This window comes from Saccopteryx bilineata, chromosome 5 (assembly GCF_036850765.1).
Source record: "Saccopteryx bilineata isolate mSacBil1 chromosome 5, mSacBil1_pri_phased_curated, whole genome shotgun sequence".
Lineage (NCBI taxonomy): Eukaryota > Metazoa > Chordata > Mammalia > Chiroptera > Emballonuridae > Saccopteryx > Saccopteryx bilineata.
The window spans coordinates 114,961,060-115,082,955 of record NC_089494.1 but is presented as its reverse complement, the minus strand read 5'-3'; the positions used below and the strand labels follow the sequence as shown (position 1 = coordinate 115,082,955).

General features: G+C 41.6%; 2 protein-coding genes across 8 annotated transcripts; one reads left to right on the top strand and one right to left on the bottom strand.

Moving 5' to 3' along the window:
- Window positions 1-10,603: 10,603 nt before the first annotated feature.
- On the bottom strand, window positions 10,604-15,949 carry DBI (diazepam binding inhibitor, acyl-CoA binding protein). The gene is made up of 4 exons (XM_066280878.1): window positions 15,817-15,949; window positions 14,676-14,793; window positions 12,303-12,365; window positions 10,604-10,889 (listed from the first exon to the last, which is right to left on the bottom strand). Exons 1-4 carry the CDS (start codon window positions 15,823-15,825, stop codon window positions 10,816-10,818), a joined length of 264 nt encoding a protein of 87 aa, XP_066136975.1. The 5' UTR covers window positions 15,826-15,949; the 3' UTR covers window positions 10,604-10,815.
- Window positions 15,950-16,027: 78 nt separating this feature from the next.
- C5H2orf76 (chromosome 5 C2orf76 homolog) lies at window positions 16,028-113,964 on the top strand. Of its 7 annotated transcripts, none has more exons than XM_066280873.1 (8): window positions 16,028-16,081; window positions 33,504-33,644; window positions 44,168-44,218; window positions 45,663-45,807; window positions 90,476-90,526; window positions 100,961-100,998; window positions 104,987-105,068; window positions 113,791-113,964. In XM_066280873.1, the coding sequence occupies exons 4-8, from the start codon at window positions 45,675-45,677 to the stop codon at window positions 113,865-113,867; spliced, it is 381 nt and encodes a 126-aa protein (XP_066136970.1). In that variant the 5' UTR covers window positions 16,028-16,081; window positions 33,504-33,644; window positions 44,168-44,218; window positions 45,663-45,674; the 3' UTR covers window positions 113,868-113,964. The 7 variants fall into 7 exon arrangements, with proteins under 7 accessions (XP_066136970.1, XP_066136967.1, XP_066136974.1 ...); XM_066280870.1 differs by having other exon boundaries at window positions 44,149-44,218; XM_066280877.1 differs by lacking the exon at window positions 113,791-113,964 and adding an exon at window positions 109,513-110,246 and having other exon boundaries at window positions 44,149-44,218.
- Window positions 113,965-121,896: the final 7,932 nt, after the last annotated feature.

Here is a 121,896-nt window from a genome sequence, read left to right as displayed (position 1 = left end):
GGGACGCCCCCTCTTGCTCACCTATCTCCACTATGGGCTCTTCAGAGTCTAAACCTTCCGACCAGACCCTTCTAAAATGTCTCATTGAAAAAAAAAAACCTCACCAAACTCAGTCTCTCAGACCTCAAACCAAAGAAATTAATCTTCTTCTGTAACATGGCATGGCCTCAGTACAGACTAGACAATGACTCCCATTGGCCTGAAAACAGGATATTTGATTAGAATATCGTAAGAGATCTTGACAGTTTCTGCCACTGGATGGGGAGGGCATCAGAAATTCCTTACATGCAGGCTTTCTTCTCCCTTCTCTCCTGTCCTTAATTTCTGTGCCTTCTGTTCTACATACAGGCCGTTTTGGCCAAAGAAACCTCACCTAAAACCTCTGCTCCTAATCTTTCCTTCTCCATGGACTCCCGGACTCCCAACTCTCCTGCCTGACCCCTGGGGGCACCCCTCTCTCGGGACCCCTCTCTAGTCCCTCAGCAAATCTTTTTTGCTGGAGTCTCTTCCCTCCAGAAAGCCCCCTCCCTTCACTAAATCCTATTTTCTCATTCACCAGTCTCTCCTTCTCCTCCCCTGCTGGCCGGGGGCCTCTCCCTTCTCCACTGTGTTCTTCGTCCCCTCCCCCCTCCTTAGAAGCTGTGGCTCTGGCTGCAATGCCTGTCTCATCTCTGACCTCTCTTCCCTCCTTACAAACTGCAGTTCTGTCTCCTCTCTGACCCCTCCTCCTTCCTTACAAACTGTAACTATGCCTCTTTCCTCCTTGCCCCCTCCCCTCTCCTCAAAGCTCTAAATCTTTTTTGACTCCTCTGACCATGTGGCACCACACCAATACTTTAACCTCCTCCTCCTCCTCCTACAGATTCTGACCCTCCTTCTTTTTCATCCAGCTGCTCACACTGTCCATCCATCTGCTTCCTCCCCTCTATGCTGGCAACTCCCTGCCATCTCAAAAAGCTTAAAAAAAACAAAATTGTTTATTGAGCTGTGTGAGTGAATAATCCATCTTGTCTCTTTGTTTGTCAGAAAATATATCTAGTATAATTTGAATTGAAACAAGTAAAGTGTGCTCACTTAAATTTCTTAATTCATAATATGTGAATCTTTGTTTAATGTGTAACTATGTCTGTTTCTAAGGCCTTAAACCAATAATTATCCACCTCTTAAACCAGGCTTACACATCCCCATGGACTCTCCCTGCAATACCCCCACCCTTCCTGTTTGAAAATCTTCAGGGGCTTATCGCCTTGTACAGCCTTACACCTAATCAATGAGGCAGTAATTCCCCTCCATCCAGTAGTCCCTAATCTCTATAAGTTACTGTCACACATTTTCTCAAACACCACTCACTTCAGGGTCCTGGACCTTAGAATGCCTTCTTTACCATTCTTTTACACCCTGAATTTTACTTTCTGTTTGCATTTACCTTATTTAAACTGACCCAGACACTGATGCAGCCCAGCACTTACATGAACCGTCTTACCCCAGGGGATCAAAATCAGCCCACACCTGTTTGGGCAGGCACTAGCTCAGGATTTAGCAGCATGCAATCTCAAAACTAGTACACTCTTACAATATGTAGATAACCTACTCCTCTGCAGCCCCTCCCTGCCTGCCTCAAGGAGACACACCACCACCCTTCTTAACTTCCTCACTATGAAGTGATATCCTGTCTTCTCTGCTAAGGCTCAACTTCATTCTCAGTCCGTAGTCTATCTGGGCATCACCTTAACCCCCACCACCTGAAGTTTCACCCTAAATCGAACTCAGACTCTCTGCAGTCTCCAACTACCTACCACCACAGATCAAATCTTTTCTTTCCTCCTTGCTCTTAGTCAAGCCCCTCAGTGAGATCTTCTGAGCATGGCTTTTAAGGTCTATAATGACCAAAGAAGTAACAGAAAAGGCAAATAAGGCCCAAAAGAAGTCAGGAAATACCAGCTTTTGGCATATGCTCTTAAAGGCTCCAGCACCCTAAGGGGCTTCATAGAATTCCATCAGGACCCTACTCCATCAAGGGACACACCTGTGCTGTGGAAAGAGGGACACGAGAAGGTAAACTGCTCCCTTGCTCCATGGAGGGAGGGTTCAGTCTCTTTTAGCCCTGCTCCAGCTACCTGTGACCTGACCTTGCCCAATGTGCTGGGAATTGCCACCGAAGGCCCAAGGATATCATTCAGGAGCCTAAGGTATTTCTTCCAAAAAACAGATAAGCTAATCTCATTTCTTGTAAACACAAGGGCCATCTACTATACCTTGCTTGAATATTTAAGTTTTATTTATCCCTCAAAGATCTCTACTGTGGGTATTGACAGTCTGATTTTGTTACTTTATTTAATGTATAGTATCTCCTTTATTCCTCTTATCTCAATGCCCCATACCTATTATAGGCTGGGACCTGCTGCTAATTCCAGCTAGAAGCAGTGGTCACTAGGACTTAAACTGTAACTGCAAAGTCACAGTTTGAAATGTAACCACCCTTTTCCTAAGTACTTGCAGGATTTATAGGTTACTCAGAAAACTGTTCAAAGACTGTCCAAGAGGCATTTCCAGCATTACATTACCCAAGGACTGACTTTCACATGACATGGACAGGCCCACACACCATGATCCTGATAACTCCCACTGCTGCTAAAGTAGAAAAATGGCATGCCTTACTCCAACCACAAACCTGAAGCTGGTTGGTCTACGTATGGCAAATATATGTAAAAAAAACTAAGGACTCTTTTAGTCAGGCTTTGGGAAAAGGGAAACTAGGATAAAAAGAAAGTCAGCTTGATTGTCACTAGGTGTTGAAAAATTTTAAATCAAGAGTTCTGACTAGAAAGGAATTATATGGTTTTGATAATAGAAGGTATAAGGTATAGAAATACTTTTTTTTTTTTTTTTTTTTTACAGAGACAGAGAGAGAGTCAGACAGGGACAGACAGACAGAAACGGAGAGATGAGAAGCATCAATCATTAGTTTTTCATTGCGCATTGCGACACCTTAGTTGTTCATTGATTGCTTTCTCATATGTGCCTTGACCATGGGCCTACAGCAGACTGAGTAACCCCTTGCTCGAGCCAGCGAGCTTGGGTCCAAGCTGGTGAGCTTTTGCTCAAAGCAGATGAGCCCGCACTCAAGCTGACGACCTCGGGGTCTCGAACCTGGGCCTTCCGCATCCCAGTCCCATACTCTATTCACTGTGCCACCGCCTGGTCAAGCTGGAAATACTTTTGAAAGGAAAAGGAAAAGCAAGTTGTTATGAAGGGCAGTTATTCCTGGATAAGAAAGTTTATGAAAGCTAAAGGTTTATGTAAGTTGTAGAAGGTTTGTGCAGGTTGTAGGAGATTTGTACAGAGAAAAAAGAATTAATACAGTCAGAAAACTGGTTTTCAAAGAATGTTTAATCAGTCACCCTAGCTAACAATCCTCTACTCTCCTTACTTATTGGGACAACTCTTTCCTCCATCCTGACCATCTGAAGCTTAGAAACAGAGAAACAAAACCGACCCCTTGTCCTTCTATTCTCTATTTACCTCTCAGCCTACCTCACCCAATCAGGTGCTTTCTACTTGTGTGGGACCAACACCTATATGTGTCTCCCTACTAATTGGACAGAAACCTGTACCCTAGTCTACCTCACCCTAAATATCAACCTAATTCCACCCCATGAGCTTCTTTCAATTCCTAGTACACTACCTGTCAATCTAAGAACCAAACGAGCTGTACAAGTAATCCCTCTTGTTGTTGTTTTAGAAATCTCTACAAAAGTAGGTCTAGGGGCAGGGGGACTGGCCACTTCCCTGTCTTATTTCTACTCTCTCTCTCTCTCTCTCTCTGAAGCCTAGCAAATTTGTATACATGGAATCAGTGGTTTCACACAAACTGGGTGTCTTGACTATTGCCTTTCATTAGTCCACTCACTCTCCTATTTATTTTTCTAACTTTTGGATCCTGCCTCTTACATTTGTTTACTAGTTTCTTACAGAACTGCATGCAGACCTTCGCCAATCATAAAATTGGAAAAATCTACCTAACCCTACACACCAACCCTGAAACCTGCCCTTGTGAAACAGAAAAATCTGAAACACTATATCAGCAAACCTCCTAAATCCTATCTTTCAACCCCTATTGGTCCCCTAAGCCTAAAGCTCTCCCGTATCCCTGAAGAACTAGGAGAATGAATAGCATTCACCTCTTAATGCTTCTCAGTTTTTTTACCCTTCACATAGTAAGGGGACAAGATCACTGGGTCTTCTTGGCTGAAGAAGGGCCTACAAATGGACATGAAACATTTCTTTTAGCTCAAACTAACTGCTCTCTCCAGGGCTGACAGGAAAGAATATTTCTAACTTTACCATGGAAAAACTTTCACCCCCCCTCCTCGCTATACAACCCTCCTTATCTCTGCATTCCTAATCTCCAAACACTTGCCCCCTTCTTTATCAAGTTCCTACAGGCCCGGATGAGAGAAATCTCTAGGATTACCTAAAATCAAATGCTCCTACACTCCTATTCCCCAATACCCCAAGGAGAACTTCATGAAGGAAATATCAAATAGGTAGGGATGACAGCAGGAAGAAGCCGCCCCTCAGCCCGAGAAGTTCCTTCCTGAATGTTCTCCAAACCCCCTTCCTATTTATTTATTTATTTATTTATTTATTTTTATTTTTTTTTTCATTTTTCTGAAGCTGGAAACAGGGAGAGACAGTCAGACAGACTCCCGCATGCGCCCGACCGGGATCCACCCGGCACGCCCACCATGGGCGACGCTCTGCCCACCAGGGGGCGATGCTCTGCCCATCCTGGGCGTCGCCATGTTGCAACCAGAGCCACTCTAGCGCCTGGGGCAGAGGCCACAGAGCCATCCCCAGCGCCTGGGCCATCTTTGCTCCAATGGAGCCTTGGCTGTGGGAGGGGACGAGAGAGACAGAGAGGAAAGCGCGGCGGAGGGGTGGAGAAGCAAATGGGCGCTTCTCCTGTGTGCCCTGGCCGGGAATCGAACCCGGGTCCTCCGCACGCTAGGCAGATGCTCTACTGCTGAGCCAACCGGCCAGGGCTATTTATTTTTTTATACAGAGACGGAGAGAGTTAGAGAGAGGGATAGATAGGGACAGACAGACAGGAACGAAGAGAGATGAGAAGCAGCAATTATTAGTTTTTCGTTGCATGTTGCAACACCTTAATTGTTCATTGATTGCTTTCTCATACGTGCCTTGACCGCAGGCCTTCAGCAGACCGAGTAACCCCTTGCTCAAGCCAGTGACCTTGGGCTCAAGCTGGTGAGCTTTTGCTCAAACCAGATGAGCCCGCACTCAAGCTGGCAACCTTGGGGTCTCGAACCTGGGTCTTCCGCATCCCAGTCTGACGCTCTATCCACTGTGCCACTGCCCGGTCAGGCCAAACTCCCTTCCTTTTAACCACACATACTCAGTCCTTCTAAAACTTACACAAACAGGTTCCTTGTCTTTAAAAATCTCCACATGTCCTCCCATTCAAGAGGAACCAGACCAACACGTCTCATGAGGCTCATCCAGGAGACCAAGTATCACTATGTCACCCTGTTCAAACAGCACTCGCAGCAAGCAACTAACAATTATTAATTACCTCACAATTTTTTTTTTACTTCCTCACTCAGGTTTTCGGAGACATCGCCTGGTTTAGACCTTACAGTATGAAAACTGACAACCTCCTTAACTGGATGAGGGACTTGGCTTGGCAAGGTTCCCTTCTTGAGTTCTCTCCAGAAGGAGCAATAATTTTCCAATTTTTTCTCCTCTTTCTCCTCATCACCCCTCACCATATATTATAAAATTAATAACTGCCTCTCTTTTATATGTAATCACAGAGTTGAGAAATGATAGATATGTGTATTCCAAACTGCCCTCTTGATGTTCCGCTTATCACCCTTACTGGACTATCACCCCTGAGACAGAGGAATTCCAAAAAGCTGACAAGCCGCCCCAAGGAGGGGCTCCGGACATACCAGAACTTTTGATTCAACACCCACATGCTCGAAGCCCCCCAAGGAGGAGCATTCCAGACATACCAGGACTTTTGCCTCGGTATCCCCTCAGGCTCTCCCAAACACTATATAACTCGCCCCTAGTCTGTAACTGGCGCTCTTCTCCCCAGGAGAAGTGCCCGGTAGGGCTCCTTTCTTCCTTTCAATAAAGCCTGTTACTCTGGTCTTTTGGACTCCCATGGATTCCAGCATATGCTACTTGAGATGACCTCCTCCCCTCTTCCAAGTGTACAGTCCTGTGCTGTTTGTTATCTCACCAATTTCCCTGGAAAGACTTTATGAGGTTATCTTTACAGCAACAGAAGAAGGAAAATATTTGCAGGGGAGACTCATGTCCATTCATTATTTAGCAAAGATACTTATCAAAAATCATAAAATACAAGTAAAAGCCATAGGTCTACCAGTTTTTGGTTTTACAGGGATTGAGTTATGTGCAAGGCAGGGGTGCTGTAGCAAAGCCGATGGCAGTGCAGAGGCGCTCAGCTGCTTGTCAGCTCTAGGTTTACAGCTCTTACAGGGCAAGGATGGTGCCTGAGTTATCTATCCTGAAGTGGCTTTGCTTATTTTGGTCTGTTCTTAGTTACCCCAAGTCCTTTCAAAAGAGAGATCATGTGCAGCCACACAAATAAAGAAGGGAAGAAAGTTCTGAGCTCTCTTCCCTGGAAGCTGCCGAGGGCAGAGACGTCCTCTTACTCTGACCCAGGTCCAGAGGCACAGCTTCCCTGCAGCCTGCCTCCACTGAGTATTTCCCTTGACTCATCCTAACTCCAAACACCTGTAATTTAATTTTAACTATTCAATATCTGTAGTCATTTGGTGTCTTAAACCACCATTGCACAACTTCCCAGCCAGACTTCTGTCAAGCCAACCACCCTCAGGACCTTCTCCACACCCCTGTGGCTTTCCTATCTACACTAGACACATGACTTTCTGACAGCTGCATTTTGTTGATGAAGAAATGAAGACTTAAGTCTGACCAATGGTGGTGCAGTGGATAGAGCATCAACCTGGGATGCTGAGGTTTGAAACCCCAAGGTTGCCAGCTTGAACACAGGCTCATCCAGCTTGAGTGTAGGCTAACCAGCTTGAGCGTGGGACCATCAATATGATCCCATGGTCACTGGCTTGAGACCAAAGGTCACTTGCATGAACCCCAAGGTTGCTGGCTTGAGCAAGGGGTCCCTGGCTCCACTTGAGCCCTGCAACCCCATCAAGGCATGTATGAGAAGCAATCAAATAACAACTAAAGTGATGCAACTATGAGTTGATGCTTCTCATCTCTCTTCTTCTGTCTCTCTCTCACTTAAAAAAAAAAAAAGGAAAGAAATGAAGGTTTACAGAGCTGACATAGTTTGCACCACGTCTCTGTAACGGGCAGTGGCCACGGCCTCTGACTTGCAGTCAGAGGTCTTCCCGTGTCCTACAAGCACTCCAGTCCCTGATCTATGGCACTGGGCCCCAGGCTTTGGGACCTGGGGACTACTTTGTCGTAGGGAGAACATCCTAGAAAAGCCAGCACATACTTGCGTGGCTGACCCCTAAATTGTTGGAGCACGAGGTAGGGAGCAGCACTTTGTGGCCCCAGGGTGGGACCTGTACAGCCAGTGGGAGGGGAGAACTGAGGGTGAGGATGCACGCTGGGAGACTTCCAGGCTGCTAGCCAGTGGCTGTGTGCTCGGTACTGTGCTCGGCATTTACCCATTGTCCCAGCCCATTCTCCACGTGCAGTGTGGCTCTAAGAAGCCATGTGATTTAGCACCTGAGAAGCTGAATTAGGATTCATGGGTAAGTCTGTCACCAAAGCCAGGTTGGCGGTGACAAGTACTACATTTGTGGGTGTTTCATAAAGTAGAGGGTAAAAACTGTGCCCTACCCTGCTCTCCCTGGCCTCATTTGTTCCCAAATAACACCCTGTAAAGCACACCTGGGCTGCACATGACATCTGCAGAAGCCCTGGGAGCAGGCCCAGCCCCTGAAGCTGCTGGGGGTGTATCCTCAGGACACGGCACCAGCATGACTGAGAAACTGGTAGCACTGCTTTACAGGGAGAGTGTGTGCGTGTGTGTGTGTGTGTGTGTGTGTGTGTGTGGCGGGTGCCTCCCAAACCTGGCAGAGCCTCAGAATGGCCTCAGGTACTTACTTACAAAAGCACACATTGCCTGGGCCCCACTCTCACCTTGGAGATGTGACCTGCTTTTCCAAGCTACTTCTCAGGAAGCAATTGCAAGTAGGCAAGGGATTTTATAGCATTGGACACTAGTCCAGCGAGATGGGGGTCACCCTCATCATCTGACTGACCGTGGGGGCACACAGCGGAGTAGCAGCCAGAGGTCCCTGGAGGGAACCTGATGGAGGGAGACAAGCAGGGCTGTTCTGACCACAGCCCTGAGTTTGCATCTACATACATTGCCAGAAGCTTCATTTCCTTATTTGAATAATGAGCACAGTAATCCCCTTCATACAGCAATGAGGGACAGTATCACCCCAAGGCACTGCAGGATTAAATACACAGAACCAAAGCAAAGAGCCTGAGTGGGAGCTGGCCCTTCAGGTTCTCAGCAAATGACGCTGTTAATTAGAGGCCACACCAGAGGTGGGCAGAGGGGCCTTGGATCTACGCCTCACTCCCACAGTGGTTCTCTCCCATAAGCATCGATAAGAGAACTGTTGAGTCGCCATAATACAGTCTCAGCATAGTGTCGCTGCAGAGCAGGGGTCACTTCTTTATCAGGGTTCCTTAGGCAGAGACCTATTCTCCTCTGATTCTGTCCTGCAGTGAGGCAGTGAGCCTGGGCACATGTCTGCCAGGCCCTAGCTGCCTTTCCCTAGCCAGAAACAGGGCAGAATGCTGGACAGGAGCTTGTCTTATCCACATCTTTGCAGTTACCACAGGAGTGATAATTTGCTCCAGGACTTGGTCCTTACTCCGATAGATATTGCAAAGGGATGTTGTCAGGGGGCACTAGCCAGTTTGCAAGCTGGGGGAAGAAAAATTCCTGACACAGTGCCACACACAGGGCACCTACTCTATGCCAGGAGCTCCTCATGTAACCTCACTGAATGCTCACCTCCACCCTGGGCAGTGTGCCAGGCACTTGCAGCCAGGTCTGTTTGGACAAGAACCATGCCTTGGACTATTTGAAGGTTGTTCTCCCTTTGGATTGCTCCTGAAACAGCCACTGAGCAGAGATGATCCAGGTATGGGTCCAGGTGAGTAGTGGTGGCTCCCTCTGCCTCCCTGGTGCTCACAGATGCCTGGAGTGGGAGGGGAGGACTGTGGGCTCCCTGCCACATAAGCCCTCTGTCACACCAGAGTCCAGGGAAGACTAACTCCCACATAAATGACACTGCTACTCAGGGAGTTACCTCACTTGGGCCACATGTTGGGGTTTTGGACCTTGGCCCCTTGTTTTGTTGCAGCAACCTTCGCATCTACACTGGGCTGCTGGGTCCAGTTTCCCATGGGCAGGTAGGGCTGGCCCAAAAGAATCACTGGTCTCAGCGGCTGTTGACCATGTACTGCCCAGTGGCTCCACCACCTCTGGCCAAATTCTGTACTTTACAGCTTTGTTACCAAGGCTTTCCACTACAGACGCCCATTTTATGTGGCAAGTATGCCACACTTCAGCCTGACCAGTTGCCATCCTTGCCATCCATTTCTGTCACTTTTGCCACCACAGAGCTGGTCATGCCTGAGAGACCAGCTTGGGGGATACAGGGTTCTGAAGCAGGGAGAGCCACACTTGAATGCTGGCTTTTATTCACCAGTTGATCTTGGGCAAGTCACTCTCTCAGAACTCACTGCTCTTCTGGAGCAAGGCTGAACTGGTCTGAGGCAGGGCACAGATTCTGGCAAGAACCGAGAACAGCCGGGCCTCAGAGAGCTTCTCTTTAATTCCTTTCAACCTCAACATCCTTACCTAAAAAATGGGAAAACTATTATCTTCCTTGCAGGATTGTGGAAGTGACTGAAGGGGAACATCTGACAAGCAGGGTCTGACAGCTGCCTCTTTTTCTTTACTTTTCAACAACCTCCATCCTCCAGGGTAAAGCTCCAGTCTTTCTTCTCCACAGCCTAACCCCTTGCCCTCCCTGGGTCCTGATCTCCCTTCCCCTGCTCATTGTTGCCTGCCTGTGACCACACTTCCACTGGTGAATGCCCCATGGCAGATGTACATTTTATTCCTTACCCATCTGCTCTGGGCTGCGGACTAGCTGGAACTGAGATAACCTCAAACACTGCCAGCCTGCCCCCCACAGCAGGGTAGTGCGCTGTTCCCCACAGAAGGCTTCAGGACCAGAAGACGAGGAGAGGAGGACGAGGACGGAGGGCTCCTCCGGCTCCGTCTGCCTGCCCCGGGGGTGCAACCGGAGGGAGAAGAAAGTGGGGACGGCCACTCCTTCAACTCCTTCCCTTCCCGCTGGAGGTGAGTGCACTCCAGGCCTGGGCCAGGGGGAACCACCTGCCTCACACCCCGCAGAGGGCAGCGGACAGAGCTCAGACACTTCTAGATGAAATCTTTAGAAAAAGGACACAAGAAAGTGAGATTGGCACAGAGTAAATTATTTCAAGAAGCCAGATTACCAAAGACTTAAAATAACAAATGCGGTTTTAATTGATCGGTAGATAAAAACTACTGGGCAAGGTCAGTAACCAGTTCAGCTCCTTAATCTGTTAGAGTTGCATCCTGGCCAGTGTCCAGGAAGAAGGTTAATTTCATTACTTCACTTCATCCATGGCATTAGAAAAACAAGGCATGATTATCAGTGTAGATGAGAATTGTGGCTGAGCCAAACACAGGCCCTATATTCCGTATTTTTTCTTTAGTTCTTCTACTTTGTCAATATAAGCTTTCATGGCAGCTTCCTTGGAAGTCCCTGCAAGGAATCAAGAGGACAGTCCATCAGGGAGGCAAATTGTAGAAAATCAGGCTCCAGTCAGTGCTGGTTCAACGTTCAGAGGCTCAATTTCTCTCCTGTGAGGTAGGGGTCCTGCTACCTACATCCCAGAAATCTGGCCGGGGTTCAAAGAGTGGTACTAGAGAAGCCTGGCCTCCATAAATCTCTGAACCAATGTGTGTGTGGCTGTCCTGAGGCCTGCCGATGGCCTCTGCGCCACGTGAATCCCCCAGGCGTTGACTGAGAGGTTAGCCTGAACCTTGGGAGAAAGGTTGGGCCCTCCAGATAGGCAGGGAAGTCTCCTGTGGGGAGCCACGGTGGCTTTATTGGTCCTGCTAACTCACATGGTTGGCTCTGACCTATCAAGTATTTCTCTGTTGGGATCTTATCTCCCAGGGCTTTTAAGCTGGGCAGTGAAACATCAAAGCCAGGCACCCTCTTTTCCTCAGAGAGAAGCCATGAGAAAAGTTTGCAAAATTTCAAGCAAAAGCAGCTGGCTCTTGCAGGGGAATGAGGCAAATTCTTGCCTTCTTGCTGCTGCTGTACAAGGGACACTGACTATAAATCCCTCAGATAGTAACACCTAGTTTCCTGGATTCCCCAGTGAAGGAGAGGGATCTACTGGAAATTGGAGCACATCTGAAGGATAAGAAAGAGGATGGCATGGAAATGCCCAATGAACATGGACAGTCAGACAGGCATTCCTGTTCTAGTTACTTGCAAATCCTAGGAGTGTTAGCCATTTTGAATTCAAGGTTTCTCATTTGTAGGAAGACAGAGGGCTTATTCAGAAACTAGCTAGCAAGAACACAAAAGCTGGCAGGCATTTCACTGCCAACTTTTAGGTCTTGCTGCTGCAGGTGGCACATGATTAAGTTGGAGCTGGGACACTTCTTGGCTGCTGCTGCTTAGCATATAATAGCTCCATTCATCGAATCTATGAGTGCCAGAAGCTTGCCAGGCATTAGCTCATTCCTTTCTTTTTTGTGCCTTTCTGGCTGGAAGGGAACTGGGCTGGGCTGCTTGCGCTATGGGCCACTGCCTGGCCTTGTGAGGGAGAGGAAGGTGTGGGCAGGAAGCCGTCCCTTATTCTGAGTATGTAGAAAGCCGTCACTAACAATATCACTTTCCCATCTGTTTCTCAGTGGCTTGGTCCCCGTTCCTCCTCTCCAGATGATACCACTGGTTGGAGATGGTGCTTTCGGAAAAGGCATTAATGATATTAGGAGAAAAAGTAGGTGGCCCAGTTTCTTTCCATTCTGACACTGGGCATGCTGGTTTCCAGCATGAGCCTCATCCACGTTGGTTTCTCTCTTCACCCCTTGCACTCCATGATCAAGAGTGTGCCATTACTGGGCTTCACAAAGGAGGAAAACTCATTCGAACAATTACCTTTCAGCTCATTCCAGGCATCCCACTTGGCCTTGCCTTTGAGGTCCAACATACCAGGACGTTCTTCAACAAGAAAAGGAAAGACATTAGATTTCCTTTAAGTTCTAATGGAAAACTTGATCAACTTTGCTGCCATGAAAGCCATCATGTATTATAACTATCCCTTCCACACTCTGTTATGAAGTTAAATGGGCCTAGGACAGTGTATAGAAATCCAAACTTAAAATCTAGAGACAATAAAAGAAAAATGGTTCTCATTACTAGAGTCCTTGTCTTTCAAGTTGAATAACTCTTAAAATGTCTCCTTTTAGGCCTGACCTGTGGTGGCGCAGTGGATGTAACATTGACCTGGAAATGCTGAGGTCGCCGGTTCGAAACCCTGGGCTTGCCTGGTCAGGGCACATGTGGGAGTTGATGCTTCCAGCTCCTCCCCCCTATCTCTCTCTCCTCTCTCTGTCTCTCTCTCCCTCTCTCTCCTCTCTAAAATGAATAAATAAAAATAAATAAAAAAATTACAAAAAAATGTCTCCTTTTAAAAACTGTACTTTAATTTATGAAACAAAAAAAATATAAAATGAAACAAGAAAACAACAACAAAATAAAAACAAGTACTACATCCATACACACAGCTTAAAATCCAAATGCTACAAATGGGAATACTATAAAGTTTCCCTCCCACCCCATTTCTCTGTCTCATGCATTATTATTTTCAGTTTTCTGGGTGTCCTTTTCTGTGAACTTTAGATTCACACCCTTGCCCCATTTTTCTACCAAATTGTTAGTCTACTTCTTGTTGATTTGTGGGAGTTTTTTCCTGAGGGCAGTGTTTCTTCAAGTTATACCATGATTTTATGTTTACGGGTTTGTTATCAGTTACACTTGGGAAACATACCCACTACTTCCCTGCTGACCTACTTCCCTGCCATGCTGAGAACAGAGCCAAGGGGAGCAATCACAGTGCCCACAGCCTGGACCACTGTGTCATGGGAACATCACGACTTCCTAAGTGCTTTCAGGAAGCTTTCCCAGGGAGACCTAGGAGAAATTGCAACTGCAAATATCAATCCAATCCTAGAGCAGCACACTCCACCAGCCCTTCTGTGATGGTGGCTGCATATTTGTACTGTCTAACTCAGGGGCCTCTTATTAATTGTGGCTGAGCTCCTGGAATTGGAGCTTGTGCAAGTGAAGACTGAATTTTTTATTTTATTTAATTTGAACTATTTTGGTTTAAATTCAGATAACCACATGTGGCTAAAGGCTCCTGTAATGGACTGTGAAGCCCTACAGTGTGCTGATACTTCCCTGGTCAGGAAGTGATGAATTCCCAAGCCAGACTACCTATCCTCATGTGAAAGCAGGGCAGGGCCAGTCTCTACGAAACTAGTGCTTAGCAGAAGAGTTTCTCAGACCCTCCAGCCGCCCTACTTCATTTCTCCTTCCTCTTCCCAGGAGAATACAGAATTCATAAACCCAGCGTAAATCTCACCTTTACCATAGGACCTTCCTTAACTCAGCTTTCCCTGTGACTCCAAGTTTGAGAGTGCCCTAGATCCTTACCTCTGGGCACCTTCTGTTTTTGGCTGGCTGGCAGCTAGCCCACATTCTCCACCCTCCACTCTAACTGCAGTGGAATTGGGGGCTACACTTAACCTCCTAAACAGGGAGGCACGGGAGTGACCTTCTTTTGTGGTGTCATAGCTACCACCTCTGAGTCTTTGCATAAACTGAATTGTGCTGTTGCTTCAGTATATAACTGAGTTTCAGGGGTTTGGGGGGCAGAATGAAAACTGGCCAAGGCAGTATTATAGAATTTGGTAGTTCAAACTCTAACTCCAAAATCTGTACCAAGATTTTTCGACCAAGAGTGGTCATCAGGAACTGTTTCAGCGAAAATGCTGACCTGACCCAGAAAGCCAGCTGCTTCTCTGCTCCTGAGTCAGGCTTGGCTCCACTGCCAAGTGCTCTGGGACTTTGATCTTGCCCATCTAGATTGGGAAAAGTATGTCTCAACAAAACTGCTACTAAGCTGAGAGTTTGGAGCAAGTCTCTTCCAAGTTGGGGGCCATGGCTTCCTCCCAAGTAGATGGGCAAATGTTCTTCATAATCAGTAAAGTCCTCCTAAAACTAGGGTTTGAATTCTATTACCTGAGCTACCAGAACCAAGAGCAGTGCAGGGTCTGCAAACTCCATCCAGGAACAAGATCTCTGGGGAACCTCTCCCAGTTTAAACTCCAGCAACATCATGAAATATCAGTATGCCCCACCCAGAGAGTAGGACCTCGGGTGGTTTGAGTGAGGTTCCCACAGATTAAGAGTTCCAGCAGGAATCAAGTCTGCTGAGTCTGCCCTCCCAACCCCATCCCAGCATACCTGTATTTATATCACCCACAGTTGCTTGTTTGTAGCGGCTGTAGATGAACAGCATCTCATCATCTGCTGGCTTGGTCTTGAGGTGCTTAACATCCTCAGCAGCTTTGTCAAACTCAGCCTGAATGCAAGGGACAGATTAGGCCTGAATAGAGCTCAGTAAGGGGGATCTAGGGTTGCAAAGGCAGCACTCCTATAAAACAGGTGAGGAAAAAAGCAGCGCTCCCTCAAGCCCCTCACCCCCTCAACAGGGCAGATAGAAAGATTCAGCAAAACAAAGAGAGGAAGCATATAGGGTCACTTATTTGATCAACAACTATGGAAAGGGCGCCCTCATTACACCGGGTGATAGGTGCTGGAAATACAGTGGTGAACGAGAGAGGCTAAGACTGCCTACAGTAGGAGTGTACTCGGCAGGAAAAGCAATGTGGCCAATTCCTGGTCACTACCGGGTCACACTGGGGAGTGGCAGGTGTCCCAGTGAAGCCTTGACCTGGTGATAGGGGACAGGATATGAGTACAGCAGGGTCAGAAGCCTGAGTCGGTTGGCTCTCTTCCCCTGGGGTCGGGGCGTCCATCGCCAACCTCTGTCCCAGTGCTGGACTGGAGAGAGGGGAGGAGCCAAAGGTCGCTCCACACAGCGAAGTCTCAGAAAAGCGTGTACATTCAAGAGAGGGCAAGGCCTCGGGGTCACCTCTCCTCTGGTGCACCCTCCCGTTCCCGAAGCCCGACACTCCCCTTCCTCTCCTGATCTCCAAGCTCTCTATCGCTTCCTTTCTTCCCCACTCTGCATGGCACCCTGACTCCGATACTGTCCTTCTGGATGGGGGGCTCGGTCCCCTGCTTCTTCAATCCGTGCAACCCTCTACCATTCGTCTTGCTACCTTGGGCCCTCGCCTCCGACCCCTATCCCTGCTTCACCACCAAGTCCACTCGATGGGCAACTTCCCCGCAGTTGCAGGGCGGAGAGCGACGCTGGGAGCCCCAAACCGGAAAGTTTCGCTCACAAGGCTCCGTCCAGAGCCAGGGCTGGGCATGGGTCCAGTAGAGCGGAGCCGGGCAGAGGAGACCCGGCTGGGATGGTCCTGCTTGCCGGCTTCCCGTCCGGCCGCACTTTCGCAGTCGGGCTGGCCTTGCGTTATACCTGAGACATGCCTGCGGTGTAGGCTGCAAGGATTCCAGTGAGCTCGCGGAGGCGGTGGAGCAGGAACTAGCAGCAGAGAAACAGACTGGCAGCGCCTTTACAAGCGCACTCTCCCAATTTGGCTCGGGCCAGCGACAGGCAGCCAATCAGAAGCCAGGTCTACTCTGGGGCGTGGCCATTTTTGTAGCGCCGCCAGCCTCGCCGAAACCCACGTGGGTCTGCTCGCGCACGCGCAAACGGGAGCCGAAGGGACCTCCGGAAGCAGGTGGGGACCGCGGAAGTAGGGCGCACAGAGTGGAGAGGGCACTTAGGGACGAAAGGGGTCGTGTCCCAGTCTGCTGTGGGGAGTAGCCCAAGGGCAAAACAGAGGAGGTAGAGGCTGAGGACTAGAGACCTTGATATTTGCTTCATGATATCCAGAGCCCAGCGGGCGCTAAGAGGCCGGAAGTTGCCCCCTCTGAATGAGGAACCTCTCCGGCTTGGGGAGCGCAGGTGGGCCCCCGCTCATCAGGAATCTAGAGGAGGTGCCTGGAGACTTGCGCAATGGTGGGAAGCTCAGCTGGGTTCCAGAAAGGCGAAGCCGTCCTCAGCGTTTGGGCAGTAGCCTCAGTTTACAGCCCGTGTTGCACATTCTTGTTTGTGGTGCAGATCTCCACCTGGTGCATTAAAGGCAGGGACAGGTTATCTTAAATTTAACAAACTCGTCCTGGGCCTGGTGCCCAGCCAACAGTTCCTTAAGTGAGTGACACGTTCGTTATGCACAAATACTCAACTCTTGTCAGGTAGTTCCCACCATTCTCTTCTAGGAGATACAACAGTGATCAAAGCAGATAAATTCTTGCATTCCTAGAACTCATATTGGGAAAATAGTTTAAAAGAAGTTAAGTAGAAAGTTTGTTAGGAGGTAGGGAGTTGGAAGTTTACAGCTTTACACTGGAGGGGCGGGTGGGGAGTGAAGGGAGGGTAACATTTGAGAGACCCTCAAGGAGAGGAGGGAGAATTCCAGGCACAAAATTAGTGTAAAGGTGTGAGCCGGGAGTAAGGGAAGGAGGTGGTAGGTTGGTTAGACGATGATGCAGAAGTTGACCTTTATAGGGACTTCAACTTTTATTCTCAGTGAAAGGGGACTTCAGAGCCTTTTGAGCAGAGGATGATGAGACAGGGAGCCTGGGCAGGTCTTTACAAGGTTGTTGCAGAGGCTGAAGTTCTCCAAGGGAACAGAACATAGCAGCACAGGTTGATGTAGAGTTTGAAGGTGATGTTTAAGAGAGTAAAGGAAAGATTTCCTGGCAGTTATAAAGGAGAGGGTGAAGGGAGAGAATTGATAGAAAATTCTCTGGAGACCATTAAAAAGAGGGATCATTCCTATCCAATTCCTGATTGGTGACAAGAGGACTGGACTATAAATCTTCCCCCATTTACAACTGTTGGTGTTTGGAAAGAAAGGCCACTTGGAAGCTTTCAGAAGTAACTTACTAACTTAATGTAGATATAGAATGGGAAGAAGTGGAGGTACAATAGCAAGGGACAAATCTAGAATCTTAAGTATATGAATAATTTTGTTTGAGAAAGCAAGTCTTGGAGTTAAATTTGGGGAAATTACATTTGAATTGTATGACATATAGGTTTCTTCCAAAATGACAATTCAGAACTGTTTTGTTTTTTTTCCCCTCTCTGAGGCACAGATAAAGCCTAGATTCAGTTTTGTGCCATCATTTGGTTCTTATAGCTTCTTTGCTGGAAATTCAGATTATTGCTTGTGTGAGTCAGATTTGTAGTCAACTCTATCTGCTGGTCAGTAGTTTTTTTTTGTTTTTTTTTGTTTTTTTTTTGTTTTTTTTTCCAGAGAGAGACAGAAACAGGAAAGGAGAGAGATGAGAAGCCCATCAATCATCAGTTTTTCATTGCGACACCTTAGTTGTTCATTGATTGCTTTCTCATATGTGCCTTGACCACGGGCCTTTTGCAGACCGAGTAACCCCTTACTCAAGCCAGCGACCTTGGGTCCAAGCTGGTGAGCTTTTGCTCAAACCAGATGAACCCGCACTCAAGCTGGCAACCTCAGGGTCTCAAACCTGGGTCCTCCGCATCCCAGTCCAACACTATGTCCACTGCACCACAACCTGGGCAAGCTGGTCAGTAGGTTTTAACCTTAAGTTATTGTGTTTGGGATATTTGAAAAGATTAGGTACCTATAATAATGTAATTTTTAAAATGTTCCTCAAAGACTGGTTGATGTGAATGAGTTTTGAATAGAGTTAAACATTATAGAAATCAAGATTAGTGTTTTATCATGGCAGTGTCCAATTTCAGTGGGGTTGATTTATTGGTTGCTTATTTGGAATCTACTTCACTTTCCTAAAAAAAGACCCAGTTTCCACAAGGTGGTTTTGTGCCCAGGTTCATCTATAAAAGTTGCTTAAAGCAACTGAAGTATGGAACTCATAAGGTTTGTGGATCCCAGGGAGCAGGGTGCTAAGTGATCTTGACAAGGAGTGTCTTTCCTTATTATGGGGCCCACACTAAGCCAGCTTTTTACTTGGTTTTATTTTTTATTGATTTTTAGAGAGAGAGAAGGAAAGAGAAAGAAAGAAACACATCGATATGTTGTTCCACTTATTTATATATTTGTTGGTTGATTCTTGTGTGTGCTCTGATCGAGGATCAAATCCACAACCTGGTATATCTGGATGGTGCTGTAGTCTAACCAGCTGAGCTACTGGGCCAGGACTTAGGCCAAGTTTTGAAATACCTAAAGGCATGCTCTTGGTCTGCTTCCTGCTTCCTTCCCTTTTTGGTGACTCATTTTTGGTAATCTCCACCTATTGAAATGCTTTCTTAAGCCCTCCACTTACCCTTACTCTAGGGATTTAGAATAGCATTTGTCTTTTAACCTAGAGATAGTAACAAACCAGCATCTGAGATTTAATTTTTAAAAACAAATTTTAAAGTATACTGGGGCCAATAAGTTATATGTATTTTTAATCCTGTATTTCGACAGTATTGGGAAGGAAATTGCTCTTCATATACAGGGAAAGTGCTAAGTTCCTTAGCTCTGTTTATAGCCTTACTAGCATCTGTCACACTTTGTAATTATTTTATTTACAATTATTTTTATTTTTATTTATTCTTCTCTCTGAGGCCCCTCTACATAAGCCAGGGAGGATAGGGATCACTATTTATTGGTCAAACCTATCTCCAAATGCCTGACACTTTAGGCACTCAACTAACTCTTTGAGTAGTACGAACATTCCTGTACGTCCTCATGCCTCCTGACCATCCAGAGTATGATCGTAATAAAAATTTCTATTTTTAAAAATGTGTAAGGCAACATTTAAAAAAGGCAACTGTAGCGCGGGCCGGTTGGCTCAGCAGTAGAGCGTCGGCCTAGCGTGCGGAGGACCCGGGTTCGATTCCCGGCCAGGGCACACAGGAGAAGCGCCCATTTGCTTCTCCACCCCTCTGCCGCGCCTTCCTCTCTGTCTCTCTCTTCCCCTTCCGCAGCCAAGGCTCCATTGGAGCAAAGATGGCCCGGGCGCTGGGGATGGCTCTGTGGCCTCCGCCCCAGGCGCTAGAGTGGCTCTGGTCGCAACATGGCGACGCCCAGGATGGGCAGAGCATCGCCCCCTGGTGGGCAGAGCGTCGCCCCATGGTGGGCGTGCTGGGTGGATCCCGGTCGGGTGCATGCGGGAGTCTGTCTGACTGTCTCTCCCTGTTTCCAGCTTCAGAAATATAAAAAAAAAAAAAAAGGCAACTGTATGTTCTTTTTGTTTCCATAAATTGGTTACCAAACAACATGATTTTACATTAATAAAACTGTAACTGGAAATAATTTCATTTTTCATTAAAAAAACCTCATTCCCGGGGGTCAGCGAGCATGAAAAAAACTCACTACTCAAAGGGCTAATGGTAATTGAACTAACAGTGCTTTCTCTCTCTCTCTTTTTTTCCTTCTTTTTCCAAGTGAGAGGAGGGGAGATAGAAAGACTCCCACATGCACCTTGGCAACCCCTGTCTGGGGCCGAGGCTCTGTCCATCTGGGGCCACGCTCACAACCAGGCTATTTTTAGTGCCTGAGGCTGAGGCTTCACAGAGCCATCCTCAGTACCAGGGGCTGATGTGCTTGAACCTGTTGAGCTATGGCAGTGGGAGTGGAAGAGAGAGAGAGAGAGAGAGAGAGAGAGAGAGGAGAGAGAGAAGGGGGAGGGGTAGAGAAGCAGATAGTTACTTCTCCTGTGTGCCCTGACCGGGAATTGAACCTGGGCCATCCACACACTGGGTTGATGCTCTACCACTGACCAAACCAGCCAGGGCAATTGTGCTTTTCTATCAATGAAATGTATTCTTTTTTTTTTCAGGGACAGAGAGAGTCAGAGAGAGGGATAGATAGGGACAAGAACGCAGAGCAGAGAGATGAGAAGCATCAATCATCAGTTTTTCGTTCGACACCTTAGTTGTTCACTGATTGCTACTCATATGTGCCTTGACCATGGGCCTTCAGCAGATTGAGTAACCACTTGCTTGAGCAGCGACCTTTGGTCCAAGCTGATGAGCTTTTTGCTCAAGCCAGATGAGCCCGCGCTCAAGCTGGCGACCTCGGGGTCTCGAACCCAGGTCCTCCGCATCCCAGTCCAATGCTCTATCTACTGCGCCACTGCCTGGTCAGGCAAAATGTATTCTTTTTGATTAGCCATGAACTTGGAAACCAACGAAGTTTTTTAGAACTGAATGTGAAACTCTGGGCTAGAGCAGTGTTTTTCTTCTTTCTGTTTTTAAAGATTTTATTTATTGATCCTAGAGAGATTTTTAGAGAAAGAAGCAAGAGAGAAAGTGGAGGAGGATCCACTGCGCCACTACAGGTCAGGCTAAAGCGGGCTTTTTCAACTGCCAGTCTGCTAACAGGTCTGCCAGAAATTTTATGCTGGTTTGCGAAAGCGTTAACCACCTTGATGAAGATTATATGAGGATTATAGACCCAGTGATCTTCTTCACCCAGTTTGCTATGCTCAGGGTGATTTCTGCCTTAGTGGTCTCCAAAATAATTCACAGGTCCTCAAGTGTAAAGAAATGGAAAACTATTGGCCTAGAGTAAAGTAGATGAACTGGTGCCAAGGAGAACCATGTAATCTCTCTGTGGCGATTTCCTGGGCTTGGAAACAGAACACCTGGAATGTTAAGGGAAGATGAGGAACCTGATGAACCCATCAGCCTAACCCACTCCTCCCAATTAGTAGAGAAAGGCTGTTATGACAGCTTTCCCTCACATTCTTAGGATACAAGTTTTGACTACTAGGAGGCTTCACTTGCTGGGTCTAAGTGTAAAGTCAGACAAGATACGTTAATACTAGTGAAAGCAGCTCTTGCCCAGTTTAATATTAGCTTCTTTTTATTAATGGAACCTCTAGTTTCTGAAAGTAACCTATCTTTAAAAAATGGACTACAGGCCCTGGCCGGTTGGCTCAGCGGTAGAGCGTCGGCCTAGCGTGCGGAGGACCCGGGTTCAATTCCCGGCCAGGGCACACAGGAGAAGCGCCCATTTGCTTCTCCACCCCTCCGCCGCGCCTTCCTCTCTGTCTCTCTCTTCCCCTCCTGCAGCCAAGGCTCCATTGGAGCAAAGATGGCCCGGGCGCTGGGGATGGCTCTGTGGCCTCTGCCTCAGGCACTACAGTGGCTCTGGTCGCAACATGGCGACGCCCTCTGGGCGTGCGGGTGGATCCCAGTCGGGCGCATGCGGGAGTCTGTCTGACTGTCTCTCCCTGTTTCCAGCTTCAGAAAAAAAAAAAAAAAAAAAAAAAAAAAAAAAAAGGACTACAGTTGCAGCAAAGTTTTACTAGAAGGCAAGGGTTAGAATATTAACAAGTGATGAATTCTATTCATTTGGTATTTATTTTCCAGTTTCTTGGGCTGTGACTTCCGAGGCAGGGTGCCAGGAAAGCTTGAAGGGGGCTGGTGTGTTTTAAAGGGAGAGAGGTCTTGGGAAATGCTCTGGGACAGGAGTGGGGAGAGGTGGGCAGCGTTGCAGGCTCCTGTTTTGTGAAAGCAAAGGGAGGTAAGCACTGAGAGGATGGGGTAGGAATGCAGCACAACTTTTCTCTCCTCCTTCCCTCTCCCTTTTTTCTTTCTTTTCTTCTCTCTCCATCTCTCTCTCTCTCTTTTTTTTAAATCTTATTTTTATTAATTTTAATGCAGTGACATTGATAAATCAGGGTACATATGTTCCGAGAAAACATCTCCAGATTATTTTGACCTTTGATTATGCTGCATACCCCTCACTCAAACTCAAATTGTCCTCCGTCACCTTCTATCTGGTTTTCTTTGTGCCCCTACCCTGCCCCCACTCCCTCCCTCTCCTTCCTCGCCCCTTCCCCACCCCTCCACCCCACGCCCTGTTACCATCACATTCTTGTCCATGTCTCTAGTCTCATTTTTATGTCCCATCTATGCATTGGTTCATATAGTTCTTAGTTTTTTTCTAATTTACTTATTTCACTCCGTATAATGTTATCAAGGTCCATCCATGTTATTGTAAATGATCCGATGTCATCATTTCTTATGGCTGAGTAGTATTCCATAGTATATATGTACCAAAGCTTTTTAATCCACTCGTCCTCTGACGGACACTTGGGCTGTTTCCAGATCTTCGCTATTGTGAACAATGCTGTCACCAACATGGGGGTGCATTTCTCCTTCTGGAACCCTTCTATGGTGTCCTTGGGGTATATTCCTAAAAGTGGGATGGCTGGGTCAAAAGGCAGTTCGATTTTTAATTTTTTGAGGAATCTCCATACTGTTTTCCACAGTGGCTGCACCAGTCTGCATTCCCACCAGCAATGCAGGAGGGTTCCCTTTTCTCCACATCCTCGCCAGCACTTATTCTGTGTTGTTTTATTGATGAGCACCATTCTAACCGGTGTGAGGTGATATCTCATTGTGGTTTTAATTTGCATTTCTCTAATGATTAATGATATTGAGCATTTTTTCATATGCCTATTGGCCATCTGTATATCCTCTTTGGAGAAGTGTCTATTCATTTCTTTTGCCCATTTTTTGATTGGATTGTTTGTCTTCCTGGTGTTGAGATGTAATTACAAGTTCTTTATAAATTTTGGTTATTAACCCCTTATCAGACATACTGTAAAATATGTTCTCCCATTGTGTAGTTTGTCTTTTTATTCAGTTCTTATTGTCTTTAGCTGTGCAAAAGCTTTTTAATTTGATATAGTCCCATTTGTTTATCCTGTCTTTTATTTCACTTGCCCGTGGAGATAAATCAGCAAATATATTGCTGCGAGAGATGTCGGAGAGCTTACTGCCTATGTTTTCTTCTAAGATGCTTATGGTTTCACGCCTTACATTTAAGTCTTTTATCCATTTTGAGTTTATTTTTGTGAATGGTGTAAGTTGGTGGTCTAGTTTCATTTTTTTGCAGGTTGTTGTCCAATTTTCCCAACACCATTTGTTGAAGAGGCTGTCTTTACTCCATTGTATTTCCTTACCTCCTTTGTCAAATATCAGTTGTCCATAGAACTGTGGATTTATTTCTGGGTTCTCTGTTCTGTTCCATTGATCTATGTGCCTGCTCTTATGCCAGTACCAGGCTGTTTTGAGTACAATGGCCTTATAGTATAGCTTGATATCAGGAAGTGTGATACCTCCCCCTTTCTTCTTCTTTTTTAAGATTGCTGAGGCTATTCGTGTTCTCTTTTGGTTCCATATAAATTTTTGGAATATGTGATCTATATCTTTAAAGTATGTCACTGGTATTTTAATTGGTATTGCATTGAATTTATAGATTGCTTTGGGTAATATAGACATTTTAATGATGTTTATTCTTCCTAACCATGACCATGGTATATGCTTCCACTTGTTTGTATCTTCCTTGATTTCTTTTATCAGTGTTTTGTAATTTTCCGAGTACAAGTCTTTAGTCTCCTTGGTTAAATGTACTCCTAGGTACTTTATTTTTTTTGGTTGCAATAGTGAAGGGGATTGTTTCCTTAATTTCTCTGTCTGACTGTTCATTGTTGGTGTATAAAAATGCCTCTGATTTCTGAGTATTAATTTTATATCCTGCCACCTTGCTGAATTCATTTATCAGGTCCAGTAGTTTTTTGACTGAGACTTTAGGATTTTCTATAGACAATATTATATCATCTGCAAATAATGATAGCTTTACTTCTTCTTTTCCAACTTGAATGCCTTGTATTTCTTCTTCTTGTCTGATTGCTGTGGCTAGGACTTCCAGGACTATGTTGAATAAGAGTGGTGAAAGGGGGCACCTCTGCCTTGTTCCTGATCTTAAGGGGATTGCTTTTAATTTTTGCCCATTGAGTATGATGTTGGCTGTGGGTTTCTCATAGATGGCTTTTATCATGTTGTCTCTCTCTCTCTCTTTTTGTCTTTCCTTTTCTGGTAGCATAACTGTAGAGAGAGGAGGCCTGGCAGCTGGAGGTCTTACCTAGTCCTTTATCTTCACCGTTTTCCTCTTTGGGTGTACATAGAGGAATTGCAGCAGGTTGGTGTGAGAGAACAGTGAGTGTGTATGTTACACTCATGTGTATAATCTCCATTCCCCTCTGCTGTTTCCACCTAGACAGCATGGTGGGGTAGTTGTGTGGGCTGAGGTGAGACGTGGAGTCCTGGGCTTGGCAGCAGGGGGTTCTGTTGGGGAAGAGGTTTACACTGGCTGGGAGAAAGGAAGAGAAGACGTTCATTAGACTTACTTAAACACAAGTTGGTCATCCACTGGTCAGGTGCTGCTTGTTTTCTGTGTAGAAATACTTATGATTATAGGCAGGAATAATGAAGCCCCTTATGATACCTTGAGTTCCATGCTGCAGTTCTTGTTCAACTTCATCAGAAAGGATAAAGTCTCTTCTGAATCTGCATTGTCTTCTTTGCCTGTTTCCTTAGCTCATGGTTACACATGACAAGCACTTGGTAAATGATTTGGAATTAGGTTGTTACAAGTGAATTTTCTAGTGCCTGTCAACAAGAAAATTAGCAATATTAAAATTGGATGACAAATACTTTGGCTGATAATTCCCATGGAGACAAATGACCTTAAAAAAAATCTTTGTTTGTGTTGTGAAACAATGCCATAAAAAAAGCCCTTAATTTTTATTTTGAGATAATTGTAGATTTACGTGCAGTTGTAAAATAACAAGAGATCCCTGTATCCTCACCCATTTTCTCCCAATGGTGACATCTTGCAAACTATAATACGTAGCACCGTCAGAACGTTGACATTGGTATATGTAAGAACCAGACATTTACATCACCCAGGGTCCCTCATAGTACCCTCTGATTACCACAGCCACTTCCCTCCTGCCTTTACCCCCTTCTTAGCTCTTGGCAACAGGGAATTTGTTCTCTATTTCTGTCATTTTATCATTTCAAGAATGTTATCTGAATGGAATCATGCTATTTGTAGTCTTTGGTGTTGACGTTTCACTCTATAATTCTCTGGTAATCTGTCCAGGTGGTTGTGTGTACCAATAGCTTTGTTCCTTTCTACTGCTGAGCAGTAAGTATTATACCGTCAGATGATGAGCCAGTTTGTTGACTCATTTACCTGTTGAAGGACATCTGTGTTTTTTTCACTTTTTGGCTATTACCGATAAAGCTGTTGCTAGTCATCCATGTACAGATTTTTATGTGGACGTACATTTTTATTTTTCTGGGGTAAATTCCCAGGAGTGCAATTCTGGGCCATAAGAAACTGTCATTGTGGCCGTACCATTTTACGTTCTTACCAGCAATGAATGAGATACCCAGTTTTTCTAGACCTCACCGGCGCTTGGTGTTATCACTGTTTTTTATGTTATCTATTCTGATAGATATGAGACAGTATCTCATTGTGGTTTTCATTTCCATTCCCAAATGGCTGATGATGTTAAACATCTTTTCATGTGCTTGTTTGCCATCTGTATATCTCTTTGTGCAATGTTTCTCTGTGTCTTTTGCAGATATTTTTTAATGTTGAGTTTTGAGATTTCTTTTTATATCTAGATACTAGTATTTTGTTGGATATGTGATTTGCAAATATTTTCTCCCTGTTTATAGCTTGTCTTTTCATCCTCTTAGCAGTCTTTCACAGAGCGTAATTTTTTAATTTTGATGAATTTCAGCTTATCAGTTTTTGCTTTATTTGATTGTACTTTTGGTGTCAAATCTAATAACTCTTTGCCTTGCCCTAGATTATGAAGATTTTTTCTCCTTTCTCTCTCTCTCTCCCTCTCTCTGTCTTGGGGTAACAGTTTTATTGGTTTGTGATTATATTTGATATTCTTAATAGTTGTAGGACCATTTAAGTTTTCTGTTTCATATGGTTAAGCAGTGGTAGTTTGTATTTTTCAAGAAGGTCTAGCCCTGAATGGTAGCTCAGTTGGTTATAGTGTCATACCAATGTGCCAGGGTTGTGGATTTGACACAAATCAATGTTTCTCTCTTTCTCTCTTCCTCTCCCGGACTTTCCCTTTCTCCCTCTCTCCCTCTCACTCTCCCCTCCCCCTTCCTCTCTAAAATCAATAAAAAATATTAAAGAAATTGGTCCATTTTATCTAAGTTGTGAAATGTGCATACATATATTTGTTTATAGTATTCTCTTCTTATTTCCTTTTGCTTGCTTTGGGTTTGTTTTGCTCTTTCTAGGTTCTTGCGGTGAGAGGTTAGATTACTGATTTGAGACATTCTTCTTATTTAATATATACAATTAGTGCTATACATCTATACATTTACCTTTTAGTTCTTTTTTGTGTCCCCTAAATTTTATGTTGTATTTTTATTCAGTTCAGTGTATTTTTAAATGTTCTTCGAGACCTCATCTTTGACCCAGAGATTGTATAATTGTCTCTTGCCTAGTTTCCAAGTACTTAGAGATTTTTCTGTTATCTTTCTGTTTGAGACTTTTATTTTGATTTCATTCTGCTCAGAGAATGCACTCTGTATGATTTTACTTCTTTATATTAATTCTGTGTTTTTCTGTTACCGAGGATACGGTTTTATTAGTATGTATTTTGTGGCACTTGAAAAGAACGTGCGTTCTGCTGCTGTTAGTAGAGTGTTCTGTAAATGTCCATTACATTCTGTTAATTGGTGGTTGAATTCCAAGTCCCTGTTGCTTTTCTCTCTAGATATTCTACCAGTGCTAAGAAAATGTTGTTGAAATCTCTAACTACAATTGTGGATTTGTCTATTTCTTCTTTCAGTTCTATCAGGTTTTCTTCACATATTTAACAACTTTTTTTTTATACACATTAGGATTGCTATAGCTTGTTGGTGGATTGATCCTATTGGTCCAAGATTTCTTCTTTTTCTTTCTGTTTAGATATCCTTTATCCATTCTTTTAGGGTAGGTGTGCTGCTAACAAATGCTCTTAGTTTTTCTTCATTTGAGAATGCCTTGATTACCTCTTCATTTCTGAAGAATATTTTCACTGGGTTGGGTTTTGGGTTGATGGTCTTTTTTTCTCAGGATTTGAAAACTGTTGTGTCATACCCTTTGGCTTCCATGATGAAAAACCCACTGTCATTTGAATTTGTTTTTAATCTTTAGGTAATGCTTATTTTATTTTCTCTCTGCTTTCAAGAATTTTTCATTTAGTGTTCAAGTTTGATTACGATGTGTGTTGGAGTGGCTTTGTTAGGTTTGTTCCATTTGGGGCTCACTTACCTTCTTGAGTTGGAAAGTTTTTAGCCATTACATTTTTAACCCTGCTCTTTTTGGATTATTATAGTCCCACAGATTCTAAGGCTCTGTTCATTTATTTTAAGTCTTTTTTTTTGTTGTTGTTCGGGTTAGGTAATTTCTGTTGTTTTATCTTCCTGTTCACTGATTCTTCCCTGTGTTCCCTCCATTCATTGAGTTTTTAAATTTCAGATAATTGTGTTTTTCAGTTCTGAGATTTCTATTTGGTTCTTCTTTATAACTCCCATTTCTTGTATGAGACCTTTTACTTTTTCATTTGTTTTGAGCATGTTTGTAATTGCTCACTGAAGTATGTGATGTCTGAGTAAAATCTTTTGTCATATTATTCTAAATATTTCTGTCATCTTGATATTGGTTGCCTTTACTCATTCATGGTGAGAGCTTCCTGGTTCTTGATATGCTGAGTGATTTTTCAGTTGAAACTCGGTTATTTTGGGTGTTAGGTTCTGAGACTCAGGATCTTATCTAAGTCTTCTGTTTTAGTGACGTTTTTCTGACACCTCTCAGGTAGAAGAAGGAAGATTGCTGACTTGTTACTACAGGTGGGGATAGAAGTTCAGATTCTTGGTTTGATTTGTGTTGACACCTGCAGCATGGTGGGAGTTTTTACTTCCCACTAGGCCTCCACAGGGCGAATTTCTGTTTAGGAGGGCTAAGAAAGCCTAGTCACTGCTCCCTACAGACATTGGGGTGGAGGTGGGTGTGGCCTCTTTATGGGTGAGTAGTTGTGAAAGTTCTGACTCACCACCAGTCCTCTGATAGGACCTGTTATGATTTTGTTAAATTAACATTTGTTAAGTGGAGCACAGAATGCTGGGTGCTGAGCTCAGCCAAAGATGGTGAGAGAAATAAAAATAGGGAAGTTTATTGTTCATAGGTCTTAGTGCAGATACCTGGCACTGTGGGGACATATGAGGAAGCCAAGGCAGGGTGCAGGCAGAAAGAGTGGCAGGACCTGGGGCACATGCTTTTATTAGGGTCTGTGAGTGGAGTGCTGTGGGGTTCACAGGCTAAGGCTTGATTGGTCAATTCAAACCAAAAGTGCAAGGTTCTAGTAAGCTCCATGGGGGTCTTATCTAAAGGGTGCACAAGGGGAGGCCCTAGAAGAGGAAGCTGTTGATCACAAGGGCTGTTGGGGAAATCATACAGGGGGGTCCTCGGATTACGACAGTCTTGATAATAAAAACTTCCATAAAAACTTTAAAAAATTAAGATATGAGTCACTTTTTTTTCTGTTACTACAGTACAGTATATAGTACAGTATATATCCTTTCCTTTTTCTGTGGCTTAGTTGTATTTTTATGTTCTAGATTATGATTTTACAACTGTGTTAGGATAGGTAAGTGACTTAGGCTAGGGTATGTTTCAACTTACACCAAAATTCGGGTTATGTCACTGTTGTAGGAACGGAACTGTGTCATAACCCTAGGACCCCCAGTATAGGAACTTCTATCTGCTAGTCACTCTCTGGGCTGCTGTCTAAGGTGTGTGATTACATGAGGGGAAGGGTCAGTTTAATGTCCCTGCAGGTCCCTCTATCAAGCGTAATTGATGTCCAGGTAAGAATACAATAGAGTAATGTAACTAAACTCTTGACAACAGTGTGGAAGGGGAGGGGCTTTGCCTTACTTTGTGCAGAGGTGGAAGGCTGAACCCCCCCAGGTGGTCTCCACTGGCACTGGGATTGAGTCAGGCTCACTATTGCCCAGCTCCTTACTCCTCCTCTCTAGCATCACCCTGAGGGTGGAGTAGGTAGGGCTCTTCTTATTAAAGCCAGTGAAGAAATCTAGGCTCCATTTTTGCCTTTGCTAGTGTATGGGGGCTGGGGTGCACTATTTTCTGTGATTTCTTGCAGGAGTGGAGAGTGCTTATTTTGTATAAGTTTTCTGTCTTGCTATGTTGCCCCTTTCCTGGTTCTGTGGCTAAGAACAGACTTTTGTCCAGGGTTTGTTTTTGTTTTTAACTGATTGGTGTTTACAAGTTGCCCACTTCTTTAGCTCCACTTCTGAGATGTGTGAAAACCTAGGGACCTCACCATTGTGTGTTTCCCTGGGTATTGAGGTCCCTAGCCAGGCTGCCACCTTCTCTCCACCTTTCAGGTCTTCTTATGTTTGTTTTATATGTAATATCCAAGGGTTTTAGTTGTGCTTAGCAGGAAATATAGGAAAATGTACATCCACGCCATCTTCCCAGAAGTGAAAGTGTAGAACAGTGTCATTTGAAATTTATTATTATTTTCTCTGTGAATTAAATTGTACCCTGAATTTGTAACTTAAAGCTGTGGCTACTCAAGGTGAATAATGACTCATTGTTACCATTCTCCTTGGGAGAAGATTCATTCTGTTTGGAAGCTGTGTGGTGTGACTAAGCTTATTCCCTACCAAATTTCATAGCAGGGTGTTTTTCTTTCTAAGAAGCTAAGACATCATATACTTATTGGTTTGGCCATTAAAAATGAGTTTCAGTAAGGCCTAATCCAACTTTTGCTAGTGTTTATTAGTAAAATGTACATTTTTGAGTACTGCCTTTAGAAATAGTTTATTTTGAAAAGCATCCTGTCAGGGATGGGTGAGACCAAAAGTAAGTTTGGAGTTTATCTTCCTTAACAGTATTTTCTGATTACGTCAGAAAGCTAGGAGTGTTGCCACAGTAACACTGGTCCTTTATTAGAGCCTACCAATGCATTCTTTGTGCGATATGCTGGCAGCTCTTGATGAAAGTCAGAGGTCATATGTCTCAGTCTTGGCCCTGCTACTGAGTCGGCATCATTTCTGAACTCACAGGTCCTGCGTTTCCTTGTTTGCAAAATGGGGACAGTTATACTGATTTTGCTGATAGTTTATTGAGGATTATTGACAATGTAGCTATAGCATTTAGCACAATGTGTAATATGTGCTGGGTGGCTGTTAATACCATCATTAGTGTATTCTATTAAAGCAGAAACCTTGAAGCAAACTCATAAGAAAATCGGAGTTCAAATACCTTTCTCTGGTCCTTATAATAAGGTCAGATAGTTGAGTGTGACCGTTCTTCATTGACTCCATTATAATTTGTCAGGACTGATTTGTGGTATCTTGTAACATGGATTGGTGTAATAAGCATTTTCATGGAGGATTTTTTTCTTTTTTTTTTCTTTTTTGCATAGTAGTGAGACTTCACTATAATTGTAATCTATATTTAAGTAGATTATTAAAAAAATTTTTTTATTTAGTGAGAGGAGGGAAGGCACAGATGGACTCCCGCATGTGCCCTGACCAGGATTCACCCGGCAAGCCCACTAGGGGGCGATACTTGGCCAATCTGAGGTCCTTGCTCTGTTGTGACCTGCAGCCATTTTTTAGTGCCTGAGGTGGAGGCCATGGACCCATCCTCAGTGCCCAGGGCCAGCTCGCTCTAATTGAGCCTTGGCTATAGGAAGAGAGGAGAAGAGAGAGAGAAGCGAGGAGGGGGATGGTGGAGAAGCAGATGGGCGCTTCTTCTGTGTGCCCTGACCCAGAATCGAACCCCAGACATCCATAGGCCCGGCTGACGCTCTACCACTGAGCCAGCTGGCTAGAGCTAAATAGATTACTTTTAAAACAGAAAGTTTTAGTTTAAATAAAGAGATATAATATTAAAACTGTCATTCATGTCCCCATGCCTCTCACTCCTGTATATGTCTTTCCAATTTGGCATTTGTACTGGTTTCCTAGGGTTTCCATAATAAAGTCTCCCAAACTAAGTGGCTTAAAACAAGAGAAATTTGCTGTCTTACAGTTCCAGAGGCTAGAAGTTTAAAATCAAGGTGTTGGCAGAGTTGATTCCTTCTGAGGCTGTGGGGGGCCTTTGTTTCCAGCCTCTCTCCCAACTGCTGGTGGCCCCAGGCACTCCTGGGCTTGCTGATGCATCATTTCAATCCTCCCTCTTCATGTGGCACCCTCCTTGTGTGCCTGTCTTCACTTGGCCATCTTAAAGGGATACCAGTTATACTGGATTTAGGGCTCGTGCTTAGCCACTATGACTTCACCTTAACTGATTATATCTTCAACAACCATATTTCTAAATGAGGTCCCATTCTGAGGGACTGGGTGGAGCTTAGGACTTCAATATATCTTCTTTATGGTGATGGGGGCCAATTCAACCCATAGCAGCATTCTTCTAAAAACCAGAAGTTAGCAAATTGATATTAAAAACACAGCCCTTCCCCTCTGCATTGCTGTCTCCTGGTGTGTGTGTGTGGGGGCAGTAGAGAGCAAGGGAGTAGCACATGGGACTGAGCCAGATTTAGGAAAATCAGAAATGTTTCCAGTATCGAAAGAACTGAAAGAGGGCCAGTATGATTGTTGGGTGGTGACTCAGCAGGGGACAGAGTCTGGGGCCAAATCATGCAGGGACTAACTGGCTGCTATAGGAGATCGCACTTCCCTGCAGGGCTGCGTGGAGCCTCTGAAGAATTTTAAGCAGAGGAGAGCTACTTGGATTTAAGTTTTTAGCGAATCACTCTTGCTGCTGTGTGCCACATGGGTTGAAGGGGCCAGACTGGTGATGGGAAGATCAATTAATTGGGAACCTTTTTCATTATTCCAAGAAAGAGTGGGAGACTAATGTGACCATAATAAAGATGGAGAGAAATGGGAAATTCAAGATACACTTTGGGGAAAGAGCTGATAAGGTTTGCTGATGGATTAGCTGGAGATTATGGAGAAAGGTGAAAGTCTTTGTTGATGGTTTGAGTAACTCAGTGGGTGTTTGCATAGTTACTGAGAATGGGAAATTTGGGTTGGGGGCTGGGGTCAGATTTAAACTGCCAAATTCAGTATGGGATATATTAAATGCCTGGCTGTATTTAAGTAGAGAAGCAAGTAGCCAACTTCATGTATGAGTTTTGAATTGAGGGCTAAATTTTGAGAGTTGTCAGCATACGAATGGCCATGAAAGCCATGGGCAGGGAGGAGACCGAAGAGCTCCCCTGGGAGGAGAGCAGGGAGAGTAGAGGCCAGCGTGGTACCGAGCTGGAGGAGCATTGCTGCTCCTCTGGAAAAGGAGCAGGGCAGGGGAGTGTGGTGTCACGGACCTGGAGAGGCATGAGTATGTTCTTCCACGTGGCTAGTGCTTCTGGGAAGTTGACTGAGATCATCTTTCACCACCCTCAAAGTGATGTAAAGATAGGAGTAGAGATCTGCTCAGTGCCTCTGACCTCCTGCTGTTTGAGGGCTGGGTGCAAAGTCTCGTTTAGAATGGATGGAACAGAGAGCAGCTGGAGAAACTGGGTCAGGCATGTGTGGACAGCTCTGTATTATTCTAGAGGGGAACACACTGGCCCTCTGCTGGGGGTAAGTGGGGAGGGCACTGTCCTTCAAGGCTGTGGGCTGGATAGACAGCCTAGCAAAGAGGGTCCAGAACAACGGCCACAGGGCTTCTGCTCATAAGATGTGCAAAGAGACTCAGGGAATATGGCCTCTCACTGAGAGCCAGTTCTCGGGTTTGCACCGTATTCTGGTAAGTATTCCTATGAGTGTGCACCTCGGTCAGACACTGGTCAACGTGCCTGGAAGGGACTGGGACTAAATCGATTTTGTTAGTCCAGACAGCATTAATTAATTCCTGCTCTCAAGACGACTGCAAGCAGCAGGACCAGGCCACGCTGCAGTCTTGACCCCAACCATTGCCCCAGGTTTTGATCCTAGCCCTCTGAATAAATCCCAGAAACTACCCATGGCCTTTAGAAAACCAGATGCCTTTCTATTTTAGCTTCTCTATTGACCTTCCCACCTGGTTCGAGGCATCAGTCCAGGGGCAGTAGCATGTACCAGCCAAGCACAGGCTCTGCTGTGGGGCATAGGGAGGAAGTCTAGACTGGTTCTGTCATCCACAACAACCTTAGCCAGGGAGCTGACCACTGACCCGAATGCCCTGCAGTAAAGTTGGTGGGACTGCTCACTGCATTGAAAGCTGCTGACAGATTTTAATTATTTTTATTTATTTATTTTTATTTTAGAGAAGAGAGACAAAGAGAGAGAGAGAAGGCGGGGAGCAGGAAGCATCAACTCCCATATGTGCCTTGACAGGGCAAGCCCAGGGTTTTGAACCGGTGACCTCAGCGTGCCAGGTCGACGTTTGATCCACTGCGCCACCACAGGTCAGGCCATTGCTGACAGATTTTAGACCATTTCTTATGATCAGATGATTCATTGTAGGAAAAACTGCCCTGGGGCACACTTAAGATAATGAATGAATTAAACCTCCTAGAAGCTTCCCTGAATAACCAAGGGCCTTTTTGGAGAGGTTGCCACCATTGGTTTGGTAATTGGTCATCTGAGAGCTTGCTTATGGTGTCTTTTTGAAACATCTGCAGGTCTAAGATATAAATAACAGTGTTTTTTTTTTGGGGGGGGGGGAAGGTAAGTTAATACTGGCTTCCAAAAAAAAAAAATAAATTAAAGGCCTAGAGGTGCACATGGTATCCCTGGAAAGGGGTTTCTTTCCAGTTACAACTGGACCCTACCTGGTTTGGAGGACACAGATTGCCAGGGGCCTCCATGTGACCTTGGGTCAGCTGGTATGCCTTAGGGTTTTCACTTGAGTTCACAACTTTGCATTTAGAACTTGGTTTGGATGGTCTGGCAGTTAGTCCACTCTTTTGTTTGTGCTACACTGAGTGGCATTTGTTCCCCAGATTGCCTGTATGGTGGCTGTGGGCATGGGCATAGAAGCCACTGGGGGTGTCTACAGCGGTTTCACACGAGAAGTATAGGAGCTGCTCAGGGAGGCCTAAATCCTCCCAGAGGGCTTACGACTGGTGCACTCAGGCCCACCCTGGAGAATCTCCCACTTGAGTAATTTAAGATCAGCTGATTATGGACTTTAATTATATCAGCAAAAGTGTATGCTACAAGCAGCCTGACACATCACCCATCACAAATCACAGTGTCCCTAACACCCAGAGTCTAACAACATGTTAAGTTGCCTTTTTGGTGACAGGAAGCGTAAGAGTCAGCCAGTTATTCCTTAATGGCTGAAGGGATTGGGCACTGTGCATCCACCTATTCCCAAGAAACTTCACTTGGCAAGTAGACTGAGCCCCAAATTCTGCTGGTGGAGGTGTGATCAGAGTACAGTCAGGGACCATTGAGACAGAGGTTTCTGACTTGCCAATGAACAGGATATTTTTAGGTATTGGAAACTATGGACATCGGAAGGTAGGGACAATTCTGTGAAGTCCTGACTCATGCACTGGGCCTGTAACTCTTTCTTTTGGGGGAGAATCGCCTTTGGCACTATGGACAGGGAGGTATAAATATATATATAACATGTAATTCATACAGTTAGATGTAGAAACAATACTTTGAATTTATCTGAAGGACTCTATTCATTAAGTCATGTTAGTTTCCCTTCCCCATCGTAAATCCTGTCCAAAACCCATTAGCTAGATCTGAGTACCCTGTCCCCACACTGGGCCACGGAGGGTGGTGACTTGGGTGACTGTACTCGCAGAAACGTCAGAGTTTGAGTATCTTCCCTCCCTGAAATTTCCCAACATACTTGAGTACATAAAACCTTAAGTCTCTCTTGGAGACAGGGAGACCTTGGCTGCCCACTCCTAATCATTTTCCTAAAGCTTCCTTAGAGGGTGAGGGGAGGTAGCAGCATTTGTAAAGGGGGAGGGGAGCTCTGTGCTAGTAAGCAAGGCCGACTTATGTCACCAGAGAAGACCTGAGTCCAAGGGGGCTTCCCCTCCTCAGTTCCTCAAGTTCATAAGAAAGAATCCAGGGGAGAGACAGGGTGTAGCGTTCAAGGAAAGCAAACAATTTATGAAGCAAAGCTATACACTTGGCATAATGCATAAGCGGGCAAACTCAACTTATCTGAGTGCCCCGCCTATTGGGGGGTTTTAAGAGTTATATAATCTTAGCTGCAAGCTTCAAGACTTGTTGCCTTGTTATTAGGGCTGATAGAGAAAGGTTCCCCTTTGTAGTTTTTCTTATAACTCTTGGGACACCTGGGTATCTTGTTTTGTCTGGTCTCAGGACGGCTGACTTCCTCATTCAGTGGGTGCGGTAAACCCCCTTTGTTCCCCCTCCCCTTTTCCTGCACTAACAAACTGTCTGTCCTGCCTGACACTGACTCTTAGTTTCCAGTGACCTGATGGCTACCCATGTCTCCAGTTAATTAACTTTCCAGTTACCCAGAGCATTAGAACCTCATTGTTGCCATTGTTTGTTTCAGTTCTGGGGACCCCTACATAGCAGCAGCCACAGTGCCTCCCTGTCTCTGGGCCTTGGGGCTTGCTGCCGCATTGAGGAGCGCGACAGCCACCAAAGCGCCATTGGACAGCTTATTTCAGTCCTACCCTAGGTGCCCATTCTCTAGGCTAGTTTAACTCGGACTCCCCCACAGTTACCACTTGGATAAGAACAGTGGCTGCCATGTCCCAGGGCGTCCCCCAGGCTCTTCAGCCCAAGGGACTTTTGTCTTTTCTGTTGCAGAAAGCCATGTCTTTGCCGGCATTCCACTCTTGTCAACAAGAACTGAGAAGAGTCTGAGATTTTATCCTGCCTCTAAGTAGACAAGCCAGCCTGTCGGTGTCCCGGATACTGGCAGAAGACATGGCACTCCTGGGTCAGAGACAAAGGACTGTGTTACAGCATAGCCAACAGCAGGAGCTTCGTGTCTGTGTGTTTCTTAAGTCCAAACGTCCACAGCTGCAGAGCCCTGAGTTTAGGTACTTCAAGGAAACTTGCTCAACCTTAGCCCAGAGCAGACCCTATTTTTATTGTACTGGATAGTAAACAAATCTGCTATCTACTCTGGAGGAAGATAATATCTCAATCTTCGTATGCTGTCTACAATACACACATCCCTGAAAGTTCAGAACTAAAGCAGCGACTCTGCTTATGGGACATACGGGACATGCAGAAGGGTGAGAGACCCATGACTTGTCTCCCAATGCACTGGACAAGGATTAACATTCCCACTCATGATTGTGAGTCAAGAAAAATAGAATGTATATTCAATATGCCTTTTTTGAAAAGAAAAGTGTGTGAAATATTCTTTCCTTTTGGAAAACTCCACTGAGAGTCTTACCTCCCTTGGGCAGAGAAAACAAATACACAATGAGTGTGTGTATTTACCGAAATTGAAGGTCACAAAAGCAAATCTGCAGAATTGTAGTTGTTGATTTGTCAGTAGATAGTATGTATACTCGGGGTGAGCAGCAATCAATGGGTTACTTATTGTAATTCATTATGATCCTTCTTCAGGAAATGCTGCTGCTATAGTCATACAATAGTTACACTGTAGAGAAGCATTTGTGAGTTGTCAAATTTAGTTAAAATTTATTTTGCATCTGTTCTATCTAAACACCTAAAGTGGAAGGCTTTATTTTTTAACCTATCTCAAAAATGGTGGAGGTTAGCCTGACCTGGGGTGGCACAGTGGATAGATATATGCCAACCTGGAACACTGAGGTTGCTGGTTCAGAACCCTGGCCTTGTCTGGTCAAGGCGCACAATGAGAAGCAACTCTGGAGCAACTAGAAGTTGATGCTTCCCGCTCCTGCCCCAAACCTGTCTCCCTCCCTCCCCTCTCTCTAAAATCCATAAATAAAATTTCTTAAAGATGGGCAAGATGAAAGACTTTAAAATCATTCACAATTAATATATTGAAAATGTCTTTCTCAAAAGGTTTATGTTAGTGAAAAATGAATAAACTGTATTTTCTAATATGATACTGCTTTGATCTGAATTATACAACTGAACATTTGGTGGGGGGGAAGGCCAAGAGCTTTTCAAATGTTTTTTTTTTTTTAAGATTTTATTTATTTATTATAGAGAAAGGGGGGGGAGGAGCAGGAAGCATCAACTCCCATATGTGTCTTGACCAGGCAAGCCCAGGGTTTTGAACCGGCAACCTCAGTATTTCCAGGTTGACGCTTTTATCCACTGCGCCACCACAGGTCAGGCATCTTCAGTGTGGTTCTAGTCTATAAATGTGTACTTAGTTTCATATTTTAAAAGTTACACTTCTTAAAAAAAGAGTAAATTCCTGTTAACTTTTCTTCTTATTGTAATAACCAGCTTTTGGTATTTTATTGTTACCATGATCTATTTTTAAACTATTTTTTGATTTCCATCTAAATGGTTTTTTAAAAAATTATGCTTTTGAAGTAAGCCAGAAGAGATTAAAATGAAATTAGCATTGTACTTTTAGTCATAGTCTATTTGTCACTTTTAAGAACTTTAGTTAAATTGAAATTTTATATAAAGTTACTTATTTGACAAGGTTAAATTCTCTTATAAAGGGACCATTTATCACTCACTTACTTAGCAGTGTGCTAGATGCTCAGTATTTTTAAGAGAGTAATAAATGAAATATAGTTTTTCCCCTTTTCCTCTGGCCTTAAACAACTTTTATTTTTATTTTTGGTAAAATGACATATTTGGATGTTATTTAATAGCACGTAGGATAATTTATTATTAAGTTGCAATCTCAGAATCATTTGCATATTCAATGACTTTTATCTCAACAGAATTCTTTTTCTTACTTCTATACCTAGCACTTATGCCTGTTTAGTTTCCTCACATAAAAGAAAAAATAAACTGTTTCTTAGCTTCCTTTTTTTTTTCCTTTTTTTGCGAGAGAGACGGAGACAGGGAGAGAGAGATGAGAAGCATCAATTCATAGTTGTGGCACTTTAGTTGTTCGTTGATTGCTTCTTCTATGTGCCTTGACTGGGGATGGGGTGGCTCTAGCTGACCCAATGACCCTTTGCTCAACTAGTGACCTTGGGCTTCAAACCAGTGACTTCTGGGTTCAAGCCAGAAAACGTGGGATCATGTGATCCCACGCTCAAGCTAGTGACCCCATGATTTTGAGCCTGGGACCTCAGCGTCCCAGGTGGACACTCTATCCAATACACCACCATCAGTCAGTCTTAGTTTATTGTATTGATTTATTTCAAAAGGCAAATGAAACCTTTGCCCTGTAATACAAGTTTCTAAACCTAGAGGAAAATTAAACATTTACTGTGAGTAATATGTTTGTTTGTTTGTTTGTTTTTTTTTGTATTTTTCTGAAGCTGGAAACGGGGAGAGACAGTCAGACAGACTCCCGCATGCGCCCGACCGGGATCCACCCGGCACGCCCACCAGGGGTGACGCTCTGCCCACCAGGGGGCGATGCTCTGCCCCTCTGGGGCGTCGCTCTGCCGCAACCAGAGCCACTCTAGCGCCTGGGGCAGAGGCCAAGGAGCCATCCCCAGCGCCCGGGCCATCTTTGCTCCAATGGAGCCTCGGCTGCGGGAGGGGAAGAGAGAGACAGAGAGGAAGAGGGGGGGATGGAGAAGCAAATGGGCGCTTCTCCTATGTGCCCTGGCCGGGAATCGAACCCCGGGTCCCCCGCATGCCAGACCGATGCTCTACCGCTGAGCCAACCGGCCAGGGCCAATATGTATTTTTTGTATGTGGTTAGAACATTACTTTTTGGAATGTTGTACTTTTTTGCATATGGGTAAGACAAGCTTTAAAGCAAACTTGATATCCTTAAATTTAGGGAGTCGATATGACTTTACAAACTATTTTAGTTAAAGTGGAATCATTTTAAGACTAGAAGTCTTAAAATTCAAGTCATTGGCACCACTCCTTAGAAACCTGCCTGTTGCAGAAAGGACGGTCAGCCTGCGCTTGGCTGCGGGGGTGCAACTTCTTCGTGCCGCCTGCCAGACTGGCGAGTGCTTTCCTACACTTAATGCTGTGAATATCTGGCTCGTTTTGGAATCCATTCCTCTTACAAAAAGGTCACGAGCATATTTTTTTGAGAGTACTGAAAGGCACGTATACTTCTTTTCTTTTGGTGGTATAGTCTATCTTTCTTATTTGCAGATTCTGTGTTTGTAAATTCGCCTACTCACTAGAATTTATTTGTAATCCCAAAAGCAATACTTAGGGCACTTTCTCAGTCATTCCCCAACATGTGCAGAAGGGGGAAAATTTGAGTCAACAAAGTTCACATTTCCAGCTAAGGGTCAGTCAGGCGACTTGCTGGCTTCTCCGTCCAGCTCTCACGCCTTAAACAAGTGTCGTGTGTGTACTCTGTTTAGTGTCTTGCCTTTCATATTTTGGTGTTTTTTTGTTGATGATTTCACTGTTTTAAAATACCCCCCAAGCATAGCACTGAAGTGCTGTCTAGTATTTCTGAGTACAAGAAGGCAGGGTATACCTTATGAGGAAACTGTGGATTAGGTAAGCTTTGTTAAGGCCTGACTTGACTGTGAGTTCATTGTTAATGGACCAACACTACATGTTAAATAAGGTGCCTTTAATCAGAAACACACATAAAACAAGTTTTGTACTGATCAGTCTGTGGCAGTGTTGTGTGAATCTAGGCCTTTATTTACCCAGGAGCAGTGGTCAGTGTCCATTAATTCAGTGTTGGGGGACCACTTTTATAGACTATATATACTGCAAATAACCAGAATCGGTGGTAGTTCCTTTTTTTTTTTAATTGATAGAGATCAAACTAAAGTCAACAATCAAGTATTCTGTGTGCTGCACTCTAAGCGCTTAGGTATGTACCTGTCCTCCTCTGGGGCTCACCCAGCTGTTAAGAGCTGGCTCTTCAGCTGGGAGCTTGCTGCAGGAAGAGCCAGCTCAGGAATGTGGGCAGCTGAGCTGCTGGGAACCTGGCATGCAGCTTGTCTTGTCCTGGCTTTCCCTGACCATTCCATGAGGGATCTCTACCCTCGCGACTAGAGCCTGGGCTGTAAAAACCAGCTCCTACTGACCTGAAAGGGAATTCTGATCCAGGTGGGAAGGATGCAGGGCCACAGCCTGTTCTTGGCTCTGATGATGCACTTGGTACCTGTTAGGGAGCTCCGTGTGAGGGGGTTCCTACATGGTTTGTTTGTTTCTTTGTTTTTAAGTATCACTTTGCTTTGGCTATAGCTTATCTGTCATTATCCAGCTTGGTAAGGGAACAGCCAGACAGGTTTTTTAGGCAGAGAGGTTTAAAGACCTTTCTAAGCCTTAGGCACTGTCACTTTTCAAATCCTCGCCCTAAATCATATAAAGTATATCTATGAAATTTAATATATATAATTATGAATAGAGTTGATTTACTGTTGACATGTTGTGTGTGTAGGTATTTAATTAAATGCTAATTTAAATTTTCATAATCTGGACAGATATGCCAGTGCGTCCTTAGCAGAGGGTGGGATTTGGGTTTTCCTCAGCCCTTCAGGGCTCTCCATTCTCCAGACCTCTAGGGGCTACGCTGTGCCTCTTGCCATGTCTGTTGCTGGGGATACAAAAGTAAACCATGCAGCGCTCTTTCCCTCAAGGAGCAGTCCTCCTTAAACAGATGGTGTTCCTATAGCATAACCAGGTGCCTGGGCGGATGGGGGCCTCTGGCTGATCTGCAGGGAAGTAGGAGCTGCTGCAGAGGTGTCCTGGAGCGGTCTCAGGCTGAGCTTTGGAAGATGCCCCTGTGGTAAAGTGAGGAGGTGAGGGGCAGAGGGAGTCTGGAGAAAGGTTGGGGGCGGAAGGATCCAGCAGAGGCCTGGAAACGGGGTGTGTGGGCAGCTATAGGCTGCCATTCCTGCTGGAGTGATATGAGGAGGGTGGGCTGTGCTAGTGATAAATACCTTTAGGGAGGCAGGGAGGGCCTGCCTTTGTGCCATCCTAGACGAGTTTAGACGCACTCTGGGCATGTGATCTGCTCTGGTGCTTCTGACTGCTGAATACTTGGTGTGCCTCAGTGAATCTGACTTTCTAACCCTCTCTGTCCTTTACAGTACTTGATAGGTTCTGTGTTCTTTTCTTCTGTTTCTTTGTAAAAGAAATGGAAATAGCTTAGTTTTATTAATTTTTTTTTATTTTAGAGAGAGAGAAAGAGACAGAGAGAGATCCATTTGTGTTCCACTTATTTATGCATTCATTGGTTGATTCTTGTATGTGCCTGGATCAGAGATCAAACCCACAGCTTTGGCATATCAAGACGATGCTCCAACCTACTGGCTACGTAGCCAGGGCAGAAATAGCTTAGTTTTTGAAATAACTCTTTGTTGATGCAGTAGCTTCATTTTAGCCATTCTGATAGGCATGGGAATCATGATTTTTAAATATTGTCATTCATTCAGTGCATTTTAGCTGCAATTCTAGAAAGAGAACTTTTCTTCATCAGCTATTTGGTAACCTTGAAATACAGTCTGTATAAGAAAAGCATAAAATATTTGCTTATTTTTCTCATTTCAATGCCCCCCCCCAATCTTAGAAAACCAATTTCAGTAAAACAAGTGCCTTGTGTGGTTCCAGAGTGACTGATTGACTTTTTTTTTTAATTAAAATTTTTTTTAAAATTTATTCATTTTAGAGAGGAGAGGGAGAGACAGAAAGGGGGGGGGGGGAGGAGCTGTAAGCATCAACTCCCATATGTGCCTTGACCAGGCAAGCCCAGGGTTTCGAACCAGCGACCTCAGCATTTCCAGGTCGACGCTTTGTCCACTGTGCCACCACAGGTCAGGCTGACTGACTTCTTTTTTTTTTTTTTGTATTTTTTCTGAAGCTGGAAAAGGGAAGAGACAGTCAGACAGATTCCCGCATGCGCCCGACCGGGATCCACCCGGCACGCCCACCAGGGGGCGATGCTCTGCCCCTCAGGGGCATTGCTCTGCCACGACCAGAGCCACTCTTGCGCCTGGGGCAGAGGCCAAGGAGCCATCCCCAGCGCCCAGGCCATCTTTTGCTCCAATGGAGCCTTGGCTGTGGGAGGGGAAGAGAGAGACAGAGAGGAAGGAGAGGGGGGGTGGAGAAGCAAATGGGCGCTTCTCCTATGTGCCCTGGCCAGGAATCGAACCCCGGTACCCCGCACGCCAGGCCGATGCTCTACCGCTGAGCCAACCGGCCAGGGCCTGACTGACTTCTTAAAAAGTATCATATGCACTCAGGGATTTTTATTTGGTGGGATTATATTCTCAAGGTAAATTAGTGGAAGTGAAATTGCCATGTCGAAGGGCAGGCAAGTTTATAATTTTGATACACGCTACCCCACTCCCTTCCAGAAAGAGTGTACCATTTTAGGTTCTCAGCGGCCAGGTTCTCCATCTCCTTGTGATACTGTCTCTTTAGTATGTCAGCCTCCCTCAACTAACAAGCAGTGTTTCCCACAATCCTTAAGTCAAATGAAGCAATGCTTTTTTTTCTGTCTGATAATGTCTATTATTGTTTAATTACTGAGTATATATTACAGCAAATTTCTGATGAAGATGACAGTACAATGTTGACCAAAATTAGATATTAATGCAGATTTGGAGGTTTAAATGGAAAACCTTAATTACTTAAATATAGCATTTGGGCAGCTTTTTATGAAGTGGAAGAAACAAGCCTCCAGTTAAGGCAGCATGTGCCAGCCTGCCTGGCTTCCTTCGGTAGACCATTTACATGATTTGTTTCACTGTACCTGGGAATCCAGTGTCTTTATCTGCAGCTTGTCTGAGCCATCTTTATGCCCAAACCTATTTTATCCTAAGTACACAACGATAAAAGCAGCTCCTTTTTAGTGAGATCCAAGTGTGTGTTGTGGCTAAGAGGTAGAGCTGCTATGTAAGCTATATATGTCTAGCTCTAACCTCCTTGGGGACTGGGACTGCATCCTAGACCTTCCGACCTGTGTGGGTCTGCGTGTGTGGCGGGTGTTTTGGAAGGCATCTTTGTTGTTTTGGGGCTAGGTGAGAGGGGAAGAAGTGGTCATAATTTTAACAAACCTGTTAACTCTGGTTTTTATAATATCCCTTTCTCAAGAAGTATTCTTTATTAAATACCTCAATTAATTTTAAATTGCAGCTTTGTAGATGTTTGCTGAACTTCTATTATGTGGTACATTCTAGGATAAGAATTTGAGGGAGCATTGTAAACCAAATTTAATAATAAATATCATAATAGCTTATATTACGATTATCAAAGATTTGATAATTTCAACTCATTAGCTGCTAAGCAAGAGTATAAGGTGAGTCCTTACCTTATTTTAGAGGGAAAATATTATTTCCAGTTCCTTGGGAACCATTAATTTAATTATAAACAGTACGCTAATGATAATTACAAATTATTTTATGTATTAAAACAGCTAGGACTTTGATTCCATGTATAATATACTATATATTATCTCAAACCTAGTAAAATATTTGTATAAGCATTTGATGATTCAGAGACTTTCTAGGCCAAATTAGTGTGGCTTGTTGCTATCTATTATGAAATATTCCAGGTATGCTAAAAGGCATAAAATAAAATATATTATCCACAAACCTTAATGTTCTGCTCAAGATGTAAAATGCTACCAACATAATCAAATTACATGCGTTCTCTTTAATTGTGTAGTCCTTTCTTTGCCCTTTTTTATTTTACAACTAATGGTCTTTTTAAACATAATAAAAGCTATGTTTTTGAACTTTATATAAATGGTAGTATGCTCTCATTCTTCGACTAGCATTTTTTCATTCACCATAATTGCGATTGTCACCTGTGTTGATGTGTATAGTTCTAGTCCATTTTTATTGCTTGTGCTATCCATAATCATCTGCTCTCCTCCTGATAGACATTTCTTGCTAGTTTTTGCAATTAACAAATAACGTTCCTCTGAATGTTCTTTTACAGTTGTCCTTTGTGCACATAGGTGAGAGAGTCCACCAGGCACCTTCCTATGAATAGAACTGCTGGTTGAAAGGTGTGTGTATCTTCAGCTTTACTGGGTATTGCCAGTCACCTCCTAAAGTGGACCCGTTTGGATGCCCACTTTCACTGATTAAATTCTTGTTGTTCTACACCTTTTGTCAGTGCTAGGTATTGTCAGATTTTTTTGTCAGTTTGATGAGTAATATATCTCATTGTTTTTTTTTAATTCCTCTGATTACCAATGAGATTGGATATCTTTTCTTATGTTTATTAGTATTATAGGTATTTTTTCTTTTTAAAAAATTTATTGACTTAGAGAGAGAGAAACATCAGTTTGTTTTCCCACTTATTTATGTATTCATTGGTTGATTAATGTATGTGCCCTGACTGGGATCAAACCTGCAACCTTCACATATTAGGGAAACTCTCACGAACTGAGTTACTTGGCAGGGTTGCAGGTATTTTTTTCTTAACACTTATATATTTGGCTGCAAGTTGTATTTAAAGTTGGAAGTAACATGAAATACTTACTCCTAGATAGAAATATACTGTAATTGTATCTTTAAAGCATTGGCAACTTTGCAGATTTTTTGGAAGAAATAATTCAGGGTGATTTTCTGGATTTTGGAACTAAATTGATGCTTGAATCCTAGCCTTTTTAAAAAATTAGATTTATGACTTTTGGAAATTTGTACAATCTTTCTGTGTCTGTTTCCTCATCCTTAAAATGAGTGTAGCCCTGGCAAGATAGCTCAGTTGGTTAGAGAGTGTTGTCCCAAAACACAGAAGTTGCATACAGGAATAGATGGATGTCTCTCTCTCTCAATCTCTCTCTCTCTTTCCCCCTCCCCCTTTCACTAAAATCAGTAATAAAAATTTAAAGAAAATAAAAAAAGTGAGTGTAATAATTTGTGGTTTGATGGTAGAATCAAATGAGATAACATTAACACCTGGCACATGGCCCTAGTATGTAGGTTTGGGATGAAATAAACATACATTAAACAATAGTATGAAAGATTGTTAATACTATGGCATATAATTAAATCCACATGGAAATCTGGCAGCATTTGTAATTAAAATGCGACCTCTTGATAGTTGACTCTGATATAAGCATTCTTCATCTCAAGGCCAAGTGCAGAGACCACGGGCCTAGCAAACCCAGAGTAGCTGTGCACAGGCCACGCATCTCCGGCAACCCCTGCCTGTCCCCATGCATGGACCGCCCCCGGCCCCATGTCACTTTTGTTCATCTTCTGTGCCCTGTCAATTTTCTGCTAGTCAGACCATTAGCAACTGTGACAAAGCTGTCAGGTCAAAGTGGACAGGTGGGAGTAACCTTGGGACTCTGGTGGGTGCCCCAGAATCTGGCCTTGGTTCTGGGACTCTGCCAGACAGTATGGGAGGGATGGGCTGGGGGCCAGAGAGCTGATGGCAGAAGTGCAGGCCCTGATGGTGAGGTGATGTTATTCAGACTGTTCTCGTGTCCCTCGCCACAGGAATCTCTTCACATGGCTTCCGAAGATGTGACCGTCACAGTTCGCCTCATTCGTTCATTTGAGCATCGAAACTTTAAACCTGTGGTTTATCATGGAGTTAATTTGGACCAAACTGTAAAGGAATTTATAGTATTTCTAAAGCAAGGTATGAGACATCTTAGTCATTTTGTTTCATTAGTATTTTGAAAAAATAGGTGACTATTACACTGATAGTAATCTTTTAAAAGCCACTGTGACAGGTACTAACCTTGGTTGTAAGCCAGGCACTGGTTAGACTGGCTCCTGTTCTGGGCCTGGAACAGGGGCGGAGGTATCACCCCAGGGCTCATTTAGCAATGTGTGACCTCGTCATGGGTATTACCACTATATTTGGCCTCTCTTTCTTTTTACAAACTAAAAATGTTAAGGTCTGGATTTGCTAACGGGCTTATGTGTTTGAAGTGTCAGCCGGCTGAGCACACAGAAGGCCTCCAGGGGAGCATGGCAGGAGGGTGGCGGCCGTTTCTGCAGTCAGGTCATTGTGACAGCTTTGGCCACTGCCACAGAAATGACGACCAGACTAACTGGTGCTAGTTTTCACTGCAAGCTCCAAAACAGGAGACTTGAAGTTGGTCTTCATTTTGATAAGTCCTTGATGGATTTTTAATTGTTGAAGTGCTCCAGTCTCAACATTTGATGAATGTCTAGAATAAGCTTTTAATATTTTAATTCAAGTGTAATTTATACATGTACAGATCAAGGAACACGTACTGTTTCATGAGTTTGACAAATGTATCACTTTATATCCAACTTAACTTTTTTTTTACTTTGGCAAAATTTCAGACACACTGTAAAAAGAGAACAAAGAATTCTGGATGCTCTTCACACAGATTTTTAAATGTCACCATTGTGTTACATTTGTTTTCTTCCCCCTTTTTTCTTTTCCCTCTTTTATCTCTTACTCTCCTTACTGCTCTCACAATTTTTTTCTGTCTGAACCATTTAGAAGGGTTTTGCTGACACAATTTCCCTTTGCTTCTAACTATATCAGTGTGTATTTTTTAAAACAAGGAATCCTCTTGCATAACGACAGTACAGTATAAAAATCAGAAACTTAAAAAAGAAATGCTATTATATAATTTACAGATCTAATTGAGATTTTAATTGTCCCAATAAAGTCTGTCTGTAACAAAAGAAAATCCAAGGTCAAGTTACATTCAGTCCCTTTAACCTGAAATTAATTTCTTTAATCTGGAGTCTTATTGTATTTCATCACATTTTATTCATCTTAAAAATAATGCCAACCTGGCAGGTGATGGTGCAATGGATAGAGCATCGGCCTGGGAATCTGAGGACCCAGTTTGAAACCCCAAGGTCACTGGCTTGAACGCGGGCTCATCCAGCTTGATGTCAGGCTCATCCAGCTTGAGCACAGGCTCATCTAGCTTGAGAACGGGCTCACTAACAAACTTGGGTCAAGCGAGTAACCTTGGGCTTCAAGGCAGCAATCTTTGGGTGTAAGACAGCAACCATGGGGTCATGTCTATGTTCCTACACTCAAGCTGATGACACTGCGCTCAAGCTAGTGAGCCTATATCCAAGCTGATGACCCCGGGGTTTTTTTTTTTTTTTTTTTTTTTTTAAATAAATTTTTATTTTAATGGGGTGACATCAATAAATCAGGGTACATACATTCAAAGAAAACATTTCCAGGTTATCTTGTCATTTAGTTATGTTGCATACCCATCACCCAAAGAGAGATCGTCCTCTGCCACCCTCCATCCAGTTCTCTCTGTACCCCTCCCCCTCCCTTCCCCCTCTCCCTCCTTCCCTCCCCCCACCCCCCATAGCCACCACACTCCTGTTCATGCCTCTCAGTCTCGCTTTTATGTCCCACTAATGTATGGAATCCTGCAGTTCCTGTTTTTTTCTGACTCGCTTATTTCACTCTGCACAATGCTACCAAGACTCTACCATTCCGCTATAAGTGATCCGATGTCACCATTTCTCCTAGCTGAATAATATACCATGGTGTATATGTGCCCCATCTTCTTCATCCAGTCCTCTATTTTTTTTAGAGTGATTAAAAGCCTTTAAGCAAATTCTTGGCCAATACAGCAAGAATCCATAAATGAGTAGTGTCCTTAACATGTTCCCCAAGTCCAAGTTGGCCCCCTCACCATGCCAAATCCCTGAAAAATGCAACCCAACCACAGTTCAGTCTGTTAGGAGCTGTCACAGGGAGCAGGAGTCCAGGAAAGTTCCCCACAGGAAAAGTCCGTATGGCACTGGAATTGTTGTCACCATTCTATACTTTGCAGCTCATGTCCAAGTCCCAATGACCACTGCTTCTAGCTGGTAATGATTCAGGTAGACTGGAAAAAGCCATTTGCAGCATGCATGGATATGGAGCTTCTGTTCTCCTCTGCCTGGAGAGTTGAGACCAGGTTGCTTTTCCCTGGAGCTCTGTGACTGTGGCCTGGTAAAGAGAACCTTGGGATACACTAAGCTGGGTGGCACAGGTAAATTCATATTACAAGTTGGCAAAAGGAGGAAAGAGAGCTCTAAATTAAGAGTAGGTCCCAGCCTGAAATATGAGTGGGGCATTGAGGTAGGAGGAATAAAGGAAACACTATATATTAAGCAAAGCAGCAGAAAATAGGACTATCAACACCCACAACAGAGATCTTTGAGGGACGAATAAAAAACCTGACTATTCAGGCAAAACATAGTTAAGTGGCCCTTGTGCGAATGAGATCAGTTTACCTGCTTCTTGGAAGAAATACCCTAGGCTCGTCCACAGTGTCGTAGATGGGGTCGACGGCCCTGGGCACCTTCAGCCTTCAGTGGCAAACCCCAGCATTCTGGGCAAGGTTAGGTCATAGGTGGCTGGAGCAGGCCTGGAAGAGACTGAACCCTCCCTTAGAGGAGCGAGGGGGAAGCCCACCTTCCAGTGTCCCTGTTTCCTCACAGCAGAGGTGTGTAAGCCTGGCAGGCTTTAGCTCAATGACCTTCCTTTCCACTATTGAAGCAGGACCCAGATGGCATCCTATGAGACCCCTTTGGGGTGTTGGAGCCTTTAAGGGTGTATCCTAAAAGCTGGTAGTTCCCCCTGATCTCTATTGGGCTTTTTCTGTCTCTAGGTATCTTAAAAGCCATTCTCAGAAGATCTCGCTGAGGGGTTTGAGGATCCCCATCCGCCTATATAAATCTTTTCCATATATCTGGAGCTATTTGGAAAAAAGACAGAACAGTGTTATTAGCTAGATCTAATAAAGAAGGTAGATTTGGTGTCTCCTGTTCATCAGCTTTCAAAAGAAATGTAAATTTTTTTTTTTTTTAAGTAAAAAGCATGATATGGTAGACCCGTCGGAGTCATTGGCCTGGTGTGCAGGATTCCCGGGTTCGATTCCCGGCCAGAGCACACAGGAGAAGCGCCCATCTACCTCTCCACCCCTCCCCCTCTCTCCCCTCCCGGTCCCTCTCCTCCCGCCCACAGCCAAGGCTCCACCGGAGCAAATCCACCCTGGGCACTAAGGATGGCCCCATGGCCTCCGCCCTAGTCGCTAGAATGACTCCGGTTGTAACAGAGCAACCTCCCAGATGGGCAGAGCATTCCCCCCGGTAGGCATGCCAGGTGGCTCCCAGTCAGGCGCATGCAGGAGTCTGTCTGCTTGCCTCCCCATCCCCATCCTCAGAAATATACAAAAAATAAATAAATAAAAGAAAAAATACAAACAAAAAAAAAAATAATAATACAAAAAAAAAAAAAAAGGGGGGGGGCATTCCCTTGTGCTAAAGCACCAGGAAGCATGGAGTGAGCTTGAGTATGTCCTATGAAACATGGAGCTCTATGTTTACATATAAGTCTTTGAAGAAGGAGGAACTGTTGAAATAGTTTGTCAGCATTTGTCCCTAAGACAGCAGTCTTTATAGTGAGAATACCATATGTAAATATTTGCTGTCTGTCTATAGATTAAGGGGGGGATATGGCCAATGCTGAAAAGCCATGATCTTTGTGCCCCTCCCCTCCCCCAGCCCCTCCCTCTCCTCCCCCCACCCTGTAACCCCAACACTGTTGTTCATGTCTCTGAGTCTCATCTTTATGTCCCACCTATGTGTGGAAACATATAGTTCTTAGTTTTTTCTGATTTACTTCTTTCACTCAGTATAATGTTATCAAGGCCCATCCATGTTGTTGTAAAAGATCCTATGTCATCATTTCTTATGGCTGAGTAGTATTCCATAGTATATATATACCAAAGCTTTTTAATCCACTCATCCTCTGATGGACACTTGGGCTGTTTCCAAATCTTTGCTATTGTGAACAATGCTGCCATAAACATGAGGGTGCATTTCTTCTTTTCAAACAGTGCTATGGTGTTCTTGGGGTATATTCCTAACAGTGGTATAGCTGGGTCAAAAGGCAGTTCGATTTTTAATTTCTTGAGGTATCTCCATACTGTTTTCCACAGTGGCTGCACCAGTCTGCATTCCCACCAGCAGTGCAGGAGGGTTCCCTTTTCTCCACATCCTCGCCAGCACTTATTCTGTGTTGTTTTATTGATGAGCGCCATTCTGACTGGTGTGAGGTGATATCTCATTGTGGTTTTAATTTGCATTTCTCTAATCATTAGTGATGTTGAACATTTTTTCATATGCCTATTGGCCATCTGTGTGTCCTCTTTGGAGAAATGTCTATTCATTTCTTTTGCCCATTTTTGGATTGGATTGTTTGTCTTCCTGGTATTAAGTTTTACAAGTTCTTTATAAATTTTGGTTATTAACCCCTTATCAGACGCTATGTCAAATATATTCTCCCATTGTGTAGTTTGTCTTTTTATTCTGTTCTTATTGTCTTTAGCTGTGCAGAAGCTTTTTAGTTTGATAAAGTCCCATTTGTTTATCCTGTCTTTTATTTCACTTGCCTGTGGAGACAAATCAGCAAATATATTGCTGCGAGAGATGTCAGAGAGCTTACTGCCTATGTTTTCTTCTAAGATGCTTATGGTTTCATGGCTTACATTCAAGTCTTTTATCCATTTTGAGTTTATTTTTGTGAGTGGTGTAAGTTGGTGGTCTAGTTTCATTTTTTTGCAGGTAGCTGTCCAGTTTTCCCAACACCATTTGTTGAAGAGGCTGTCTTTACTCCATTGTATTGTCTTACCTCCTTTGTCAAATATCAGTTGTCCATAGAGCTGTGGGTTTATTTCTGAGTTCTCTGTTCTGTTCCATAGATCTATGTGCCTGTTCTTATGCCAGTACCATGCTGTTTTGAGTACAATGGCCTTATAATATAACTTGATATCTGGAAGTGTGATACCTCCCGCTTTTTTCTTCCTTTTCAGGATTGCTGAGGCTATTCGTGTTCTTTTTTGGTTCCATATAAATTTTTGGAATATGTGTTCTATGTCTTTGAAGTAAGTCATTGGTATTTTCATTGGTATTGCATTGAATTTATAAATTGCTTTGGGTAATATAGACATTTTAATGATGTTTATTCTTCCTAACCATGAGCACGGTATATGCCTCCACTTATTCGTATCTTCCCTGATTTCTTTTATCAATGTTTTATAATTTTCTGAGTACCAGTCTTTAATCTCCTTGGTTAGATTTATTCCTAGGTACTTTATTTTTTTGGTTGCAATGGTAAAGGGGATTGATTCCCTGATTTCTCTTTCTGACAGTTCATTATTAGTGTATAAAAATCCCTCTGATTTCTGAGTATTGATTTTATATCCTGCCACCTTGCCAAATTCTTTTATCAGGTCTAGTAGTTTTTTGACTGAAACTTTAGGGTTTTCTATATACAATATTATGTCATCTGCAAATAATGATAGTTTTACTTCTTCTTTTCCAATTTGGATGCCTTTTATTTCTTTTTCTTGTCTGATTGCTGTGGCGAGGACTTCCAGAACTATGTTGAATAAGAGTGGTGAAAGGGGGCAACCCTGCCTTGTTCCTGATCTTAAGGGGATAGCTTTTAATTTTTGCCCATTGAGTATGATGTTGGCTGTGGGTTTCTCATAGATGGCTTTTATCATGTTGAGGTATGTTCCCTGTATTCCCACTTTGCTGAGAGTTTTGATCATGAATGGGTGCTGGACTTTATCAAATGCTTTTTCTGCATCTATTGAAATTATCATGTGGTTTTTCTCCTCTCTTTTGTTTATGTGATGAATCACATTGATTGATTTGCGAATATTGTACCAGCCTTGCCTCCCCAGAATAAATCCTACTTGATCATGGTGTATGATTTTTTCCATATATTGCTGGATCCGGTTTGCTAATATTTTATTGAGGATTTTTGCATCTAAGTTCATCAGGGATATTGGCCTATAATTTTCTTTTTTTGTGTTGTCTTTGCCTGGTTTTGGAATCAGAATTATGCTCGCCTCATAAAAGGAGTTTGGAAGTCTTCCTTCCTCTTGAATTTTTTGAAACAGCTTGAGAAGGATAGGAGTTAGTTCTTCTTTGAATATTTGGTAGAATTCACTTGTGAAGCCATCAGGCCCAGGACTTTTCTTTTTTGGGAGTTTTTTGATAGCTGTTTCAATCTCATTTGTTGTAATTGGTCTGTTTAGGTTTTCTGATTCTTCCAGATTGATTTTTGGAAGATTATATGATTCAAGGAATTTGTCCATTTCATCTAGGTTGTCTAGTTTTTTGGCGTACAGTTCTTCATAGTATTTTCTTACAATATTTTGTATTTCTGTTGTGTCAGTTGTTATTTCTCCACTCTCGTTTCTAATTTTATTTATTTGCGTCCTCTCTCTTTTTTTCTTGGTGAGTCTTGTTAAAGGTTCATCGATCTTGTTTACCTTTTCAAAGAACCAGCTCCTGGTTTCATTGATCCTCTGTATTGTTTCTTTAGCCTCTATGTCGCTTATTTCTGCTCTGATCTTTATTATTTTCTTCCTTCTACTAGCTCTGGGCTTTACTTGCTGTTCTTTTTCTAGTTCTTTTAGATGCAGGGTTAAGTTGTTAATTTGAGCTTTTTCTAGCTTCTTGAGGTATACCTGTAATGCTATAAACTTCCCTCTCAGGACTGCTTTTGCTGTGTCCCATAAATTTTGAGTTGATGTATGCTCATTATCGTTTGTTTCTAGGAATTTTTTAATTTCTTCTTTGATCTCAATGTTAACCCATTCATTGTTTAATAACGTGCTATTTATTTTCCAAGTGTTTGAATGTTTTTCAATTTTTCTATTGTGGTTGATTTCTAGTTTAATGCCATTGTGATCAGAGAAAGTGTTCGATATGATTTCAATCTTCTTAAATTTGTTGAGCCCGCTTTTGTGCCCTAACATGTGGTCTATTCTAGAGAATGTCCCATGAGCGCTTGAAAAGAATGTATATTCTGCTCTTTTAGGGTGAAAGGTTCTGAAGATATCTATTAAATCGAGTTCATCTAATATGTCCTTTAAGTCTGCTGTTTCTTTGTTAATTTTCTTTCTTGAGGATCTATCTAATGATGTTAATGGGGTATTGAAATCTCCTACTATTATAGTGTTGCTGTTGATCTCGCCTTTTAAGTCTATCAAAGTCTGCTTTATATATTTAGGTGCTCCTATATTAGGTGCATAGATATTTATAATGGTTATATCTTCCTTTTGTATTGCTCCCTTTATCATTATGTAGTGACCTTCTTTATCTCTAACTATGGTCTTTGTTCTAAAGTCCATTTTGTCTGATATTAGTATTGCTACCCCAGCTTTCTTTTCATTTCCATTTGCATGAAACATTTTTTTTCCATCCTTTTATCTTCAGTCTGTGTGCATCTTTTTATTTAAGGTGTGTCTCTTGTAGACAGCATATGTATGGGTCCTGTTTTCTTATCCACGCAGCTACCCTATGTCTCTTGATCGAATCATTTAATCCATTAACATTTAAGGTTATTACTGATATGTAATTGTTTATTGCCATTTTTTTCTTTAAAACTGTTTTTCTCTTTTGCTATATTCTTTTTTTCCTTTGATCTGTTTACAACAGGTCCCTTAGCATTTCTTGCAGCCTTGGTTTGGTTGCAGTGAAATCCTTGAGTTTTTTTTTGTCTGTAAAGCTTTTTATTTCTCCTTCAATTTTAAATGATAGCCTTGCTGGATAAAGTAGTCTTGGTTGTAGGTTCTTGTTCTGCATTACTTTGAATATTTCTTGCCATTCCCTTCTGGCCTCAAGTGTTTCTGTTGAGAAGTCAGAAGTCATCCTTATGGGGGCTCCTTTGTAGGTGATTGTCTTTTTTTTTCTAGCAGCTTTTAATATTTTCTCTTTATCATTTAGCTTTGGTAATTTAATTATGATGTGTCTTGGTGTTGATTTCTTTGGATTTCTCCTTAATGGAGTTTTCTGTGCTTCCTGAACATGTGAAATATTTTCCTGCCTTTATTGGGGGAAGTTTTCCGCTATAATATGTTTAAACAAAGTCTCTATCCCTTGTTCTTTCTCTTCTTCTTCAGGAACCCCTATGATGCGGATGTTATTTCTCTTCATGTTGTCACAGAGCTCTCTTAGAGTTTCCTCAGACTTTTTGAGTCTCTTTTCTTTTTTCTGCTCTGCTTCCGTGCCTTTATTTATTGTGTCCTCTAACTCACTGATTCGATTCTCTGCTTCATCCATCCTGCTTTTAATTCCTTCCACTGTATTCTTTATTTCAGATATTGTATTTGTCATTTCTGTCTGATTCTTTTTTATTATTTCAATGTCCTTTTTTATATTTGTTATCTCTTTATTTAGGTTTTCGTAATGGCCATCTATGGTGGTTCTAATATCTTTGAGCATCCTAACAATCGTTATTTTAAACTCTGCATCTGGTAATTTGGTTATATCTGATTCACTTAGGTCCTTTTCTGGGGATTTCTCTTGGTTTATTTGTGTTGTATTTCTCTGCCTCTGCATTTTCTCTTCACGAGAGTGGCTGTGATCACGTGCTCGGGTGCACAAGGGTTGGTGGCCTTGGCCTTTGCCCCGCCCCCTTGTGTGACGTTATGCTCGGTCCTGAGGGCACTGGCGAGCACCTTTGCTCAGCTGCGGGTCTCCGCCTGTTTCCGAGCTTTCGCCCTGCCTTTGCAGGATGATCCCACTCAAGGAACAGCTGCTAGCCTTGGCTCTACCACCAGGCAAGGCTGCGTGCCCAAGCTCAGCTTCGTAGCAGAACTCCGCCTCTTCTGGGCTTTTGGCTCCACCCCCGCGGGAGGAGCCTGCTACCAAGTCAGACCGCAAGCCTGGGTTGCACAGGCGGGGCAGGGATGTGCTCCTCTGCCCTTGCTCCAGGGCTGGTTTCTACCCTTTCTGGGTTTCCCGCCCTTCTCCCGGAGGCTGGATTACAGGCTGCCGGCAGCTGAGCTTAGCCGCTTTTGCACGCCCCCTTCTCCCTAGCCGGGCAAGATTGAGCTCACACCTGAGCCCAGTGGTGGCCAGCTGGCTTCCGCCCCTGCCAGCAGAACCGCGCTTTTGTCTCCCGCTTCCGCCCGCTCTCCGGTGCGCCCTCAGCCACGTGGGTGGGGGCGTTGCAGCTCGGACCCTAAGACTCACTACCGTAGACCGAAAGCTCCCTCCTTCTATGCGACTCTGCTCTGAATGCCGCGGGGGAGCTTGTTTGGCTGCTCTCCTGCTTCCCTTTGCTGGTATTGCTGTTTCCGGGGGAAATATTCACTTCAGCTTTGGGGAGTGACTCGTCCCAGGGGTTAGGGTGGCTATCTCCCAAAAATGTTTTTCCCTATGCCTCCTAGATTGCACTCTCTTCCTGTTACTGTGGTTCTCTCCCCTCTCCCTCCGTCTCCAGGAGCCCCGGGTGAGTGTTTGTGAGAGAGATGTTCTGCGTGGTCCCTTTAAGAAGGATCCTGGGTCTGAGAAATCAGACTCTCTCACAAACAGTATCCTGACTTGTTTCCAGCTAAATACTGTCTTTATGCTTCTTCTGGGCTCTGGGGCTGCAGGCTGGGGCTTTGTTCCTGGGGCTCAGGGCCCTTTCCCCTCTGCTAAACTCACTTCCCGCCATGCGAGTCTCTCCCTGCTGCCGCTCGCTCCGAGAAGCTGGGCAGCCCTCTCCGCGTTTCCGCGTTTCCGCTTTTCCTACCAGTCTCTGGGTGGCTTCTTCAGCGTTCCTGGGTTGAAGAGTCCTTTTAGTTTAGTCCAAAGTTGGTTTTTTCAGCTGATAGTTCATAAAATTAGTTTGTAATCCACATTGGTTCTGGGAGGTAGATGCTGGTACGTCCGCCTACTCCAGCGCCATCTTGTCTCCCCTCGACCCCGGGGTTTTGAACCTGGGTCCTTAGCATTCCAGGCTGATGCTCTGTCTACTGCGCCACCACCTGGTCAGGCAGATTGACATTTCTATTATTATATAATGCCCTTTTTGTCGACTTGATGTTGTCTAGAGGGCCTGTAAGGTATCTCCACTTTTTAAAATATTATACTTTTTTTTTTTGCTGTTCTGTCTTAGTGTGCCATTGCCTGGTCTTCCAGCTCATTGATTCATACTTCTGCTTCGTCCATCTGCTGCTTAATCCCTTGAGTGTATTTTTTAGTGCAGTTATAACTTCTGTTTGGCATTTTTTAATATTTTCTATCTTTTTGTTTGAAGTTCTCACTATGTCCATTCATTTTTCTCCCGAGTTTGGTGATCATCTTTATGACCATTACTTTGAACTCTTAATCAGGTAGGTTGCTTATCTTCATTTTATTAAATTCTTTTCCTGGGGATTTGTTTTGTTTTTTGGTTTGGAATGTATTCCATTGTCTCATTTTGCCTAATTCTCTGTGTTCATCTATATTAGGCTAATCAGCTGCTTTCCCCAGTCCTGACAAAATGGTCTTAATGAAGGAGATGATCTGTGGGACACCAAAGCACAGTCTCTTCTGGCCACCAGTGCAGGCAGGCGCTCAAGGGCTGTCCTTAGTGTGTGTGAGCTGTGTGCTTCCACTGTCCGTGCTTGGGCTATTACTATGGTGAGGCTGGGCTGGGTACAATATGCTCAAATAACTAATTGTGACACGGCTGCTATGCATGGTAGGAGGAGTTTGAGGCACTTGCCTGTTTGGGCTGTGGTATGACTGGTTTGCAGGGAAGGTGGGGTCTTGCCTGGCTTGGTTACAGAGTAGCTGCTGTGAGAGGTGGATGGGGCTTGGTTTTGGTGTGGCTGCTATGCAGGGTGGCTGGGTACAGGCTATTCCCCCAGCCCAGTTGTGATGCAGGGTGGGCAGAGTTCACCCATTGGTGCTAGCAAGCTTGTGGGAGGGCACCTCCATCAAGCAAGTTAGTATGGAATTGGAAGAACGGTATTCACTAGTCCTTCCATCTCTGGTGAAAGACCCAGTAGGTCTCCACTGCTCTAGCAGCTGCTCTAAATTTAGTGAGTAGGTCCCTCGTTTACATCTGGGTGTTTTTAAACTGTTGCTTTGTCCTGGATCAGAGCAGTGGGTCTGTGCCTGAGCCTTTAAGAGCAGATTCTCTGTTCCCTATAGTACTATGATTCTTCTGGACTTAATCCCTTTTGATTTTTAAAACCAGATATTTGGGGGGTTATCTTTCTGGTGCCAGACCCAAGGATTGGGATGCATGATGTGAGGTACAGTCTTTTCAGTCCTCAAGGGAGAGTTCCATGTTTCTTTGTATCTCTCCTGGTTGTGGGATGCTACAGCTGGGGTGGGGTCCCTGGTGAGACTTTGTCTCTCTCTGAGTCTCCTACCTGTCTTGGTATGTTTCCATTATCTTTTGTTCTCAGGGCATTATTTTCCTGGCCTTCAGGTCCCTTTTAAAGTAAAATTATTTCATATCTATCTGTGAATTTGTTGTATCCATGAGAAGAGGTGAATTCAGGGTCTATGTATGCCACCATCTTGAAGTGAAACATATGCTTTATTCTTTTGAAAGAAGTCACTGAACAGTTCACAGTTAAGGAACAGGGAGTTGTAAGTGAAAGACTTACATTATTTATTTGGAATTCTTCTACATGGCAGATTTTATTTATTGTGTTGCTCAAGTAGTTCTAACTTCAGTCATTTGCGTTCTGTGATTTTGGTGTGTGTGTGTGTGTGTGTGTGTCTTTGAGTACTTTTTTACTTTCTGGTATTATAAGATGAATCAGCCATTCTTCCAAGGAGCCTTGGTTTCTTTTACTGAAGAATGGTATTAGAAACCAAGATCTTGGTGCCAAGTGTGCTCATTACTACTGGGATGTCATTTCCTTTAGGTTCTCTCAGCTGACAGAGAAAGTAAATATATTAACGTATCAACCTGTGTATCTAGATATATCTATAAATATTTTCATGTTGCCACTTGTATCTATATGTTAAACATGAATTCTTATTGATGGTTCCAACTCTAACCCATTACCACCTGCAACATTCTAGCTTCCTCACCTTGCTTATCTGTACATTCTTCCTCAACAGTGAGAAATTCAGCTCCCATCTCTTCCTTCCATTTACTTGGTTGTTTAATCCACACACATTATAGCAGTATCAGACCTGTTCATCTATACCCTGTGGGAAGCAACTTGATATTAACTAGAGTGCACTGCTTTTGTGCAGTTCCTTTTGCCTTAATCTTATAAAATTTATTTATTACCAGAGTTATTTAGGTCACTATCTTTTCTTCCATTCCCTCCAGTAAGGTTTCATATATTCATATATTTGTAATACAGCTAGATTCTTTTGTCACCATTTGCATCCTTTCCTGGTATCCCCTGACCTACTAAATGTTTTTTTTTTAAATTTTTTTACTTTGCATACATTAAGATTCACTCTGTGTTGTGAAGTTCTGTATGTTTTGACAAATGAAGAATGTCATGTAGCCACCATTACAGTTGTTTCATTGCCCTAAGATTCTCCGGTGCTTTACAAACTCATCCTCCCCTTCAACCTCCTGGCAAACACCGATCTTTTTACCATCTATGTCATTTTGCCCTTTTTAGAATATCACATAATTGGAATCATATAGTACGTAGCCTTTTCAGACTGGCTTCTTTCACATAGAAATGGGCAGGTAAAGTTTCTCTATGTCTTTTTTTTTTTTTTTTTTTACAGAGACAGAGAGAGTCAGAGAGATGGATATAGATAGGGACAGACAGACAGGAATGGAGAGAGATAAGAAGCATCAATCATCAGATTTTTGTTGCGACACCTTAGTTGTTCATTGATTGCTCTCTCATATGTGCCTTGACCGTGGGCTTTCAGCAGACTGAGTAACCCCTTGCTCAAGCCAGCAACCTTGGGTCCAAGCTGGTGAGCTTTGTTCAAGCCAGATGAGCCTGCACTCAGGCTGGCAACCTCGGGGTCTCGAACCTGGGTCCTCCGCATCCCAGTTTGACGCTCTATCCACTGCACTACTGCCTGGTCAGGCTCTCTAATGTCTTTTCATAGTGAGTCATGTCTTTTATTCATCTCAATAGTCCCCCACCGTATTTTGTCTTTCATTGTATTGATTTTTTTTTTAAAAGAAATATCTAGGTCAGGGTTTTATGAAATGTCCTACAATCTGGATTTGTCTTATTTTTTTCTCATGATTCAGTTCAGGTTAAGCATTTTCAGCAGAATGGCTATGTAGGTTGCAGTTCAATAAACTGCAACCCTTGGTCCAATCTGACCTGCCTCCTGTTTTTATGAAGAAAGTGTATTTATTGGGAGAGCCACATGTTTGATGTATTCACGTGTTATGTGTACTGCTGTGGTGCTTCACTGGCACCGTTAAGTACTTGTGACAGAGACTGTCACAATCTAATTATTTACTAGTTGGCTGTTGCAGAAATAATTTGCTGACCCCTGATATAAGTGGTTCCTCCTCGTTCTATCACATCATGCGGCTCTTTATATCGCTTTGCCCCATTATCAATGATGTACATTGAAACCATTTGGTTAAGATACTAGATTTCTCTGTTGTAAAAGTATTTTTCTAATTAATAAGTAGTGTGTGAAATGATAAATATAAAGGCTATTTGCATATCTTGTCTCCAGTGGTTTTAGCACTTGTTGATGAATTAGGATAATTTTTTTTTTAATTTTTCCAAAGTTGTAAATGGGGAGGCAGTCAGACAGACTCCCGCATACGCCTGACCGGGATCCACTCGGCATGCCCACCAGGGGGCGATGCTCTGCCAATCTGGGGCGTCACTCTGTTGCAACCAGAGCCATTCTAGTGCCTGAGGCAGAGGCCACAGAGCCATCCTCAGCACCCAGGCAAACTTTGTTCCAATGAAGCCTTGGCTGCGGGAGGGGAAGAGAGAGACAGAGAGGAAGGAGAGGGGGAGGGGTGGAGAAGCAGCTGGACACTTCTCCTGTGTGCCCTGGCCAGGAATCGAACCCAGGACTCCTGCACGCCAGGTCGATGCTCTACCACTGAACCAACCGGCCAGGACCGAATTAGGATAATTTTTTTCTTGCTCTGTGATTCCTGCCATTTGTCTGTTAAAAAGCACTTCCTGGTGTCTCTCTTTCTCAGAAAGGAATGGGTTAATTTTTCAGGAGTCATGGTATATTATCATCTTATCACAAAGGGACTATTCCTTCCAGTGCAGTGTTGAGGTGATGCCCTTTTGTTTGTACTATATAGTGTACTGTATATTCTTTAGTTTAAATACTTAACTCTATGAACTTAAAACAATAAGACTGTCTTCTATGGCTATGGCTTATGAAATGAGAGTATAACAACAAAGAGTGATAACTTTAATAGTAGTGGTTAGAGCTCAGAAGGGAAGGGCAATGGGTTTAGGGAAGGGCAGACAGATTTCAACTATACTCATATTTAACAAAAACAGTAAAGGAGCTGAAACAATTATGATAATGTGTTCATATTTGTTAAATTTGGTGGTGGGTGAAATGAATTTTTATTCTGTCCTTCATACTTTTTAATGTTTGGATTATTTTATAATTAAAGTGAAAAGCATCTTGATGCTTAACCTTGGAATCTTACCATAATATCTGATAGAACTGCTTATTAGATTAGAATTTTTGCACATGGTTCTGATTAATGTTGGGTCTTTGGTAGTCTTACCCATACTGCTTAGCCACTGAGTTAGTACATTTCTTCTTTCCCCTTGGGTGTTTGTGCTTTCCTAAAAGTCTTCAAATGTAGATCCAGTATCTATAAGTTACAAATTGTATCACTTTGCCTGACCGGTGGTGGCCCAGGGGATAAAGCATTGACCTGGGATGCTGAGGTCTCAGGTTTGAAACCTCAAGGTCACTAGCTTGAGTACAGACTCTCCAGCTTGAGTGCAGGACCACCAGCTTGAGCATGGGATGAATGACATGACCCATGGTCACTGGCTCAGTGGGAGTCCCTGGACAAGGCACATATGAGAAACAATCAGTGAACAACTGAAGTGCTGCAACTATTAGTTGATGCTTCTTACCTATTTCCTTGTCTCTCTCTCTCTTAAAAAAAAATTGTACCACTTCTATTTTTAGAATTTTTACTGTGAGATAAAGAATTATTTTATTAGCCATTGCTATTTTAATAATTTTCAGACTTCATTGACTTTTTTTTTTTTTTTTGTATTTTTCTGAAGCTGGAAACGGGGAGGCAGACAGACTCCCGCATGCGCCCAACCGGGATCCACCCGGCACGCCCACCAGGGGGCGATGCTCTGCCCATCTGGGGCATCGCTCTGTTGCGACCAGAGCCACTCTAGCGCCTGAGACAGAGGCCACGGAGCCATCCCCAGTGCCCAGGCCATCTTTGCTCCAATGGAGCCTTGGCTGCGGGAGGGGAAGAGAGAGAGAGGAAGGAGAGGGGGAGGGGTGGAGAAGCAGATGGGCACTTCTCCTGTGTGCCCTGGCCGGGAATCAAACCCAGGACTTCTGCATGCCAGGCTGACGCTCTAACACTGAGCCAATTGGCCAGGGCCCTTCATTGACTTTTATGCTTCATTGATTTTTATACTGAAATGTGTGATTCTTTTGTGCCATCCTAATCCAGCAGTATATTAAGTTACTTTATTTTTCCAGTAATTAACTTTTCTATATGCCTTTTTTTAGAAACCTAAATGAATGACTAAAATTAGAGGTTACCTTCTTGTGAACTTTCCAATAATGAAATATTTAATGTTTTTTGGGGTAATTCTACAATTCTGAGTTCTTCTGTAGAAGTTCATTAAGTTCCAAAATTTATTTCAAAGATGGGGAAACATAAAATGAAAGAAAACTCAGTGTACAATAGGAGATAGTTTCAGAATATAATAGTTGTGCCGCAGACTTGCTTTCAGCCAAGGTGAAGTAAAAGGGACTGGACTTATTCTCCTACTTGAAACAACTAAAAAAACTATATCAAATATGTGAAGCAATGGTTTTCAGATATTGGACATTAAGTAGCACAAGACTGTGGTCCCCAGGATGAGGGCAACAAATAGGTGAGCCCTATGGTTGTGCCATCTTATTGCCTAGAGGGAGTGTGTAGGCCACAGAGCAGGGCACGGAGTCCAGGCGGAGCCTGGCAAGTCCCTTGAGCTCACGAGCCAGAGCTGGCAGCCTGACGCGGAGCCCGGAGAGATCACAGGGCGGAGTGCTGGAAGAGACAGAGCTGCACAAAAGAGTGAGCCCTGCAATCTGCAAAACATTGTGGATAATTTGGAGAGCATGAGTCATCAGTTAAATATGATCAACACAAGTGTATAAGGAAACTACCAGAAACCAAGTAGAGAACTGCATGACGATAGCAGAAGGCAGAATTCTCCAAGCTCGTACAGGTCTAGGCACAGTTTTTATTCATCCCAGCCAGAGCGGGAAACCAAGTGTTGGATAGGTTGTCTAGCTGGGTATTTCTGCAGTAGTCTGGCAAAATCAACACCAGATTAAGTTCTGCTTTGCTGTCACCTAACAAAGCTCAAAAGCAAGACTTGAAAGGCTCTGTTGCCAAGTAATTTAACTGTGTTGCAGAACAAATTTCAGTGCGATTATAGGAATACAAACATAAGATAAAATTTACAATGTCCCACATCAAATCCAAACTTACCAATCACATGAAAGAAGCAGGAAAATGTGAACCATAATCAGGAGAGAAAGAAGTCAATTGAAACCAAAGCAGAAATGCTGCAGATGGCAGAATTACTAAACAAGAACAATTGGAACAGTTTTTTTTTTTTTTTTTTTTTTTTTTTTTTTATAATTTTATTTTTTTAATGGGGTGACATCAATAAATCAGGATACATATATTCAAAGATAACAAGTCCAGGTTATCTTGTCGTTCAATTATGTTGCATACCCACCACCCAAAGTCAGATTGTCCTCTGTCACCTTCTATCTTGTTTTCTTTGTGCCCCTCCCACCCCCTATCCCTCTCCCATTCCCCCCTCCCCCCCGTAACCACCACACTCTTATCAATGTCTCTTAGTTTCACTATTATGTCCCACCTACGTATGGAATAATACAGTTCCTGTTTTTTTCTGATTTACTTATTTCGCTTCGTATCATGTTATCAAGATCCCACCATTTTGCTGTAAATGATCCGATGTCATCATTTCTTATGGCTGAGTAGTATTCCATAGTGTATATGTGCCACATCTTCTTTATCCAGTCATCTATTGATGGGCTTTTTGGTTGTTTCCATGTCCTGGCCACTGTGAACAATGCTGCAATAAACATGGGGCTGCATGTGTCTTTACGTATCAATGTTTCTGAGTTTTGGGGATATATACCCAGTAGAGGGATTGCTGGGTCATAAGGTAGTTCTATTTTCAGTTTTTTGAGGAACCACCATACTTTCTTCCATAATGGTTGTACTACTTTACATTCCCACCAACAGTGTATGAGGGTTCCTTTTTCTCCACAGCCTCTCCAACATTTGCTATTACCTGACTTGCTAATAACAGCTAATCGAACAGGTGTGAGGTGGTATCTCATTGCCGTTTTGATTTGCATTTCTCTAATAGCTAAAGAAGATGAGCATCTTTTCATATATCTGTTGGCCATTTGTATTTCTTCCTGGGAGAAGTGTCTATTCATATCCTCTTCCCATTTTTTTATTGGATTGTTTGTTTGTTTGTTGTTGAGTTTTATGAGTTCTTTGTATATTTTGGATATTAGGCCCTTATCTGAGCTGTTGTTTGAAAATATCATTTCCCATTTAGTTGGCTTTCTGTTTATTTTGTTATCAGTTTCCCTTGCTGAGCAAAAACTTCTTAGTCTGATGTAGTCCCATTCATTAATTTTTGCCTTCACTTCTCTTGCCATTGGAGTCAGATTCATAAAATGCTCTTTAAAACCCAGGTCCATGAGTTGAGTACCTATGTCTTCTTCTATGTACTTAATTGTTTCAGGTCTTATGTTTAGATCTTTGATCCATTTTGAGTTAATTTTTGTACAGGGGGAGAGACTGTAGTCCAGTTTCATTCTTTTGCATGTGGCTTTCCAGTTTTCCCAGCACCATTTATTGAAGAGGCTTTCTTTTCTCCATTGTGTGTTGTTGGCCCCTTTATCAAAAATTATTTGACTATATATATGTGGTTTTATTTCTGGACTTTCTATTCTGTTCCATTGCTCTGAGTGTCTATTTTTCTGCCAATACCATGCTGTTTTGATTGTCGTGGCCCTATAATAGAGTTTGAAGTCAGGTATTGTTATGCCCCGAGCTTCATTCTTTTTCTTTAGGATTGCTTTGGCTATTCGGGGTTTTTTATAGTTCCATATAAATCTGATGATTTTTTGCTCTATTTCTTTAAAAAATGTCATTGGAATTTTGATGGGAATTGCATTAAATTTGTATATTGCTTTGGGTAATATAGCCATCTTGATTATATTTATTCTTCCTAGCCAAGAACAAGGTATATTCTTCCATCTCATTATATCTTTTTCGATTTCCCTTAACAATGGTTTATAGTTTTCATTATATAAGTCCTTTACATTCTTTGTTATGTTTATTCCTAAGTATTTTATTTTTTTTGTTGCAATCGTGAAGGGGATTATTCTTTTGAGTTCCTTCTCAGTTGTTTCATTGTTGGCATATAGAAAGGCTATTGACTTCTGTATGTTAATTTTGTATCCTGCGACCTTACTGTATTGGCTTATTGTTTCTAGTAGTCTTTTTGTGGATTCTTTGGGGTTTTCGATGTATAGGATCATATCATCTGCAAAAAGTGATACCTTTACTTCTTCTTTTCTGATATGGATGCCTTTTATTTCTTTGTCTTGTCTGATTGCTCTGGCTAGAACCTCTAGTACCACATTAAATAAGAGTGGAGAGAGTGGACAACCCTGTCTTGTTCCTGATTTAAGGGGGAAAGCCTTCAGTTTAGTGCCATTTAATATGATGTTAGCTGATGGTTTATCATATATGGCCTTTATCATGTTGAGATATTTTCCTTCTATACCCATTTTGTTGAGAGTCTTAAACATAAAATTGTGTTGTATTTTATCGAAAGCCTTTTCTGCGTCTATTGATAAGATCATGTGGTTTTTGTTCTTTGTTTTGTTGATATGGTGTATTACATTAACCGTTTTACGTATGTTGAACCATCCTTGAGATTCTGGGATGAATCCCACTTGATCATGATGTATTATTTTTTTAATATGTTGTTGTATTCGATTTGCTAGTATTTTGTTTAGTATTTTAGCATCTGTATTCATTAGAGATATTGGTCTGTAGTTTTCTTTTTTTGTGCCATCCTTGCCTGGTTTTGGTATGAGGGTTATGTTGGCCTCATAAAATGTGTTTGGAAGTATTGCTTCTTCTTCAATTTTTTGGAAGACTTTGAGTAGAATAGGAACCAAGTCTTCTTTGAATGTTTGATAAAATTCGCTGGTATAGCCGTCAGGGCCTGGACTTTTATTTTTGGGGAGGTTTTTAATGGTTTTTTCTATTTCTTCTCTACTGATAGGTCTGTTTAGGCTTTCTGCTTCTTCTTGACTCAGTCTAGGAAGGTTGTATTGTTCTAGGAATTTATCCATTTCTTCTAGGTTGTTGAATTTAGTGGCATAAAGTTTTTCATAGTATTCTACAATAATTCTTTGTATATCTACGGTGTCCGTGGTGATTTCTCCTCTTTCATTTTGGATTTTGTTTATATGAGTTCTTTCTCTTTTTTCCTTGGTAAGTCTTGCCAAGGGTTTGTCAATTTTTTGATCTTTTCAAAGAACCAGCTCCTTGTTCTATTAATTTTTTCTATAGTTTTTCTGTTCTCTAATTCATTTATTTCTGCTCTGATTTTTATTATCTCCTTTCTTCGGCTGGTTTTGGGTTGTCTTTGTTCTTCTTTTTCTAGTTCCTTAAGGTGGGAAGTTAAGTGGTTCACTTGGGCTCTCTCTTGTTTGTTCATATATGCCTGAAGTGATATGAACTTCCCTCTTATCACTGCTTTTGCTGCATCCCATAGATTCTGATATGTCGTATTGTCATTTTCATTAGTCTGTATATATCTTTTGATCTCTGCACTTATTTCTTCTTTGACCCATTCATTTTTTAAAAGTATGTTGTTTAGTTTCCACATTTTTGTGGGATTTTTTTCCTCTTTTTTGTAGTTGAATTCTAGTTTCAAGGCTTTATGATCAGAAAATATGCTTGGTACAACTTCAATTTTTCTGAATTTGCTGATATTGTTTTTGTGGCCCAACATATGGTCAATTCTTGAGAATGATCCATGTACACTGGAGAAAAATGTATACTCAGTCACTTTGGGATGAAATGTTCTGTAGATGTCTATCATATCCAGGTGCTCTAGTGTTTTGTTTAAGGCCACTATGTCTTTGTTGATTCTCTGTTGGATGACCGATCTAGAGCCGTCAGCGGTGTATTGAGGTCTCCAAGTATGATTGTATTTTTGTCAGTTTTTGTTTTAAGATCAATAAGTAGCTGTCTTATATATTTTGGTGCTCCTTGGTTTGGTGCATATATATTAAGAATTGTTATGTCTTCTTGATTCAGTGTCCCCTTAGCCATTATGAAATGGCCATTTTTGTCTCTAAGTACTTTTCCTGTCTTGTAGTCAGCATTATCCGATATGAGTATTGCTACACCTGCTTTTTTTTGGATGTTATTTGCTTGGAGTATTGTTTTCCAGCCTTTCACTTTGAATTTGTTTTTATCCTTGTTACTTAGATGAGTTTCCTGTAGGCAGCATACAGTTGGATTTTCTTTTTTAATCCATTCTGCTACTCTGTGCCTTTTTATTGGTGAGTTTAATCCGTTTACATTTAGTGTAATTATTGATACTTGTGAGTTCCCTATTGCCATTTTATATCTTGCTTTCTGTTAGTTTTGTGCCTTGTTTGATCCTTCTCTTTCGTTTTTCTATCTTTTGTTTTTATTTGGTTGTATTCCATACATCTTTCCTCTGTTGCTATCTTTTTTATCTCATGTGCTTCTGTGGTGGTTTTTTCAATGGTGGTTACCTTTGAGTAATGAAAAGGGTCCCTACCCTGTTCATTGTAGCGAACTATTTTGTGAGTACTTTTGCACTCCATCGTCCTTTGCTACTGTTAATCTCCGTCTTCTCCCCCTCTTTCTTTTTGTTGTTGTCACAGTTTAAATTTGGTTTTATTGTGTTCTTCTTGGAGCTTTTACTTGTGGCTCTGTTTTTTTTTTGTTCTTTGTATCTGATTGGAGAACCCCCTTTAGTAATTCCTGGAGTGGGGGTTTTCTGATGATAAATTCCCTCATCTTTTCTGTATCTGTGAATGTTTTTATTTCTCCTTCGTATTTGAAGGATAGCTTTGATGGGTATAGTATTCGTGGCTGAAAGTTCCTCTCTTTCAGGACTTTAAATATTGGGGTCCACTCTCTTCTAGCTTGTAGAGTTTCTGCTGAGAAATCTGATGATAATCTAATGGGCCTTCCTTTATATGTTGTATTCTTCTTTTCCCTGGCTGCCTTGAGAATTTTTTCTTTGCTGTTGGTTTGTGTCAATTTCATTATGATATGCCTTGGAGTAGGTTTGTTGGGGTTAAGAAAACTTGGAGTTCTGTTTGCATCTTGAACTTGAGGCTTTAGTTCTTTCCACAGGCTTGGGAAGTTCTCATCAATTATTTGTTTAAGTATGTTCTCCATTCCATTTTCTCTCTCTTCTCCCTCTGATATACCTATTATTCTTATGTTATTCTTTTTGATGGAGTCAGATAATTCTTGTAGGGCTATCTCATTTTTTTTAATTTTTGAATCTCTTTCTTCTTCTCTCTGTTGTGCCTCAAGTTGCTTGTCTTCTATTTCACTAATCCTCTCTTCTATCTGACCTGTTCTATTAGCTAAGCTTGTTACTTCATTTTTCAGCTCGTGAATTGAGTTTTTCATCTCTGTTTGATTTGTTTTTATAGTTTCAATTTCCTTGGACATATATTCTTTGTGTTCATGGAGTTGTTTTCTGAGCTCCCTATATTGCCTTTCTGTGTTTTCTTGTATATCTCGGAGGATTTTTAGGATTTCTATCTTGAATTCTCTGTCATTTAGCTCCAAGGTTTCCAATATATTAAATTTTTTCTCCATAGATTTTTCCTCATCTAGCTGTGTTACCTCTCTTTCTTTTGTATCCATGATATTCGATTTTCTCTTCCTTAATGGCATCTGAGGGTGGTTTTGTTGATAGTATTAATGAGATTTAATAAAGAATAAAAAGTTAAAAAAAATAAAAAAATAACAAATCGAAAAGAGTTGTTTTTTTTAAAAAAAATTAATAATGAAATAAAGAAAAATAAAATAAAATAAAAATTTTTTAAAAAAGGAAATTATTCCCCCCCTCTTTTTTTCCTCTCCTCTCCTCTCCCCTCTTTCTTGAGAAAATCTTGTGGTGGACTGTGAGTTATCACAAACAATGCCTGTGATGGAGGGCCTGAATTGGGGAAAAGTAATAAAGGGGCAAAAAAGAGAGAAAGAAAAAAAAAAAAAAAGGAAAAAAAAAAAAGAAAAGAGCGTATGGACCCACAAAAAGCAAATAAGGAAAAAATTTGGGTCAAGAACAAAATGATTTGCTTTTAGGTGTTGGTTTTCTAAGAGTTATGATGAGAGGAATAAGAGGAAAATGGAAAAATGGGGGGACAAATTAAAAACTTACTATTGTATTTAGTGGAACAAGAACTAGATAATATGGAGAGCCAGGGATGGGAGCACTGCTAGTGAGTTAAAAAGGTGAAGTAAAAACCCCCCAAAATGCCACAAACATAGGTTTGAGTCCCAGATAAGATAATTTGTTTGTTATTGAGGTTTGAATGAGAGGAGATGTAAAGGAGAAAGGAAGAAACTAATATAGAAGGAGAAAAGAAAGAGAGAGAGAGAAAAAAAGAGGGAACCACTAAAAGAAGAAAAAAGAAAGGAGAGAGAGAGTTAAGGGTTTTGGAGTGCAACCCTCATAGAGAGAAAGGAAGAGAAGAGAAAAGATAATTGGAGATGTAACACTTATGGGTAGTGTAGTTCCAGGAGAGGAGAGAGTAAGACCGGTAGAGAGTTAATCGGCCAAAATGGAGGAGGAAAAAAAAGTCTCAAGAATGAAGATAAGAGAAACAAACGAACAAATATAATAAAATGGGATAGGTTATAAAGTCTGCAGATTATTCTTGATTTTGAGAGGTTATCTTCTTGCTTTTTCTTTTCTCTCCCTCTTCCTGGTCGGTGACTCTGTACCCCGGGTTCTGCCCCTTTGGCACGCTCAGGTAGAGGTTTGCAGTTGATAAGTCTCTATGGCAATGTCATGTATTGTGCTTTATTCTCGTTGGGAGTCGAGGCTCATTAGCATTTATAGGCTCCGACAGTGAGAGAGTCCGTGTTCCTGGAGCCTTTCTCCTAGTCTTTCCTTCCTCAATTAGTAGCCTGATAGTCCAGGTATGGGGTTGCTGCTGCCTCTGCCTGGATAGTAAGAGGCTCAAATTGCTGGCAACTCCCCACTCTATTTCCACTCAGCACAGGGCTCTGGGTAAGGCTCAGTCAGTCAGAGCTGCTAGCATAATCAGGCGGGCTTTCCGCCCACTCGAAGACCTCTGGCTCTGCCACTCTATCCGGTAACACAAGCGGGCGCCCACTTCCGGGGCACTTGGAGGAAACTCTCACTCACTGTCTGCAACCAGGATATCCGGCCAGCAGTCTCACGCTCTGAGTGAAACCCCCAACCGCAGGGAAAAGTTGCAGCGTTGGAATTGAGTCTCGCTCCGTCCCCGTGTGCGGCTTTTGCAAGGCGCTGGGGCGTCCCGAGATTCCGCTTTGGCCCACACAAAGGCCCCTGACTCTGCCCCTCTGTGCGATAACACGGGCGCGCACTGCCGAGGCACTCGGAGGAATCGCTCACTCCTTATCTGCGCGCGCAAACCAGGATATGAGGCCGGCCGCGGTTCCCTCTGAGTGAAATAGCCTCCAGCACGGAAAATCTCCACTGTTGGGATTAGTTCTCACTCCCTCCCGTGCGTGGCTTTCCCAGGGCGCTGGGGCTGCCCAGAGACTCTGCCCTCAGCCCACAGAAAGGCCTCTGACCCTGCCTCTCCGTGGGGCAACACGGGCACCCACTTCCGCGGCTTAGGAAGAAATCTCTCTTCCACTAACTGCGCACCGACCAGGAGACCGGGTAAAATGGCCGCTCCGCTTGTCTTTCTTTGTTTGGGTTTGGCGCGAGTGTTAGCTTGTATTGCCCGGGTTGCCACAGGATCAGATTTTCCTCGGCTTGGATCTCTGAGCCACAGCCTGGTTCGGCCGTTTTTGCTGCGGCGGCCTGGATCTATTCACCCCCTTTGCCCGCCTCAGTTTCTATATTCACAGTTACCAGAGAAAGCCGCCCCGTTTAGGTTAGTGAGGAAGGCGGAGCATTTCTTACTCCCTATTTCCTTCGGGGTTTGGTTATATATTTAGCCAATTTTTCACTCAATCATACCTTTGGGTGTATTGCGAAGAATCTGGAAGCTCCAAGTATAGGTTTTTCTGTTTCTGGTTGAAGATCTTGTTGAGTTTTGGGGGAGATTTATCGGTATCGCTTCCTACTCCGCCATTACTCTGACGTCATCCCTCCTGGAACAGTTTTTATAACTACATTTCAAATGGTCAGGAAAGTAGAAGAAAGACTGAGCATGTTAAGGATGGAAAATATTAAAAAAAACAAAACAAACCCAGATTGAACTAGAGATCAAAAATAAAATCTTTGAGATGAATATAGACTGGCTACATAGAAAATATGGGCAGAAGAAAGATTAGTAAACTTGAAAACATAGCCACAAAATATCTGAAATAAAGCAGAGTTAAAAAGGACTGAAAGAGTCCTGCCCGGATAACTGGGTTGGTTAGAGCAGTGATTTTCAACCTTTTTTGAACCGCAGCACATTTTTTACATTTACAAAATCCTGGGGCACACCACCTACCAAAATGACACAAAATGACACTCTAACACAGTACATATTATACATATAGTTAATAATATAATTTCTAAATGTATTTATTCTCACTTAGTGTGAAACCTGGCCCTGTTTCGATGAACACAAAAGGGATATCCTGGCAGGAATAGTAGAAAGACACACACGAAGCTCTTCCTCAATAGTTCTCAGTCTCTCTCTGGTTTTAGTTTTTATTGCAGTCAAGCTTGAGAAGCTCAGCTCACATAGATATGTGGTTGAAAATGGGAGCAATGTCAAAATAGCTTTGTTGGCCAGAATGGGGAACTCCTTGGCAACGGATAACCAAAAACTGTCCAAAGGAAGATCAGCAAACTTTAGCTTTAAAGTTAGATAACATTGTGATGCATTGTGATGCATTGTATATCACCCTCTGCGGGGGCCTCTTTTAAAAAGAAAAAGGTCAAATATCTATATGCACCATCAGGATAGACATAACCAGCTGAGGCTGAGGCTTCATCTAGTGGTGGCAACATTTACCTCCAGTCCTGACCAGGATTAGAAATCGGGACCAAGGGGAGGAGTAGCAGCTTCAACTACTCGCTGTGGCCACACAATGACAAGTGCGTGGCATCCCAAGCGGGACCTTCCTGGGTGTGGTTGAGAGGCGGCCTACTATTGGTTCATCGCTAGTGGTCGGGATGAATCCTAGAAGATGATTGTTCAGTGAGCGTTCCCTGTGCCTCCACTCTTTCTGTCGCTGATAGCTGGAGGGATTGTGAGGGGAATGTTTATGTTCGGATGGAGGCGGCTGGCGGTGGGCCAGATAAATAGCCTCCTTGGGCTGTATGCGGCACGCGGGCTGTGGTTTGGGGACCCATGTTTAATTTCCCCACGGCACACCGGACCATGTCTCATGGCACACTAGTGTGCTGCAGCACACTGGTTGAAAAACACTGGGTTAGAGCATTGTCTGGAAGAGCAGAGGTTACCAGTCAGGGCACATACAGGAACAGACTGATGTTTCTGTCTCTCTCCCCTTGTTCTCTCCTTAAAATCAATAAAGTAAACAGTTACCAAAAAAGACTGAAAGAAAAATAAATAGAGACATAGGGGGGCATGGGGCAACCTCCAGGAGCCAAATATATATGTAGTGGGGGGCCATGGGATGGGGAACAGATGACCTATTTGAAGAAATAATGGTTAAAAACTTTACAGCCTGACCAGGTGGTGGCACAGTGGATAGAGGGTCAGACTGGGATGTGGAGGACCCAGGTTCAAGACCCGAGGTTGCTGGCTTGAGTGTGGGCTCATCTGGTTTGAGCAAACCTCACCAGCTTGAGCCCAAAGTTGCTCACTTGAGGAAGGGATCACTTGGTCTGCTGAAGCCCCCTGGTCAAGGCACATATGAGAAAGCAATCAAATGAGAAACTAAGGTGCTGCAACAAAGAATTGATGCTTCTCATCTCTCTCCCTTCCCAGTTGTCTGTCCCTATCTGTCCCTCTCTCTGTCTCTCCCTGTCTCTGTCACACAAAAAAAGAAAACTTTACAAATGTGGTAGAACTTATAAACCTGTATATCCCAGCAGTTTAACAAATCTCAAGTGAAAGAAACATAAAAAAAAGCTGCACCAAAGCATATCATAATAAAATTTTCTTATAACTGGTGATAAAGAGAAAAATCTTAAAAGCAGCCAGAGGGGAAATGACACATTACATAGAGAGGAACAAAGGTGAAAATGACAGACTTCTCATTGGAATCCATGTGTGACAGAAGATAGTGTAGCAGTATCTTTAAAGTTCTGAAAAAAATTCAACCTAGGGTTCTGTTCCCATCTTTCAGAAATGAAGGCATAATAAAGAGTTTTCAGACACACAGAAACAGAAAGAGTCCCTCACTGGGAGATCTGAACTATAAGAACTGTAAAGGCCCTTCTTCCAATGGAAGGGAAAGGATACCATATGGAAATCTGGATGTAACACACACAAAAAATAGAGTACTAAAAATGGTAAACACGGGTAAATGTAAAATACATTATTATTTAGAATAAAAAAAAGATGAATTAGATAATTCAAATAAAAACAATTTTGTGTTGTGGGGTCTATGGAAAATATAGGACAGCAATAGCACAAAGGCTGGGAGATACTATTCTAAGATTCTTTTACTATATATGAAGTGTTATATATCACTTGGAGGTAGACAAGTAAGTTAAAGATGTTCACTACAAACCTTAAGGGAACACTCTTAACCTAACATATAGCTAATAAGCCAACAAAAGGAATAAAATAGAATCATAAAATTCTGTCAAATAGTCCATCTAAAAGAAGGTAGAAGAGGAAATAGAGAACAAAGGGACAAATAAAAACAAATAGCAAAGTGGTAAATTTAAACTAAATCATATCAATAATCACATTAAGTATAAATGATCTAGCCTGACCAGGCAGAGATGCAGTGGATAGAGCAATGGCCTGGGACACTGAAGTCCCAGGTTTGAAACCCTGAGGTTGCTGTCTTGAGCGTGGGCTCATCCGGCTTGAGTGTGAGGTCACCAGCTTGAGCGTGGGCTCATAGATGTGACCCCATGGTCACTGGCTTGAGCCCAAAGATTGCTGGCTTGAAGCCCAAGGTCGCTGGTTGAACCAGGGGTCACTGGCTCAGTTGGAGCACCCCCCTGCCACGGACCAGTACAGCTCGTAATTCTGGATCTTGAGTGAGAATGATGTAGAATTAAGAAACTCATTAAGAAATAAGGATGGGATCCGGAGGACTCCTCAATGCTGATGGCAATATCCGAGCGCCCCATAGCCCCAGTTTGCTTTATTATATAGCCATATGCAAATCAAAGAAGTCCTTGATACAAAGTTACACATCTGAGGCAAAAACAGGAACTCTCCCAAGGCATAAACAGGAATACCCCCACCATGCATAAGTGAAATCAACCAACATCTGAATCAAACAAAGAGTGAGAGGAAGGGCATGTAAATTGCTTCCAGCAACTTAAGCAATCAAGTGAAGTGGGTGCAAATACTCAGCATCATAGCCAATATGGAGGTGAAGGGGAGAGAACTTAGCCTTTTGCTAAGCCTCCAATTTACAAAGGTCTTTTTGCCACTTGCAGTCTATAACACCCCCCCCCATCACCTAGTCAAGGCACATATGAAAAAGCAATCAATGAACAACTAAAGTGCTGCAACTATGAATTTATGTTTCCCATCTCTCTCCCTTCCTTGTCTGTTCCTGTCTGTCTCTCTTTTATAAAGATAAAAGTGTAAATGATCTAAATACTACAATTAAAAGGCAGATAATGACAGGAATTATATACTGCGCACAAAAATTAGGGGAATATGAAGCTATAACAGTTCCCTAATTTTTGTGAGCAGTATATATTGCCTAATTATATATTGCCTACAAGAAATGTATTTGAAGTATAAAAATAAAAATCACTTAAAGGTTAAAGGATGAAAAAGTTATACCATACTATTACTAATGTAAAGTAAGCTGTTAATATCAGATAAAGTAGATTTCAGAGTACCTGTACATATTACTAGGAATAGAAACTATCATTTTATAATGATAAACCATCAAATAGTCAAGAGGACTTAATGATCCCAAATATGTAGGCATTTGGTCCGGGGGAAGGGGTCTTTCCAAAAAAGATGCTGGAAGAGTTGGGTACCCATATTTCATTATCTATACTCTTACCTCGTACCATATACAGAAGCAACTTGGAATTGGTCCAGACCTACATGTAAAAGCTGAGTCTATAAAACTTCAAAAGGAAACAGGAGAAAATCTTAAGAGACTTTGATTTTGCTAATTTTTTTTTTTTTTTTTTTTTTTTTTGTGACACACAGAGAGAGGGACAGACAGGAAGGGAGAGAGATGAGAAACATCAGTTCCTCATTGCAGCATGTTAGTTGTTCATTGATTGCTTTCTCATATATGCCTTTACCAGGGGTCTACAGCAGACCGAGTGACCCCTTGCTTGAACCAGTGACCTTGGGCTCAAGCTGGTGAGCCTTTCTCAAACCAGATGAGCTTGCTCTCAAGCTGGTGACCTCGGGGTTTCGAACCTGGATCCTCTGCATCCCAGTCCGACGCTTTATCCACTGTGCCACCACCTGTTCAGGCTAATTTTGGTAAAAATTTCTTAAATACAGCATGGTGATCACAAACAGAAAAAAAAATTAGCTGGACAATATTAAATTTAAAAACTCTTGCTTTTCAAAATACATTGTTAAGGAAATAAAAAGACAAACCACAAACTTGGAGAAAATATTTGTGAAACATATATCCAATAGGGGGCTTGTATCTAGAATAATAATAATAATTTAAAAAAGTAAAGTAGGAGAGTCCAAGATGGCGACAGAGTAGGCAAATGTTCCAACTGCCATTTCTCAGGACCAAAGTGGATTACAACTTAATTTAAGAACAATCATCTTGAAAAACCAACTTTGGGCTAAACAAAGAGGAGTCTAGAACCAAGGATCACAGAAGCCACACTGAGACTGGTAGAAAGGGCGGGGATGCAGAAAGGGCTGCCCTGCTCCCAGGAGTGAGTGGTGGCTGAGGGTCTAGAGGGACTTTCACTATGAGGAGGGTCACCCTGAGAGGTGTGGGTGCTCAGCCCCAGGCCCAGAGTTCCATCCTAGAGCCCCAGAACCTAGAAGAGGCACCCAGACAGCACTTGGTGGCAAAAAGATCAGGGGTTTTGTGAGAAAGAGACTGAGTTTTCTGAGACGCAGACTCCATTTTAAAGGGCCCACACAGAAAACTTTGTTCACAGCCACTTACCCTGGGCTCAGGTGGAGGGAGAGCTGATAGGACTGGAGTTGCATGAGGAAAGTGTGAAGTTGGAGGTCCAGGGAGAGACACTGTGGGGAACGACCACTAGAACCCCTGTGCTGAGTCATTCTCCAGTACTGCAGTCACCATCTTTCTTGGGAGAAGCATCCCCTTGTGCAGCATCAGCCTGGTGAAAAGCAATTGCTCCACCCCTGGGAGTCTCTCCTACTCCAGTCATGTTAGTGGGTCATTCTGAGAGGCCAGAAAGCAGGGGACGTATCAATGGCTCATATTTCTGGTGTTGAGACCAGAGTGTTCCCCTACATGCTCCCAACTCTAGACTGGTGCTTCCACCTCATGGGAGATTCAGTAGAAACTGTCCAGAGAATGGGCAGACCAAACTTATGGGTCTCAGAGGCCACACCCACAGGACTCCTGGGCCAACACCCTATTGAGGTCTGTGAAAAAAGTCTGGACAGACTGACACTTGGGGCCGAGGGGCAGAGCCACACCTACCACCTTTCTTAATTCCTGAATTGCTGCAGGCACCATACTCTAGCAGAGGTTTTTTTCATTGGCTGAGCTCAACAAGCGGCCAGCAGACAGAGGCTGCAGGAGGCAGAACTCAGGGAAACCTGGCCTTTTAAACGGAACTTGTCCCAGGCCCAGTATGGGTAAAAGCCAGCCTATGAGTGCAGCTTGGTATTTCCATGTACACCTGGGCCCAGCAGAGGCATCCACAAACTCTGGATTGCTTGTGGATCCAAGAAGGTTGCTGAGGGCCAATCACAGGCAGTGTCTCCCACTTGTCTGTGCTGGGTTTCTGCTTGGGAGGCCCAGGGCTGGCTTACCCAGGGTCCAGCTGTGGAAAACAGTGGCTCAGTACCTAACAACCCTTACTAGAGTGGTATCCTAAGGAAAAGCTCCTCACATTCTGATCCAGCTGAAGCGAGTTCCACTCTCTTTGATCAGCACTGGCACAGCAGCTCATTTGCATTAGATAGGATGGAACTTCACAGTCAGCTGGCCTGGGTTCTGGATATCTTGCCCTGCTATGCTAGATTCCACAGGGAGAAGATAGAGAGGCTTGGAGCATGGACATTTAATGTGTGGGTCCCTGTGAGTCTATTGTTGGATCTGGTTGAAGGGCTTAGCCACCTTTGGGAGGAGCACAGTCAGGCCCAGGAGAGGACTCTCTCAGTCTTCCTGCCTGAGACCAAGGTCTCACCAGCTGAAAGAACTTCTGCAGAGTGAAATGTTGGCCCCACTTGATCTGAACCTGCTGTTCATTTCATTGGGGAGAAATAAAATTTGAGTATCCAGCAGTGGCTGAGGGATTAAGCTCTGGAGTAGAAGCCACATTCCCCATACTAAGCTTCTGACAAAGAGACCCCTGAAGTAGGGGGTCCTAAAAACATTGTATTCACAACCTCAGCTGCTCTAACCCACCAAGTGTGCAACCTGTAGAGGGGTTGGTTGGATGAGGCCAGTCTGAGCCCCCAATAGTCTTTCTATAGGAGACTCTGTGGGAAGACCAGGCAACTGCAAGAGGAGGAGGAGCAGCTGAGGCAAATCTTACAGAGCTTGGGGCTGTTATGGAGCTGCTGTCATCTCTAAGCAGGAGGAAGCTGATCCTTATAAAAACATTGGCCCCTCCCATGCTACCCAGGTACAGAAAACATAGATACAAACAGCAAAAAGTGCAGTAGTGGCAGACAGCCCATAGCAGGTTATAAAGAAGAGCTAATGCCAACCCAAGAAGATCTGGAGCCAACACAGCTGGTAGTGGGTGACAGACAAGACCAACCGTAGACTCAGCTACCTGTACAAGCAGCACACCCAAAGGTGGAGTCTAGCAGGCACCAGATACTGTGGAGAATGAATATGCCCAACAGGACAGGCATTGCACAGTGTAATACACATGATCAAGGTTGCCCTTAGAGCCAGCCAGCCTTAAGGGATAACTGTACCCACAAAAGTAACAACTGTATGTAATACTCACATACAATAAGAGGGAGAATAATACCTTCAAGAAGCATTCTTAGAACAAGGGAAAACAGGTGGCCTGGAGGACAGAACCACTGAGCCCATCTTCTTCATAAAGACACCACAAAAATTTCAAAGTCAGACAGCTCTACCTACTACACAGACAAAATGAGCAGACAAAGAAATGTGACCCAAATTAATCAACAAGAGATATCCCCAGAAAAAGGACTGAATGAGATGGAAGTAACCAAACTTATCAGATGCAGAGTTTAAAATAATGATTTTTTAAGATGCTCAAGGATCTTAGAGCAATAATGGATGGACATAATGAGCACCTAAATAAAGAGATAGCAAGCATCAAAAATGACATTGAAATCATAAAAAAGAACCAGTCAGAAATGATAAATACAATATCAGAAATGAAGACTGCACTAGAAGGAATCAGTAGCAGGCTGGATGAAGCAGAAGATTGAATCAGCGATTTAGAGGACAAGATAAACGAAAGAACAGAAGCAGAGCAGCGAAAAGAAGACTCACAAAGATGGAGAAAATTTTAAAAGAGCTCTGTGACAACATGAAGAGAAACAACATTCGCACCATAGGGGTTCTTGACGGAGAAGAGAACGAACAAGGAATAGAGAACCTGTTTTAAGAAATCATAGCTGAAAACTTCCCTAAATTGAGGAAGGAAAAATCACACAAGTTCAAGAAGCACCGAGAGTCCCATTAAAGAGGAACCCAAGGAGTCCTACACCAAGACACATTATAATTAAGTTGCCAAAGTTAAGAGACAAAGAAAGAATACTAAAAGCTGCAAGAAAAAAACAAACCCAGGTAATTACCTGCAGAGAAGCCCCCATAAGGATGACATTCGACTTCTCAACAGAAAGATTTGAGGCCAGGAGGAATTGGAAAGAAATATTCAAAATGATGCAAAACAAGAACCACAACCAAGACCTCTTTGTCCAGCAAGGCTATCATTTAAAATTGAAGGAGAAATAAAAAGCTTCCCAGACAAAAACAAAAACAGAAACAAACAAAAAAACCCTCAAAGAATTCATTACAACTAAACCAGTACTGCAAGAAATGTTAAGGGGCCTGCTGTAAAAAGAGCAAAGGAAATAAAGAAATATAGAAAAAGAGGATTGTAGCTTTAATGAATAACATGGCAATAAAAAAGTACATATCGGCCCTGGCCGGTTGGCTCAGCGGTAGAGCGTCGACCTAGCGTGCGGAGGACCCGGGTTCGATTCCCGGCCAGGGCACACAGGAGAAGCGCCCATTAGCTTCTCCACCCCTCCGCCGCGCCTTCCTCTCTGTCTCTCTCTTCCCCTCCCGCAGCCAAGGCTCCATTGGAGCAAAGATGGCCCGGGCGCTGGGGATGGCTCTGTGGCCTCTGCCTCAGGCGCTAGAGTGGCTCTGGTCGCAACATGGCGACGCCCAGGATGGGCAGAGCATCGCCCCCTGGTGGGCAGAGCGTCGCCCCTGGTGGGCGTGCCGGGTGGATCCCGGTCGGGCGCATGCGGGAGTCTGTCTGACTGTCTCTCCCTGTTTCCAGCTTCAGAAAAAATGAAAAAGAAAAAAAAAAAAAGTACATATCAATAATAACATTACATGTAAATGGATTAAATGCTCCAATCAAAAGACGTAGGGTAGCTACATGGATAAGAAAATGCTGTCTACAAGAAACCCACCTCAGAACAAAAGATACATATACCCTGAAAGTGAAGGGGTGGAAAAAAAGTATTTTATGCAAATGGAAATGAAAAAAAAAAAGGCTGAAGTAGCAATACTTATATCTGACAAAATAAACTTTAAAGCAAAGTCTACAATAAGGGATAAAGAAGGTCACTACATAATGATAAAAGGAGCAATCCAACAGGAGGATATAACCATTGTAAATATTTATGTGCCTAATATAGTAGCACCGAAATATATAAAGCAGATTTTTATGGACACAAAGGGTGAGATTGACAGCAATACTGTAATAGTAGGGGATTTTAATACCCCACTAACATCAGTGGATAGATGCTCCAGATAGAAAATTAACAAAGAAACAGCTGCTTTGAATGACACACTAGATCAACTGAATTTAATTGATATCTTCACAACCTTTCACCCTGAAACAGCATAATATACATTTTTTCAAGTGCTCATGGTACATTCTTTAAGATAGACCACATGTTAGGACACAAAACAAGTCTCAATAAATTTAAGAAAATGAAATTATATAAAGCATCTTTTCTGATCACAATGGCATGAAACTAGAAATCAAATACAATAGAAAAACTGAAAAACATTCAAACACTTGGAAACTAAATACAATGGTATTAAATAATGAGCGGGTTATCAATGAGATCAAGGAAGAACTCAAAAACTTCCTTGAAACAAATGAAAATGAACATATAACAACTCAAAATTTATGGGACACAGCAAAAGCAGTCCTGAGAGGGATGTTTATAGCATTACAGGCATACCTTAAGAAGCAAGAAAAAGCTCAAATTAACAACTTAACCCTGCATCTAAAAGAACTAGAAAAAGAACAGCAAGTAAAGCCCAAAAGAAGTAGAAGGAAGGAAATAATAAAGATCAGAGCAGAAATAAATGACATAGAGGTTAAAAAACCAATACAGAAGATCAGTGAAACCAAGTGCTGGTTCTTTGAAGAGGTAAACAAGTTTGATGAACTTTGAACCAGACTCATCAAGAACTCAAATAAATAAAATTAGAAGTGAAAATGGAGAAGAAACAACTGACACTGCAGAAATACATAGGGTTGTAAGAAAATAGTATGAAGATCTATATGCCCCAAAATGGGACAACCTAGATAAAAATTGATAAATTCCTAGAAACATACAATTTTCCAAGACTCTATCTGGAAGAATCAGAAAACCTAAACAGACCAATTACAACAAATGAAATTAAAACAGTTATCAAAAAACTTCCAACAAACTAAAGTCCTGGACCGGATGGCTTCACAGGTGAATTTTACCAAATACAGTGGTACTTTGAGATATGAACAGACCAACATACAAATTTTTTAAGATACGAGCTGCGACTTGGTTCATATTTTTGTTTGAGATCTAAGTGAAATTCCGAGATATGAGTCATGATTTGGGAAGCTGCCGCTAGTTGGCGCTTTAGCACACAGGTCCAGTATCGGCAGTTTGATATACGAGCTGAAAGATTTATGAGTTCAGTTACAGAACAAATTAAATTCGTATCTCAAGGTACCACTGTATTCAAAGAATAATTAGCATTATCCTCATGCTATTTCAAAAAATTCAAGAGAAGGGAAGACTTCCAATCTCCTTTTATGAGGCAAGCATTATCCTCAGTTTAAAACCAGGTAAAGACACTGCAAAGAAAGAAAACTATAGACCAATATCCCTGATGAACATAGATGCTAAAATTTTGAAGAAAATATTAGCAAGCTGGATTCAACAATACATTAAAAAATCATAGTCATGATCAAGTGGAATTTATTTCAGCGGGGCAAGGCTAGTACAATATTCGCAAATCAATCAATGTGATTCATCACATAAACAAAAGGAAGGATAAAAATCACATGGTTATCACTTGCAGCAATATATTTGCTGATGTATCTTCACATGCAAGAGAAATAAAAGACAGGATAAACAAATGAGACTATATCAAACTAAAAAGCTTTTGCATAGCTAAAGACAATAAGAACAGAACAAAAAGACAAACTACACAATGGGAGAACATATTCAACAATACATCTGATAAGGGGTTAAAACCAAAATTTATAAAGAACTTCTAAAACTCAACACCAGGAAGATAAACAGTCCAATCAAAGAATGGGCAAAAGAAATGAATAGACACTTCTCCAAAGAAGACATACAGATGGCCACTAGGCATATGAAAAAATGCTCAACATCACCAATCATTAGAGAAATGCAAATTAAAACGACAATGAGATATCACCTCACACCAGTCAGAATAGCGCTTGTCAACAAAACAACACAGAATAAGTGCTGGCGAGGATGTGGAGAAAAGGGAACCCTCCTGCACTGTTGGTGGGAATGCAGACTGGTGCAGCCACTGCTGTGGAAAACAGTATGGAAATTCCTCAAAAAATTAAAAATCGAACCACCTTTTGACCCAGTACCCCACGTTTAGGAATATACCCCAAGAACACCATAACACTATTTCAAAAGGAGAAATGCACCCCCATGTTTATGGCAGCATTGTTCACAATAGTGAAGATCTGGAAACAGCCCAAGTGCCCGTCAGTGGACGAGTGAATTAAAAAGCTTTGGTACATATACACAATGGAATACTATGGGGCCATGAAAAAGAAGGAAATATTATTTTTGTGACAACATGGATGGACCTGGAAACTATTATGTTAAGTGAAATAAGCCAGGCAGAGAAAGAAAAATATCATATGACCTCACTCATCTGAGGAATCTGATGAACAATATGAACTGAGGAGCAGAATAGAGACAGAGGCGGGATCAAAGGATCCAGAAGGAAAGTGGACAGAGGGAAAGGGGATGATAGGGTGATAGGATGGAATGAGAACAGAAAAGCAAATTCTGGAGGGAAGCGGGGAGGGAATTACGGGGAGGGGGACGGGGGATGTACTGGGGAACACGGGGGAGGAGAGGATGAATTCAGGGGGGACACTAGAATCTATGTAAACACAATATATTAATTTAAAAAATCACATAGTTATATCAATAGATGCAGAAAAATCATTTGATAAAATCCAGCACCCATTTATGATCAAAACTCTCAGCAGAGTGGGAATACAGGGCACATACCTTAACATGGTAAAGGCCATCTATGACAAACCCACAGCCAACATCATACTCAGTGGACAAAAATTGAAAGCAATCCCCCTGAGATCAGGAATAAGGCAGAGGTTCCCCCTTTCACCACTCCTATTCAACATAATTCTGGAAGTCCTAGCCATAGCAATAAGACAAAAAGAAGAAATAAGAGCAATCCAAATTGGAAAAGAAGTAAAATTATCATTATTTGATGAAGACATGATATGGTACATAGAAAACCCTAAAGTCTCAGTCAAAAAACTACTGGACTTGATAAATGAATTTGGCAAGGTGGCAGGATATAAAATTAATATTCAGAAGTCAGTGACATTTTTATACACCAACAGTAAACTATCTGAAAAAGAAATTAAGGAAAGAATCTCCTTCACTATTGCAACAACACCAAAAAAGTATCTAGTAGTAAATTTAACCAAGGAGGTAAAAGACTTGTACCAGAAAATTATAAGACATTGAAAGGAGAAATGAAGGAGGATACAAATAACTGGAAGTGTATACCATGTTCATGGATAGGAAGAATAAATGTCATTATACTGTCTATATGACCCAAAGCAATGTATAGATTCAGTACAATTCCTATTCAAATACTAATGGCATACTTTAAGATATAGAACTAATATTCCAAAAATATATATAGAACCAAAAAAAGAACACGAATAGCCTCAGTAATTTTGAAAATGAAGAATGAAGTGGGAAGTATCAAACTTTCTGATACCAAGTTATACTACTAGGCTATAGTAATCAAAACGTCTTGGTACTGTCATAAGAAAAGGCATACAGATCAATGGAACAGAACAGAGAACCAAGAAATAAACCCATGCCTTTATGGTCAATTGATATTTGACAAAGGAGGTAAGAGCATACAATGGCATAAAGACAGTCTCTTTAATAAATGATGTTGGGAAAATTGGACAGATACATGCAAAAAAAAAAAATAAAACTAGACCATCAACTTACACCATTTACAAAAATAAACTCAAAATGGATAAAAGATTTAAATGTAAGTCATGAAACCATAAACATTTTGAAGAAAATATAGGCAGTAAACTCTCTGATATGTATCTTAGCAATATTTTTGCTGATTTATCTCCACGGGCAAATGAAATGAAGGACAAAATAAACAAATGGGACTATATCAAACTAAAAAGCTTTTGAACAGCAAAAGACACCATGAACAAAATTAAAAGACAAGCCACACAATAGGAGAACATTCGCCAATAAGTCTGATAAGGGGTTAATAATCAGAATTTATAAAGAACTTCTAAAACTCAACACAGGAAGATAAACAGTCCAATCAAAAAATGGGCAAAAGAAATGAATAGACACTTCTCCAAAGAGGACATACAGATGGCCAATCAGCATATGAAAAAATGTTCAATGTCATTAATCATCAGAGAAATGCAAATTAAAACCACAATGAGATACCACCTCATACCTGTCAGAATGGTGCTCATTAACAAATTAATACACAGTAAGTGCTGGCAAGGATGTGGAGAAAAGGGAACCCTTCTGCACTGCTGGTGGGAATGCAGACTGGTGCAGCCACTGTGGAAAACAGTATGGTATTTCCTCTAGAAATTAAAAATGGAACTGCCTTTTGACCCAGCTATCCCACTTTTAGGAATATATCCTAAGAATACCAAATCACTGATTCAAAACAAGATATGCACCCCCATGTTTATTGCAGCATTGTTTACAATAGCCAAGATCTAGAAGAACCCAAGTGTCCTTCAGTGGATGAGTAGATTAAAAAGTGGTACATATACACAATGGACTACCACATGGCCATGAAAAAGAAGGAAATCTTACCTTTTGCAATGGCAAGGATAGACTTGGAGATTATTATGCGAAGTGAAGTAAGCCAGGCAGAGAAAGACAAATATCATATGATCTCACTTATATGTGGAACCTAATGAACAAAGTGAACTGAGGAACAGAATAGAGGCAGAAACGGGGTCACAGGGAGCAGAGGGACAGCTGTCAGAGGGAAGGGGAATGAGAGGATGGGATCAGAGAAGGTGAAGAGATTAGTGAAATTATAGTGTGTCCGTAAAGTCATGGTGCACTTTTGACCGGTCACAGGAAAGCAACAAAAGATGATAGAAATGTGAAATCTGCACCAAATAAAAGGAAAACTCTCCCAGTTTCATACCTATTCAGTGCAGTTCGATGTGGGCTCACACACAGACTTTTTAGGGCTCCTTAGGTAGCTATCCCATATAGCCTCTACAGACTCGTCACTGACTGATGGCCTACCAGAATGGGGTTTCTCCACCAAACTGCCGGTTTCCTTCAACTGCTTATCCCACCAAGTAATGTTATTGCTATGTGGTGGTGCTTTGTTATAAATGCGCCAATATTCATGTTGCACTTTGGTCACAGATTCGAATTTAGCGAGCCACAGAACACACTGAACTTTCCTCTGTACCGTCCACATCTCGACTGGCATGGCCATGGGCTGCTCTGCTGTATACACAGTGTTACGTCATCATCTGCGCATGCGCACATGCTGCACATCATCCTACAGAAACTAGGAGGGTTTTCCTTTTATTTGGTGCAGATTTCACATTTCTATCGTCTTTTGTTGCTTTCCTGTGACCGGTCAAAAGTGCACCATGACTTTAAGGACACAACTGTACAAATATATAACAGATAGATACAGATAACAGGAGAGAGAAGCCCAGGGGGAAGGGGGTAGGGGCCCTATGGGGGACAAGGAGGTGGGGGTCAGGGAGTTGTATTGAGTGGGACACTTGAATTCATGTTAACACAATAAATTACAATTAATAAAAAATAAAAAGTAAAGCAACCCTGAACTCTTGCAACTCAACATTTACAGTACTCACTGCACCCCTGGCCAGGACTGGTCTTAGTGTCTTAATTTCAAGGAATTTGTGAATCAGTAGGGAACAAAGACTAAAGTAAATAGCAGACAAAGCTATAATTGTAAAAATTATTATGAGGGAGATAATGTGCGGGGAGACTTGTCTTTTAACAGGGCTGTCAGGGGAGTCCTCTTTGTGGAGGTGACACGTGAGCAGAGATCAAAAAGAATAAAGAGAAAAGGGGCGCCATGTCATCATCTCTTCCCAAAAGTCTAGGTCGAAGGTATCACAATGATTTGATTTTTCTGGCTTTAGATGTTTCTGAACACTAGAGGTTCCGTGGAGCATCTATTCTGTACTTCACCCCTATCTTCTGGGGCTTTCATTGTCTCGCTTAGGAAATATAAATGGCAATAAATTAAACAGGTTTAATTCTCTGTTTTGATGTTTAATTATTACTTCTTTCGCCCATATTTCATAAGTGAATGGGAATAAAAAAGGATAATATTAAGCATCTGTGCTCTCGTAGGCCAAGTGGAGGTCAGGTAGGAAAACCTGGCCTGTAGTGGGGTTTTTTTCTTTGTTTGTTTCTTTCTTTTAAGTAGAGGAGAGGAGATAGTGAAACAGACTCCTGCATGTGCCCCAACTAGGATGTACCTGGTAACCTCCATCTGGGGCCGATGTCCAAATCAGCTGAGCTATTTTTAGCACCTGAGGCTGATGCTCCAGTGAGCTATCCTCAGTGCCTGGGACTGATGAATGGACTGGCTGTAAGAGAGGAAGAGAGAGAGAAGGGGGAGAGGTAGGTGGGTAGAAGCAGATGGTCACTTCTCAAGTGTGCCCTGACTGGGGATTGAACTGGGACATTAACACTCCAGGCCGACACTCTTTCCAGGTCAGAGCCAGCCTGTAGTGTTTTAAAAGTCAGAAAAAATTTTACCTAGAACCCGACTTTTAGCATTTTTATTTAAATCTTTGGGCTACCAAGTAGAACTGAATGGCGGCAGCCCTCTTTAATTGGATATATCCACCAATGGTCATTGGCACCAATTCAGCGCTAACAGGATCCCCTAGTTTGGGGTGCAGTAAAGCAGGAAAGTATTTAGTGGAGACAGCTCACTTGTGATATAGCACATCTATGGGGTGACTCTGGGGGGATGCAGCCCTGCTTTGCTTCGGTCTGCTGCACCTGCTCCTGTTTACTCTGCCCTGCCCTGGCCTTGCTGTGCTGGCTTGCTTACGCAGTTCTGCTCCACTCTGCCTGTTCTATTCTGTTTTGTTGTGGTCGGGTGAGACATCTCTGGTGTTTCATCTCCAGTTGGGGAAATGCGGTCTTCAGTGGAAAGGGAAAATGTGCTCCCTAAGCCAGAGGAGAGCTGGTTTGCATAGACAGAATTCCCAATCCCTGGTCCCTGAATGGTTCATCTTCCTGCAGATAAGGACTCCAAATTCTCACACTTTGATTAGTTCAAGAGAAACTGTCCTGACTGGTCAGAATGGAGCAGCTCTGATGATTGGTGAAAACATTGATGGGGGATATAGCTGTGCAGCTCTAATTGGATGGGGAAAGCCTCAATCCTATTGGTTGAAGTACATTCCAGCAACTACGGTATTTCCTCATGTATAAGATGCTCTTTAATTTTGTGGCTTGAAATTTGAAAATAAAAGTATTACATAAAGTTATTAACTCAAGTGTTATTCATCATAAAATTCATATACTCCTCATCGCTGTCAATACTGCCATCCATTAGCTTGTCCTCATCTGTGTCTGATGATGAATCACTGTCTTCATTTATTGCCTCATCCTCAGTTTCATCTATGGCATTTGAAATGTCACACTTCTTAAATGATTTGACAACGATCTCAATCTTGATATTATCCCAGGATCTTTCCTCTGAGGTACAAACTTCTCCTATAGTTGATTTCTTCACTCTTCTGTTGGTGTCACACTGTCCCCAAAAGACTTCATCTATCAGTTCCACTTGTCTCTCATGGCAGTTTTGAAGAGTTTGTTAATGCTGACATCAAGTGGTTGGAGCTGGGATGTCAAGGCTCCAGGTATGATGGCAAGTTTTATTTTTTGCTCTGCAGCAATCTTCTTTGTGTTTTTTGTTATGTGTGCCCTGAAATGATCAAGCACCAACAGGGCAGGTTTGGATAAGAGCCCATCTAGTCTCCTTCTCCAAAGTTTCTCAAATCAAATCTTCATTTCATCCTGATCCATCCAACCTTTGTCATGAATGTGGAAAATCACTTCTCGAGGAATGCCTTCTTTTGGCATTGTTTTGTGTTTGAAAATCAGCATAGGAGGTAGCTTGGTTCCGTTGGCACAACAAGCTAGAACAACTGTATAATGGCTCTTTTCATGTCCACTTGTCTTCACAGTTACAGTTTTCACCCCCTTCTTATCAATAGTTCTGTTTCTTGGGACATCAAATTGAAGGGGGACTTCATCCATATTTGCAGTTTGTCCCAACTCAAACTGATGTGTCTTCTGACATTGAATGACAAAATGATGAAATTCAAGGACCTTTTGCTCATAGCTTTCAGGCATCTTTTGGGCAAGTCTGGTGCATGTACGCATGCTTAGTCCATTTCATTTCATGAACCTGAAGCACCAATTGTGTTCTTCTTTGAAATCAGTAAATTCTTTTTCATCAGCAATTCTTCTTGCCTCATGCTGAACCATCTTTGTGGACACAGGAATTCCAATTGCCCTTTGCTCTTCAATCCACATCTTCAATTCCTCTCTAAGAATCAGGCCATTTTGCTGACTTGCCTCTCATGGTCTTCTTCTGCCATGGCGTTTCCAGTAGGGTTTCTTCTCCCATAGCCAGTCTCGGATTGAGTTCTCAGTTGAAGGAGGACCAAACTTATGTTCAGCAACACGATTTCCATTCACTTTTTCAAACTGGATCACTTTTAATTTGAATTCAGCACTGTAAGAAAATCTTTTCTGAACCATTTCTGGGCAGAAAGTGGCAAAATGTAACCTACTATAATATACCGGTAAGAAGTGTGAAACAATGAGTGCAAAGATGAGAAGCGCAAAAAAGCAAGAAATGCAAGTAAAAAAAACTACAACAATAAATGCAAAAACAAGCATGAAAAAGCAGAAAATGCAAGTAAAAAAATCTAAAACCAATGTATAAGGTGCACCAGTTTTTAGACCCCATATTTTCTGGAAAGGGTGCATCTTATACACGGGGAACACAGTATTTTGTAAGTGCTGGCTCAGATGGCAGGAGACAGTGAGGCTGGTAGTTCAGTGCAGGTTTCTCCCTGAAGTGCTGTTTGCATGACAGACTGCTGTTTGGAAATGGCTACTAGGCTCTGATTTTAAATTTGGGAATAGTTAGCTACCAGGAGCCCTTCTTTGTAGGTATCTTCTGCTCTCCAGTCTCACTCCCATCTTCCGTGTGATCTGCTTCACTCACTCAAGTCATCTGGCTAGCCACATTTTTTTTTTTTTTTACAGAGACACAGAGAGAGAGTCAGAGAGAGGGATAGAGAGGGACAGACAGACAGGAATAGAGAGAGATGAGAAGCACCAATCATCAATTATTTGTTACGACACCTTAGTTGTTCATTGAGTGCTTTCTCATATGTGCCTTGACCGCGGGCCCTCAGCAGACCGAGTAACCCCTTGCTCGAGCCGGCGAGCTTGGGTCCAAGCTGGTGAGCTTTTTGCTCAAACCAGATGAGCCCGTGCTGAAGCTGGTGACCTACGGGGTCTCGAACCTGGGTCCTCTGCATCCCAGTCTGACGCTCTATCCACTGTGCCACCGCCTGGTCAGGCTGGCTAGCCACATTTAAACTGGTTTGTCTGAGAATCTTCTCAGGAAGTTTTTACTTTGTATTTAAACATTTATGCTTGAATCCAGCCTGCCACAAGTCTGTTCTACTGGTGCAGCAGGGGAGAATCCATGCTTAGGACATAGCCCTAGCTGCAAACATACCTATCTTATAGGTTTACACAGTGGGCACTTGTTTTGGTAACGTCTATTGACCCTGTGCCTGAAATGTCTGGTTGTAAGTAGGAACTTTAAATGTGACATAAATGAATATATTATTTTTATTATATATTAATTTCAGTATGTGTTCAACTTCTAAAAAGCAAACTTACTTAAAAAATACATTTTCTAATTCAAATATGTGGATTTTTAAAGTTTTCTTTAGTAGATAACATAGTCATGTGGTTTTAACATCACAATATAAAGGGGAATACAGTGAGAAGTCTCCTTCTCACTTCTGTTCACTATTTGTCCAGCATAGCATACTTCCTCCATTGAAAGTATAAGCAAGTGAAAATATATATTCTTATTTTTCCTTCTTTATACTCAAACGATGGCTTACTGAAAATAATGTTTGGCCTTATGCCTTCTTTGCTCTCAACGTACCTTGAAAGATGTTGCATTGTTTGGGCATACTCTAATGTCTTTAACAAAAACCCTCATTGAAGGACATTTGGGTTTTCCTAAAGCATTCGCTGTTTTAAGCAATGCTAAAGTTAGTACTTTTGTATGTGTGTCATTTCCTACACACACACACACACACACACACACACACACACACACACACACGAGTGCAAAGTCTATATGATAAATTCTCCAAGGGGAATTGATGCACATATTATTTTTAAGTACATTACCAAATTGCCCTCTATAGGGATGGTAGCATCAGATGTTATTAGTTAATAAACTAATATTGATATTTGGAACACTGTTTTAAAAAGAATATTTACTCTGTTTTGTTTTCTTTGCCAAGTTACATTATCTGCATTTTGGTAAGTTTCAGATTGTTCTAGATCATTGCTTTTCACTACTGGCCAAAGACTCTCAAGTAGTTTTCAGATTTATATGCTAAACAAACATCAAGTATATAGAAAATAATGTCTCACACATGTGTACTATATATTTCAAATGTACGAAGAGGAGATTGTGTTTAATGAAATGCCAATTCATTTAATAGTGTTACTGAATTCTTAGTTCAGCTAGTAACAGCTCAACATCTTATCAGTGGGTCCATTGTTTTAAATGACTCTTGGAGTTTGCTGGTATGTCAACTTTATTGTGTCCTATCAGTTTTTTTGAAGTAGCTTAGGCTGGAGATATATTATAGGAGAATAGAACCAGAAGACTGTGTGTATACTATGAATCTTTATTTAAATATGTTATAATAAAGGTAACCTTTTTCTTATAGATGTTCCTTTAAGGACCAGCCTGCCACCACCATTCAGAAGTTATAAATATGGTAACCATTTTTTATTATTCTTTTAAAAATATATGAATGTAATGTCACATTAGTTTTATGTTGATATAATTTTAAATTTGGTTTTTCTTTTTCTTTTTTTTTTCCTTCTTTGTTAAGTGAGAGAAGGGGAGATAGACTCCCTCATGTGCCCCAACTGGGATGCACTTAGCACCCCCTGTCTGGGGCCAATGCTCTGCCTACCTGGAGAGCCATGCTCACAACCAAGCTATTTTTAGCACCTGAAATGGAGGCTCCACAGAGCCATCCTCAATGCTGAGGCCAACGCACTTGAACCAATTGAACTATGGCTGCGGGAGGAGGAGAGTGAGAGACAGAAGGGGAGGGGGAGGGTTGGAGAAGCAGATGGTCACTTCTCCTGTGTGCCCTGATGGAGAATCAAACCTGGGCATCCACATACCAGGCTGATGCTCTATCACTGAGCCAACTGGCCAAGGCTCAAATCTGGTTTTCAAAAATGAGTTTACTATCTGTAAATAACAACAAATATGGAAGTTTATTTAGAAATACAGGAATTCTAGCTGTGTAGTGTTAAAGAATATTGTAATCATGTAGGGAAGTGGCCTATTTATGAGGAATAGCATGTTTGGCAAACTATGTCTAAAATGAATTTCTTTGCCAGGTAATCAGAAAAGGAGAAATGATTAAAGATTAAGAATTAAAAGAGGGAATTTAAGATTTTAAATGCCAGTAACTTGAGCATGTTCTGTGGTAATTTTTATGTTGCAACTGTTGATTTTAAAATGTAGTAATAAGGCAGTGAGCTAGGTTTCACTGTTTGTTATAAAGATGGTACAGTTAGCTATTAACCTTCAGCATAGTGATACCAAACTTTGAGACTCCTCTTGAGAATTATAATGTACCTAATAAATATTTCTGTTAATTGGTACAGACATTTTAAACTATAAATATTTTATTACCTTAGTTCATATCTTTGGAGAAGCTTTTAATTCTTTTCCCATTTGGTAGAGCAACTTATGACCTAAAATATTTTGAAATCACAATCTTCCCCGTGTCTATGCATTTTAATATACAGACACTAATTGTGAGGTCATAAGGGGTAGTCAAGCAGAAGTTGAAGGCACTGAGTGGAAAGTACTTTTGATTTATTGGACTTAGAGAATTTACATACTAAATATTGAATAAGAGAATGGAATAAAAAGCATGATTAAGTAAATATGAAACTTTTCCATTCTGGCTTTCATGACTTTCAAAACACAATGCCTTGAAATATAGCCTTGAAATATAACCTTAAGCTTGAATCAATCTACAGATGCCATTTCATTAAAATAACTATATGTTTTCCTTTTTTTTTTTACATGGTCTGTATGAATATTCAAATTTGTGTTTCATATACGTGATTTGGAAAGCTAAGTTAGATAATGAAAGCATCAGAATATCTGACTGCTAATCACCATGGTAGATAATGTACTTTTGACATTATTTTACCTTAACAACATCCTTTTGTCTTAGTATTTCTATAATAGTCAGAGGAGTTGGCAGAAAAATGGATACATTTATCTGTGAAGAAATTAGAGAAGGCCTAGGGTGTAGGTAGACTTCAGGTGATTTTGTCAGAGTTTGGCTCATCCACAATCTGCTGCTTTGTGTTCAGCAAGAAAGGCCCCAGTGTTGCTTGCTCACCTGCCATTGCCCTCCTGTACTGCTACATACCCCGCCCTATGGGAATAGATCACTTCAGATGTTGGGGAGTAGAAACAGCACAGGGGCAAATTTCAGTTTTGTTAGCTGCTGTCACTTGGACAAAGAGCTGGCTTTCTCCACCAGGCCACCGGAAGGCTATTTCTTAGAGCCCTTGACTCATTTATAAATGTATTCCTCTGATTTAATTGGGATCTACATATATTATTGATTTACCTTGATCAGGCTGTGTGTCTGTTCCTACAGCACAGGGGATATTGTCTTATTTTTAAATCCTTTTTACCTAGGTGTCTCAGCTGTGCAGTGTGGGGCTGCTAATCCTGTTTGCATTATAAGGCTGTGTGCGATTATGCAATGCACACGCTAACACGTTACATACTGCACAAATATAAAATAGTATTTTTGTTTTATGAGGTTGCTGTCCTCAAGGAACTTGTATTAAGGAAATAATATCCACAATATTGTTTCTGTTAATAATGAAGACTTTTTTTTAAGAAGTAAAAACAAATGAAGGATTTAATAAGGAAAGGGACATTAGCCCTGGCTGGTTGGCTCAGTGGATAGAGCATCAGCCTGGCATGTGGATGTCCCAAGTTCCTGGTCAGGGCACACAGAAGAAGTGACCATCTGCTTCTCTTCCCCTTCTTCTCTCTCTTCTCTCTCTCTTCCCCTCCTGCAGCCAGTGGCTCGATTGGTCTGAGGGTCTGCCTACGGTGCAGACCCTCACCCTTGGTTGATTTGAGCATCAGCCCAAGATGGGGGCCCATGTGAGAGTCTGTCTCTCTGTTTCCCCTTCTCTCACTTAAAAAAAAGAGAAAGAGGAGGATCTGAAGATGGCAGCGGAGTAGGCGGATGCACAGACACCAGCTCTCACCACCAAACTGGAATACAAATCAGTTTAAGAAAAATCAGTGTGAAAAACCAACTCTGGACTACAAGAACAGCTCTCAAAAACCAAGGAGCAAAGAAGAAGCCACAGCAAACCTGGTAGAGAGTGCCTAAATCTCCCCTGCTTACAGGAACGGAGGGGGGGAGTGAGGCTGAGAGCCCAGAGGGGATCTCACCCCAGGGAAAAGAGCAGAAAATACTGCTCACAGCCACTTGCCTGGTGACCAGGGAGTGAGGTGTGTTGAAAAGACCAGCTTATCTCCCAAGTGGAAAGGAAAGAGAGAGGGACAGACTGTGAGGGGCTAAGCAATGCAGGAGACGATCTAAAAAAAGCTGACTCATCCGTGCTGGAGGCGGCCATAGCTGGGGGAGGGACTGATCCTTCCCCACAAAACAGTACTGAATTGCTTCTGGATCAGAGATCTCCAGACATCTCTCCAGCTTCAATCAGCGCAACAAGACAGAGCTGAAAACAAGAAGCTGTATCTGAGATACACCTCCCCCTACTGAAGCTGAGAAAACACCCTGCCCCCAGAGAGATTAGTTGGTGGAAGAGGCCTTCAGAGTCTCAGGTTACACCCACCGCATTCCTGGATACAGTTTCAAGGAAGCCCCCTGCTGAGATCAGTAAACAAGACTATCACCTGTTAAGAAAACAAACAAATCAAGACTTCAAAGATGCCCAAATCCAAAAGTGGATTACAAATAATAGCTGATACCAACCCAAGAAGACCTAGAAATAACACAACTGAAAACTGGAGGCAGACAACACCAAGCCTAGACTCAACCAACTCTACAAAGAAAACACAGACAATGAGAAGACAAAAAAGTGCAATCCAAATGAAACCTTCAGGAGATGAACTGAGTGATATGGAAATAATCAAACTTCCAGATGCGGAGTTCAAAATAATGATTGTAAGGATGCTTAGGGATCTTAGAACAACAATGAATGGTCATTATGAACACCTAAATAAAGAAATAGCAAGTATAAAAAAGAATCAGTCGGAGATGACAAATAGAATATCAGAAATAAAGACCACAAAGGAAGGAATTAAAAACAGGATAGATAGAGCTGAGGATCGAATCAGCGAGTTGGAGGACAACTGGAATGAAGGCATGAAAGCAGAGAAGAAAAAAGAAAAAAGACTCAAAAAGTCTGAGGAAACATTTAGAGAGCTCTCTGACAACATGAAGAGAAATAACATTCGTATCATAGGGATTCCTGAAGAAGAAGAAAAATAACAAGGGATAGAGACTTTGTTCAATCATTATCAGAGCTGAAAATTTCCCTAAATTGATGCAGGAGAAACTCTCACAAGTTCAAGAAGCACAGAGGACTCCACTAAAGAGAAACCCGAAGAAACCTACACCAAGACACATCATAATTAAAATACCAAAGCTAAACGATAAAGAGAAAATATTAAAAGCTGCGACAGAAAAAAAAGCTATCACCTGCAAAGGAGCCCCATAAGGATGACATCTGACTTCTCAACAGAAACACTTGAGGCCAGAAGGGAATGGCAAGAAATATTCAAAGTAATGCAGAACAAGAACCTACAACCAAGACTACTTTATCCAGCAAGGCTATTGTTTAAAATCGAAGGAGAAATAAAAAGCTTCCCAGACAAAAAACAACTCAAGGAATTCATTAAAACCAAACCAATGCTGCAGGAAATGTTAAGGGGCCTGTTGTAAACAGATTAGAGTGGGAAAAAATATAGGAGAAAAGGAATACAGCTTTAAAGAATAAAATGGCAATAAACAACTACATATCAATAATAACCTTAAATGTAAATGGATTAAATGACCCAATCAAAAGACATAGGGTAGCTGTGTGGATAAGAAAACAGGACCCGTACATATGCTGTCTACAAGAGACACACCTTAAAACAAAAGATACACATAGACTGAAGGTAAAAGGATGGAAAAAAACATTTCATGCAAATGGAAATGAAAAAAAAGCTGGGGTAGCAATACTTATATCAGACAAATTGGCCTTTAAAACAAAGGATATAGTAAGAGATAAAGAAGGCCACTACATAATGATAAAGGGAGTAATCCAACAGGAAGATATAACTATTATAAATATCTATGCACTTAATATAGGAGCACCTAAATATATAAAGCAGACTTTGATGGATTTAAAGGGCGAGATCAACAGCAATACTATAATAGTAGGAGATTTCAATACCCCACTAACATCACTAGATAGATCCTCAAGAAAGAAAATTAACAAAGAAAAGCAGACTTATTGGACACACTAGATCAACTCGATTTAATAGATATCTTCAGAGCCTTTCACCCTAAAGCAGCAGAATATACATTCTTTTCAAGTGCTCATAGTACATTCTCTAGGATAGACCACATGTTAGGGCACAAAAGTGGTCTCAATAAATATAAGAAGATTGAAATCATATCAAGCACTTTCTCCGATCACAATGGCATGAAACTAGAAATGAACCACAACAGAAAAGCTAAAAAATTCTCAAACACATGGAAACTAAATAGCAGGTTGTTAAATAACGAATGGATTAAGAATGAGATCAAAGAAGAAATAAAAATTTCCTAGAAACGAATGACAATGAGCATACAACAACTCAAAATTTATGGGACATAGCAAAAGCAGTACTGAGAGGGAAGTTCATGGCACTACAGGCACACTTTCAGAAGCTAGAAAAAGCTCAAAAAAAACCTAACCCTGCATCTAAAAGAATTAGAAAAAGAACAGCAAGTAAAGCCCAAATGTAGCAGAAGGAAGGAAATAATAAAGATCAGAGCAGAAATAAATGACATAGAGGCTAAAGAAACAATACAGAGGATCAATGAAACTAGGAGCTGGTTCTTTGAAAAGGTAAACAAGATTATGAACCTTTAACTAGAATCACCAAGAAAAAGAGAGAGAGGACTCAAATAAATAAAATTAGAAATGAGAGTGGAGAAATAACAACTGACACAACAGAAATACAAAATATTGTAAGAAAATATTATGAAGAACTGTATGCCAAAAAACTAGACAACCTAGATGAAATGGACAAATTCCTTGAAATATACAATCTTCCAAAAATCAATCTGGAAGAATCAGAAAACCTAAACAGACCGATTACAACAAATGAGATTGGAAACAGTTATCAAAAACTCCTAACAAAGAAAAGTCCGGGGCCTGATGGCTTCACAACTGAATTCTACCAAATACTGAAAGAAGAACTAACTCCTATCTTTCTCAAACTATTTCAAAAAATTCAAGAGGAAGGAAGACTTCCAAGCTCCTTTTATGAGGCGAGCATAATTCTGATTCCAAAACCAGGCAAAGACAACACAAAGAAAGAAAATTATACGCCAGTATCTCTGATGATTATAAATGCTAAAATCCTCATCAAAATATTAGCAAACCGAATCAACAGTATATGGAAAAAATCATACACCATGATCAAGTGGGATTTATTCTGGGGAGGCAAGGCTGGTACAATATTTGTAAATCAATCAATGGGATTCATCACATAAACAAAAAGAAGGAGAAAAACCATATGATAATTTCAATAGACGCAGAAAAAGCATTTGATAAAATCCAGCACCCATTCATGATCAAAACTCCCAGCAAAGTGGGAATACAGGGAACATACCTCAACATGATAAAAGCCATCTATGAGAAACCCACAGCCAACATCATACTCAATGGGCAAAAATTAAAGCAATCCCCTTAAGATCAGGAACAAAGCAGGGGTACCCCCTATCACCACTCTTATTTAACGTAATCCTGGAAGTCCTAGCCACAGCAATCAGACAAGAAGAAGAAATAAAAGGCAGTCAAGTTGGAAAAGAAGAAGTAAAACTATCATTATTTGCAGATGATATGATATTGTATATAGAAAACCCTAAAGTCTCAGTCAAAAAGCTACTGGACCGATAAATGAATTCAGCAAAGTGGCAGCATATAAAATTAATACTCTGAAATCAGAGGCATATTTATACGCCAACAATGAACAGTCTAAAAGAGAAATTAAGGAAACAATCCCCTTCACTATTACAACCAAAAAAATAAAGTACCTAGAAGTAAACTTAACCAAGGAGACTAAAGACTTGTACTCGGGCCCTGGCCGGTTGGCTCAGCGGTAGAGCGTCGGCCTGGCGTGCGGGGGACCCGGGTTCGATTCCCGGCCAGGGCACATAGGAGAAGCGCCCATTTGCTTCTCCACCCCTCTGCCGCGCCTTCCTCTCTGTCTCTCTCTTCCCCTCCCGCAGCGAGGCTCCATTGGAGCAAAGATGGCCCAGGCGCTGGGGATGGCTTCTTGGCCTCTGCCCCAGGCGCTAGAGTGGCTCTGGTCGCTGCAGAGCGACGCCCCGGAGGGGCCGAGCATCGCCCCCTGGTGGGCAGAGCTTCGCCCCTGGTGGGCGTGCCGGGTGGATCCCGGTTGGGCGCATGCGGGAGTCTGTCTGACTGTCTCTCCCCGTTTCCAGCTTCAGAAAAAAAAAAAAAAAGACTTATACTCGGAAAATTACAAAGCATTGATAAAAGAAATCAAGGAAGATACAAACAAGTGGAAGCATATACCGTGCTCATGGTTAGGAATAATGAACATCATTAAAATGTCTATATTACCCAAAGCAATCCATAAATTCAACACAATACCAATTAAAATTCCAATGACATACTTCAAAGATATAGATCGCATATTCCAAAAATGTATATGGAACCAAAAAAGAACACGAATAGCCTCAGCAATCTTAAAAAAGAAGCATAAAGTGGGAGGTATCACACTTCCTGATATCAAGTTATACTACAAGGCCATTGTACTCAAAATAGCCTGGTTCTGGCATAAGAGTAGGCATATAGATCAATGGAACAGAACAGAGAACCCAGAAATAAACCCACAGCTCTATGAACAACTGATATTTGACAAAGGAGGTAAGGAAATACAATGGAGTAAAGACAGCCTCTTTGACAAATGGTGTTGGGAAAATTGGACAGCTACCTGCAAAAAAATGAAACTAGATCACCAGCTTACACCACTCACAAAAATAAACTCAAAATGGATAAAAGACTTAAATGTAGGCCGTGAAACCATAAGCATCTTAGAAGAAAACATAGGCAGTAAGCTCTCCGACATCCTTTGGAGCAATATATTTGCTGATTTATCTCCCCAGGAAGTGAAATAAAAGACAGGATAAACAAATGGACTATATCAAACTAAAAAGCTTTTGCACAGCTAAAGACAATAAGAACAGAATAAAAAGACAAACTACACAATGGGAGAATATATTTGACAATACGTCTGATAAGGGGTTAATAAACAAAATTTATAAAGAACTTGTAAATCTCAACACCAGGAAGACAAACAATCCAATCAAAAAATGGGAAAAAGAAATGAATAGACACTTTTCCAAAGAGGACATACACATGATGCCAATAGGCATATGAAAAAATGCTCAACATCACTATTCATTAGAGAAATGCAAATTAAAACCACAATGAGATACCACCTCACACCAGCCAGAATGGCGCTCATCAACAAAACAACACAGAATAAGTGCTGGCGAGGATGTGGAGAAAAGGGAACCCTCCTGCACTGCTGGTGGGAATGCAGACCGGTGCAGCCACTGTGGAAAACAGTATGGAGATTCCTCAAAAAACTGAAAATCAAACTGCCTTTTGACCCAGCTATCCCACTTTTAGGAATATACCCCAAGGACACCATAGAACGGCTCCAAAAGGAGAAATGCACCCCCATGTTTGTGGCCGCATTGTTCACAATAGCGAGGATCTGGAAACAGCCCAAGTGTCTTTCATAGGACGAGTGGATTAAAAAGCTTTGGTACATATATACTATGGAATACTACTCAGCCATTAGAAATGATGACATCAGATCATTTACAATAACATGGATGGACCTTGATAACATTATACTGAGTGAAAGAAGTAAATCAGAAAAAACTAAGAACTATATGAATCCATAGATAGATGGGACATAAAAATGAGACTCAGAGACATGAACAAGAATGTTATAGCAATAAGGGTGGGAGTGTCGGGGGAGGGGGGAGGGGGCGAGGAAGGAGATAGGGGATGGGGGACGGGAGGTGCACAAAGAAAACCAGATAGAAGGTGACAGAAGACAATTTGACTCTGGGTGAGGGGTATACAACACAATCATAGGTCAAAATAATCTGGAGATATTTTCTCTCAACATATGTACCCTGATTTATCAATGTCACTGCATTAAATTTAATAATAAAGAATAACAAACAAAAAAAGAGAGAAAGAAATAAAAAGAAAGGGACATTAATGCACACCTTCTGCTACCTTTTTATTTCTCCTTTCTTACATTCTTCCCAGTCTTGAACCAATTTCTGTTAGAGAGAAAAATCTGGTGAAAATCTGTTCAACGCATTTATTTTCTGCTAAAAAGTGTGGCCTTCTTATTGTGGGTTGCAGAACTTATTAGAGCAAAGATATTTCTAACTTAAAGACTCATTGGAAAAATATATAGAACATGATGAATATTTGCTATGGTCAAACTCTAGTTTTACAGGTTGATAAGCAGACTTTAAGCAAAGTTCCTTTATTGAAAAACAATGACAATAACAACAAACTACTATTGGGTTCTCTAAATTGTCTTCAGTGATAAACTGATATGGATCTATATTGAGAAAAAGAATGTAATAGGTAACTCAGAATAATAGATAATCCAAAAGGCTCATTTGTTTTCTTATATACATTGTAAGCTAATTTTTATCAGTTGCGTGTGGTGTTCTAAGGTGCATATTTTACTTAGATTAAATTTCTTTTTATTTCTTAGCAATACATCGTATTAGGCTGACCTTGCAGTAATGTTGCAATAGATAATTAAAATTTGACTACTTAAATAATGGAAAATTCAGAGTGCTAGCTCCTAACTGGATAGATATTCCTTCTGTATTATTAGGACATAGTTAAAGCAAGGTCTGTGTTTTAAATAGGTTCTTTCTTTTATTTCATTGTTGGAATTCCTTTTTGAATCAAACAGCATGATGGAGAGAAACAAATTTTAGTTTAAGGTTAAGAGTTTATTCAGGTATAATAATACATACATGTAATCACAATACATTAATTAAATGTTTAAATGAACTAGAGTGAAGAATTGGAAACTTTATGAATTTAAACCTGTGGAATGCTAGATTTGCTGGCAAAATTAGAATTTTACCCAATGTGGAGAAATTGCTTATTGGAAAAGCACTGTATAGCCTGACTGTAAAATAAACAGATTAAAGAGTGAAGGAGGGATTGAGTAAAGCAGGTTAAACGGTGTACGCCAATGAAGTAGCTGAAAACCAGGAGCAGATATGTATCGGTATTCTTTGTGCATTAGCAGCCTTGCTCAGATTACCAGTGACCTTTGATAGTGTTTGAATTTTTAGCGTGGTAACGACTTGTCAGTGTGATCATTTGACCTCCTGTCACTATAGCTATTCTGAGAGATTAGTAGATATTTTGGAACCGTTTTTATTAATGCCTGTCTTAATTTAAGACTTTTTTTTCACATTGTTTGCTAATCTTAGCATCTAACAATCTAAAAAACCAGGATAAAGTAATGTGGTTCACCTGTGTTCTATCCTAAGGGAAATGTGACTAGTTGACTTCAGATTATAGCACACACACAGTTGTGTGTGTCAAAGACCTAGGCTTTAAAATATCTTTATACAGTGATATTTACTTTTAATAAGATGAAAAGTAATTTTCTTTTACTATATGCTAGATTTTTAAGAGAACCTTGTCACATGGTAATGACTTAAATTTCCCAATTTCATAGTCACCTTCTGCTCATCTCACTTTAATAATTTGAAATGAAGTTTTAGAATAATCTTTGTAAAAATACAACTTGTTTTTTCTTTCAGATAAATTAAAGATTATTCATCAGGCACATAAAGCAAAGGTACGTTTAATATGTACAGTATCTGGTACATAGGAAGTAATCAATGTTGGTTGACTTAGTGAATACATGAAGTCATGTATTTCCTTTTATCTTTATTTATTTTTTTAATGAGAGAGAGACAGGAAAGGAGAGAGATGAGAAGCGTCAGCTCATAGTTGTGGCACTTTAGTTGTTTATTGATTACTCCTCATACGTGCCTTGACCTGGGAGAGGGGAATCAAGCCGAGCCTGTGACCCTTGCTCAAGCCAGCAACCTTGGGCTCAAGTCAGAGACCTTGGGCTTCAAACCAGTGACTTTGAGCTCAAGCCAGTGACCATGGGGTCATGTCGATGGATCCCATGCTCAAGCTTGCAACCCCACACTCAAGCCAGATAAGCCTGCGCTCAAGCCAGTCACCTTGGGATTTATTTTTATTTTTATTTATTCATTTTAGAGAGGAGAGGGAGAGAGAGAGAGAGAGAGAGAGAGAGAGAAGGGGGGAGAGGAGCTAGAAGCATCAACTCCTGTATGTGCCTTGACCAGGCAAGCCCAGGGTTTCGAACCGGCGACCTCAGCATTTCCAGGTCGATGCTTTATCCACTGCTCCACCACAGGTCAGGCCCACCTTGGGATTTTGAACCTGGGACCTCAGCATCCCAGGTCAACACTGTATCCACTGTGCCACTACTGGTCAGGCAAGACCTGTACTTCTAAAATATTTTCATCATGATAGCATTTTCATTTTGTAAGTATCCTTTCTACAGCTTTACTTTTCCATTAAAGAAAAAAAAACTTCTAAGTCATGTTCCTATTCATTGTAGCTTCATTCAAAAGTGTTAATTTTTTAAAAAGGATTCATGTAGCCCTGGCCGGATGTTCTGCTGGTTAGAGCATCATCTCAAAGCGTAGAGGTTGCTGGTTCAATCCTTGGTAAGAACACATACAGGAATAGATGTATGTTCCTGTCTCTTTCTCTTTTTCTCCCTTCCTCTCTCTCTAAAATCAATCAAATAAACAAACAAAAAAATTAAAAAAAAGATTCATGTCATATTGAACATAAAATAAGCACAAAACTTTGTAAATTCAGGCTACATATAAAAGAAGCCACTTATTATCTGGCTAACCAGGCTCTTTGATTTTCTGAATCCTATGAGGAAAGAAAGGAGCCCAGAGCAAATAAAAATAATCTGCTTTTTCTGAGTTGCCTCTCCTGCCTTGGAGGAGAAGGCTCAGGACGTGGCTCTGGGGGGCAAACGCTCTAGTTCCCCACAGGACATGGCCTGCAAGCTAACGGGTCCTGCCTGTCCCAGAGAGAGCTGCTATTGTGTTTATTGTTTGTTTACATTCCTGTTTTATTATTTTTAGAGTAATTTTTTATGAAACTACAATCAAAATTTCACTTCTTACACAGACTAGAGTGGGATTCTTTCTCTTGAATCTCGATGACCCTTGTGCTGTACTGACTCCTAATAATAGCAGTAATCTTCCTCTGTTATACAAACTACTCAAGTGCAAGGGAACATGTCTTACTCTTCACAGCTCCAGTACCTATCACAGTGTCTCATTCATAGGAATGTTTCTATAACAATTTTTGATTGAAGTATTTATTTATGAATTCACTTAATTTTATTCCCTTTGCTGTTTGTAGATGCCCTTGATAAACCCAAATCAGCTTTCAAATAAATACATATTTGAAAGGTTATAAAGAAAATAGCATTAGGGTATATATGTTGTTGACTATGAATTAGTAACTTAAAATTTTTATTTCCTGTAGACTGGTGGTAGTACAGTGGATAGGGTGTTGACCTGGGATGCTGAGGTCTCAAGTTCAAAACCTTGAAGTGACCTGCTTGAGCATAGACTCATCGTGCTTGAGTGTGGAGTTGCTGACTTGAGCCTAACTGGCTTAAAGCCCAAGGTTACTGGCTTGAGCCCAAGGTCTCTGGTTTGAGCAAGGGATTACTGTATTGGCTTGAACCCCCTGGTCAAGGCACATGTGAGGACAGTAAAGACCTGTTTAATGAATGACTTAGGTTTGAAAATGAAAGCCATAATGGGGATAAAGATGAACTAGAGTGAAGATGAGTAATGATTAGTTCAAGCTGGGTGATGGGTACACAGAAGGTTTACTGTACTATTCTCTACATTGCATGTTAGAAATCCTTCATAATTAAAAAAAGTAAAGAATGAAATGAATAAAAACACTTGAAGAAAACATGAAGTTTCAAAAGTAATCTTCTAGTGAAGGTGTTTCTAAGTATGATAGGGAACACAGAAACCATAAAAGATTGATACATTAATTCTTTATTCAACAAACATTAAGCACTTTTATTTAAAAATACTCTAAGAAAAATCAAAGAACAAATGAAAACTGGGGGAAATTTTTCTGACTTAGAGGAAAGGCCTAATTTTTTATTACTAGTTCTGTGGGGGAGAACTATGTAGCTGGATAGGGGATGGGAGGAGATCGACTTTCATTCTATCTGTATGCGGTTAGAGAGTTTTACCGTATTTCCCCATGTATAAGACATTCCCATGTACAAGACACACCTTAATTTTGGGGCCCAAAATTTGAAAAAAAAAATTATTATGTACAGTTATTGAATTCAAGTTTTATTCATCATAAAATTCATACAGCACCTCATCTGTGCGAAAAAGTGGGAAATGCTAGTTAAAAGAAGTCTACAACCATTGTATAAGATGCACCCAATTTTTAGACCCTAAATTTTTTGGAAAAAGATGTGTCTTATATACGGGGAAATATGGGTATATTATGAGTACATATTACCCATTCTAACACGATGCCTTTAATAGAGTTTGTTCCTGTTGATCTATGTGCTCTGAAGGTCAAGCCCCATGCTCTGCAGTGAGTGAAGCCTTGAGCCATGCAGCGTGCCTGCTGGGCCTTCTCTGTTGGCTGCTGAGAGGCCATTCTGTTATGCTCCCTCTCTGCCACATTCTAGAAATAGAGGACGTTGTTTCACAGTTGTATTCTGGTTGACAAGCGATACTGTGTGCCCAACTAATGGTCACCTCCATGTGCTATTTATGGGCAGATAACAACTCAAAATTTTCTCCTGTATTTATAATTTTTAGCTGGATTTGTAAATATTTTTGAAGAACAAACTCATCCACCACCACCCCCAATCACACAGAGAAATGTGACAGTTCATATAACATGGCACCAAGTGTTTATTAGCTAGATGTAGGGTTTTAGATATGTGGGCTTTTGGCCATTGGGGTAAACTTGTTTCTCCTGAAAGGCAGACTGGTCAGAGCTCAGACCTCAGTTCTGTGGCTGACCAGCTGTCTACTCTGTGCCTGTATCTTTTTAAAAAAAATTGATTGATTTTAGAGAGACAGAGAAAGGGAAGGGGAGAAGGAGAGAGAGAGAGAGAGAGAACCACTCATTTGTTGTTTCACTTAGTTATTCATTCATTGGTCACTTCCCATATGTGTCCTGACCAGGGATCGAACCCACAACCTTGGTGTTTTGGGTGACACTCTCACCGACTGAGCTAGCTGTTCTGGGCCTGTATCTTAACCAATCAGATCTGTCCTGGAATAGTGTAAGGATGAAATGATGCTGATGCTGGCAGCAAGAATGAGAACAGTTAACAGCTAACAGATAGTTCTTGCGGTTTGACGGACACTACACTGTGTTTTCTGTGTGTCATTTCATTTCATCCTCAGCACAGAGCAACAGAGGAGATATATTTTTCCCCCTTTTCTACAGATGAGGAAGCCGAGTCTAAAAGAGGCCATGTGGTTTGTTGAGAACATGCAGCTGGGCACTGAATTTTAGCCCACATTGAGACCCAAAGCCCTGTGCCACAGCCTGTCTCCCTAGAGCCATAGTGTGTGCACTTAGTAGGTGCTCACTGTTCACTTTTCTCCTTACAGTGATGGGAGTAGACTGTGATTTATATCATTACGATTGCCTGAAGTTCTTACCAAATACAGACCACATAGAAGCACTGATAAAATGCAGATTTGCTTTCTTTCTAGACAAATGAGCTTGTGCTGAGTTTGGAAGATGACGACAGACTCCTGCTGAAAGAAGATGGCACTCTGAAAGCAGCTGGAATCGGTGAGGAGAGTGGGGCGGTACCAGCCTGAGCTGGCCTGCATGGTGGCGCCTGGCTGACTGTATGTGGACAGCTCACTGCTAAGAGGGTGCTACCCTTGGTGCTGTTCCCACCACCGGGTGATTATTTCAGGGAGAAGAGTGACAAGCATTCAGATCATTGACTGAAGCAGTGGTTATCTGCTCTCTAAGTGTTCCAAGTGCAAATAGTTCATCTCAGAGGGTATGCTCAGAATTCTGCAAGGGTTATTTTAAGTGATTGACAGATTATTATTACTCAATAGCCTGCTTACTCTTATCAGCATCATTTGAACTAATGGTGTGAGAGCAATGGACTGGCATTGAATAATGGAGTGAGATGTTGTTTGCAGAACATGCAGTGTGGTTTCTGATGCCACTCTGGGATTTCAATAGGAGCCTGGAGTGTGCAGGTGAGAGCTTGCCCAATTTACCCTGTCAGCCTGGAAAAGGCATATAGTTCTAGTTTAAAGAAATGCTGTGTTACATATTTTGTAACCATTAGATGTCACTCTAATTCTACTTATAGGTACACCTAAAGCTTATCTGGCAATAGGAGTGACGATTTTAAGAGAGGTGTGAGTAGTGGAAGGCACTATGCCTCTGACATACTGCTGTGGTTAGCGACACTAATGAAACATCATGAATCACACTTTATAGTTATTTATATGCACTGGTTAAGGCGCACTATATGTGAGGTCCATGTTAGGAAGCCTTATATTCTTTTTGACAGGTGTTCTATTGAGTTATTTTAGACACAGATGTCAGGAATCCACTTTTGAGTGATACATGTGGCTAAAGTGAGTTCCTGACAAATCTTCCAATTTAAATAGGATTTTAAAATAACATCTTATGAAACCTTAAACTTGTTTTCTGTGTTTATACTATTTATGTCTTTCCACATTATGAATATATAATATTGACCATATAATTATACATATGATTGATTACTATTATTTGAAAAAACAAATTTTATTTTGGCATTTATTTCTTCAAATGCTATCCTGTTATTATGGCAGGTGGCACCCACGTTATTGAGGCATGCGGCCCCTGCGAGCTAGACCCACAGAAAGCTATAATGAACATGACAGATTGGTATTGATGTAGGAATTGATGGATCTATCAAAAAGACTGAAAAATCCAAAAACAAACTAAAAAGAAGGATTTCAAAATTTTTTCAAAAAAAATTTTTTTTTTTTACAGAGACAGAGAGAGAGTCAGAGAGAGGGATAGATAGGGACAGAGAGACAGGAACGGAGAGAGATAAGAAGTATCAGTCATTAGTTTTTCATCGAGACACCTTAGTTGTTCATTGATTGCTTTCTCATATGTGCCTTGGCCGTGGGCCTTCAGCAGACCAAGTAACCCCTAGCTCGAGCCAGTGGCCTTGGGTCCATGCTGGTGAGCTTTGCTCAAACCAGATGAGCCCGCACTCAAGCTGGCGACCTCAGGGTCTCGAACTTGGGTCTTCTGCATCCCAGTCCGATGCTCTATCCACTGCGCCACCACTTGGTCAGGCATCAGTTTTTGACACATCAAATAAGTGGAGAAAGAATAAATTAGCCACTGTCTGACCGGTGGTGGTGTACTGATTAGGGCAGGGGTCCCCAAACTACGGCCTGTGGGCCACATGCAGCCCCCTGAGGCCATTTATCCAGCCCCCCGCCCACTTCCGGAAGGGGCACCTCTTTCATTGGTGGTCAGTGAGAGGAGCATAGTTCCCATTGAAATACTGGTCAGTTTGTTGATTTAAATTTACTTGTTCTTTATTTTAAATATTGTATTTGTTCCCATTTTGTTTTTTTACTTTAAAGTAAGATATGTGCAGTGTGCATAGGGATTTGTTCATAGTTTTTTTTTATAGTCCGGCCCTCCAACGATCTAAGGGACAGTGAACTGGCCCCCTATGTAAAAAGTTTGGGGACCCCTGGATTAGGGCGTCAACCTGGGACACTGAGGTCCTAGGTTCAAAACCTCGAGGCCACCGGCTTGAGTGCAGGGTCACCAGCTTGAGTGTGGAGTCACTGGCTTGAGCACAGGAGCCTTGACATGATATGAAGGTCACTGGTTTTAACCCAAGCTTGCTGGCTTGAGCCCAAGCTCGCTGGCTTGAGCAAGGTGTTACTGGCTTGGCTTGAGGCCCTCGGTCAAGGCACATATGAGAAGCATTCAATAAGTAACTAAAGTGTTGCAACTACGAGTTGATGCTTCTCATCTCTCTCTCTTCCTCTCTTGCTTTTCCTCTTTCTCTTTCCCTCTCTTTCTCTCTCTCTCCCCGTCTCTCCCTCCCCCCTCTCTCTATCTCAGAAAAATAAAAATTAAAAAAAGAATGAATTAGCCAGAACATGATATGGGGCTCATTGCCAAAGTGCTTGGGAAAATAAAATTTAAGTTTTTTTTTTTTATCTCAGTCTTTATTTCAAAATAAATTCTAGATGGATTAAGTGTTATAGTGTAAAATTATTTTGAAATGTAGCTCAATAGTTTTATAATCTTGGGGAGGAGAAGAACTTTCTGAGCATACCTATGAAGGCAGAGCCATAAGGTAGGAAGAAGTGATAGATTTGACCATATAAAAACTAAAAATATGTAAAGAGTTTAGAGAGGAGCAATAAACTAGGGAAAAGCATTTGCACTGTATAGGACAAAAAGTTATTAGCTTGACTTTATAAGAGCTCTTTTAATTAGCTTGAGAAAGATAAGAAATTCTACTGATAGAATAGCTTATTAGTCGTGAGAGAAAGGCACATGAAAATAGATCCGGTTGTGTATAGCATACTGGTCTTGTGGTATGAGTAGTAGAGTCCGGAACCAGAGTGCTTGATTGAGTTCACAACCCGAGAAGCTGCTTGCTCACTGTCTTGGTGACCTTGGCTAAGCAGTAATTTTAACTAGCAGGCATGAAGAAAGTGGTAGTGTTGGGAAATGTGTATGTTACCTGTAACTTTTTGTTGGTCAGCTTGACCAGTAAAACTTTCTCAAACTTAACCTGCTGTCAAGCCAAGGGGAACAGGCTTCCTCAAGCTCTGTGACTCCTGTGAGGTTGTGATATGTCTTCAGAGAGGCGGCTGTGCTCTCTCACCTTCCCTGTTTGTGAACCTCTGTTGCAGAGCTTTCGTTTATTGACTAGAAGTAGAATATATTGTGTGACACCTTTATTGTTTAAAAATATATATATTGCCTGACCTGCGGTGGCGCAGTGGGTAAAAGTGTTGACCTGGAACACTGAGGTTGCTGGGTTTGAAACCCTGGGCTTCCCTGGTCAAGGCACATATGGGAGTTGATGCTTTCTGCTCCTCCCTCCCTTCTCTCTCTCTCTCTCTGTCTTCTCTCTCTAAAATGAATAAATAAAATCTTAAAAAAATAGATAAATATTTAAAATATATATATATATATATTCACATGTCTATATGTGTATAAAGAGAAAACATCACTTGCCAAAATTATAGAAATGGTTTTTCTGGGAGATAGCATTGCTAAAAAAAAAAAAAAGATTTTTTTTCTTTACCATATTATCTAATTGTTCTTATAACTTAAAATTTTTCTACAGTTTACATATAAATTACACACACATATATATATATATTTTTGTATTTTTCTGAAGCTGGAAACGGGGAGAGACAGTCAGACAGACTCCCGCATGTGCCCTACCGGAATCCACCGGGCACGCCCACCAGGGGGCGATGCTCTGCCCCTCCGGAGCATCGAGCATCGATCTGCAGCGACCAGAGCAACTCTAGCACCTGGGGCAGAGGCCAAGGAGCCATCCCCAGCGCCCGGGCCATCTTTGCTCCAATGGAGCCTTGGCTGTGGGAGGGGAAGAGAGAGACAGAGAGGAAGGGGGGGGTGGAGAAGCAAATGGGCGCTTCTCCTATGTGCCCTGGCCGGGAATCATACCCGGGTCCCCCGCACGCCAGGCCGACGCTCTACCGCTGAGCCAACCGGCCAGGGCCTACATATATTTTTTTGTAAGAAATAAAGTCCTAAAGTTAGAGAAAATTGATTTGAATGAAGGCTCTGCATTTTACTTGTTTCATGACCTTCTGTAAGCCATTCGGCTTCTCTGAACTTCTATTTTGATTTCTATGAAGCAAAACAGAAATAACTAAACCTGTTTCAGAGGGTTGTCATCAGGGGTGAATGAAAGAAAGAACCAGAAGCATCTGGAGGAATGTACGTCAAGGCCTCAAAATATACTGCTCACAAAAATTAAGGAACATTTCAAAATGAATATGAAGTGATAAAATACCCCCTAATTTTTGTGAGCAGTGTACTTATTTTATTTAGAAACCATTTGGAGAAGGCAAGTGGCAAATGCTTTGAATGAATTAAAATGCTGAGTTGTTGGTCTAATTTTCCTTAATTTCAAGTGTATGTACTGAAACACCTGTACAGGTGAGAATCAAATTCATCTTTTTTGTCTTTCTAGTTTTGGACCAAGGTCTCTGATCAAATCAGATCCTTTTCATGAGACCTCTACGAGTTTCAGGGCAGTGCAAGGACTTCCCCTGCCCTCCTGCCCTGGCAAGCCCGGAGCCCTGGCTGAGGGCGGCTTTAGTCACTGCTGGGAACCATTCTCTCTTCTTCGTGTTCCTCTCTGTTGCCTAGAGCAGTGTTGGTGTCCCTGGGAGAACAAGGTGCAGTCATGCAGGGGGAGGAGGTAATGGTCCCTGGAGAGCGATAGGGAATTCTACTCCCCTGGAGTGGGAGTAGAATTATAAAAATGATCTTTGAAGTGTGTGATTTTTCTAGGGAATTATCCCTCCCTCAGTGCCATGTCTGGTTAGATTTTGAAGAGGTTTAAGAGGAAAATTCCAAGTCATCACTCACTTCCTCTCTAGCACTTGATCTTGCTGTGGAGCTGTCACTCTGCTATCATAGCCAGTTGCCATGGGAATAATGCCACTGCAACAAATTTATTATTAGGACTTTTCTGTAGAATTCATGAAAGGAAAAAGAAAGACTGAAGGGGAGGTGAAATTAGGGGAGCAAACTTGTTTGAAGACGTCTTTTCTCACAGAGAGTCTCCAGTTACCACTCTGGCCCTTTATCTGCATTGCTGCATCCCAGTTGTGTGCTCTGCCTGGGGGGGGGGGGGGGGGGGGGGGGCGCCTTTGTGGACTTTGTGCTGAAATGCATAAGTAAAAAGATTTGCTTTGTGGAAGGAAGAAAAAGGCTTTACTTAGAATTGTTACTTAAAATTTTATGAATTTTACCTTGTTTTTAACAATTGTAATTTTATGGACTAATTCCCCTAAGCAATAAATTTGCATGTAAGGTTTTTTTGTTTGTTTCTTGGGTGATCTTTTATCTTTTGTTTTGCTACATTCTGCATCTATTGAATTGTCTCTGGTTTACAAAAGAAATTGTGTTAGGGAAACTCTTTTAGAGCCAGTTGTGCTTTATTGGAACATTTTTAAAACAAGATACAGTGGGCCATTCTGTAAGTGCCAGTCTGGGGGAAGAGTTCACGTCGAGCCAGATCCTGTAATAATTCCAAAGCTCCCTTGTACTTCGGTCTCTTTTTGCGTGTTGCTCCTGTCATTTGTCCACAGCCAGGACGCCGTCTCTGTGCCTGGCTCCTTTTGGTTCTCTCCTGTGTACAGCTAATACTGCCTCCCATACCTTGATCAGGATCACGTTTGATTTTGTGTTAAGGTGGCTGTTCTTCATGTTAACATTGTAACAGCCACAGTCTGGGACTCGGTGAAGGAAGTGGTAAAGTTCTCTGGGTCTCAAATTGCTGCAGAGACCACTCCTAACTCTTCCTGTTTAGTTTTGTCAGTAATCTGGGATTATTATCACACTACAGCCTGCCCTGATCATTAATTTTCTGTACCACAGGGTCAGCGTACACGTGTGCATCCCATTTTTCAGACAGCAGTGTCTGTGCCTCATATCTCTCTGGGCTGATGATTATGCAGCTGGGGCTTAGAAAACTGTGTGAACCTTGTTTCAGACCGGTTTATTGAGATGTGATTTGTGTTTAAGTAGATTGCATTTAATTTTCCTTGACATTTTACATTTAGAATTGGTTTTCCTTATATTCTTTTATTTAAAGTCATTACTATTACTTTCTTGTGAAAGGTGTATGTGTATGTGTGTGTGTCTGACTGTTTGAAAAAACATAAAATTATTGATTTCATAGCCAAAGTTGAAATGTTCTGGCTGTGTTTATGTCATTAAACTTGAAAGTCAGTATTACAATGATCCTCAAATGCGTTTGGAGGGCTCTTGATTTCATTCGATAGTAAAACGAAGGGACGAGCTGGCGGTGTATTTATTGGATTATAGATTGCATGTTCATTTCAGATTCACAAGCCAAGGCTCCAGGTGCCGGGATGCACTGGTGCCTGCAGCACTTTTAATTTAAAGTCAGGTGCCCTCGGGGATCAGCACACTGCAGATTCCTGGGGGTTCTTCCAGAGCCATTTTAAATAGAATTTGGGAAGCAAGAATTTAAGGGATAATGGTGGAAAGGTTGGTCTTATAGAGGTCTTGAAAATCTTTCATAATTCACTTTTACTTTAATTGGTAACTAAATTTGCATTATAAGTACATGAAACCATTCAAACATTTTCAACAGTTTTACAGATTAAAAAAAAATAACATTTTATTCTATTTTTGTTTGAGGACCACATTCCTAAAATTTAAAATTTATTTTATATCTTACTTTTGAATGTTCACAGGAACTTTTAATTTGTGATAATTTTCCAATTTGTTAAGGGTGAAAATTTTTGTCAACATGCACTGTATGAATTTAATTCATTTGTCAATCTAGTTATCCTGAAAAAATAAAGCATTAATTTGAAAATAAAATCTTTATCTTATATGATCTCATTTTGAGCCAGTATTATGAGAGAAGGCGTAAATACTTTATATGAATAATGGATTAATCAATAAGTTAATTAGACCCAAGAGAACCTGCTGCCAAAACAAAAATGCCTTGTCAGCCCTTTTTTTTTATGACAGCTTGTTCTGAGCCTATGATTTCTGTTCTGAAGAGCTGTATGAGGTATTAGTTCCTCAAAAGTGGTCCAGTTGAATGTCAGCTGCAGTAAGTGCACATTGTCATTGCTGTTAGCGTGCAGGGAGGGGAGTGCTGTGTGGACAAAGCACTGTGTGAAGTTCTGTGTGTAAATAGCACATCATTGTAGATGAAACCTAGAGGAAGACCAGGGTGCTATAGCTCATTCTCCATTAGAAGGAGGATAAGAATCACTTGCAATTTATATGCCCACTTTTGGGTTTGTCTCCCTTCAAAAAGGAAACCCTAGGAGCTCTTCATATAGAAGATAGACCTCAAAATATCTTATCTTTGAAGATCGGACTCTTTGAAGCCCCTTTTCAGTATTTTACTGATTTCAAGTGTGGAGCCTCTTACCCATTATTTTAAAAGGTTTTTTGAGGAGTACAATTTAACTATGTATTAACTAAATGCACCCCTCCTCATTGAATCTTCACTGTGATGATAGTTTGATTTTTATCAAGATTGATTTTCATGTAGTGGACTAGAATGACATTCTAAGACTATGGGTGACTTTATTTTTCCTTTCAACATTTCTGTATTTTCTGTAATGAGCATGGATAACTTACAGTTGAGAAACATTAAACTTGATATTCTTAAAACCAGCAAAATCATTCTTAATGAAATGTCATGCTAAGTATTTTAATTTCCTTCTTTTGTGACAGATTCTAATGATGAGACTAGAGTTGTAAATGAAGTGATAATCTTTGGTGACCCTCCTGATTATCCTATTTATTTGACTTGAATAGTTTTTACTTGTCTGTTTTTAGAGGATATGTTAATTGAGTGATCAGTATTCATTACAAATAATCTTGTCTGTTTTCCTGTCAAGATTCTGAAGGCCTTTTTGCTTTTCCTGTAAAAGCTAAACAGACTGTATTAACTTATGGTTTAATTTAAAAAACGAATATGGAACTTGTTGGCGCAACACCTTGAAGAATTGCATGTTTAATAATTGGAAGGCTTTCCATCAGATTTGTCTCCAGTTTGAATTAATAATGTTGCTGACTTATTGTTTTAGAAGACAGAGTCCTTGACCTGCTAGGTTGAAAGAATTGTGACTGCTCTGAACCTTTGTGGGTCCTTTAGCTGTGCCATATCCCCTGTGAATAATTAGAGCTATTTGAAGGTATTGCGGTAGAAGCCAATTTGTGTCTTTCACTTTGCATATTGTTGAAGCCTCATGAATAAATCATAGCAGGCAAAAAATTAACTTCTTCAGACACATATTTTGATGGGTCATGAGGGAGAATGTAAAGTGATCTGTAAAATATTCTACTGATCCTTTGAGTATTAAATTATTATATCTATAGGCTTATTTCAGAGGAAAAACTCTTTTTTCCTCCTTCAGTAATTGAGTAGCAAATTTGAAAAAAATAAAGGTTTGTTATTTTCTAGGACAGTGGAAAGGGAGCAAAGTTATGATTTCCTGAAAACCAGATTCTTGTGTTAATTCTTATTTTTAATTTTTTTGTTTATTTTTCTCTTTACTATTAAATTAGTTGAATCCTAGTATAACTTATACTTCTTGTTGATTTGAAATGTGAAACCAAACAATAACTCATCTTTCTCACTTTAGGTGTCTAAATCACTAAATCCAAGTAATGTGGCTGTCCATACTTGTTTAAAATACAACTTTATATTAAAATTATTTTCCATTTTTGTTTCTATCTTTTTCAGCCAATGAAACTGAAATTGCATTCTTCTGTGAAGAAGATTATAAGAACTACAAAGCTAATCCCATTTCATCCTGGTGAAAAGAGCACGGGTTTTCCTTTTCGCATACCTATATTAAGCTCTTTACTCCACTAGTGAGTTTTGAAGTTGACAAATAAACTTTAAAAATTAACTCCAGGCTCTGCTATTTAAGTGAAAATCTGTGGTGTTGTTTCCTTTCTGCAGGTTCTCATTGTTCTTTCTTGTTGTAAAGTAATATATTTGTGAGGAAAAGTGTGACTTATTTATTATTTAATATCATTTTTTCTGGAAGAGCCATTTGAAATGGTTTGGGTGGGCCTGCAAGCTGGTGAGGTGGGGTCTCGAGGAATCACTGTGGCAGGTGAGCAGCCTGAACCAGGTTGATGGAGGCTCAGATAAGGCTAGCAGGCTCCGTGGGTTAGGGGGCAGTGCTCAGAAAAAGAACAATGGCCTCTGATAGCACTTTTGTCTGGGAGAAAACTGTCCACCTCCCTGGCCCTTACTGGACAATTCAGTTCTTCCCTCTATGTACTGGAGCCTTTCAAGCTGGGGCCACAGCACTGGAGCTCAGAGCCAGTGAGTCTGAGAAAGTCAGTGTGTGGGCCCTTTAAGAGGAATACCTGAGACTCCAGCAGCCTCTGTCTCACTCATTTATCATGTCTACCCTGGGCTGCGGAGACTGGTATGGGACGGGGACCCCTTGCTCCTCTGAGGAACCCAGCACCCAAGATATTCCTCCCAATTTTTAACCACCACACTTAGGTGTAGTATAAATAAGCCTGTCTCTGCCCCTTCTACTCATCTCCATGTGGCTTTTGTATATCTTTAGTTCTAGGACGTCTGTCTGTCTAAACTTCAGGAGGTTCTCAATGATGGCTCTGTAGGTCAGCTGTAATTTGGATGTAGTCATGGGAGGAAGCAAGTATCCTGTTTACCAACTCCACCATCTTTTTTTTTTTTTAATAATTTTATTTTTTTAATGGGGCGACATCAGTAAATCAGGATACATATATTCAAAGATAACATGTCCAGGTTATCTTGTCATTCAATTATGTTGCATACCCATCACCCAAAGTCAGATTGTCCTCTGTCACCTTCTATTTAGTTTTCTTTGTGCCCCTCCCCCTCCTCCTTACCCTCTCTCTCTCCCCCCTCCCCTCCGTAACCACCACACTCTTATCAATGTCTCTTAGTCTCACTTTTATGTCCCACCTACGTATGGAATAATGCAGTTCCTGGTTTTTTCTGATTTAGTTATTTCACTTCGTATAATGTTATCAAGATCCCACCATTTTGCTGTAAATGATCCGATGTCATCATTTCTTATGGCTGAGTAGTATTCCATAGTGTATATGTGCCACATCTTCTTTATCCAGTCATCTACTGATGGGCTTTTTGGTTGTTTCCATGTCCTGGCCACTGAACTCCACCATCTTGACTAGGAATTCTAGTTCAGAATTTTCAAGTTTGAATTTTTTAAAGTGAAAAAAATAGTTTTTAAGAAATTGTCATGGGATATTGGTTCTTTAGACATCATTTGTTTTTCTGAAATTGGGGGTTATTTTGATAACTTGCCTGTTGGGTTCTTTAAAAGATTATAAGACTAAGGTTATTCTGTTTATTTTGTATTTTTTCCATAGTTTCTCATTAGAGCCACTGTTACTGTTTTTGGTTAGGAGGGATTATAAGAGACGGTTATGCCATCTTTCTACATGAAATTGAATTGAGTATATTTTAGGGAGGTTTTCTGATGTATTTCAGCCTACACAAATAATATTGCTGCTATATATAAAATATATATATATATTTAATCTGAGCTCTGTTTCATGACTTGAGAAGCAAACTATAATAGAACCAAACTCATTTATTTGGAGAGAGAAAGTAGCAGGATGTTTTGTCATCATTGAGAACAAATCTTAGTCATGGAAAACATGTTCTTTCAAAAGAATACTCTCAGTTCCTAATTCTAGCTATGACCAGGACCTGAAGAGTAGTCATTTAAAAGTACTCTCTCATCCTGCATGTGTCTAATCAGAACTCCAGAATTCCATGAACCCTTAAAACTGCCATAATGGCAAATTGGTTTCATGGCAGTAGAGGCTAACTTGAAAGAAACCATTCTTTTAAAAAATTCAACTGTGGATAATAGAATCAGAAGATGCTTTCTTTGTTGAAAGACTTAATAGAGCCTATTTAGATTTTTAAAATTTATTTGTTGTTTCATTCATTAAATAAACTGCTGAATGCACAAATTATCTAGCTTCTGGGGAGCTAAAAAAAAAAAAAGAATAAAAGACTATTTAGTTTTGCCTGACCTGTAGGAACACAGTGGATAAAGCATTGACCTAGAATGCTGAAGTCAATGCTTTGAAATCCTGGGCTTGCCCTGTCAAGACACAGATGACAAGCAACGACCAGCCCCCCCCCCCCCCCAAGCCCCCTCTTAAAAAAGAAATCAATCAATTAAAAAATCTTTAAAAAATGATAATATACAATTTTGCCTCAACGAGTGGGGAAACATATATAAACAAGTAATTTTAATAGCAGTGAAAATTGCTATGGAACCATTGATGATGAAATAATTCTGTGTGGGATTACTTTTTGTTTTAAAAGAAGTAACAGTTAAGCTTTGCCTTAAAAGATGGATAGGAATTTTTGTTTAGTAAAAAATATGGGGAAAGCCTTCAGGAAAAAGAAACAGCATATGTAAAAATAAAGTATATGAAAGAGCTTGGGGTGTTCAGTAGACAGTACAAATTTCAGTGTCCTGGAGTGTAAGCGCTTGGAATGAAGTGGAGGAAGATAAAACCCAGAGGTGAGTTGAACCTTCTAAGTCATGCTAAGGAGTTGGAACTCAATCTAATTGGTAGTTGGGAGCCAGTGGAAAGTTTTAAACAGGTAAATTACACGACTAGATTTGTAATTTAGAAAGTGAGCTTTCCAGCATTGTTCAGATGGCATTAAGGCTAGAGGACATTTGTCCTAGACCAGGTGAAGACTGGAAGGCTTTGAACTGGGACACAATGGAAGAGAAGGAGAGGAGAGGAAACCTTCTTGAGGTAGTGTTAACATAATTTGGTCCTGCATTAGATGGCAGCGTTGTGTTATGCACTTTACAAATATTATCTTATTTAATTTTTGCCACGACTGTTCAGTCTTTGTAGTATCATGCTTATTTATAAAGAGAAAATTGGGGCGCAGTGAGATGAAGTTATTTAGCCAAGGCGGTGCAGTCATGTGCGTTGGGATTGGAGGCAGGCCAGTCTTGCCCTTTCCACCCTATGGCCGCCCATTAGAGATATGAGGTAGAATTGTTACTGAAGGAGGACAGCGACCAGGTCGGGTCTACCCCAGCAAAGTCTGGAAATAGGATTCCTCGACAGTGTTGCAGAAGAAGAATTTCAGGGACACACATGTAGGAGGATTTTAAGCAATAGTGGCAAGATTAGAGTGAAAAGAGATAGTATGCCCTCAGAGAGGCAGAAAGTGGACTGGCTAAAGAAGTGGCTTCCCTGAGGTCCTTTGCTAAGCCTCCACATATTTTCTTGGGTTCAGAAAAGAGCAGGCTTTCTTTCAAACTATCCAATCTCTTTCTTGGCTTTTTCCGGGACTATGCCTATGCCCTGCCGCCATCCAGTCCCTTTCCTGGATCTTCCAGGATTGTGTGCCCTTATCTCAGGGGTCGGGAACCTTTTTGGCTGAGAGAGCCATGAGTACCACATATTTTAAAATGTAATTCCGTGAGAGCCATACAATGACCCGTGTACGTTATGCATTACCCAATAAAAATTTAGTGTTGTCGCCTGACTAGGCAGTGGCGCAGTGGATAGAGCATCGAATTGGGATGTGGAAGGACCCAGGTTCAAGACCCCGAGGTCACCAGCTTGAGCACGGGCTCATCTGGTTTGAGCAAAAAGCTCACCAGCTTGGACCCAAGGTTGCTGGCTTGAGCAAGGGGTTACTTGGTCTGCTGAAGGCCCGCAGTCAAGACACATATGAGAAAGCAATCAATGAACAACTAAGGTGTTGAAGCACGCAATGAAAAACTAATGATTGATGCTTCTCATCTCTCTCTGTTCCTGTCTATCTGTCCCTGTCTATTCCTCTCTCTGACTCACTCTCTGTCTTTGTAAAAAAAAAAAAAATTTGGTGTTGTCCCAGAGGACAGCTGTGATTGGCTCCAGCCACTCGCAACCATGAACATGAGCGGTAGGAAATAAATGGATTGTAATACATGAGAATGTTTTATATTTTTAGCGTTATTATTTTTTTTTATTAACGATTTGTCTGCAAGCCAGATGCAGCCATCAAAAGAGCCACAGCTGGCTCGCGAGCCATAGGTTCCTGACCCCTGCCTTATCTGATCTTCTTCCCAGACTAGTCCCCTCCTTCTTTATGGTTGCCATTTTGGCTCCTTCTGTGCGTGCCTCATAATTCTGCTTCATCATTTGGTTTCTACTATGCATGCACTCAGTGAAAGGCATTTTCCCTTTGCCCTCTCCCCCCTTGTCCACCACACAACAATCAGGCAGAACAGTGCGGTTGCTGCCTAGGGTAACTGAAAAGCAACTTCCCTGCTACATGGACAACTGGAGTGACTGTAAAACTGCCCTTTCCTAGTTAATTCGGCTTAATGAGATGTCTGCTTTCCTTGCTGCTTCCTTTTGTTGGTATCTGCTACTGTACCAGAATGACTTGGGAAATGACTGGGTGTGGAAGGTAGAAGGAGAGGGAAGTGTAGAGACTTAATTGATTATTGTGATTGGATTGATGGTGACAGCATTAACCCAAATGTAGAACAGGTTAAAGCAGGGATAGTCAACTTTTTATACCTACTGCCCACTTTTGTATCTCCGTTAGTAGTAAAATTTTCTAACCGCCCATTGGTTCCAAAGTAATGGTGATTTATAAAGTAGGGTAGTAACTTTACTTTATAAAATTTATAAAGCAGAGTTACAGCAAGTCAAAGCATACAATAATAATTACTTACCAAGTACTTTATATTGGATTTTCACTATGTTTGGCAGAATAAATCTTTATAAAACAACTTACTATAGTTAAATCTATCTTTTTATTTATACTTTGGTTGCTCCGCTACTGCCCACCATGAAAGCTGGAGCGCCCCCTAGTGGGCGGTAGGGACCAGGTTGACTACCACTGGGTTAAAGCATATTCCATTTATTCATTTTGTTTAAATTTTTTTATTCTTTTTTTCCAGTTCATTTTATAAACATTCTATTTAAACATAAGTTTTTATTTTTTAAGATTTTATTTATTGGTTTTATTTATTTATTATTATTTTTATGATTTTATTTATTCATTATAGAGAAGCGAGAGAAGAAAAGATAGAGAAGGGGAAGAGCAGGAATTATCAACTCCCATATGTGCCTTGATCAGGCAAGCCCAGGGTTTTGAACCAGCAACCTCAGTGTTCCAGGTCACTTTATCCACTGCACCACCACAGGTCAGGCTATTTATTTATTTATTTTTTAGTGAGAGAGACAGAGAAAGAGAGAGGGACAGACAGACAGGAAGGGAGAGAGATGAAAAGTATCAATTCTTTGTTGTGGCACCTTAGTTGTTCATTGATTACTTTCTCATATGTGCCTTTACTGGGAACTCCAGCTGAGCAAGTGACCCCTTGCTCAAGCCAGAAACCTTGGACTCAAGCTAGGGACCATGGGGTCATGTCTATGATCTCATGCTCAAACCAGTGACCCTGTGCTCAAGCCAGCAACCTTGGGGTTTCAAACCTGCATCCTTTGCGTCCCAGGCCAATGCTCTATCCACTGCGCCACTACCTAGTCAGGCTTATTTATTGATTTTAGAAAGAGGAGAGAAAGAGAGAGAGAGAAAGAGAGAGAAAGAAAGAGGCAGGAGGAGCGTGAAGAATCAACTTATAGTATTTTCTTTTCGTTTGTGCCTTGATTGGGCAAGCCTGGGGCTTCTAACTGGCAACCTCAGTGTTCTAGGTTGATGCTTTTTCCACTGTGCCACTTATGTCAGGCTAAACACAAGTTTGTAAAGAAAAATTAAGCATATCTTTACCTGTATGTTTTAATGAACAATACAAAAATATGTACACATAATCCTTTATTTTGGTGTGTATTTATTAGAAAGTTACATATAGGCTTTTTTCACTTATAAACATGAATGTAAAAATAAAAAATAGAAATATATGGTGACTGTAAAAGGTTTTTACCAGGAATGGAAGATTGGCTGAAAACTATAGGAAACCCATTGTGCTATATGGATAGCCCAGGTTGGTTAGGGCATTGTCCCGAATGGTTCAACCCCCAGTCAGGGTACATACAGGGACAACTTGATGTTCCTCTCTCTCTCTCTCTCTCTCTCTCTCTCTCTCTTTCTCCCTTCTTCTCTCACTAAAATCAATCAATTAGTCAATCTATAAAAAAATCAAGAAGAAAACCTGTTGATATAATTCACAAAATCTATAGATTAAAGAAGTAAGAAATTATGCTTATCTCAATAGTTGCATTTGAGTATATGCAACCCCATAAATGAATAAAAACTTGGAACAGAATGCCCTTAACTTCATGGATATCAACTGCAGAAAGCTATTCAGTAAAGTTTTTAAGCATACCTATTAGACATGATTAGGACAAGGATGACCACTGTCACCAGGACTATTCAGAATTCTTCTGCAGGTCTTATTGTAGTGGACACAATGCAAAAAGCAAAGTCAGAGAAAACCACAGATATTGGAAAGAAGAAGACAAACATTTATTTGCTGACAATAGGATTGTAAGAGAACCAACTGACAAGTTAGGAGAACTAATAAGAGACTACAGAAGTGCTTGATAATGAACCTAAAATTAAGTGTGCATAAAAGCTATAAAAATGTTACTAGAGAATATAAAATACTTAAATAAAGGGAGATATTATATGTTCATGGGTGGAAGCTTTGGTGTAGTAAGGACAAAGGATTCGTTTCCAGAATATACGAATAACTATTGCAAGTTAATGAGAAAAGGAAAAATATGCAACAGAAAAGTGGACACATTTTAGTAAAATAAATTGATAAAAAAAAGGAAGCCTGTATGTCTTATAAACATGTGGAAAGATGCACATCTGTTATTCGTGGAAATTCAAATGAAAACAACAACAGGTTACCATTTTCATTCATCAAGTTGGCAAAAAGTAAAGGATTTGGTGATAAGTATTGACAGTGATGTGGGCCTGCATCGCCAATGAGAGTATACATTTGTGCACAGTCACTTAGGCAAGCAATTTGGTGTGGTATCTATTAAAATAAACAAAAATCTATTCTACTGACCCAGCAGTTCTACTTCCTAGAATCCATCCCAAAGAAACCCTCGCACGCCGGCAGAAGGAGACATTTGTAAGCGAATTCACTGCAGTGTTGTTTGTAATAGAAAAACACTATAAATAGCCTAAATGGTACCAATAGGAGAGTAGTTAAAAAAAGACATGCTAGATCTATATTCTGGATTACTGCTTAACTTAAAACCATGAGGGACATCCATATTATTTACTGATGTACCATTTTTGAGACAGCTTTTTATTAGTTTGAGAGGGAGGGGGAGACAAGGATTTGTTCCTTGTTTATGCATTTATTTGTTGATTCTTGGATGTGCCCTTACTGGGGCTCAAACCTATAACTTTGCCATGTTGGGATGGATGAAACTGCAGAGGGACTCATAAAATGATGTCATTTGTTTGAAAATGCACAAAGTGCCTGACGTGTGGTGTCACAGTGGATGAAAGTGTCAGACCAGCCTAGTTATCCTCAGTAACCAGTACTAAAGCTCGAACCAATCGAGCCACTGGTTGTGGGAGGGGAAGAGGGAGAGAAGAGGGAGAAGCAGGGCTGAGAAGCAGATGGTCGCTTCGCATGTGTGCTCTGACCGGGGATTGAACCCAGGATGTCTGCACGCTGGCCAATGCTCTTTCCATGGAACCAACCAGCCAGAGCCTAAGATACTTTTTTCTATGCATATTTTTTAATGTTTTTGATCTTTTTGGTGAATTTTAAGTTACATAACTAATATTTGCATGTTAAAAATAACCAAATCCAAGGTAGAAAAGTAAAAATTCCCTTCCTCA

What these genes read in the sequence shown, in the direction of transcription:
- C5H2orf76 (XM_066280874.1), top strand. Translation starts at nt 45,675, where the DNA reads ATGGCTTCCGAAGATGTGACCGTCACAGTTCGCCTCATTCGTTCATTT. An exon ending in ATTCAGAAGTTATAAATATG is followed by an intron (nt 90,527 to 100,960) that starts GTAACCATTTTT and finishes TTTTTCTTTCAG; the next exon opens with ATAAATTAAAGATTATTCAT. An exon ending in TCTGAAAGCAGCTGGAATCG is followed by an intron (nt 105,069 to 113,790) that starts GTGAGGAGAGTG and finishes TATCTTTTTCAG; the next exon opens with CCAATGAAACTGAAATTGCA.
- DBI (XM_066280878.1), bottom strand. An exon ending in TGTGGGTGATATAAATACAG is followed by an intron (nt 12,366 to 14,675) that starts GTATGCTGGGAT and finishes TTCTTGTTGAAG; the next exon opens with AACGTCCTGGTATGTTGGAC. An exon ending in TGCCTGGAATGAGCTGAAAG is followed by an intron (nt 10,890 to 12,302) that starts GTAATTGTTCGA and finishes GATTCCTTGCAG; the next exon opens with GGACTTCCAAGGAAGCTGCC.